General features: G+C 42.5%; 1 protein-coding gene, 1 non-coding gene and 3 pseudogenes across 6 annotated transcripts; 4 read left to right on the top strand and 1 right to left on the bottom strand.

The window, feature by feature from the left end:
- The first annotated feature begins 52,412 nt into the window (after nucleotides 1-52,412).
- Nucleotides 52,413-108,267, top strand: LOC123457541 (RING finger protein 141-like). 5 transcript variants are annotated; one of them, XM_045141422.1, is made up of 4 exons: nucleotides 52,413-52,513; nucleotides 101,366-101,470; nucleotides 102,328-102,433; nucleotides 106,727-108,267. In XM_045141422.1, the coding sequence occupies exon 4, from the start codon at nucleotides 107,155-107,157 to the stop codon at nucleotides 107,845-107,847; it is 693 nt and encodes a 230-aa protein (XP_044997357.1). In that variant the 5' UTR covers nucleotides 52,413-52,513; nucleotides 101,366-101,470; nucleotides 102,328-102,433; nucleotides 106,727-107,154; the 3' UTR covers nucleotides 107,848-108,267. The 5 variants fall into 5 exon arrangements, with proteins under 5 accessions (XP_044997357.1, XP_044997359.1, XP_044997361.1 ...); XM_045141424.1 differs by having other exon boundaries at nucleotides 101,366-101,554; XM_045141425.1 differs by lacking the exons at nucleotides 52,413-52,513; nucleotides 101,366-101,470 and adding an exon at nucleotides 101,727-102,050.
- LOC123453231 lies at nucleotides 52,419-134,272 on the top strand (annotated as a pseudogene).
- LOC123457496 lies at nucleotides 95,663-96,092 on the bottom strand (annotated as a pseudogene).
- Nucleotides 101,050-101,154, top strand: LOC123457570. Its single transcript, XR_006635054.1, has one exon. It is a non-coding gene; the product is annotated as a small nucleolar RNA U13 (small nucleolar RNA).
- A 210-nt stretch (nucleotides 134,273-134,482) lies between the features above and the next one.
- Nucleotides 134,483-139,009, top strand: LOC123457539 (annotated as a pseudogene).
- The last annotated feature ends 5,170 nt before the right edge of the window (nucleotides 139,010-144,179 follow it).

Below are 144,179 nucleotides of genomic sequence, written 5' to 3'. Positions count from 1 at the left end.
GGGGTTTGTAGGGATGTGGTTTGATTGTTTACAGTGAAGGCTGCCACTCCATTAGAGGAGCCATTAGTGAAAACTAGGGGGACATGGGGAAGGGGTTGGGGAGAGGTCAATGTAGGAAAAACAAATAGTTGAGTTCTCAGAAAGTGGACGAGCTTGTTATCAGGGTAATGGTTATCAAGGGATCCCTGAAAAGTGGTGGAAGATATTTCCCAGTCGTCATCATTCTGTATTAACCACTGTATTTGGGTAGTGGAATAGGGTAGAATGATTTTATCAGGGTCCTTATCAAGTATTTTTCTGCTTTGGTCGCATCCAATTTTTATTAGTTCTGCCACCCACAAGGTATAAGGGGTATGGAATTTGGGTGGTGAGGTGGGTAAATGGACCCAGAAGAGGGGCCCTTCCTGCCAGAACACCCTGGTGGGTGTAAAGTCAGTGGCACAAATGACCAAGAGAAGAGGCCTCTTATAAGAGATAAAAGTGACCCTTTGGCTCAGAATTGCAGCCTCCACTAACTTTAGGGCCTCTATGGTGGGGGCAGTTAATGAGAGGCCTGACACAAGGTCTGGGTCTCCTTTGAGGATGTCAAACAAGGGCTTAAACTCTCTAGTAGTTAGCTTAAGATAAAGTCTGAGCCAATTGATATCTCCTATGCATTTTTGAAAATCATTTAAAGTTTTTAGATGATCAGTTCTAAGTTAAATTTTTTGTGAAATAATTTTGTTATGAAAAAGTTTAAAGCCTAAGAATAAGTAAGGGGGTTTTAATTGAATTTTATCAGGAGCTATCTGAAGACCAGCTCTGGTAAGGCCCTAGAAAGCTTTTGAGAGCAAGTAAGGAGTTCAGTGGGATCAGGTCAGGCTAAGAAAATGTCATCTATATAATGAATTAAATACAAGGAAGGCCATCTATGTCTAAATGGATCTATAACCTGGGCCATAAATTTTTGACACAGCGTAGGGCTATTGACCATCACTTGGGGCAAGACTTTTCATTAGAATCTTGGCATAGGGTCTCTAAAATTTACCACAGGTAAACTAAATGCAAAATGCTGACAATCCTCAGGGTGCAAGGGAATTGTAAAAAATCAGTCCATCAGGTCAATAATGATTTTACAATATCCTGCAGGAATTGCCACTGGAGTGGGGAAGCCTGGTTGTAGGGCTCCAATAGGTACCATGGCCTTATTAACTTCTCTAAGGTCCTGGAGAAATCTACATTTTCCAGACTTTTTCTTTATAGAAAAGATAGGAGTATTCCAAGGAGAGGTGGTAGGTTCAATATGGCCTGCAGCAAGTTGTTCCTGCACTAACATCATGGCTGCAGCTAATTTTTCAGAAATTAAGGGCCATTGATCAACCCACACAGGTTCTGTTGTTTTCCAAGATATTTTATCTGCATGGGGTACAGGCATGTCAACAGCCATTAGGATAAATTTTCATAGCCTATTCCAGCACGATCTGTCTTCATAGTAACTGGGATTGGCTCCTTTGTTCCCTGAGAATGTTTGCCTAAACCTTGTCCTGGTCAGAAGCCTTGATTACGCATTTGGTGAGCTACCAACTCATTAGGGCTGCACATAATTAGTTTCACTTGAGAGAGGATGTCTCGGCCCCAGAGCTTAATGGGAAGGCTTGTGACCACATAAGGTTGAATGGTGCCTTGATTGCTCTCTTCATCCTCCTATTGAATAACTTCAGAAATTTGTAAGGGTTTAGAGGCCTGTCCAATTCCTTTGAGATGGATCATGGAAGTAGTGAGAAGTCAAGATGCAGGCCAGTCTTTACTGGAAATAATTGTGGCATCTGCACCAGTGTCTATAAGTCCTTCAAAGGTTTTTCCTTTTAACTTTAATTTAAGAAGGGGTCTTGCTTGAGTGACCTCTTGTGCCCAGTAAACGTCTGATGAACAAACCCATTGGGGCCTTTCTTTTGGTTCTGGTAAGGTGCCTTATTATTGAGGGGCAATAGTATTAACTGAGCAATCCGTTGGCCAGGAAGAATGGTAATAGGCCCCTGAAGGGCAGTAGCCATTAATTTAATTTCCCGAGTATAGTCAATGTCAATGACTCCTGGAGCAATGGTGAGGCCCTGAATGGTTGAACTGGCACATCCCAAGATAAGACCAAAAGTGTGCTGAGGTAGGGGGCCAAAGACTCCTGTAGAGAGAATTTGAGTTCCAAACTCTGCGGCTAATATTGATTGGGAGGCAGAACAGAGGTCCAGTCCTGTACTACCAGTGGTTGCGTGGGAGAGGACAGTGATGTCACATTTTGGGCTGATTGAGGGATGAACCTGACAACCCTAGGGTTCCATCTGGTATGGGCCTTGGGACCCTGGGGTGGGCCCCATAAGAAGTTTCCCTACCTTTGGGGTACAGGTTTACCCTGTGTATCTGTTTTGGAGTGGCATGCAGAGGCCCCATTCTTGCCTTGCTTGCATCGCAGGCACAGAGTGGATGGGAGCGGCCACTCAGCCTTAGGGGCGGTGCATTCTCTGGAAAAATGACCTGGTTGTTTGCAATTAAAACAAGTTTTGAGCTTGTCCCCCTGGGTAAAATCTTTAAGTGCCGCTCCTATGGCTAATCCAATGCTGCAGGACGTAGGGTCTACATCAGCACAGAGTTTCATAAAGTCAGAAATATTTTTGCCACAGCGATGGGGGCCTATAGCTGCTTGGCAGGAGGAGTTAGCATTCTCAAAGTCAAGATGTCTGACAAATTCATTGTCTGTTTCCTCCTTTCCCATAAGGCATTCAGCGGCCTCTGTAAGACGGCCAATAAAGTCACTATAAAACTCTTGTGGACCCTGTCTGAATTTAGCAAGAGAATTGACAGCTGACCCTCTAGAAGGAAAGTTCTTCCAGGCTTTGAGAGCCACATGTTGAATTTGTGTAAGTAATCCTGGAGGAAATTTGGTTTGTTTTTCATTCATATCATAGGGATGGTTGCCCAAAAGTTTATCTAGCGTCCAGGATTTGGAAGAACCACCAGCGGCCAAATTACGGTGGGCAGCATTCTGGCACCTCTCAGTGTAATCAGCTTTCCATAGAAGAAAATTGCCCCTAGTTAAAGTAGCTCAAGCTAACATAACCCAATCATTAACAGTAAGTATGTCTTCACTTAGAGATTCTAACAGCGAGACAGTGAAAGGAGCAATAGGACCATACGAAGATACTGCATTTTTTAACTTTTTTATATGTTTAAACTTAAGACGGTGATATCGCTGGGTTTTAGTAGGTAAAGTTTCATCCCTTCCTCATTCTCAGAGATTTCAGACCCAGCGGGTTCCCTTGTTTCATATTCTCCCTCCTCCTCTTCTGGGCGTTGTGGATCCTGCGGCTCAGCCTCATTAGATCTTACTTCGGTAGGTTTAACTTGGGAGCGAGTTACAGGAAAGGCGTGAAGAGTTTTACTTTTGGTTTTACTTTTCTGAACAGGGTGAGTGGAGGGGGAGCGTATTTCTAAATCAAGATCGCATAATTGCTTGAGCAGTTGAGATTTCTCCTTTTTTGGCTTGAAGGAGCATCTTAAGAGACTGCGCCTCCAGAGAAAGTTTTGTAATGGCTTTTCTAGTTATTTCTTCTAGATCAGAAGGAGCATTAAGTGCCAGGGCACAAGAAGGGTGTGGTATGTTATAGCGTGGTGGCCGTATACCCAAAATTTTCTGGGAGGCTAATCAGGGTTATGATATTTGGCAGCCTCGTCCTCTAATTCAGCCTCTCCCTCAGCTTCATTTGCCTCTTTCTCAGGGGAAAGGGAATCATCATCAGGATTGGTGGTTTTTAAGTCAAAACTGGATAGATAGAACATGGGAGAGGTGGGGGTGGATTATTAGGTGGCGGATCATCAGCATTTTCTGGCATAGGAATGATAATAGAGGGACAATTAGAACTTGAGGAGGAGGGGCGGGTTGGTGGCCTGCACCACCTTGCAAAGTGAGAGCCCGGCCCGGAATTCTCTAGGGGATTCTCTGGGACTTCATTCTTATGGAGGGAGGTCTGACTGCCAGATAATTTATTTTTAAGGAATTTTTCACTATCTGTAACTACTTTTGAAACATCAGGGTGATAGTGGCAGACCTGCAATACATCATTTGTGAGATTCCAATAAGAAAATGCCTGCACTGGAACCTTTTCAGTACCAAAAGAGCTGTAGTAATTGTTTAGGCAGTCACAACATGGTGCCACTGCTTCTTATCTATAGTTTCTTCCTGGGGGAAACAGGGACAGACATCTTCTAAAAGGACAAAGAATTTCACTAAATCTTTTTTCTTAACCCGTATTCCTCATGTCTTGAGAGAAGTTTTAAGCCCCACAATAAACAATTCATGCTTATTTGATGCTTTTCCCATAATTGCGTTGCTTTTCTTCCCTCTCCAGATCTGTATCACAGGTGAGCACTCCTGCGGTGATCTGCATGTGGATCTTCACTCATCGATGAGGTGGTGATCCAATGGGGGGAATGGCCATCCACTCGAGCGACGTCAAGGTCACACTTCATACCTCGAGCCCCACGTTTGGTTGCCACTTGCCCTGGCCAGCGGGGAGTCAAACAAGGACCCGAGGGGAAATTAACATGGACGAGAGACAAGAGACACAAGGAAGGAGACCAAGTTTATGTTCTGATCAAGGTCTTCAGATTTTTATTTTTTACACAATGGTTATATAGGGGAAGAAAGTGGGGAGTTAAGCTGGCTGATGTGACTTAGGGCCAAGGGATTGTAAGGGAACCTAGAGGAGATTTAACCGGGTGTTTATCTAATCTTAGGGAGCCTAGAGGAGATGTAACTGAGTGTTTGTCTAACTTTGCCTCAATGGCTTAACAGCCTGACCCCATCAGGCTTGACAGCCTGACCGTAAACTGGCCTTTTGCAAAAGATAAGATTCTGCAAACAATGTGCTGACCAGCAATTGCAAGCTGGATGGACCAGCTTTCTAATAAATGAGTCACCATAAGAACAGGCCCTTGCAAAATGGAGAGGCTTTTGCTCTGTGGCTCCCAACAATGGAGACTCCTGAAAAAGCTGATTTTAGAGATATTAACAGACCCAGTTATTTCCTTACTGGACATCTACCCTAAAACCTTCAAACCACAGGCCAGAGAGATTTTCTCAAACATGTTTGTAGCAGCTCAATTCATATTAGGTAAGAGCTGGAATCAATCCAGATGCCCGTCACTAGAAGAATGTATAAGTAAGATGTGGTATATCTACACAATGGAATTCTAAACATTGGTAAGAAAAAATGACACAATGAAATTTTGGGAAATATGTTTGAACCTGGAACAGATCATTCTCAGTGAACTTACCCAATCATAGGAAAAAAAAAAAAAAAAAAAACAATTTCCACATAGTCTCACTCATCTACAGCAACTAACCTGAATCTACCCAAGATGCCTGACATACCTAGCAAGTATCTTCTGGACTAGACAATAGGATGGGTGGGGAGGGAAACGGAGGGGTGGGAAACACAAATGTAGACCCAAACGGCAATGGTACCATAAAATTCTACATCCTAAAAGGCAGACCAAATGGCTGATCCTTCACCAGGCCCTTAGAAGGAACACCTGAGCCACAAGACACTGGAGAGGGTATGATGAAGACTGACCTTAATCTTCTACAGCTTCTTACTCTCTCTATCTCTCCCTCTCTCTCTCTCTTCTCTCTAAATATTTTATATAAGTTATCTTTTTCTTCCTTTTCTTAGTGGGCACTAACTTGTAACTCCCAGTTCGAACAGGTGGCTATCATCCACAATGAGCTTTTGATCAGAGAGACCTACAAGGTTTCCTAAAAGAAAGACAGATTTCTGTCAGAGTACTTGATGACCCACCAAAGGTTAGTGATTAGACCCTACTGCTGAAGACACCTTATGTGGTTGACATATAAAATGGAATGTCATGGCTGGAAGGTAGAAGAGAGTCAGTTGCCAGATGGTCAGCACGTCTAGTGCCAGAAGGTGCTACAGGGTCAACTAGGGGAAAATGCCCAATATCTGTCCAAGCAACTAATGCTCTAACCTACTTAGCAGCAAATAACCTGTTGTGATGCCCAGACAAGTGCAATAATGGCACACAGCCATGTTGGGGAACCAACTGCTCTTGATTTGGCTAACTGATCCCCTCAGTGGTATGGGACACATTGGTGGAGCTGGGAAACCAGTCAGAACCATATCCAAACATAAGCTCGCTCTACATTAGCAAACTAACATCCATTGTGGGCTACACGAGGGCCTAACCTATTAAATTCTCTATTAAAAAAAATAAAGGTTATCTCATTTTTCCTGTTGCTAACTTACTCTCCATTGGATAATCTCCTTCCCTTTTTCAGATACATGGAGATCCTAAGGAGAGAGCCACCCTGTCATACCTCAAAAGGATCCTGGCTGAAACTATGAAAAATTGGTGAAACAAGCAAGGGTGCTGTTTTCTTGGTGAACCAGGTATCAGCAAAAGGGGGAAGGAGATCAACACAGAGAAAAATCAACTCCTACCAAATCAGAGATCCAGAGACCCAGAGGCCCCCAACACCTCAACATGGAAGCAGACCAAAAATTAACCCAACATGGCTCAAGGAAATTTTGTGGAAGTGGGTGTGGAAAGAATGTCAGAGCCACAGATTGGGTCATGATATGCAGAGACATTTCTCTTACCCATAACTGTGGGCTAGGTCCACAATGCATAACCCATATACCTCAACAAGAAGGGGCCAGGAGGAGGGGGTAGGTCATGGATGAGCCTAATAATTGTACCAAAGTGACTGTATTTTCTGGGTACAAAACCAATTTATAAAAAAAATAAAAACAAGTCAGGCGTGGTGGTGCACGCCTTTAATCCCAGCACTTGGGAGGCAGAGGTAGAAGGATTGCCATGAGTTCAAGGACACCCTGAGATGACAGAGTTAATTCCAGGTCAGCCTGGACCAGAGTGAGACCCTACCTTGAATAACCAAAAAAAAAAAAAAAAAGGTAAATAAAAAATAAAAACAATTAAAAAAATGTAAATACTTTAAAAATTTTTAAATAATAATAGAGAATCGCAACAACTCCATTTATGGTAAGAAATATTACCAATTGTATGTAAATTATTTCAATAAAATTAGATTTTTTTCCTCTTAAAAAAACAAAGAAATACTACTCCTTAAGCAATACCCAAAGAAAATGGGGACTTGTGAGATAGCAATCCTTTAGAAGGCTCTCTACTCCCAAGCAAGACAATCTTAACAAATTTTAGTGTTATCTTGTTTGGAAATTATTTTCAGACTACAGAGAAATAAGTCTGTTGGAAGGATTGCTCACTGTACACATATAATTAGTGTTAGAATCAGAGATGCTACAACCCTATAGCTGATCATAGAAGAGTACATATTAGAGGTTTATATGAGTGGCTATAAGGCCATTTGCAAAATCTCACATGTTCACACCAATCACAAAATAGAAGGGATGTTTCCAGAAGGAAGACATTCATCTGCAAAAAGATTAATCTGTCTCAGCAACAGTGACACATCCCAACAAGTGTCTCTAGAGATAAATAGTATCCATGAGCTACATGGCTTCCTAGCAAGATATTTCAATTGAAGCTGGTCAGGCAGGGTATGTGGGGGCTATCACCCAAACTTTAGCTGGGTTAAGCAATCTTGGAGATTATCCTTTATTTTAGAATGAGAATGAGAATTTGGTGTGTGTTGATGTAGAAGCATTGGGGAAGTTGGACTCTCATACATCTCTGAGATCATTCCTACCACTTCCTGGAGGACATGCTTGGGGAAGTGAGCAAGGAGAAAACCCTGCTAGAAGTCAGACCTGGCCTTTCTGTTTTACAGAGCTCAGTGTCCCTACAAAGGGTTAGTCTTGTGGTCAAGCTTATATAAGCATGTTTTCTGCACCCTTTATAGACCAGGATTCCCCAGGGCTTATGCAACATGTCTGTGTTATCAACTAACTCTAAACTAATAACCAAGGAAAATCTGGGTTTCCTGAAACCAACTGGAGAAGAACAGGGTGGCTTCTGCTTTTGCTGACTAGGCTTTCTACAGAAACAAGACTAGTAATGCTTTGGGTTGACAAGAATGCTCTGTCAAGGTGTGGGGAAGAAGTCTGAAATAGAACACAGGCTACTGTGTTGGTGGTCTTATCTTTTGCAGCTCAAGGCACTTTTATTTTTCATTAAAGAACATGCAAGTTGATCCTATGCCACAGTAAAGGTAGTTTTAACTCCAAGCCTTGGGATCAGGCAAGACAAGTGTATCCTGCTCTTTCTAAGAACTGATATAGAGCACACAGGCAGGTGCGTAGCCCCTTGACTTGACCTACAATGTCAAGGAGAAGTGCCAGAAGAACCGCAAGCTTGCCAGCTGGTGGAACCTGATGTGGTCCTGAGGTGCAATGTGTGGCATAATTATAAGAAGCACTAGAACAATGTGGCATACTTGAAATTGGGGTTCATTCACATGCCATTTTCCCTCTTCCCAGGGTTCTGAAATTCCTTCATCATCAGCTGCTCACAGTGATCCTACTATCTCAGCCAACCCACAACAAAAGTTTACAAAAACCGGTGTCATGGGCCCCCATATACATCAGCCTGGTTTGAGACTTGCATGGTGAATGACCTTGGAGGACTTAGTCTTCTCATCACATCTTAGATCCTTCATCACTGTAAAGCAGTGATCACATGTGGAGCAGATTAAGATGAGAAAGAAATAGAAATAGAAGTAGCTCAGTGTGAACCTCTAGACTATCATCCCATGATACCCAGCTTAGCTGACTTCAAAGACAGAAGCTGTGGCTGCAGTGACCATAGCAGTGGCCAAAGACAATATGGCCTCAGCTATGTCAGAACTGTAACCCGAATATGGGTCATGATCACCCAAAGTACACTTGTAATGACAGTGAGGACAAAACCAATAGCCAGGAGGCCAAGGAGAAAATATGTTGGATATCGTCTCTGTTCAGTACTAAGCTAAGCATACAAGGATTCTAAGGCAATGCAAAAACACCAGGGGCCACTATAGATATCAAGTCAGTACTTTAGGGTCAATTTCTTGGTCAAATGCACTAGGCTGGACAACAGAACGATGGACATCTAGAAAGGGACAGACTTGGTGTGTATCCATTTCCTCAAGATAGCTTTTGGGTACAATTAGATTTCATAAAACCCCCATTGGACACATGGCCAATGCATGATCCAGACAGAATCCTAGAAGGGAAAGACTACCCAAAGTAGAAGACACGAAAAGAAGCCAAACTCCATCACCACAGTCCTGGTTTTCTTTAATGGGATCTAAATAAGGTGGTAAGCTACCAGATCTTTTCCCAGAGACATCTGGATTTCTAACAGATAACACCATCTGCTCAAGACTTAGAAATGGCCTTCGTGTGGCTTATCAGGCAGTCTTTGTGGCATGATTAATCAGCATTATTAGCTTTCCAGAGTGTGGGGAATACGGACGTACCACTTCAATGAACAGAACTCAATGAACTCTGTTCTCATGACCACCACTTGTAGTCTCAGCACTTCAGGTCCCTTAGCCCCTTCATGCATAATAGTTTTTGGCATAACTTACTCTGCTGAAGCACAACCACAGCCATGCCTTATAAAGTACAGATGAACTGTGGAGTTGTCTCCATTCCTAGGGCTACCTACTCTCCTCATCCTATCCTACTGGACACATGGAACTATTTGCCGGAGATGGCAAGCATGCCATTTCAGGATCACGAGGAATCAAGCACTGAAGAGCTGCTTGACACAGTTCCAGCCCAGCTGTCTCTTCCTTGAAGTCCAATGTGGCCCCTCTATAGAAAAATCTTTGGCTCTCTACACTACAGAAATATGTGGTTTTCTGTATAATGTTTGTCTTTCTCTGTCTTTCACTTGGTGACCCAATCTCTAAGTTTACTTTTCCAATAAAAATTGGTGTTGGTGAAGTGTTGGTCAATGTATCTGAAAGAGGATTTAGTATAGAATTGGAAAAACAAGAAAATTGGTCAGAGATAATTTTTTTTCCTTAAAGGCCTTAAAGAAAGTCAGACATGGAGTACAGTATACTTAAGAGGAAACAATGAACCTCCTGGAACAATGTAAAAATTGTCATATGACTAATTTTTCTAAATGGTGGCAATTGCAATTGACTCTTTACCAAGAATCCTTACAGAAAAACAACTGAAGTCAGAAATAGTTCAATCAGGGGGCCCAAAGTCTAAGTATTGGAGGGACATGAAAAGGAAAATTCAAAATAAATAATTAAAGGATAAATGGATCTGCTGGATCAGCGATTAATGATGGGAAGCCCCATTTGTGGTTTTTTGTTTTTGTTTTTGTTTTTACCTCTCACTTTTAATAGAGTAATTGAAAGTAGAAGTTCAGGAAATCACAAGTGCTTGACTTCACATACATGGGGAAAGTGTGAAAACAGTTAGTCATTATATGGGCCTGGCGACTTTACTTGAGATGAATAATTATGGGATTGTTTGATGATAAGGAATAACAAAAAGTTTCTATGAGTTCTGTGAAATTGTACCTTTCCTGAAGTTTGTTCTTGCATGATGTGATCAGAAAATAAAAGACTGAGGCTAAGAGCTGTGGCAAGAAAGAAAGAAAGACAAAAAAAAAGAAAGACAAAAAAACTCAGCTGTCTTCAGCATTAGCTTGCACCAGAACTTGACTTTGAGTCATTATTTCGCCACTCCCTTTCACACCTCTCTTCAGGGACCCTCCTTCAAGCCAGGGCTGGACCCCTGCAACTATTTGAGTGTGAGACTGTACAAAGTCAAGAGCAAGATTGACTAGGGGCTATGGGCTGGGGTTAGGATGTGGGGGAAAGTTGGCCATAATCTTCCATTATTAGAGCTTCAAACCATGAAATGGCTCAAAAAGGCAACTTGTATCACTTAACTGGAAATGCACTTTGACCACCATTAGAAGCAGAGAGCTGTGACCTGTCCGATAATGAAAAAGGTAGCTTGCTATTCATACTCTGGCTCCTGGAAGCCTCCATGCTTCTTCCCCAGGAAGCCTTATGAATTTAGAGCTTAGGGTGGGACAAAACTTTGGGTTTAGGTCCAGGACCCTATCAAGTTCAAGGATATGGCAATGGATACTACACATGCTTTCTCAATTTAGCCTTGACCTAATCATCTCCATCTTGGTACATAGCCTCAATTTTGCTTTAGCAAAAGACCCAAACAAAGCTACTGATCCTGTGTGATTTTGGGTCACTATTGGAAATAATGTGTTTGAGTCACTAAACCTAGGAACCCCAGGTTGGATCTCTTTACTCCCCTGGTTCTGGAAATATAGTTGTTCACAATATTTGACATCATGAGTAGTAACAATCATTTTTCTGTATCTACATAGACATGGAGTGAGAGTTTCTGAATAGTAAACCAAACCAGATGAAAGAAAATACCTCCTCAGAAACAAAGTATCTGCTTATGTTTTATGGATGCTATCTTAAGGTGTTATATCTTACACAGACATCTTATGATTCAGTATAAAATCTTCTGTCTCCCATCAGGGGCTACAATGTTCTCCAGTGGTTGCACAAGTTTTCCCTGCTAAAGGAGGTGACAGGAAGAAGCCACTGAAGATTTGAGCTAAAGTAAACTGGAGGAGCAGAGCACAACCCTAGAGACACTATCATATCATAACACTTATCACTGGTGCCAATCCTTTCCTGGTGACTTCAATTTCTGATAGACATTGCTCAGTGACCAACCCCTGGAAAATCTTTAGTATGCATCTCCTAGGCCATGTCCACTTCCTGACAGGGCCCTGGAGAACAACTAGTCAACACAGAACATTGAAGCCTAATGCTCTTTCTTTCTATTGTCTGAGAACGACTGTGGTGGTGGACACAGCTAATGTCAAGTGCAGAACACTTGAACAAATCCTATGGTTGGCAAAGGAGAGTGTCTACATCAGCCCACAGGAAATAATCAACCATGCTTGAGTCATAGTCAATGCAAGGGACTAGGAAGACAAGCATTACAAAATCACAAGCATGTCGGAAACATATACCTTTCAGTAGTAACTGTGAATATTATTGGTCTCAGTGCCCAATTCAAAAGAAACTAGCAGAAAGGATTAGAAAGCAGTATTCCTTCTGTTTTGTTGCTGACAAGCACTCCTTTGTAAGACAAACCTGATTTTAGTGTGAAATGATGGGAACTAGGTTACAAGCAGGTGTTGCTGTTCTAATATCTGACAAGATAGAATACAAACTAGGATTAGTCAGAAGAGAAGAGCACTATGCTGATTAAGGGAACAATCAGACAAGAAGCCATCACAATTCTGAACATGTACACCAAACATGGGTGCACCCAATTTCATTAAACACAACTTACATGTAAAGTCAGATTAACCCAAGCACAATAGTAGAAGACTTCAATACCCACCTTTCAGCAACTGACAGGTCATCCTAGCAAAAACCAGAGGCATCTGGATTGAATTACATCATAGAACAAATGCATCTAACACATGTATAGAACAGTCCATTCTAATGCTACATAATACTTATCTTTCAATAGTATGTGGAACTTTTTCTAAAACTAGATCATAATTTTAAGATTTTTCTTACTGTCCTGCTATATTTTTATTGAAGTTTTATTTGCAGTAGGAGAGAGAGGGGGTATATGTGGGCCAGATTTCTTACCACTGCAAACAAACTCCAGATGCATGTTCCACATTGTGCATCAGGCTTTACATGGGTACTGTGGGAGCATACAGGACCATCAGGCTTTGCAAGCAAGTGCCTAGCTTTTCAATCAAGAGCCTTAACCACTGAGCTATATCTTCAGTAACAGTAAGCAAAACTTTAAAGGAAACTTGAAAATAATTCATTGTATTCTACCTGAAAAAGATGGGATAAAATTACAAAACATCAAGAATAACTGTATAACATACATGGACTCATGGAAATTATTCAAACTATTACATGATGAATTGGTCATTGAAGAAAATGAAGATTTCTAGACTAAAATGATAATGAAAGCACAACAGATCCAATTCTACATGACAATTAAGGCAGTCCTAAGAGGGGCATTTGTATGTTGAAATGCCTATATTAAGAAACTAGAGAGGTCACAAATACTTTAATGATACCCATCAATGCCTTGGGGAAAAAATCACTGAACGATTAGGAAGTACTCCACCCCAAGTTACTTATGTATTTCTGTTTTAGTTACCTTTGAATTGCTGGCACAGAAAACCTGACCAAAAGCAGCAGACGAGAGAAGAATTTTGACTTGTAGTCAAAATTATAGGGAAATGTCATGAGCCAGGGAAAGATGGCAGAGCAGAGGCTGGATATCATATCTTACCACGGTAGTTGATGGACAGCAATAAGCGAGTGATCTGATCTCTGGGAAAGAGGAAGCTGGAGATGTACAACCCCCATGAAACACATCTTCTCCAGCAAAGTTCCACCCTTCCCCCAAAAACTTGCTACCTGCTTGAAATTAACCATTAAGATGAGTTTATGGGAAACATATTCAAACCACCAAAACTTCTGTTCTTTCCTTAGGCATTTCATTTCCTATTTTATAGTCTCCCAGGTTCCCAGCTCATGTAACAAAGTGCCAAGAATCATCTCTCCAGACACAAGTGGCTGGATACTAAATTCTGTGACAGTGATTGAGACACCAGAAAACAATCTCCAAACTGTCTAAGAGCTTCCTATAACACAATTTCCTTCTCACGTCCAGTATTTCTCCTTCTCTGGTCAATGTGGATTTACACAGTCCTTTTTCATTTCGGTGCACAGCCAACCTTCTAATAAAATCTCAAGCCATTTCCACATGGGGAAAGTAAAGCCTGAAGGTCACAAGTGTTAGCTCTCTCATTGACTGGGCAGAGCAGCAAGGGCGAGGACAGAGCCCAGCCAGCTGTCCAGAGATGCTCAGGCTTACTGTGAACACCAAGAGCTGAAGACCATTCTGGAGGTTGCAGCACTGTAGCCTTGTCTTCTAGATGTGCCGGAAGTTTTAGGAATTAGGAGTGTGGTGGTAGATTTGGAGGTTTCAACTGCATTTTTTGGAAGCACGTGGACCAACTACAATCTTAATGTTGGTCTCCTGAGAGTTATACTCAAAATACCATTATTTGTGTCCTTTCTGTGGTTCTAGCTGATGCTGATGGCCCACAGGTTGATCCAGAGAGGATTTGTCCACCTATACTGGCCTGCAGTCTTTGCAGTGCCTTCATTATAGCTTGCAAACCTGTTTATCCAGATGTTCTCATGGCTGCTGTGTCATGTTCCTTCAACCCTCAGCCCAAGTGACTTCTTGTGTCCACAGAAGCTGGGAGCAAAGGCTAATGGCAGAGGTTGTTTCCATCACTGAGGAACACTGGGGCTGACAGAGACTACAGGAGAGATATTTTCATCTCTGAGGAGCATTGAGACTGAGGGAGTGAGCAGGCCCCACCTTCTGGAGGATGTATAGGGAGTGTTCCCAGTGGAAGACCACCACTTGCAGATGCCATAGTCACCAGTCACTACATATTAGAAGGTGGGTTGGGCCAGGCAGGCTGAGGGAGAAGAATTGGCAGTTGTTCTCTTCTCACTTAACTATCTTCTAGAGGTAGTGAATCTATAGGGACTAATATAGCCATCTTATACTGATAAAAACTTCTCTAGCACAATCTAGCCAGAAGTACCAGGTGGCCACATCTTTACATAATAAACTTGGGTTGCTGAAGCCATTCACCTGTTCACTAGAATTATTTATAGCACATAAACACAGTAGCAACAGCCTTGTTCTGTGCCCTCAAGGAGGTACTGTTAAAAACCTCAGGAATGCATTATTCAATCCCTACTTAACCATGAGAGAATCACAACTCGGATTCAGTCACTGTTTAACCAGACTACTAACAGAGGACTGAAAATTTTAGATGCATGCTTTCTTTATATTTTAGTTCACTTCAACCTCCCACACCATGTCTTCTATATTCCTGCCTAAAGTATAGAACCATTTGTAAGCCTATTTACCACCAAGATGCCCTTCAGTATACACCCACATGAGGTTTCATTCCGGCTAAGTCAATGTCACCTATGAACATAATGCCAGACTCAACTTAGGACACATGGACAGGATTTTGTCAGGTCAGTCCTTCCAGTATAAGTTGTCAAAGAATTCACTGAGAAATCATCAATAGTGCTACAATACAGTGAAAGATGATTGTTCCTTAACTAAGAATCCATCAGATTCAAGTTGATACTTCTGATTGTCTATCAAAGCAATGTTGGAAAAACCATGCCTTCCCTGACCATTACATTAAGACTCAAAGTGGCTGTAAAGCTGAATTGAGTCTTGGGTTAGGGAAACAGCTGCCATACAAACCCTGGCTACAAAAGGACATCTGACAGGAAGCAGGAGCCCCCTAGGCAAGGAGCTGCTCATCACCACTTGCACTGGACAGGTGAATAGTAGGGGCAAATAAAGTCCATGTGCTTAAGCAGCTGAGAGTTGGCTGATCAACCAGGGTCCCCAAAGCCACTACTGTAACTCAGTGCAGAACAGGAAAAAAATGTCTAATGGGAAGTACCAGGAAGTAATGGAGAACGTTTGCTCCTTCCTAGTGGTGTGCAACAATAGCTTCTTTGATTGACCAGAAGGAGTCCTCAAGACCCAGCTATAGAGGGAGGAGAGGGGCTACACAGTGCCATACACAACATCCACTTAAAATAGGATACAAAAAAAAACCCACCTTGAGCTTATCTTCTAAACAGGAGTCAATATCTTGCTCAGATCTTGGAGCATTCACATCAGTAAGATGTCTCACTGCCCAACAGGAGCTCAGGGAGCAGGATGAGAAGAGCAGAATGCAGTTTCACCTTCTCCTATCCAGCTAAGGAAAACAGAGACCCCTGCCTTAGAGTCCAAGCAGTGAGTTTCCCACTATGGAGGAGTGCGACCCTGAACACAGAGGCCGAAACACATTCTCTTGCCATTATACACCTGCTAACTATTGAAGGACAAGAGACAGACTTCCATGGTGCTCAGGAAGACACAAATACTGCTTCCTGACGTCTGTGTACATGCCTGGGGAAAGACTTCTTTACAGGGAGTGAGGTCAGACATCAGAAGGAGCTACAATTTGAAGGGGCAAGGAGCCAGGTGGGAAGTGGTGTGGAAATAGGTATAATAGGCAGAAGTAACTGTATGCTATGCGTTTGGAGAGATGAAACTCAAGTAGAAGACACAGTGCTCAGAGGCAGTCAAGTCTTGTAACAGCTCTGGGTATCCAGGCTAGGAAAGGATGGACACAGGAAGGGACTGGGAGGGACTTTCAATTCTCCCACAGGAAGCAGATATGGAGTCAGATTTGTCTTCTCAGACCATCCTCAGAGTCATGCTTTCAGATCTCTGGACCTCCTGCATCTTGTTGCTTTGACATTTAACTTTAATTCTTCATTTCTCCGTGGATGCAAAACTAATACCCTGCTCCCTTGCTTCTTCAGGACAGGGATTCCCTCATGTCTCCCTAGCATCAGGGAAACAGACTTCTGTCCTCTTGTGTCAGGGGGTAGACACTCTGGGAAATTTCTGGCTCCCAGCACTGCCTACCCCCCTGTCCTGAAAGTCAGAGGCTGGAACCACTGCAAGTCTCATTAGAGGATTTGAGTGGCTTTGCTTCCATCCATGAGGTGGCAGCCATGGGATAATCGTTGGAGTGAAGGGAGGGTGCCCTGGATGGAGTAATCAGGTTCATTAAAGCAAATGCAGGGGACCTCACTTGGTTTCTACATTGATCAGTCACCACTAACTTTGTTCTGATGACTCAATGTGGCCTAGAAACTAGTTGGTCCTGGGTGCAGTGACTCCATCTTGGAGATACAAAGCCACTGGAGGGAGATCATGGCATGGAAACCTTGAAGGGCGTCCCCTCCAAGTAGCCACCCCTAAAACTCATTGTTTAGAGGGTAGACTCTGGGATTGGTCTGGTTAAACTAATCACAGTAGGCTTAAAGGTCTATAGTTTTGCCATCCTCTTAAAAATAGCCCATTCTATGTCAGAAACCTTATGTAAGTAAGGTCAGTAGCAGGAGCTGGAATCTGACAGACATCAAGCCATGCACATTGGAAGAGATAGAGTAGGATGATCCCAGCATTTGAAACCCAGTGTTGTGTCAAGGTCAGTAAGTCTACCCAAAGGTAGACTCAAACCAATATACCCAATCTCCAAGAAAAGATTTCATAATTAGGCACAGTGAGAACTCCCAGTTAAGGTGGAGGAACATGAGACTTTTCAAAGAAATGGGGGGGGGGGGTAAAGAGGAAAGAAGCTGACACAAGATATGTTCCTTTTCATTTTTTTTTTCCTGCAAAAGTCAAAATCCAAAAGGAGTTTGATAAGCCAAGTTAGACTCATGTGGAGAAGCAATCTGCTTGGATTAGGCTCCAACCTTTGGCCATGCTGGGAGATGCTTCTTACTCTACACTGCCTGAGCCTAGAGCCTTGGAGTTGGCTAGGAAGGTGATCTTCCCACCCATTACCCCACGGAAGAGCACAAGGGGACAAGTGCTACAGCATGCCTCCAAGCAGCATTCCAGGGCCTCCCTTCTCTCTCTTACTTGGGAATTTAGACCAGCTGATTAATATGACATATGAGCATATCAGCAGCTGAGACAAGATGAAGAGGAAACCAACTTCACAGCTGATAGAACAGAAAATCCAAGTAGTGAAGTACCTCAATATGTGAAAAACCCATCCAAGTAATACATAATCTGGCTCAGTGTACCAAAAGCAACTGCCAGGCCAACTATGATCAAATGAACAGAGGAAAAACCAAAGATTGTCTAACACCTAGAAGAAAGCAACTGCACTGCTTGTTGTACTTTCAATCTGTTCTAGAGTTTGGGTTTGGTAGGGGTCCAAAGAGAGCTTTTAGTTCTATGAAGCATCCTGATATGGTGATACAGGGCCTCGTATACAGAGGCTATCTGTACCTCCAAATAGGCATTTCCTGTTTGTGGTGGTTTGAATAGAATAGATGGCCCCCAATACATTTAGTTCTTTATTGTTTGTAGTTTGCATCTGTAGCACCTGGCTGGAGGCAGTATCACTGGGTGGATCTTAAGGTGTGGTGGCTGGGCATCAATCTAAAGATATGCAAAGTGTGCCCAGCAGGAGTTCCTGAAGTGTGCTGTGACTTTTGGCTTTTTGGCATGTGCTTGGTCCTGTGAAGGCAGACCAGCTTGTTCTTCCATTCATGGAACTTTCCCTGGATCTGTAGGCTTCAATAAATATCCCTTCCTCCCTAACTGTGTCTGGAAGTTCATCTCAGCAAACCTGAATCTGTCTGCTACACTGTTGGTAAAGGTTAGATGCAGGGGCTAGGCCTAGGAGAGGCATACCCTATTGGTCTAGGAGGCAAGGGATCTTTTGGAAACCAGAGGGCAAGCAACATGGTCACTGACTTAGGAGGCCAGCATAATTCAACCTTAACCCGAGATTGGTCTGACCTCAGGGCTACACAGCATGGGCCTCCTTGTGCAAGCAGTGGGGACTTGCTTGGGAAAAGCTTGCCAATCTGACAACAGATGGTCATTGGTCCTCTGCACAGGCAACTTCCATCAACATGCTGGGAGGAAGGAAAGCTGTAGTTTGGGAAAGCTCAAGGGAGATGCCAGACTCACAGAGACAGAAAAATAGCTTATCTGCTGGATGTGCCCATAGCATCTTTAACTTACATAAGCATCAGTTATCTAGCTCATAGTTTGGTGCAAGCAAATTGCTCACAAAGTGTTTAAACATGCCTTGTGTTGTGGTTACAGGCAGACCTATGAAAAGAGGTTTTGGAATGTGCAAAAGAAAAGTCATTACAAATAGGCCAAATGCTTGGGGGGGGGTCAATGTACCTGCAGGTAATTCACACCTTGTGCCATACTTTTGGGCACCATGAAGGCCATTTTTCAGCACAGCAGACCAATAGCAGTCAAGATTGGGTTTATTGCATGCCCCATACACTCCTGGGCATCTGTTGTGAAAGGGCTCTGCTGTTCCTTTTAGCTTGAGGTGCCAAGTATTAGAGGACTGGTTGTGAGTTTTGTTTATTAAATTTAATTTTTTAGTTTCTTTTCAGCAAATACAGGCAGTTTGGTGCCATTGTTTAGGCTCATCCATGACCTACCCCCTCCCATTGAACCCTCCTTGTTGATGTAAATGGGTCGTGCATTGTGGAGTTAGCCCACAGTTATTGGTACGATAAATGTCTCTGCATATCATGACCCAACATGTGACTCTGACATTCTTTGCACCCCTCTTCCACAAAATTTCCCTGAGCCATGTTGGGTTCATTTTTTGTCTGCTTCAGTGCTGAGGTGTTGGGGGCCTCTGAGGCTCTGGCTCTCTGATTTGGTAGGAGTTGATTTTTCTCTGTGTTGGTCTCCTTCCCCTTTGTGCTGGTATCCGGTTCATCAGGAAAACAGCACCTTTGCTTGTTTTGCCAATTGTCCTTAGTTTCAGATGGCGCCCTTTTGAGGTATGATGGGGCAGTTCTCTCCTTAGGATCTGCATCTACCTGAAAAAGAGAAGCAGATTCTCCAATGGAAAGTAAGTTAGCACCCATAAAATTGAGATAACACTTACTTTTTTGATAGAGAGTTTAATAGGTGTAGGTCCTCTTGTACCCCATGATTGATGGTAGCTTGATATTGGAGAGTGGGCTTATGTTTGGATATGATTCTAACTTGTTTCCCAGCTCCAGCTATGGGTCCCGTACTGAGGGAATCAGTTAGCAAATCAAGAGCAGTTGGTTCCCCATCATGGTTGTGTGCCACTAATGCACTTGTGTGGGCATCACACCAGGTTAGTTGTTGCTAAGTAGGTTAGATCATGAGTTGCTTGGACAGATATTGGTCATTTCCCCCAGTCGCCCATGTAGCACCTTCTAGCACTAGACACACTGACTGTCTGGGGACTGACTCTCTCCTGGCTTCCAGCCATGTCATTCCATTTTACGTGTCAGCTGTGTATGGAGTCTTCAGCAATAGGGTCTTACCACTGACCTTTTGTGGGTCATCAAGTACTCTAACAGAAGTCTGTCATTCTTTTAGGAAACATTGTAGGTTTCTCTAATCAAAAGCTCATTGTGGATGATAGCTCCATGCTGGTAGTGGGGGTTACAGGTCAGTGCCCACTAAGAAAATGAGGAAAAAAAATAACTAATATACAAGAGTTACAAGAGAGGGAGGGGAGAGGGAGAGAGGGAAGATGTAGAAGATTTAGGTTAGACTTGATCCTACCCTCAAGTGGTGATGCACCAAAACCGCCTGTGTTCAAGCTAGGAGGGACCCAGAAGCAGTCTGCATTCCCCCGCCACAGGGTAATGGTGGATAGCTGGTGTGGCAGGCAGGTAGGAGATGGCACCTGAGTGGGCACAAGCGACAGACACAGTTTGAGCTTTCATGGCAGTTGCTGTGGGCCTGGACTAGCTGAATGTGCAGTGGCACTAGCAGGAAGTGACTGAGTGGGCAGAGCTGTCTAAGCTTCCACATGCAGGTTATCAATTGATGTGCAGCAGCACTGTGGATATGGTGGCTGCTTGGGGGGAAGTGTGGGCTACCCACCCATGAGGGGATCCGCTATTCCCTGTTTCTGCCCCCTCTGTGCCCTCCCACTGGCAATCTTTTGGAGAATGTTCTCCACTAAAAGACCTAGTGAACCCTTAATGTCTTGCCTTACTTTCCCCATGATTTGCAGTGCAACTAGGCAGTCACCATCTTGGCCAGGAGACAAATAATATATATTTCTTGAAAGATATAGAGAGAAAGTGAGGAAGAGAGAGAATGTGTTTCCTGGGCTTCCCTTCACTGCAAATGAACTACATATGAATGTACTACTTTGCTTATCTGGCTTTAAGTGGATACTGTGTGGGGAATCAAACCAAGGCTATAAGGCTTTTCAAGTGAGTGCCTTAACTGCTAAGTCATCACTCCAGCTCAGTAAATTCCAATTTTTTAAAAAAAAATTTATTTGTTTATTAGGTAGAAAGAGAGAGAGGGAGAGAGAGGGAGAAAATGGGCACACCAGAACCTCCAGCCACTACAAACGAACTCCAGATGCATGTGCCCCCTTGTGCATCTGGTTTGTGTGGGTCCTAGAGAGTTGAACAAGGATCCTTTGGCTTTTCAGTCAAGTGCCTTAACCACTAAGCCATCTCTCAAGCCCAGAACATTCATTTTAAGTATGAGATAATGTTTAGACATTTGCTCCAATGTATGTAATTGTTCAAATAAATGTCAATCCCAGGACTAGAATACAGCCTGCAGCTTTGGCATGGGACTCTAAGCCCTAGTCATCACTTCAGTATGGAGAGCTAGCCCTGTTTATCCTGGTTCCCGCTACAGTTTTACCATCCAGTCAACTAATCTTACCTCTAGTGGGATCCCCTTTATAGTGCCCAGCTTCCCCAAACTTTCGAGATTCCTGCTTCCTCCATAAGACTTGCATTACGTAAAGAGTTGGTCACATCCTTGTACTTCAGAAGTCCTCCTCTTGGGTGGTCTAGGCAAGCTTCCCAGTAGAAGGAGGAAGAGGAGAAGCAGGCCACGCTGAGTAGCCTGGCAGTAGGGGGTGTTGTGCTTGAACTCCAGTGTGCCTCTCACAGGCTCATGGTTTGAACCAATTTGTCACCAGCTGGTGGTACTATTGCAGGAGGCTATGTGGTCTTTAAGAGGTGGCACTCAGTGGCAAATGTGTGTCATTATAAATGGGTGTTTTGAGTTTCTACAGCCACTGGTTCTGGTCTAGCTTTCTTTTTAAAAAAATATATTTTATTTATTGATTTGATACAGAGAAAGAGAGAGGGGGGAGGGAGAGAGAGAGAGAGAATAGGCATGCCAGGGCATCCAGCCACTGAAGACACTTCAAACAAACTCCTGACACCTCTGCCTGCTTGTGCATTTGGCTTAAATGGTTCCTGTTTGCAGACTATCTCCTTAACTGCTAATCCATCTCCCCAGTCCCTGGTCTAGCTTCCTACTTCAAGACCTACCATGAGGGAGGAGGCTCTGACACATGTTCCCAGCCATGATCTGAGCTGCTACACCATGCCTTCCCCACCTTGATAGAATCTGAACTTGGAGCCAAAATATATCCTTCCTCCTTAAAGTTGCTTCTATCAGGTACTGTGTTGACAGTGGCATGATAATAACTAATACAGGGCTGGAGAGATGGATTAGCAGTTCAGGCACATGCCTCTGAAGCCTATGGACCCAGATTGGATTCTCCAGGTCCCATGTAAGCCACATGCACTTGGAGGCACATGCATCTTGAGTTCATTTCCAGTGGCTAGAGGGCCTGGTGTGCCAATTCTCACTCTTTCTCTCTCTCTCCCCCTCTCTTCCTCCCTCAGGCTCTAATAAATAAATAATAATGATGAAATAAAAAAGAATAACCAATACAGGGGCCATTAGAAGAAAGATGCTAGGTAGAAGTTATGGTCTTCATATATCATAAATGAGGGAGGACAGTCTCACTGATTCTTATCTCAGCCACACTGTCAAGACCCTCCTGCCCCTTTCTCTCTCTTTCTCTCTCTAAAACAGGGACAATAGTGATACCTGCACCCATATAGAAAATAGTGGATATGGCAGAACATGCCTTTTATCCCAGCACTAAAGAGACAAAGGTAGGAGGATTTCTGTGAATTCAAGGCCAGCCTGAAAACACAGTGAATTCCAGGTCAGCCTGGGCTAGATTGAGACCCAAACTCGAAAACCCTACAAACCAAGAGAGAGAGAGAGAGAGAGAGAGAGAGAGAGAGAGATTGCCTGGTGGTCAAGGCTTTCACCTGTTAAGCCTAAGGACCCAGATTCAATTTCCCAGTACCCATGTGAGACCCATGCTGCACAAGGTGGTGCATCCATGTGGAGTTTGTTTGCAGTAGCTGGAGACCCTTGAATACCCATTATCTCTCTCTCTCTCTCATAATAAAAATAAATAAAGTAAAAAGAAAATGATGATAAAATCCATACAGACATCAGTGGAGTGGCTACACACCTCCACGGGCTCAAGAAACACCTCCACTCACCTAGACGTGAACCAGACATTGTCTCAGGAATACCAGTAGACTCTGTGAGGCAGAAAATGGCTGTGTGTTGGACACTGTGAAATAGTAGCTTCAGAAGGGGTCAAGTAGTGCCAGACTACAGAAAGCCAAGGAGCAGCCATTTGCAGAGATCCCTGTGTGCCAGGCCCACCCAGACACTTACACAGCTGCAGGTGCTTGGGCCTCCATCCAAGGGGTCTAGTTGCTGATCATGCTGGGAGACTGGAATGTAGGGGTTCAACATGTGCCATCATGACTCAGACATGTGGGCCAGTCTTCACATCCACTGTGCACAACACATGCTACCCTAACACATGTGCATTTGCCAGGAAAAGAAGTGGGAACACTGAAGGGTGTCAGCAGGGGTGTTTCAAAGGTTTAATAAAATGCCCACCATTGTCACCACACCTGGCCTATCACTGCAAGCCACTTCCCCACCTGTGAAGAGGTGCTGTTGAAACCTCACTCACGAAGTGTGCCGGGCTGCTCCCTGGCAGGAAGGTAATGCTGAGGAGGGACAAGGCCCGCTGGTTCCTCCCAAGGGGTTGAGGAAGAAGGGCTGAATGTCAGACGACTCAGAACCTCTCCTAGTCACTGGAGAAAAACCACACTGCATCAGGAGTCTTGTCAAAGCAGGAACTTGCTTTATTTTTACAAGCAGTTGCCTATATAATGTTGAGAATGAAGGTGGGGATTTTAGGATGGGGGGAGAGGTAAGAGCTAATAGTAAACCGCAACCTTTGAGATGATTGGTCCCAAGTGCACACACAGGAATTCCAACTCCCATGCAGAAGTAGCAAGCCAGAAACCATTAGGCGTAGCTGGCCTGAGGCAGATCATCAAACTTTAGCTAGGCTCAGGAAGTTCCACTAGGCCGCATGCCCAGGCCTCTCAAGGCCCAACATCTCCCCCCAATTTTTTTTTTTTTCCGTAAGAGCATTAGTCACCATGGCCACTGTATTATGTTGTCCCCCTCTGGGGATCTTACCCATCACTGGGTACCAGGTGTTTATCTCGCTGAGAACCCACTCCATGGCTTGTCTTAGGTTGTCTCAGTCAGTCTGAGATCTTACCTGTCATTGGTCACATGGAGGGCAGAGGAGGTGGAAGTGGGTCATCTGAGGAACTTAATTCCTGAGTTGCCAGCCAGTGGCAATGTATCTCAACCTCATGGAGTTTTATTGCCTCTAGCCACTGGAGAATGAATTGTGTAATTTTGTTAATTACACAAGGCCCAACAGTGAGGATAAGGAGGAGGGGAAGGAGGGGCCTAAGTAGAGGGAGGAGGTAGGGTAAGAAGCCATGTAAGCCCGTCCACAGTGGGCTGTCCTGGAGATCCCACTGTCTCTTCTCCAGGTCCTCTTGAAGGTTTTTTTGAAGTTGTCCTGAACAATTCCCGATCTACTGGCATAGAAACAGCATTTTTCCTGTAAAAACAAGCACATGCCTCCCTTTTCGGCCGTTAGTAGGTCCAGTCCTCTCCTGTTTTGTAGGACTACCTCAGCCAGGGAATCTAGCTCCCAGGAATGATATCTACATCTGGGATTAAGGTGGCTTGAGCACAAAGGCCTGTCCAATTGGTGGGCAGAAAGTCATAAGCCTCCCATGAGGAATCAATTGCTCTTGATTTGGCTAACTGATCCACTCAGTGGTACTAGACCCTTAGCTGGAGCTGGGAAACAAGTCAGAACCATACCCAAACACAAGCCCACTCTACAATATCAAGCTACCATCAATCACGGGGTATAAGAGGGCCTACACCTATCAAACTGTCTATCAAAAAAGTAAGTGTTATCTCAATTTTCTGGGTGCTAACTCACTCTCCGTTGGAGAATCTGCTTCTCTTTTCCAGATAGATGCAGATCCTAAGAAGAGAGCTGCCCCAACATACCTCAGAAGGGGCCCAACCGAAACTAAGGACAACTGGCGAAATAAGCAAGGGTGATGTTTTCCTGTGAACTGGATACCAGCACAAAGGGGAAGGAGATCAATTCAGAGAAAAATCAACTCCTACCAAATCAGAGAGCCAGAGCCTCAGAGGCCCCCAACACCTCAGCACTGAAGCAGACCAAAAATGAACCCAACATGGCTCAGGGAAATCTTGCGAGTCATAAGCCATCCCGCCTCCACAAACATAAACCATTCCAGAAGGCGGGCAGCATTGAGCACTGGGCTCAGTTGTGTTAAAAGTACAGAAGAAAGGATGAATGTATCCCACATCTATACTGGAATTATTACGGGAAGGAAGGGCCCAAATGCAAGTTCCAGAGGAAACATTGGGAAAAGCTGGATGGGTATGAGGAAGGTGGTGAGCAATTTTTTAAGGTCATATGGATAGCTGTACTGCAAGTAGTCAGGGAGGCCCAGATCAGAGGCAAAGCTAGCTCCATGCCACAGTCAATGGGTCCCTCCATCTTACCCAAATAGAACTGTATGTAACGGATGAGGACCAATTTTTTGAAAAGGTGATAATTGTTTTCTTTAGAAAAATTTAAAATATTTGGGGTAAATAATGCCTTTTTTAGTTGGTTTTGTGGGGGTAAGGATACCCCTTTTGTTTTTGTAATTGAGACTTGAGAGTCTGAATATCCTATCTTTAAAATTTTAGTTGTACTATGGTAGTAAAAGCCTTATATATGAGGTACAGAAAGTAGACATATCTCATATTTTAAATATCTAATACTTACAAACATCTCACGTTTTAAATATTTAACATTTATAAACAGGCAGAACCTGTCACCAGTCTTGAAAACAGTACCAATTGATTTATAGGTTAACTCATTTAACCTAGAAATTTTTAGCACCTGTGTTTGAAAACATCTCTGACTAGTTTAGATACCTGTGTTGGTACAAATTACCCAGAGAACGTTGGAAACAGAGCTATAGAGTTCAATATTTTTTTTTAAACCAAAACAGCTAACTACATTTTAACATAACCCTTGATAAATCTTTTTGAAAGAAAAATCATTATTTGACAACCCCTGATTTTCACTTAAGCTTCATAGTTATTGATTTTATGTACCACAGACACTTTTATTAACATAAAACAATTTTATACTTTACAATGTTTATGTTTATGACTTAAATTTGATAAAGCTTAAGCAAGCTATCCTAACGTATCCCAGGAAGAGGAAAGTTATCATTACTGAAATTAAATCACTTAAACCTAAGTGATTAAACCTAGTTATGACCGTTCAATAGAATTAGCATAAATAAAACAGAATCTATTTTTAAAGTTATAATGTTTTTAGGTATGAGTACTTCACCTTTGGAAAATAACTACTTCTATGTGAGCATTTATCTTAAGAATAGTTAAAACCTTGATGAAAAGAGGAACCTAATTTACTTTACTGAGAGAGTCTTAAAACCAGTTTTATAACCCTTAAATCATAACAAATTAGCATCAGTGACCTGTTAATGAGTGAGGTCTTATCATAAGACTCAGTTTCTCCATTTATTAAAACCTTGGTGTCAGGTAAACATTAGATTTAATCCAATTAAATGTTTTAATGAAGGGGCCCTTTCCCTGATAAACACATTAGGTAAAACTGATGCTTATCTTATGTAAGGAGTTTGTAACCTAGTCAAATACCTTGACTCCATTGACCTGTTTAACATTTTGTCTAGTGAGAAATTTTATCTCACAGATGTGACTTTAGGTATTTAAAAGTGAAGAACTAAAGCAAACCACAGATATATGCTGTACTCCTTTTTCTTTATTAGAGACAATTGGCCATTTTGTCTCTAGTCAGAGTCTGGGGGACACATGGATTAAACTTATATGGGGTCTGAGATAAAGGGGGTTTTATCCATTTTTTTAAGAGTACACCTTTCCATAAATTTAAGTAGCATATGTAGAAAGCAAGAGCAAAATGAAATTACAGAGCAGAGAGATAAGCATCTTGACATTTTTTTATCCTATTCTGAAGTTGTTTGTTTTTACATAGCAAATTTACCCATTTGTAAAACACAAGGTGATGGGCTCTTGTTTATGTTTAACCTGGTTAAACCTCCAATTACATTTGTACTTATGAGTTTGTGACCCATCTAGCATAGGCATCACCTGTGTCTAATGTAAGATGAATTTAGATTAAGACTATGTCCCTATATAAAACTTTTAGAGTATCCTTAAGTCTGTAAACAGTTGAAAAATCTCTAACTTTAGGCATAGCATTTAGGTTTAGCTTGAAAATTCTTTCCTACATATGCACATCAGTCCATTCCAAATTTAACCTTGATCAAACTCTCTGGGTCTGGGCAGCAGGACACAGCCAGCCCTTATGCCAGTAGCCCAATTCCAACAAAGTCCTCTGCAGTCTTTCCTTTCCCTTAGAAAGCTCATAAACCAAGCCTCGAAGTTCAATGCTGTTTTCACTTAGCATTTTTAGCTTCTCATTAGAATAGTCCATAAAATTTGGCTTACCACTCCAGAAGACACCTTCAGTTGCAAGCAACAAGTCCATGCGTATTCCTTCAAAACAAAGGTTCCAAAAGATCAACATCCATATGGTCAGGTTCATCTCATCCCACTTCTCTGTACCAAGTTCTATATCAGATAGCTTCAGGTTCACTGAGATAAACTTCCAGACCAGGTACAGATATGGAGGAAGTGGTATTTATTGAAGCCTACAGATCCAGGGGAAGTTCCATAATGGCAGAAAAAGCTGGCCTGCCTTCACAGGCCCAAGGAGAGAGAGAGAGAGAGAGAGAGAGAGAGAGAGAGAGAGAGAGAGAGAGAGAGAGAGAGATGCACAAGCCTAAAGGTCAAAATCCACACAGTGTGTCCACTAGGGACATATGACCCATTTAGAAATTCAAAAGCCACAGATGCTGCTTGCTGGGACCTGTTTAGAAATTTAAAAGCCACAGATATAGTTTTCCAGTGAACCAAAAGTGAAAGGAAAGAGAAAGAGAATGAAGAAACATTGACAAGCAAGTACAGGTTATAGAAGCAAAGTTTAGCGCATTAAATATAAAGACTGCCTCATAACTTATGAGAGTATGCTCACCTGTACATGTACACTGATTGACCTCCTCAACGAGAATGCCTCTCACAGGGCACTAGTTGGCTGGGTTCCTGGAGCCCCACATTAGGCGCCAGATGCTGGGATCCTCCCCAGTGGGTAGGTAGTACTGAGGAGGGGCCAGGCCCACTGGTGCCTCCCAAGGGGTTGAGAAAGAAGGGATGAACATCAGACAACTCAGAACCTCTTCTAGTCACTGAAGAAAAACCACACTGAGTCGGGAGTCTTGTCAAAGCAGGAACTCTCTTTATTGCTACAAGCAGTTGCCTATATAATGTTGAGAATGAAGGTGGGGATTTTAGGACAGGGGGAGAGGTAAGGCCCAATAGTAAACCGCGACCTTTGAGATGATTGGTCCCAAGTGCACATGCAGGAATTACAACTTCTATGCAGAAGTAGCAAGCCAGAAGCCATTAGGCGTAGATGACCTGAGGCAGATCACCAAACTTCAGCCCGGCTCAGGAAGTTCCACTAGGCCTCACATCTGGGCCTCTCAAGGCCCAACAGAAGTTGAAGCTGAGACTTTAGTAGGTCTTGCCAGAGATGACAGTTCACTCATTGTAGGAAAGAAGAGGTGGATGTAACACAGGGGTATTGGGGCTGGCATGATGATTCAGTGGGCTATGTGCTTGCTGTACAAGCATAAGGACCTGAGTTTGAAGCCTCAGTACCTACATAAATGCTGGGTGCAGTAGTGTGTTGCTGTAAGCTCAGCACTGGGGAGATGGACACAGCAGAATTCCTGAGGCTTGCTACCTTGCTAGTCTAGCCAAATCAGGGACCTCCATGTTCAGTGAGAGCCCACATGTCAACTTATAATGTGGAGAGCCTGCTGGCTGCTACTTGGGAACCTGGGTTTCACACTGAGAAGAAAGAGAGAATTTGTGGAAGGCATAATGGCAGCTGATTCAAGTCTAAATTTTCCTTTACTTGTTTTGTTTTGTTTTGTTTTGTGAGGTACGGTCTCACTCCGGTTCAGGCTGAGCTGGAACTCACTATGTAGTCTCAGGGTGGCCTCAAACTCATGATGATCCTCCTACTTCTGCCTCCCCATTGCTGGGATTAAAGGCATGCACTACTATGCCCTGCTCAATTTTCTCATCAATAGCAGGCAAGGGTTCTGAGATTTCACAAAGGGCCAATCAAGATTTTCATTCATGTCATCAAATGTGAGATAACATGAGGGACATGAGTGTGGGTGGTCTATGAAGACTCTCTGCAATCTTCCCAGCCTTTCCCTAAGCTTCATTATCTCCACATATAAAGGCAGGTTTTTCCCACATTTGGGTGTGTGTAGACACATCTGTATGCATGTGGGCACATGTGTGTGTAGGTGCACATGCAAGTACATGTGTGTGGAAGCCAGAGATTGATGTCAAGGATCTTTCTCAGTCACTCTCCACCTCATTCTTTGAGACAGGGTCTCTTGCTAAACCTTGGAGCTCACTGAACAGTGCTAGATGTGGTGGTGCACACCTTTAATCCCAGCACTTGGGAGGCAGAACTAGGAGGATTGCTGTGAGTTTGAGGCCAGTCTGAGACTACATAGCGAATTCTAGGTCAGCCTAGGCTATATGGAGTGAGACTCTACTAGAAAAATAATGGTGCCAGGAAGATGCCACCCTCCACTATGAGGTCATTCATGTATTTCTCACACTGCAGGAACAGAACTGTAACTGTCACCCTCTGTTGGGGCTCTGCTTCCTCATGTCTTAAGCAAAGTCAGTAACCTCTTTGCAGTCAGCTGTGGCCTTGGTAAAGCTTTCCCCCTCCCTTGGTAATAGGCATTGAACCTACCTGCAGTCCATGATTTCAGACCTTTGAGGCTCCAGGCAAAAAGAAAGGCATTCCCAGTTCTGACCTATTATTTCTGAGACTTCCCAGCAAGATGCCACCTTTCCTAAGGGGAACCTTCTCTCTGGGTTGGAAACCTGTGAGAACTATGCTTCTCTTGAGTGCCAGGAATCATATCACCATTTTCATTGTACTTTCCTTGTGTGGTACAGGAAAGATGCTCAGTGGCCTCCAAGGGTCTAACCTCATTCCTGCCCTTCTCCACTTCCTGTTTGTCATTCACCCCTTCCCTCACTATAGCCTTATACCATATCACTGTGTCACACAAGGTACCCTAGAATCCATAGGCTTATACCACTCATACCCCTCCTGGCCATGTGGAAGTACTCATAAAAATTTCTAATGTGAAGATGCTTGGATCTATAAATTGTGCCATCAGAGAATTATCCCATGGGTTCTACTTCCATACACCTGAAGCCACATTTGGCCAGAGAAATAATCCAAATGTCCACCACAGAATGATGGACAAACCCATAAATCAAATACTCTGTCACTATGCGAATATCTAGACTGTTCTTTCTGTACTGACATGGAAAGATGTCCAGGATAACTTCAGTGGAAAGGGCAGCATGCAGGAGAATGCACAGAATGTACTGCTTGTGGGCTGGCTGGAGATATGGCTCAGCTGTTAGGGTACTTGCCTGCAAAACCTAATGACATAAGTTCTATTCACCAGTTCTCATGTAAAGTCAAATGCACAAAGGGGGTGTATGCATCTGGAGGTTGTTTGCAGTGGCTAATGGCCCTTGTGTGCCCATTCTCCCTCCTTCCCTCCCTCCCTCTCTCTCCCTCCCCCCCTCTCTGTATGTGTCTGTTTGCAAATTAATTAATTAATTAAAAACCTATTACCTGTGTGTGAAAGGGCATGAGAATATCAGTTTATTTATATGCACATATATAAAGAAAGCTTAGATGGACATGTAAAAAGACTAAGAAGTAGGCGATGTGTGGATGTGGGAACTTAGCAGGTGGAGGACAGGAAAGGAGGGAAAGTTTTCCTTTCCCTCTTAGAGAAATGAGCAATGCAATTGCAGTATGGTGTGATTCCCCTGCACTGAAAGCAGTAAACAACTATGGAAGCTTTATCAAAGGCAGCTGGGAGATGCACTTGAGAAGGATGTGGGGAGAGTCATCAGGCACCCACTTGAGATCTCAGGTGGACCCCTATGTCAGCTGCATGGAATGATGCACAAAGTCTCCTCAGGGGAGGTGGAGTATATAGAGAGAAAAGATCCGGGACAATGAGCCCCAGTGAAGTGCTTCTTCCTATGCCCAGGCTCTAAGCAAGCCCTCACCCCAAGGCTGAGGAAAGAGCATCCTTGGGGATGATCCTGACATAGAGAGCTCGACCTCGTAACTGTAGAGAGGCTGTCATCAGGGCTGGGGACAGACTTCTCAGGTCTGTGTCTGCATTGGGAGCTTCACTTTCCTGTAAGTAACCCCTCACCAATACCACTCTGGTTTTGGTGTAATCATACTTTGGTCTGCCATCCAAGCTTTACCTGATGGAGACAGGGTGCTCCTCCAGGCTTCCAGGCTGACTAATCCAGCTGGATCAGTGAGTTCCTGGGACAGTGAGACTCTGTCTCAAGAAATGAGAGGGAAGAGCTACATAGCACCTAATGACCTCTGGCCTCTTCATATATGCATACATGTGCATGTGCACTCACAGCATGTAAGCCCCACACATATGAACATGCACATACGCACACTCCTCACATACAAACTGTAAAAAACAATTTTTAAAACTTGTTTTCTTGGCTGGAGAGATGGCTCATCAGATAAAAGAGATTTCTTTTATTTGGAAGTAGAGAGAGCGACAGAGGGAATAAACACCAAGATAGAAAGAGAGAGAATAAGAGTGAGGTAGAGTGAATGGGTATGCCATGGCCTGTTGCTACTGCTTATGAACTCCACATGCATGCCTCACTTTGTACAACTGGCTTTATGTGGATAATGGGAAATTGAACCAGGGTCCCGAGGCTTCTCAGGAAAGCACCTTATCCTCTGAACCAACTCCCCAGCTTTCTTGAAAATTCTGACTGTCCAGGTCCAATTCTCCAGTGCCTGCATAGAGCCAGATGCTGTATGCCTTTAGAGCTTGATGGCAGTGGAAGGAGGCCCTGGCACACCAATTCTCTCTCTCTCTCCCCTCTCAAATTAATACATATTTTTTTGTTTAAAACAATTTCTTTGTTTTCAAACTCTAGATAAAGGACATGGTGATAAATTTAATCATCTACACCATAACATTGGAATTATATGATTTAATACACAGTAGATTTGCTTGCAGTACAGAAAAGTTTAAAGGCATAAAAAAATTTTCCAATATAATCAACTTTTCCATGCAAACAAATTTGCATACTGTGGTGTTGACTTCTATTCTCTTCCTATGATCCCTTCAACTGTAAATTTTGGCCTTGTAATCTAATGATTAGTATGTGTCATTCATTAATTATATATCAATGGCTAATTTTCATCTTATGACACTTCTGTGATTTCTCAACCAATCACTTGCATGAGACATTATCTATTCTCACTTTCCCCTAATACATAATGCTGTCACAGAATCCTTCACATAGGAACTGAGTAAATTTCTTGATCAAGTGCATGACAATTTTACAGTGCTGGCTGGAGCTGGGTGGGTCACAGCCTCTAAAATGGTAGAACAATTTAATTCCTTCATTGTGGCCCTTTCAAGGGTCTCGTTAGCCACCTTCCTTCTGTCTGGATCACCCCATAAAATTGACATCATTTTCTCTAGTTGGAACTGGTTTTGCCAGGAGCAGACCTTGTTGGTCATCATTAATCACCCCTTTGATCGATCCCGGGAAATGTCAAGACAACTCTACCCTCTTCCTCGTAACTTGCAATTCAGTTGTTAAGCCACTACTGACCTCAGGGACATTATAGGTTGCCCTGGGATAACTTGGAGTTAGTGAACCCACAAATCCTCAGTCTTGGGGACAGTATGGGAGCTACAGGAAATCACTGGTGCTGTGATCTAAAGCACCTGCGATGTGAATGTGCTAACATCTCACTCTATGGCAGGTGCTTATAGACAGATGTCCCTCCGGCCCTCATCGCCTCGTGATGCTGGGGCCACCTCGCTTTGTGTAAGCATGCACTGTGATGTTTGCTTGCTGTCCAAGTGCCAACACATTTTCTAGAATGCACCTTTGTTGTCTAGTACCACATGAATGTTTATTCCAATGTAGGCTCATTTTATTTATTTCTTTACTTACGTACTTACGTACTCATTTGGGAATCGAATATGGGTCCTTCAGTTTCACAGGCAAATGCCTTAACCAGTAAGTCATTTCTCTATACACCAATGTAGCCTTCTTTCTTTCTTCTTCCTTCCTTCCTCCCTCCCTCCATCTCTCCCTTCGTCCCTTCTTTCTTTCTTTCCTGGAGAGAGAGAAAAAGAGGTGAAGAGGAAAAGAGAATATGCATGCAAGGGCCTCTAACCAGTGCAAACAAACTACAGATGCATGTGCCATTTTGTGCATCTAGCTTACATGGGTACTGGGAAATCAAATCTGGGTCCTTAGATTTCACAGGCAAGTGCCTCAACCAGTAAGCCATCTCACCAACCCCCAATGTAGCCTTATTAATAAGGAATGCTAGATCCATGTCAGCATTTTTTAAAAAATATATTAATTTGAGAGACAGGAAGAGAAAAAGAGAGAGAGAGAAAGAGAGGGAGGATGGGCATGCCAGGGCCTCCAACCACTGCACATGAACTCCAGACTCATGTGCCCCTTTAAGCATCTGGCTTATGTGGGTCCTGAGGAACCAAACAGGAGACTTGGCTTTGCAGGCAAATGCCTTAACTGGTAAGTCATCTCTCCAGTCCCATGTCAACAATTTTTAAAATTGCACATGTGCCAGGGTCCAGCCCTGGCTTTAAGGAGGGTCCCCGAAGAGAGGTGTGAAAGGGAGTGGCGAAATAACGACTCGAAGTCAAGTTCTGGTGCAAGCTGACAGGCTGATGCTGAAGACAGCTGAGTTTTTCTATCTTTTTCTCTTTGCCTCCTTTTCTGTTTCTATTTTTTTTATTTTTCTCTTTCTATTTTTCTATTTTTTTCTTTTTCTATTTTTTTGGTCTTTTTTCCTGTTTTCTGTTTTTCCCTGTTTCTATGCTTCCATGTTTCTATATTTCTCTGCTTCTCTGCTGCCACAGCTTTTAGTCTCAGTCTTTTATTTTCTGATCATGTCATGCAAGAACAAACTTCAAGAAAGGTACAATTTCACAGAATTCATAGAAACTTTTTGTTATTTCTTATCATCAAACAATCCCATAATTATTTACCTCAAGTAAAGTTGTCAGGCCCCTGTAATGATTAACTGTTTTCACATTTTTCCCATGTATGTTCAGTCAAGCACTTGTGATTTCCTTGACTTCTACTTTCAATTACTCTATTAAAGGTGAGAGGCAAAACAACCACAAATGGGGCTTCCCATCATTAATCACTGATCCAGCAGATCCAGTTATCCTTTAATTATTTATTTTGAAGTTTCCTTTTCACGTCCCTCCAATACTTAGACTTTGGTCCCCCCAGTTGAACTATTTCTGACTTCGGTTGTTTTTCTGTAAGGATTCCTGGTAAAGAGTCAATTGCAATTGCCACCATTTAGAAAAATTAGTCATAGAACAATGTTTACGTTGTTCCAGGAGGTTCATTGTTTCCTCCTAAGTTTACTGTACTCCATGCCTGACTTTCTTTAAGGCCTTTAAGGAAAACAATTATCTTTGACCCATTTTCTTGTTTTTCCAATTCTATGCCACAGCCTCTTTCAGATACATTGACCAACACTTTACTGACACCAATTTTTACTTGAAAAGTAAACTTAGAGATTGGGACACCAAGTGAAAGACAGAGAAAGACGAACATTATACAGAAAACCACATATTTCTGTAGCATAGACAGCCAAAGATTTTTCTATAGAGGGGCCACATTGGACTTCAAGGAAAAGACAGCTGGGCTGGAACTGTGTCAAGCAGCTCTTCAGTGCTCGATTCCTCGTGATCCTGAAATGGCATGCTTGCCGTCTCCGGCACACATGTAACATGACTTGGTTTGGGTTCCCTAGAAATTCAGCTGGGATGTTTATTCAAGGGAGAACTTGAGGAAACCTGTTGCAGGTAAAGAGGTTAATCCCAAGGGGAAGTTCATCCCAAATGAAGTCAAGGAATGTGGATGATGTCACAGTGCAAGCCCATGACAGAGACATTGGCCTTTTATACCAAATATCACTCAGGCATCTCAAGCTGTAGCACCTGGGGTAGGGGTGCAGTTGTGAGGGAACAATTCTCTACTGAAGGGAACAGTTATGAGCTGTTAGCAGCCAATACTCCCAGCAACTGTGAGCTGGTGTGGCAGCAGGTGCCCTGAGTACTTAGTACACCATAGGAGAGTGAGCTGTGCTGGTGGCACATATCAGTGTGTCAGGGAACCTTAGAGCCCTATTGTCCATGTCCTCACCAGGCCTCAAACCCCACACAGCAGTGCCCCCATACTAGTCTAGGAGAGGGTCCCGGACCCTATTTATTGTCTACTCAAGAATTTTTAAATTATTTTATTTATTCACCAAGAAAAAGATGGTGAGAGAGAGAGTGGGGGGGGGGGAGAATAGGGACACCAGGGCCTCCAGCCATTGCAAATGAACTCCAGATACATGCATCACCTTGTGCATCTATCTGGCTTACATGGGTGTACTAGGGAACTGAACCTGGGTTCCATCACTCTGGACTTCTACCAAAACACACCACTCTAGCCCTTTACCCCTCTGTTGGAGACAGAGTCTCCCTAGGTTGCCCAGGATTAACTTGAGGTCGCTAAGAAGCCCAGGCTCACGTTAAACTTATCATCTTCACACCTCACTCTCTATAGTAGCTGGGAATATGGGTCTGGACCCACAGATTCCAGACAGAAATTGTGGTGGAGACTGGCTGGGTATAACTCTGGCATTTGTATTTCCAACTAACAGGATTCAGGATATATTTTTTTTTCTTTTTGGTCTCTCCATGTAGGGTCTCACTCTAGCTCTGGAATTCACTCTGTAGCCTCTGGGTGGCATCCAACCCACTGCCATCCTCCTACCTCTGTCTCCTGAGTTCTGGGATAAAATGTGTGTGCCACCATGCCTGGCTCAGGAAAATTTTATTAATCAGAGCTCAGAAATTGTAGTTTTGAGTCTGGGTGCTTCCCAGATTGGAGCCCCTAAATCAGATACCACTTAAGATTTACACAGAACAACCTGTCTTTGACATCCCCCCACCACCAGTTCTCTGAAGCAATCTGGCAGCCTCTCACTCTCTATCTTCAGAGTTCATAATGTTGGCCTAAGTGGTCCAGGGAAATTATGGTTGTCCTGCCCCATCTGATGCTCCTTTTTTTTTTTTTTTTTTTTTTTTTTTTTTTAGGTAGGGTTTCACTCCAGCCCAGCCTATCCTGGAATTCACTATATAGTCTCAGAGTGGCCTCAAACTCACGGTGATTCTCCTACATCTGCCTTCTGAGTGCTGGGATTAAAGGTGTGTGCCATCATACCCAGCTTTCTTTTCACTTTTAAAACCAGGAGGAATTTGGAGAAAATATGATCTATCTGTTTGAGTCTCATTTACACTTAAATCATGAAAGTGCCCTCATGGGTTTTAAGAGCTATGTGTTGTACAAAACACCTTGCAAGGACCTTTAAAATAAGGTTTAAAAGTCTCTATTTACTTCCAGTTAGATTTGGGTCTGGGTAAGTTAATTTGAACCATATGAATGTAGAAAGCTGCCATATACCCCCACCATAAAGCTGAAGGGACCTGACTCTCCTCTGCTCTCACCCAAAGCACCAAAGCATTGCATGTGTCAGGAGTTTGTTTGCAATGGCAGGAGCCCTTGGTGCACCCATGCTCACTCACTCTCTGCCTCTTTCTCTCTGTCAAATAAATCAATAAATATTTAACAAAACATGCTAGTACTGGGTATGAGTACACGATCCTGGAATCTGCACACTTAGGAGACAGAGACAGGAATATCATGGATTCAAAACCAAGACCCTGCCCCAAAACCATTGTACATATTGTTATCATGATGATTAGTGAATCCATCCCAAATGCCCAGTGGGGTTGCTGTGCAATGAGGACTTCCTAAGTTGGATAATGCAAATCCTGCAGACCCTTTCTGCCACCAATCCTACAATGCCATAAGCATTCCGCTTTGCACAAGAAGCACATACTCCTCTTCCTTCTGGACCTCCTTCTCTCTGTCCTTCAGTAGTGAGGATGTGCATACTGAATGAAGTTTAGACATTCATAGCTGAGATCCATCAGACCATAAACACTCTAAAATTAGAAGTGAAGTTTTATATGTAAGAGTGTTTTCCCCAGAGAATGGGGTTTGTAGCTTTTGTTTTCAGATTCTAAAAGAAACAGGTAAAGTAGTAAAAATCTTTTCTACACACCTCTCTCTTTCTCTCTGCCTTTTTTCTCTCTATGTCTATCTGTCTTTGTCTCTCTTTGCTTCTGTGTATCACTTTCTCTGTCTCTCTTTGTCCCTGCTGCTCTCTGTATCTATCTCTCTCTGTCTCTATCTCTTTCTTAATCTCTGCCTCTATCTCTTTTTGTCTCTGTCTCTTTCTGTTTCTATTTTGCTATGTCTGTCTGTCTCTCTCTCTTTCTCTCTCTCTCTCTCTCGATTGTCTTCACCAGGTATGACATGGAGAAAGGAACACAGGTCTTGGGGACAGTGCTGTCTTTCTGGATGTGATGAAATGTGCTCTGATGCCCCTGGGCCACAGCATGCTTAGCCACATGCCGGGGCAGCATCGTCCCCATCAATGCCTGTGCTGTCACAGTGGACTTGGGCAAGGGCAGGGTCCTCTCTGGGGAGGGAACCTCACATGTGGGATGTCAAGGCTACAAAGGATTTTGGAACTCATTAATCTTCATTCATCAGCATGGAGTTAGGGAAACTGAGGCCTGTGTGTGCAGCGGACATACTAACTACTTGGCAGGGCTGCCCCATCTGCCCGAACTCCAGCTCTGAGAACGTGCATCACCTCCCTTTTGAAGTCTGTCCCACCCCCTTTGTATCAGTTATGATTCCATAACTCAACAAAGAGGACAACTCTGTGTCATCCTTGTTCCCAGTTGGAAGCAGGAGATTTTAGTGTCACAAGCTGCTTTTAACATCGCCCTTCCAAACTCCAAAGCCCCCGAAGCTTCTTCTCCTGTGTTGCCCTGTGGACAGTCAGTGGGAATGATCTGCCAGCACTTAGAAAGAAGACAAAGAAGATATTGCTACCCAAGAATCTGAGGCCCCTGGAATCTTAACAAGCATGCTGTTTCTTATCATCTTCAAAAAGCCTTTATTAAGTCTCACCAGGTTCATGTGGCCAATCAGGAACGTTATAGCTCAATCAGTTTGTCAGCAACCACGTACGATGATCCTACTGTGCAAGGCTGCAATGAGGGGGGGGGTATGAGGGCTCAGGAGTGACCCCCACCTGTCAGCACAGCAAGGGTCTGTCCGCCCCGTCAGGTTAGAGCAGTGGTGACATCAGTGGTAGAAGAGGACGGAAGGCGACAGAGGCTCTACGTGTTGCAGTTCAACTCCCAACTCCACTGACACCTGGTGACCTCAGCTCTCCGCTGCTGTTGTGGCTTTCTTTGGGTCTCTGAGAGATGTGCTCTCGGGGCCCAGTAAGAATAGTGGCCGTGAGAACAGCAGCTCTTGGCTGTGTGCTGGGGGCTCTGCTCAGCACTTCTCTCTTCACTCACTCTCACTGGGAGAAAAAGGAACATGTGGGCATCCTGGCTTCACATCCACAATCTTCCTTGCTGTGTGGCTCTGGTAGCATTATCTCTTCTTCAGTCCTGTCATATAAAAATATTTTTAATACGGTATTTTGTTGTTGTTGTTGTTGTTTTGGTTTTGTTTTTCGAGGTAGGGTCTCACTCTAGTCCAGGCTGACCTGGAATTCATTACGGAGTCTCAGGGTGGCCTCAAACTAATAGAAATCCTCCTACCTCTGCCTCCTGAGTGCTGGGATTAAAGGCGTACACCACCACATCCGGCTCTGTATTTATTTTTTAAGATATTTTTATTTATTTGCTTATTTGAGAGAGAGAAAGAGGGAGGGAGGGAGGGAGAGAGAGAAAGAGAGAGAGAGAGAGAGAGAGAGAGAGAGAGATAGATAGATAGATAGATAGATAGATAGATAGATAGATAGATAATGGGCATGCTAGGGCCTCTAGCCATTGCAAATGCACTCCAGACACATGTGGCCCCTTGTGCATCTGGGTTACATGGGTCCTGAAGAATTGAACCAGTGTCTTTGGATCTATTCTGAGCCAAAAGTTATTTCAGGGCTGGAGAGATGGCTTAGTGGTTAAGGCATTTGCCTTCAAAGCCAAAGGATCTTGGTTTGATTCCCTAGGACCCATGCAAGCCAGATGAACAAGGTGGCATGTGCATCTAGAGTACCTTTGCAGTGGCTGGAGGCCCTGATGTGCCCATTTTCTCCCTCTCTTTATCTCTCCCTCTTTCTCTGTCAAATAAATAAAAATAAATTTAAAAAGTATTTTTAAGGGAACTAAATAAGCATGAATTAACTCTTCAATATAAGCTACAAAATAATAGGTAGTTGTGTATTATAGTGACGCCAGAAAGAAACACTACCATATGAGGTTCTTTACTTCTAGAATATTCACTTATTTTCAAGTGTTTGTGACAGACAAAACTCTCTTCCTGGATAAAGCTGCTATGAAAAGCCTCCATTTGGAAAGAAAGATTTTTTTCCCTAATTAGGAAATCTAAGTACTTTGACCCATTTTATTTGTTGCAGAAGTGGGAATAAACAGTTTTAAGTATGTCCAATACTCAAAAAGTGCAAATGCTGCATTGCATATAATGAGTCATAGGCAGATTGTGTATTGGCTTTAAGGCTTATTACAAAATTAGCAGAGAGATCCAATTTGGAAGGGTTCGGAAATGGCCTTTGTCTAGATGCCTTGTGTTTTAGGTCAATAATGAAATTCTACCTAGGATGAAAATGGATCAAGACTACTTAATTGTACCTACACTAGCCAGTAAGCCACAGAATAAGAGACTGCATATCACATATGTGCAAACTTGCTTTTGCATAGGACAAGGGTGGGGAGGTGGAAGTGGGTTGTGAAATGGGAGATCTCGATAGAAAAGTTTATGAGCCTGTTTCTCCTCAGTGAAGACTTACTTTGCATCTTGCTGTCACTAAAGGCAGTTCATGAAATTTCGGTCACTTAAGTACACTCACTAAACAACGTGCATCCTTTGATATCTCTTGGTTTGCATTTTCCCAGTTATCCTTCGATATCACAGCAGCCCCATGGTTCCTGACAGTGCCTTGATCACATCATACTTTGTCCCACCTGCAGAAGACCTGAGAATGCTTCTCTCAGTGCATTTGAATCATCGTCTCAATGTAGTCTTTTCTATTGTGTCCTTATTCCTAATGTCAGCATGTGCAGGGCTTCTTGACTGGGGTAGGAAGCATGGGGATATGGATTTCACTGGTTATTCCTGGAATTCTTTTTATAATAAATCAATGTTTATAATCTTCCAATCCATCTACTTTTTACATGTGTGCTTTTCTCCAGTTAGGATTTCTCAGACCTACTGAGGATTGGGGGAGGAAAAACATGATTGGTATTGTAGATCACCCAAAGCACTAGGTATTGTCATTACCATTTTCTAAATACAGTAACTATTTTTAAAAACAATAGAAAAATGAAAGAATGTGAGGAAGTGATTAGGATGCAAATGCAGTTGCTATATTTTAAGTGTTTATATAAAACATATGTGTTCTAGAAAGAACCTGGCAAAGAATGTAAAATAAAAGTCATTCATTACAGGGGCTGGAGAGATGGCTTAGCGGTTAAGCGCTTGCCTGTGAAGCCTAAGGGTTTGAGGCTCGGTTCCCCAGGTCCCACGTTAGCCAGATGCACAAGGGGGCGCACGCGTCTGGAGTTCGTTTGCAGAGGCTAGAAGCCCTGGTGCACCCATTCTCTCTCTCTCCCTCTATCTGTCTTTCTCTCTGTGTCTGTCGCTCTTAAATAAATAAATAAATAAATAAATAAATAAATAAATAAATAAAAATTAAAAAAAATTTTGAAAAAAAAGTCATTCATTACATAATTGAGAATTCATAGCAATGTTAAAATTCAAATCAGAGCTAGGTGTGGTGGTGCTCCCCTTTAATCCAAGCAACTGGAAGGTAGAGATAAGAAGATAGTTATGAGGTTGAGGCTAGCCTGGGACTACTGAATAATTTCCAGGTCAACCAGTTTAAAATGAGACCCTACCTCAGGAGAAAAAAAAATCTCAAAATATACCAGCATGGAGGCAATACCCAGAAATTATGTTTCTTAAGTTCTCAGTTGAATTTTATCAAGAACAATGTTGCCTCCAAAATATAGGCTATTGCCAAGGCCCTTGGTTTCCTATGAGAAAAATATGGTAAGACCCTATTGCTGAAGACTTCACATGCCTGAGCAGCAAAGTCATTGAGAAATCAAGCTGGTACTAAGCAGAAAACCTTCTCCCTGTAGCCCAGTCAACTGAAATCTGGAAAAAGCTGCACTGTATGCAGCCTTATGGGAGACAGAAGTCACCAGCAGTGAAAACAATGGACATTGGAAGCCTCAAGTTTGGCCAGACAGGCAAAATGATTTAATGAGTGAAGTATGAAATCAAAACCTGAATAAAAAGTATCAGAGGTGCCTGGCATATGGTGCACCCCTTTAATCCCAGGACTAAAAAGGCTAAGATAGGAGGATCTTTGTGAGTTCAAGGCCACCTTGAGACTACATAGTGAATTCCAGGTCAGACTGAGCTAAAACAAGACTCTTACCTCACCCCCCCCCCAAAAAAAACAAAACCTTAGCAGAATCTATGGGGTCAATTACAGAACTCCAAAGTGAAAATCTTGTCATCACATGTCCTGGTGCTATTCCTTTCCACCCACCTTCCTCAGAGTTATACTTCTGCTTTCGTTTTTTTTTTTTTTTTTTTAGCTTATACACATCTAATATTAAAATATGACAGTAAATATGTATTTTCCTGAATCAGGATTTATTTTGCTTAACAAAGTACAGTATACATATAATTTTTATGATATTTTTTCATAAGAAATCTTTAAAGTGTAACATAATATATCAAACCCAATCTAATTTGAGAATCAATAAACACTCTTAACTTCATTTTAGCACCAAATTTTACTGTAGTTAATATTCATCTGATTTTATAGCACTATATTTTCTCCATAAATATATTTAATTTCCATTGTCCTCCGGATAACTAAAACACCTGAAAGCATTCAAATGAATGATTTTGTGAGCTGAGAATGAGAATTAATTCCATTTTCTCTGCATGGGAGTATTGTATGGTGTGCCCAGGTGTGTCTCTGGGTTCATATATGTGAAGACATGCACATGGATCATAGAGTTCAATGTTGAATAGTTTCCCCATTCACTTGGCATGCTGTGTTTTGAGACAGGTATCTGAATGTTCCTGTTGCTCAGTGATTTGGCTAGATGAGCTAGCCACAAGGCTGCTTGGATTATCTACTGCTAGCACCCCAAAGCCACGGTTAAAGGCCTGTGCCATTCTACCTGGCTTTTGTGTGAGTGCTGGGAATCTGAACTCATGCTCTTATGTTTGCGAGGTCAGGCCTTTACCAGCCAATCCGTCTGTCTCACTGGCCCCTATCGTGATTCTTTACAAGGAAGTATACGCTTAGTGTTTTATTTAGAAGGAAATTATGATGTTTTCTTTAGCTTTCTGGAACAAGTACAGAAAGGTCCCAGTGCAAAGGTAATGTTTATCCTGAATTATTATGTGTGCATTGTGTGACATGCAGCAATTAAGTGTCCTGCTTTAGAACCCATCCAGGCTGCCATTGAGGAGAAAGTACCAGTTTCAAGTGATGCACATGAAATGACTGAGGCACAAGGACTGATCACTGTCAGAGTTTGCCTTGTAAATCACTTTGAATATAAGTACAGTAAAGTTTAAAATGATAGCTGTCATCTGATGCCTAATGTGATTACCTCCACCCAAACATTATGGTCAAGGGTTGTATACAAAGCAAATCCCACAGTTGGCATCTATCATAGAAAATGCTATTATCCATTTCACAATAATGTTTTACATCATGAAATGTTCAAGCGAGGCATTTCTAATTTAATTTTTCTGTACCCAAACTGAACATTGTGGGACGTCATTACTTGAGGATTTATGGAGTTTAACTGTGGAACTTTTATCACCTTTCATAAGATTAAAAAGTGTTTCTGGAAAGTCTGAATCTAAGCTGCACACCTGTAATTCTCCACATATTGAAACAGGCTACAGATTTATTTCTAACTCTTTTGTTGTTGTTGTTGCTTATTTAAGGTAAGGTCTCTTGCCAGTGCTGATCTGGGACTCACTCTGTAGACTCCAGATGTCCTCATTCAAACTCACACCAATTCTCCTATCTCAGTCTCCCAAATGCTTGTGACTAAAGTGTGCACCACCTTGCCTTGCTGTTTTTGGTTTTATTGTTTAGGGGGAGTGGAAGGGAGGTTGAGGTAGGATTTCACTGTAGGCCAGGATGACCTGTAACTTATTCTGTAGTTCCAGACTAGTTTCTAACTCACAGCTTTCCTTCTACCTCAGCCTCCTGAGTGATGAGGCTAAAGGCATGTACAATCATGCCAGACCTCATTTAGAACCCTTGAAACAGTTATTTGACCTTATCTTTGCTCCTGGGCAACATTATTCATCATCCTCCATAGTACTTCTTCTACTTTCTTAGACTTTATACATATGTAAGTCTAGAATCCACACATGAGGAAAACAAATGCTTTTTTTTTCCAAGCTGACTTATTTTGCTTAGAATGCTGCATCAGACTGGTTGCAGGTAACTAATATTTGCTTAAGTTATTTGCTTTATAAAATTCTTCAAATTAAATAAATTACGTGGGGTGGAAAGATTGCTTAGCAGTTAAAGAACTTGCCTGCAAAGCCTAACGTCCCATGATTGATTCCCCAGTACCCACATAAGCCAGATGCACAGTACTGCACATGCATCTGGAGTTTGTTTATAGAGGGTGGAGACCTCTCTCTCTCTCTCTTAAATAAATAAAATAAAATATTTTTTAAAAATGAAATAATGTATCAACCTAGTCTAAAATGAGAAATAACAACATATCATCCTTTATTTTATTGGTGCCAATATTCTTACTTTTAGTAATATTCCCATGATTTAAAAAAAATATTTCAGTTTATTTCTTAAGTTCAGAAAGAGAGAGAGAGAGGCAGGTAGAGTGAGAGAAATTGGGCATGCCAGCACCTTCAGCCACTGCAAACTAAGTCCAGACACATCTTGAATTATCTTGTGAAGCTGGGTTACACAGGTCATGGGAAGTTGAACTTGGTCCTTTTGCTTTGAAGTCAAGTGCCTTAAATACTAAGCCAGATCTCCAGCCCTACATTGATTTTTTTAAAATGCTTCATTATATTTTATTTTACTTATTTGAGAGAGAGAGACAGACAGACAGAGAGAATGGGCATGCAAGGGCCTCCAACCACTGCAAACAAACTCCAGATATATGTGCCACTTTGTGCAACTGGATTACATGGGCCCTTAGGTAAATCAAACATGGATCCTTGGGCTTTGAAGACAAGTACCTTAAACATTAAGCAATTTCTCTAGCTCTCCCCTCAATTTTTATCAGTATAATTTCATGAGTTTATTTCATCATGTTGCTATCCAGACCCACAAAGCCTGCAAGCATCTTAAATTCAAAATAATACTGTTATAAGCTAACAAAAAGAATTCCATCTTAACTTATTTTGTGTTTGCCTGTGTGTGGATGGTGTGACTGTGTTCACATTCCAATGATTGGGAATCATGGATATGAAGATGCATCTGCATGTCAACATGAACAGCTTCTTCAACTGCTTCCAAATTTACATTTAAGAAATATTTATGTCTATGCTCATGGGCAGAGGTAGCAGGGTGATCACCCCTGTGCAGTGAGGCAAGTGGAACTATGCTGGCCTGGGACCCTTTTCCTACAGTAAGCGTGGGAGTTTCCTGTACCTGGGACTGTGGGCACTGCAGCTGCTTTTGGGAGGGGTGGGCTACCCACACACGGGGGAATCAGCAATTCCCTGTTTTTTCCTTCTGTGTTTGTGAGAGAGTGAAAAAAAAGAGGACTTCAAAAATCAGCCGGCAATGCTAAATGAAGACATAAGAAATGCAAGGATGAATTCCAAGAAGCATTAAAAAAATCAGAAAATGATGTGAAAAGGGAGTTTGACAGAGGGATGGAAATTATACATAGAAAAGTAGTAGAAAATGCAAACCTAATTGAACAAGTCCAAAACACTCTAGAACCTCTCAAGAATAGAGTCAGCCAAGTGGAGGATGGAAACGCTGATCTGGAAGACAAGATGGAAGAAACAGTTCATGAGTACAAAAATTTCAGTAAGTGCAAAAGTTTCTGTGAACAGAACATGAGGGAATTGTGGGATACACTTAAACATCCTAATATCAGGATCATTGGAATATGAGAAGGAGAAGAAATTCAAATGAAAGATATGGAGAACTTATTTAACAAAATAATTGAAGAAAACTTCCCTAGTCTCTTAAAAGAAAGGCCCATCAAGATACAAGAAGCCAACAGAACTCCAATCAGACTGGACCAAAGGACAAACTCTCCAAGACATATTCTCATTAAGACTCTACACATTGACACCAAAGAGAAAATCCTAAAAGCAGCTAGGGAAAAACAGCACATCACTTTTAAAGGTAACCCCATCAGAATTACTCCAGACTTCTCAATGGAAACTCTGAAAGCTAGAAGGGCCTGGAATGAAACACAGCAAAGTCTAACAACCTATGGCTTCCAACACAAACTACTCTACCCTGCAAAAGTATGCCTCATAAAAGATGGTGAAAGAAAAACTTTCCATGACAAAACTCAGGTTTACAATTACATTAACACAAAACCAAACCTACAGAGAGTATTTCAGAAAATTTTCCACATAAACTAAACAAATAATCAACCTCAAATGCCTACAAAAACCAGATCACAACAACCAAACTCAGAGTAGACACAAAAAATTTCAAAGTCCAAGAAAACACCAAACTACATATACCATTACAATATGGCAGGGATCAAAACAAATCTCACAGTCATTATCCTAAATATTAGTGGTCTTAATTCACCCATCAAGAGACACAAGCTAACAGGATGGATCAAAAAATTAGACCCCTCAATCTATTGTCTTCAAGAAACCCACATCATGACTAAACAGAGACACCTCTTCAGGGTGAAAGGGTGGAAAACAATATGCCAAGGAAATGGGTATATGAAACAAGCATGCATAGCTATACTAATATCTGATAAAATCGACTTCAAACCAAAAGTAATCAAAAAAGACAAAAAAGGCCACTTCCTACTTATAAGGGAATGATCCATCAACGGGATATTACAATCAGAAATCTGTATGCACCAAACACAGGGGCACCATAGTTCATAAACCAATACCTACTTGACAATAAAACAGAAATAAGCACCAACATCATCATAGTTGGGGACTTCAATACACCATTATCAGTAATAGACAGATCATCCAAACAGAAACTAAACAGGGAAGTAAGAGGTCTCAACAAAATCATAGATCACTTAGACGTAATGGACATCTACAGAACTTTCTATCCCAAGTCCTTCTTCTGAGCTGCCCATGAAACATTCTCTAAAATAGACCATATACTGGGTCACAAAGACTGCCTCCACATATTAATGAAGATTGACATAATTCCCTGCATGATATCAGATCACAATGCTATATTGCTAGAAATCAACAACAGTAGACCCATCAAGAATCCCAACATCACCTATAAACTGCACAGCACACTTTTAAGCAATAAATGAATACTTGATGAAATAAAAAATGAAATTGCAAAATTTCCTGAAATGAATGACAATGAGAATACATCATACCAAAACTTATGGGACACAATGTAGGCAGTCCTCAGGGGAAAATTCATAGCACTCAATACCTTCATAAAAAAGACAGAGAGAGGGCTGGAGAGATGGCTTAGCGGTTAAGCGCTTGCCTGTGAAGCCTAAGGACCCCGGTTCGAGGCTCAGTTCCCCAGGTCCCACGTTAGCCAGATGCATAAGGGGGCACACACATCTGGAGTTCGTTTGCAGAGGCTGGAAGCCCTGGAGCGCCCATTCTCTCTCTCTCCCTCTATCTGTTTTTCTGTGTCTGTCGCTCTCAAATAAAAAAAAAATTTTTAAAAAAGGGCAGAGAGATCTCAAATCTATAACCTAACCATCCACCTAAAGGCACTGTAAAACCAAGAAAAATCCAACCCAAAGAGCTCCAGAAGGAAAGAAATAATTAAAATCAGAGCAAAAAGTAATGAATTGGAAACTAAGAACAATTAAGACAATTGAAAGAACAGGGACCTGGCTCTTTGAAAAAATAAACAAGATTGACAAACCCCGGCCAATTTAATCAAGCAAAAAAAAAAAAAAAAGTGAGAAGCTTCAAATTAATAAAATTCAAAAAGAAAAAGGAGAGATCACAACAGATATAAGTGAAATTGGGAGAATCATCAGGACTTATTTCAAAAAACTCTACAACCCCAAAACTAGATAATTTAGAGGAGATGGGTGAATTCCTGGATGCATACCATCTATCAAAGCTAAACTCAGATAAGATTAAGGTCCAAAAGGAACATATCACGCTCATTGAGATTGAAAAAGTAATAAAAATCCTCCGCAAAAAGATGAGTAAAGGACCAGATGGCTTCTCAGCTGAATTTTATCAAACCTTCACGGAAGAACTCAAACCACTTTTCCTCAAAGTGTGCCACATATGGGCTGGAGAGATGGCTTAGTGGTTAAGCGCTTGTCTGTGAAGCCTAAGGACCCCGGTTCAAGGCTCGGTTCCCCAGGTCCCACATTAGCCAGATGCACATGGGGGCGCACACATCTGGAGTTTGTTTGCAGAGGCTGGAAGCCCTGGCGCGCCCATTCTATCTCTCCCTCTATCTGTCTTTCTCTCTGTGTCTGCCGCTCTCAAATAAATAAATAAATAAATAAAGTGTGCCACATAATTGGAGAAGAGGGAAAGCTAGTCCACAAGATGTTTGCTGGATCTGGAAGGCATCTTGGGTAGATTCAGGCTAGATGCTGTAGATGAGTGAGACTATGGGGCGATTTTTTTCTGTGATTGGGTAAGTTCACTGAGAATGATCTGTTCCAGGTTCAACCACTTTTCCTCAAATTTCATTGTGTCATTTTATTTTATTTTATTTTTATTTTTTTACTGCTGTATAGAATTCCATTGTGTAGATATACCACATACTATTTATCCATTTTTCTAGTGATGGACATCTGGGTTGATTCCAGCTTTTAGCTACAAACATGGTTGAGCAAATCTCTCTGGCCTGTGGTTTGAAGGTTTTAGGGTAGATGCCCAGTAAGGAAATAACTGGGTCTGTTGGTATCTCTATGTCAGCTTTTTCAGGAGTCTTCATATTGCTTTCCTAGGTGGTTGCACCATCTTACATTCCCACCAACAGTGGATTAGTGTTCCTACTTCTCCACATCCTCTCCAGCATTTATTTTTATTTGAATTTTTAATGTTTGAAATCTTTATTGGGTTGAAGTGGAATTTCATAGTTGTTTAAATTTACACTGTCCTGATGATTAGGGATGATGAACATTTTCTTAACTGTGTGTTTGCCATTTGTATTTCTTCCTCTGTGAATTGCCTGTTCAGCTCTTTGCCCCATTTTGTGAGTGGGGTGTTTGACTTTTTATTGTTTAGATTTTTGAGTTCTTTGTAGATTCTAGAGATTAGGCATCTGTCAGTTGGATAACTAACAAATATTTTCTCCCATTCTGTGAGTAATCTGTCAGCTTTGCTTATTGAATGCTTGTCTGTAAAGAAACTCTTCAGCTTCATGTGATCCCATTGGCTGAGTGACTGTTTAAGATTGTGAGCTACTGGGGTTTTGTTCAGGAAGTTTTTTTCCATTCCTATATCATGGAAAGACCTTCTTAAATTTTTTTCCAGGAGTCATCGAGTTTCTGGTCTTATATTGAGATCTTTGATCCATTTGGACTTCTGTGTAGTGCATGGTGAAATGTGTGGATCAAGTTTCAGTTTCCTGCATATGGTTATCCAGTTCATCCAGCACCATTTGTTGAAGATGCTGTCTTTTTTCCAGCCTATATTGTTAGGGCATTTGTCAAATATCAAGTAGCTATAGCTGCTTGACCCAAAGTCCTGGTCCTCAAGTCTATTCCATTGGTCAATACTCCTGTTTTTATGTCAGTACCATGCTGTTTTTATTATTATGGCTTTGAAATATAGCTTTAGATCAGGTATGGTGATTCCTCCAGAGGTATTTCTTTGCTGAGCATATGTTTGGCTATGCAGGGACTTCTGCCTTTCCATATGAAATTTGAGATCATTTTTTCTATCTCTGTGAATAACACTAAGGATTTTAATTGGAATTGCATTAAATCTGTATATTGCCTTTGGTAGGACTGCCATCTTCACAATGTTAATTGTGCCTATCCAGGAGCATGGGTGGTCTTTCCATTTTCTCAAGTCCTCAATTTCCTTTTTGAGTGTTTTTATGTTTTCATTGTATAGATCTTTTACTTCCTTGGTTAAAGTTATTCCAAGGTATTTAATTTATTTTGTTGTTGCTATTTAAAATGGGACCATATCCCTTATTTCTTTCTCTGTATGTTTGTCATTTGCATATAGAAAGGGTCTTGATTTTTGTGCATTGATTTTATACACTGCTATAGGAGTTAATCACCTTCAGGGGTTTTGGGATGGAGTCTTTCGGTCTTTTACATATACAATCATGTCATCAGCAAATAGAGCTAACTTATCTTCTTCTTTTCCAAATTGTATCCCCTTTATTTCCTTCTCTTGTTTTATTGCTTGAGTTAGGACTTCCAGTACTATATTGAAGGGCAGAGGTGAGAGTGGACAACCCTGTCTTGTTCCTGATGTTAATGTGAATTCCTCCAGTCTCTCTCAATTAAGTTTTATTTGGGCCAAAGGAGCTTTGTTTATTGACTTTATTATGTTAAGGTATGAACCAACCATGCCAATTCTCCCCAATGTTTTGATCATTAAGTGATGATGTATCTTGTCAAAGGCCTTTTCTTCATCTATCGAAATGATCATGTGGTTTTTGTGTTTAAGCTTGTTTATGTGGTGTATTAATTACATTGACAGATTTCTGTATGTTGAACTACCCCTGTGTTCCTGGGAAGAATTCTACTTGGTCAAATTGGATAATGCTTTTGATGTGTTGTTGGATTTGGTTTGTGAGGATTTTGTTCAGGATCTTTGCATCTAAGTTCATCAGGGAAATAGGCTGGTAGTTTTCTTTTCTTGTGACATCACTGCCTGGTTTTGGAAGTAGGGTGATACTAGCTTCATAAAAGGAGTTAGGTACCATAAAATTCTACATCCTAAAAGGCAGATCAAATGGCTAAACCTTCACCAGGCCCTTAGAAGGAACTCCTGAGCCACAAGTCACTGGAGAGGGTATGATGAAGACTGACCTTAATATTCTACAGCTTCCCTGTCTTTCTTTCTCCCTCTCTCCCTCCCCCCTTCTCTCTAACTCTTTTATATTAGTTATCTTTTTCTTCCTTTTCTTACTGGGCACTGACCTGTGACTCCCAGAACCAGCATGTGGCTATCATCCACAATGAGCTTTTGATCATAGAGACCTTCAATGTTTCCTAAAAGAAAGATTTATGTCAGAGTACTTGATGACCCACCAAAGATTAGTGGTAAGACCCTACTGCTGAAGACCCCTTAGGCGTTTGACACATAAAGTGGAATGGCATGGCTGGAAATTGGAAGAGAGTCAGTCCCCAAACAGTCAGCGCGTCTAGTGCCAGAAGGTGCTTTATGGGCGACTGGGGGAAAATGACCAATATCTGTCCAAGCAACTCATGGTCTCACGTACTTGGCAGCAAATAACCTGTCATGATGCTCACACAAGTGCAATAGTGGCACACAGCCATGGTGGGAAACCAACTGCTCTTGATTAGGCTAACTGATCCCTCAGTGTTATGGGACCCACAGCTAGAGCTGGGGAACAAGTCAGAATCATATTCAAAAGCATAAGCCCACTCTTCATTATCAAGCTACTACCAATCATGGGCTACAAGGGGGCCTACACCTATTAAACTCTCTATAAAAAAAGTAAGGGTTATCTCATTTGTCTCATGCTAACTTACTCTCTGTTGGAGAATTGGTTTCTGTTTTTCAGATAGATGTAGATCCTAAGGAGAAAGCTACTCCATCATACATACCTCAGAAGGGCCCAGCTGACAGTAAGAACAATTGGTGAAACAACAAAGGTGCTGTTTTCTTGGTGAACCGGTAGGAGCACAAGGGTGAAGGAGATCAACACAGAGAAAAATCAACTCCTACCAAATCGGAGAGCCAGAGACCCCGAGGCACCCAACATCTCATTACTGAAGCAGACCAAAAATGAACCCAACATGGCTCAGGGAAATTTTGCAGAAGAGGGGGGCGGAAAGAATGTCAGAGCCTCATGTTGGGTCATGATATGCAGACATTTATCCTACCCATAACTGTGGGCTAACTCCAGAATTCATGACCCATTTACCTCAAAACAGAGGGGCCAAGGGGAAGGGGTAGGTAATGGATGAGCCTAGTAATGGTAACAAATTGACTGTATTTGCTGAGCACAAACTAATTAATTAAAAAAAAAAACACCACCACCACCACAACAAAAAAAAAATGTAACAGTGATACTGACTTTACAGTTGAGTAATATGTGTTTGATAAATACTTTTCTTTCAGTAAATTTCAGTCGTCCTCAGAAGTATAGATTTACATTTTGAATGCTACTATTTTGTTTTCAAGTAATCATTACACAATCACATTCAATTGTGCTATGAAAATTTCCTGTATTGTTTCTGAGTTAAATGATAACAGACTATCTCATCATTATGCATATTTGGCCATTTCTGTTTATATTTTTAGGCTTTTGTGTTGGACATCAAAAACTCGAGGTAATATTTCTTACTCAATTTTGAGTCACTACGTATTGCAACCATACCTGTGTAGATGAGCTTTGCTGACAAGTGTCTTAACCGCTGAGTCATCACTCCAGCCCCAACATTCTCAGCAGAAAAAGTTGAAGAAGAAAAGCGCACCGCGCATGCTCGGAGCAGGGCGGGTGTTGGCTGGGGGCGGGGCATAGGCGGCCGCACATGCGCACAGCGCCCTGCGTGCACTATGACGTCAGCCCGGGCGGCGCGGCGGCTCCGCGTCTGTCGTCGCCGTGGAGACGGAGGCTCCGCCCCGGGGGACCGGCGCCCGCGGACCGGATCTGAGCCCGCGGCAGCGCCCGAGGCCGAGGGAGGCGGAGCCGTGGACCGCGCGGAGTCGGCGGCCTCAGCCCTCAGGCGACGGCGGACGGACGCGTGGACCGACCTGGACCGCGGAGCTTCAGCTCCTCACAGGTGCGCGCGGCGCCCAGGGCTGGACGGCTCGGCCCCGCGTCCCGTCCGCGGGCGTCCCGACCTCCTGGGCTGACGGTGGACGAAGACCCCGGTTCTCTGCAGACCGGAGCGGGCCGGGGCGGGGGGAGGCTGAGGGCGGAGAGCGAGCACAGGTCTGCGTTCTTCTGCGTCCAGTCGGTGCCCTGGGAGTGAGGGCCAGGCCGAGGCTTCTAGAAGCAGAGGCTCAGGTAGAGGGGTGGATGTCAGTACAATGGGGACAGTATTGGAGCTGGTGGTTGGGCGGTGCCCTAAGGAGCTTAATGGTCCCAAATTGTAACTGTGCAATAATTAGGGCTGTGAGACTTCCTGATGAATATGCACTCAGGGACTTGAAGAAGTCGGAATGCTACAGATACAAAGATAACTGATAACTTAAGATTAGTTAATAGTATTATTATGAGACTTTTCTGTTACCCTGTCAATGGTTGTAATCTACCTACTGATAAAATTAATGAAGAAATTATTATAATTCCTGATTTATTGCATATGTGGGATGGAGACACAATAGTAGAGGTGAAATTAATGTTAAGTATAAATATTACTGGCATTAATATGAATAAGTCAAGAAGTATAATTGATATATTATAAATTGAAGGCTATTACTTTTTGCATGTGATCTTTAGATGCATAAACTAGGATTTTTCATGATTGTGTTTCATTTAGTCCTCCTCAGCCACCAAAAAGTTTAGATAAATGGTAGGGCTTAGAGGGTAGCAGTTTCAGTGGCTCTGGTAATAGTTCTACAGATGTTAATGATACCTCTTGTGTGCTTCTTATTTTCAGACGTGGAATGGGGACAAGCCTAGTTTCATTACTAGTGATAATGTTATGAGCAAGGGTGTAATTTCATTGTCTGATTTATGTAAAAGTCCCTGGCCTTGAATATATAAAGTTGATTCAAATTGCTGGTAAGAGGATTGAGGCAGTTGCTTGTGTCAGAAAATATTTCGCTGCTACTTATTTGGAGTGGGAATCTGATGTTTTAATTAGGATTGGATAATTACTAACTTGTGCATTTTAAGGCCTGCTCCTATAACTAAAGCATGAGGCCTAAAGGTGGTGATTATGGACACTGCGATTACTGTTACTATAACAGACATCGCTCAAAACTGTTTTTCATTGTTTGTACAGGAAGGGTATAAATCAGATAGGGCATGGCTATTTTCTGTTAATGACATTATAGCTAAGGGTCTGGTGGGTAAAATCAGTCATATTTATTCTTGGGTGTGAGTTAGTGAGGACAGAGTAAATGACCATTAAACAGAAGAACTGGGAGTATGTGATCGCTAGTGACACTCACGTGAGATTGGCAGGGCTACAGCTGAAGTGCTCCAGTGAGTGCACATGTAGAGTTTGATACCGATAGAATGGAATATAGTGATAGACTTCACGTAGTCAAGATCTATATGATTCCTTGACTTATGTCTGAAAGTGGCTGGGGCATGGGTAGTGGGATCCATAAATTAAGTCTAGAATTAATGCTAGGGTTGTGGCTACTATAAATAATGGACTAAATAGGGAGTTTTGGTGGAAATAATTTATATCATCAGAATATGGTTGGAGAAGCCCATATGGACTGACAATATTTGACCTTTTTTATAGTGGTATTATTTCAGTACTTTATGTTGGTGATTGAGATAGAGATAAATAATGCGATGGTATTAATTAGATGTATTTATGTTAATGAGAAAAAATGAACTTCTGAAAATTAAGCTTTAAATATTATGCAATTACTGCTTCTACCACCTTAACACGTCATGTTCTTGAACAGGTTTCTTGCCGTTGTTACTTTCTTCTTGCTGGGACACAACACCTGACCACAAGCAGCTGATGGGAGGAAATTGTTTTGTTTGGCTTACAGCCTGAGTCTTGAAAGGGCTAGGAAGCTTAATCATGGCAGGAAGAATTGCTAGTAGATAGAAAACAACCTGGATTACTCCAGTGTGAACTCAGATCAACTAGGACTTTAATCATTGAAAAATATGCCCTAAGAATTTTTGTTCTTCAGGATGCTCTAATCCAACATTGAGGCCATTAAACCCTATTTCTGCACTCTAGAATGGGCTAGTGCTATTATCCATAGGGTTACGTGACTAGTAGGTCAATTTTATTGGGTCAATTTTCCATATTAATAAATTTGTTAAATTCATTCAGAGCAGTTTTTGTTATCCAAAAGTCACTTCAACCAAAATTACTAATTATGATTTTTATTGATTAGTCCATGAAGTTAAAGTTTTGGTAGTGAGCTGGGCATGGTGGCACATGCCTTTAATCACAGCACTAGGGACACAGAGGTAGGAGGATCGTTATGAATTCAAAGTCACCCTGAGACTACATAGTGAATTCCAGGTCAGCCTGAGCTAGCCTACTTAAAAAATAAATAAATAAATAAATAAATAAATAAAGTTTTGGTAATTAATTAAAACGTTTTAGCTCCAGAAGGCTAAATTATTAGGTTATAAGTTTACATGGGCTGCTGAAAAGAACATGTATTCAAGGGCTGGAACAATGGCTTAGTGGTTAAGGCATTGCCTGCAAAGCCAGAGGACCCAGGTTCAAATCCCCAGGACCCATGTTAGTCAGATGCACAAGCGAGCATACATGTCTGAAGTTTGTTTGCAGTGGCTGTAGGACCTGGTGAGCCAATTCTCATTCTCTTTCTCTGTTAAATTAATTAATTAATTAATTAATTAATCAAAAGAATGTATTTGGTAGAATTGGAGTGGAAAGTTCTGTAGATTGGGTAGATTTGATCTATGGTGGTTTTGAGCTCTATTATTTCTGTTTTGATTTTCTGCTTGGATGACATGTCTGTTGATAAGAGTGAAGTATCAAAGTATTCTACTATGATGGTGTTGGTGTTTATTTCTGTTTTGTTGTTAAGTATGTCTTGATTTATAAACTGTGATGTATCTGTGTTTGGCACATATATATTTATGGTTGTGATATCCTCATTTTGGATAATTTCCTTGATGAGTAAGAAGTGGTTTTATTTGTCCTTTTAAATTACTTTTGGTTTGAAGTCTATTTTGTCATATATTAATATCACAACAGCTGTTTGTTTCTTATTTCAGTTTGCTTTGGATACAATTGTCCAGCCTTTCACCCTGAGGAGGTTTCTGTCTTTAGTGATGCACCAGTGGTACATCCCACCTGGCAAGTAAATTTTATAGCATGCAGGGTCCACAGCTGAGTAAATCTATTGATGACTTCCCCCCCCCCCCCCAGCATCCTATGTATTACCTTTGAGCAAAGCGAAAGCTAGCCAGCAGGAAAGAAGCTTCCATATCACTTCCGACTTGATTTCTCTGTCCTACAACCAATGTATGTATTCAGCAATAGGGATACGTGCCATATAGTTCTTGTGGGAAACCAAGAAAAATGTCAGTAGTCTGTATTGGGGAGGGGCTTTGTTGCTCCAATAGCCAACATCTCATCTAGAAATATCCTACTTCTGGGCTTGAGACATGGCTTAGCAGTACCATACTTGACTGCAAAGCCAAAGGACCCAGTTTTGATTCCATGGGACCCAGGTAGGCCAGATGCACAAAGTGGTACATATATCTGGAGTTCATTTTCAGTGTTTGATTGCCCTAGCATGCCTATTGTCTCTCTCTCTCTCATAAACAAACAAACAAACAAACAAACTACTTCTGGCACTGTAACTTTAATAAACTCTGCTTTCTGGGTCAGCTCTATCCACCCCTTCAGGGCACCTCCATTCAAACCGTCTTTTTCCTAGTTGTTCCAGTAGACTTATGGGGCTGTTGATCCTCTGTTGTCTTCCCCACAAAAAGAATTGAATTTACAGGCATGTGTGGACATGCTGGGGTTTTACATGAGCTCTAGAGATTAAATTCATTCATTCTCTAGCCCTTGTGCTTGCATGATGTGGTGGTTTGAACATAAATATTCCTCTAATTTCAAATGCTTGTGATTAAGCATACTAGTTAGTCCTCAGCTGCTGGAGCATTTGAAAAATGGAGCTTTGGTACAAGGTCATGTTTCTGGAGTCAGACAATGGAGTTGAGCAGTCTAGCCCTATTTTGTGCTCAGTTAGTTCATGCTTGCCCTCTCTCTCTTCTAATGTGTGATGACATGAGCTGGCTTCCTCCTCCATGATGAAGTTTCCCCTGGAAATTGTACAACTGAAATAAACTCTTTCCTTCAATAAGCTGCTTCCCCAAGAACAAGAGGGTAACTGCCACACATGGCAAGCACTCTTACACACTGAGCTCTTTCCCCAGCCCCTCAAACTATATATAATGACTTTCTAAGGTAGGATCTCTCTCTAGATAGACTAGGCTGACCTGGATTTCACTATATAGTCTTATGATGGCCTCAAACTCGTGGTAATTCTCCTATGTCTGCCTCCCAAGCACGGGAATTAAAGGTGTGCACTACTGTGTCTGGAAAATTATATTTTAATTAGCTTACAAAGCAGTAGGTTTATGGTTTGTTATGAAACTGTAATTTTGGTTAACTTTTCCCCATTCCCTCTTCCAGTTAAATCATTTTCATTGAGTAGATACACTGTAATTTTTCCCCTGCATCACTATTGGTGGACATATGGATTAGTATTGATTCTTTGTTCTTTTTTATCATGCAGTTTATAACACAGTCGATGCATTATTTTATAGCTCTACAATCCTTTTGAAAATTCCTTGTAGAAAACTCAGGGGTTCATGTATGCATGGTAGTTTGAATGGAAGTCACAAAACACACTCACTTTGCTGAAATTCATAAATTAGATCTACAGCCACCTGTTTTGTGTTAGTTCCATGGTATCTTTGTACTATGGTCTGTAAATAATATAACATGAAATCAAAAATAAAGATTCCTATAACAAAATTATTTTTGCTCACTATGAATTTTAGTTACTTGAGGTTTTCTTTTTTGTATCTTCCTGTGATTTCTAGAATTTGTTCTCTATTTCTATAAACAATAGCATTGGAATTTTGATTTGAATTGGAATGAATATGTAATTTGCTTTTGGCAGACTTTATTTTTACAATAGTCATTCTAATCCATATGCATGGGAGATCTTTCCATATTGTGTTTTCAATTTCGTACCTCAGTATTTTAAAGTTATCATTGTAGAAATCTGCCTTCATTGGTTAAGATTAGTCAAAAGAGTTTTCTTTGTATCTATCTATAATCTATCATCTATATATGTACCTATCTCTAATCATTTTTTGAAGAAAATTGTGAATATGATTATTTAACTAATTCCTTTTTAAATATTTTATTTATTTACTTGCAAGGAGAGAGAGATAGAACGGGCACACTTGGGCCTCTCACCACTATACAAGTACTGTAGATGCATGCTCCACTTTGTGCATCTGGCTTTATGTGGGTAGTAGGCATTGAACCCAGATTTTTAGGCTTTGCAGGCAAGTGTGTTAACTGCTGAGCCATCACTCCAGCCCACTGATTTTGCTATCACCTTATTTGTTGTGGGAATATAGGCACTTTTTGTTTTATAATGTTTTCTTTTGTGACAGTGTCTCATTGTAGTCCAGGCTGTTGAAGAAGTCACTCTGTAGCCTGGAAGACTTCTAACTCTAAGCAGTCTTCCTACCTTAGCCTCTAGAGTGCTGTGATTAAACACCACCCTTCGGCAGAATGCCAAAGCAGCCTGAGCTCCTGCATGGCAGAGGCACCAAAGTTGCCTGAGCTCTCACGAGGTGATGCGCCAAAGCTGCCTGAACTCGCATTCAGAGGGTTGCAGAAGCACTAAGCACTGAAGCAGCCTAAACTCGCATGGCGGGACACTGGGACACAGAAGTCTGAGCTCACGCACAACAGGACACTGGTGGGTGGCCGCCATGGCAGACAGGCAGGGGATTGTGCCTGAGGTGGCACAGGCGGACAGGGAGAGTGAGCCAGAGCTCACATGGCAAGTGGAATGGGCCTGAGCTTGCATGTGGACGGGTGATGGCCGGAGCAGTAAGTGGGTAAATGGGCAGAGCAGGCTAAGCTTGCACAAGTGGGGATCGGTGGCGAGCATGTAGTGGACAAATGGACTGATGGAGCCTTAGCTCCAGCAGCCAGTGTGCGGAGCCTGCCAAAGGTCACAGTGGGCGGGGTTAGCAGGGCGATGGCCCCTGTGCAGTGAGGCAAGTGGAACTATGTTGGCCTGGGTCCTCTTTCCTACAGTAAGTGCAGGGGTATCCTGAAGCTGGGACTGTGGGTACAGTGGCTGCTTGTGGGGCTTGGGGGACTGGTGGGCTACCCGTGAGTGAGGGAATAAGTGATTCCCTTTTATTTCCCCTCTGTGCCCTCCCACTGGTGATCTGTTAGAGATTGCTCTCCCCTAAATGACCCAGTGAACCCTTAATGCCTTGGGTTTCTTTCCCAGGGATGTGCAGCACAGTTAGACAGAACCCTCCTTACGCATGCAGGATTCGTAGCTCTCCCTCTGGAACCCGGTACCACCCTGCCTGTACGTTTCAGAAAATGTGACACCTGAAAATATCAAGTGAGCAGGCTCAGAGAACAGTCCAAACACCAGGCCACATATAATTGCCAGGTATGGCCTTGTAAACCTAGAACTGAGGGGAGCATTGGCAGGAGGATCACTGAGCCTTGCTTGTCAGCCCTAGCCAGAACCCAGCAAGCTCCCCATTTAGTGAGACACCTTGCCTCAAGGAACAAACATAAAGTGATGTATTTATTTTAAAGTTTCTCAATAAGTATTTGTATTATTTAAAACCATAGAATCTCAAGAAAGGATGGTTATAGGTAAATTAGGGATGAGACTAACCTTACTTTTTCCTTTTTATCTTTTTATTATTATGAGGTTTAAAGAACAAATTATCAGGCAACAAGAGAAGCAACATCTTTGTATGACATGCTTGCCCCTGTGTGTGCTTCTCTATCCTCAGAATATTTGTAGTATGCTTTCCCATGATGTAAACAAAGACTTTTAACTTAGTATTACAAGGTGAAATTATGTATCACTGGTTTAAACTTTTGATTCTTTTCAAAATTTTTAGCAATAAAGTTGTTATTTTAATGGAATCAGGGAATTACAGCCTGGTGTGCTAGTGCATACCTTTAATCCAAGTACTTTGGTCAGAGATAGGAGAATCCCAGAATCCGAGGCCCCCAGAATTCCAGGCCAGCCTGGGCTACAGCAAGACTCTACATCTGTGCATGACATCATAATGGTTTTAGTCAGAGCCCAGGTCATGTCCCCTCACAGTGAATGGCATCACAGTGTTTCTAGTGAGAGAGCAGTCCATGTCTTCTCACAGTGGATGGCATCACAGTGTTTCTAGTGATAGGCCAGGCCCTGTCTCCTCACAGTTCATCGCATCACTGGTTCTAGTGAGAGACCAAGATGTATGTCCTCACACTAGATTACATCACAGTGATACTATGAGGACCCAGGCTGTGTCTCCTCACACTGGATAATTTCACAGTGGTTCTTCAGAGGACCCAGGCTGTGTCTCCTCATAGTGGATGTCATCAGAGTGGTTCTAGTGAGAGCCTCCTCACAGTGGAGAGCATTACAGCTGTACTAGTGGGGACTCACTCTGGTCTTCTCACAGTGGGTAGTCTCACAGTGCTTCTTGGGAGGACCCAGGCTGTGTGTCCACACAGTGGATGGCATCAAAGCCATACTAGAGAGAGGCCAGGCCATGTCTCCTCACAGTGGATGATATCACAGTGTTTCTATTCAGAGGCCAGGTACTGTCCCCTCACAATGTATTGCTTCACATTGTTATTAGTGTATCACAGTGGTTCCATTGAGAAGCCAGGCCGTGTCTCCTCACAGTGGATGGCATCACAGTGGTTCTAGTTGGAGCCCAGGCCCTGTCTCCTCATAGCAGTTGATGCATTGATTATTATGAGAGCCCTGGCCCTGTCTCCTCAGCGTGCATGGCATCACACAGGTTCAAGTTAATGCCCAGGCCATGTCTCCTCACAAAAGAGGGCCTCACAGTGGTTCTAGTGAAAGCCTAAGATGTGTCTCTTCATAATAGATCACTTCACACTTGTTCTAAGGAGGACCCAGACTGTGTCTCCTAATAGTGGGTTGCATCACAGTGGCTCTAGTGAGAACATGGGCCATATCTCCTCACAGTGGATGACATCACAGTTTCTACTGAGAGGTCACGTGCTGTCCCCTCACAGTGCATTGCTATGGTATTAGTGAGAATCCAGTCAGTGTCTCCTCACAGTGATGTCATGATAGTGGATCTAGTAAGGATCAAGGCGATGTCTCCACAGAGTACATGACATCGCAGTTGCTCTTTTGAGAGCTCTGGCCATCTCTACTCACAGTGGATGGCATCACAGTGGTTCTATTGAGAGCCCTCCCTCCCTCCCTCCCCATCCCCCCCCCCTCTCTCTTTCTCTTTCTCTCTCTCCTCTCTATCTCTTGTATACTAGTCTTTTTTCCCCTCATTTTCTTAGTGGACACTGACATGTAACTCCTAGTACCAGCATGGGGCTATCATCCACAGTGAGCTTTTGATCAGAAAAACCTATGAGGTTTCCTAAAAGAATGACAGATTTCTGTCAGAGTACTTAATGGCCCACCAAATGTTAGTGGTAAGACCCTATTGCTGAGGACTCCATATGCAGCTGACACATAAAATGGAATGGCGTGGCTGGAAGCCAGGAGAGAGTCAGTCCCCAGACAGTCGGCGTGTCTAGTGCCAGAAGGTGCTACATGGGCGACTGGGGGAAAATGACCAATATCTGTCCAAGCAACTCATGGTCTAACCTACTTAGCAACAAATAACCTGTAGTGATGCCCACACAGGTGCAATAGTGGAACTCAGCCATTGTGGGGAACCAACTGCTCTTGATTTGGCTAACTGATACCCTCAGTGGTACGGGACCCATAGCTGGAGCTGGGAAACAAGTCAGAACCATATCCAAACATAAGCCCGCTCTCCAATATCAAGCTACCATCGATCATTGGCTACAAGACGGCCTACAACTATTATACTCTCTATAAATAAAGTAAGGGTTATCTCATTTGTCCTGGTGCTAACTTACTCTCCATTGGAGAATCTGTTCCTCTTTTGGAGATAGATACAGATCCTAAGGAGAGAGCCACCCCATCATACCTCAAAAGGGCCCCAGCTGCAACTAAGGAAAATTGGTGAAACAAGCAAAGGTGCTGTTTTCTTAATGAACCAGATACCAGCACAAGTGGGAAGGAGGCCAACACAGAGAAAAATCAACTCCTACCAAGTCAGAGAGCCAGAACATCAGAGGCCCCTAACACCTCATCACTGAAACAAACAAAAATGAACCCAACTTGGCTCAGGGAAATTTTGGGGAGGGGGGGGGAAATTATGTCAGAGCCACATATTGGGTCATGATATGCGTAGACATTTATCGTACCAATAACTGTGGGCTAACTCCACAATGCACTACCCATATACATCAACAAAGAGAGGACATTGGGGCGTGTGTAGGTCATGGATGAGCCTAATAATGGTACCAATCTGCCTGTATTTGCTGAATAGAAAACTAATAAAATAAATAAATAAATAAAAACGTAAAACACACACACACATACACACAAGAATTATAGTAATCACTTCATTCATTTATAAGTGAATAAATTTTAAACATTGACAGGATGACAGAAAAGTGTCATAATAATACTATTAACTAATCTTATGTTATCAATTATCCTTGTGTCTGTAGCATTCCGACTTCTTCAAGTCCCTGAGTGCACATTCATCAGGAAGTCGCACAGCCCTAATTATTGCACAGTTACAGAGTAGGCACCATTAAGCTCCTTAGGACACAGCCCCAAACCTGCTCTATATTGCCCCAACTAGATTGGCATCCACGGCTCTACCGGAGCCTCAGCTTTTAGAAGCCTCAGCCTGGCCCTCACTTCCCAGGCACCGACTGGACAGAGAAGGACACAGAACTGTGCTCAGCCCCCTGCAAGCAAATTCCAGATGCATGTGTCATTTTGTGAATCTGACTGTATGTGGGTACTGGGAAATTGAACTCAAGTCATTAGGGTTATCAGGCAAGTGCCTTAATTGCGGCACCATCTCTCCAGACCATAAATGTTTGTTTGTTTATTTATTTATTTATGAAGTAGATAGGTATATTGAGAGAGACTGGGCATTCCAGGGCTTGTAGTAGATGTAAACGAACTCCATACACATACTGCATCATGTGTGTCTGGCTTATGTGGGGTCTGGTGAATTGAACCTTGGTCCTTAGGCTTCACAAACACCTTAAGTGCTAAGCCATCTTTCCAGCCTCCCTAAATATTTTTATGTGTAATTGACAGTTTTGAAGTCATTAAATCTGGATTGTTGAGACTGTGAAATGTAGAGAATAAAAATGTTTACAATTTGTTGTTGGGAATTTCAAATGATTGCTAAAAATCAAAAAAAAATTGATCAAATATGCATAATGATGACATAGTTAGTCTGTTGCCATTTTACTTGGAAATTGTACAGAAAATCATGATCATAGCTCAATTTGACAGGTAGAAAAAGCAAGGTGGTTTTAGGATATTGTATGCAATAGTGTAATGTCTGCTTTAAAAAAATATAACCATACATGTCAAAACTCAAATTTATACTTTAAAGTATACTTGAAATATTTTGAAAATACTACCAAAATGTAAAATTTATATTACTTTCTGAACTACTGGAGCAACATTATCCCTAATAAAGAATGAACTCAGGACTCAGTGTTCACCAAATAGTCACAGCAAAACTCCACAAATTAAGCATTGCATAGCTAAAAAGACATACCTGAATAAGAGATATAAGAATAGTGTGTGTGTGTGTGTGTGTGTGTGTGTGTGTGAGAGAGAGAGAGAGAGAGAGAGAGAGAGAGAGAGAGTGTGAGGGGGGGGGAATGTTTTTAATTTTTTTTTCAAGGTAGGGTCTCACTCTAGCTCAGGATGACCTGCATTTCACTATGTAGTCTCACGGTTGACTTAAACTCACCACAATCCTCCTACCTCTGCCTCCCAGTGCTGCGATTAAAGGCATGTGCCACCTTGCACAGCAAGAGGAGTTTTGATGCATTTTAATTATATAATGTTTTAGCTTAAAATTTAGAAAACATGAATTTTACATTGCACAAAAGGGTCAAACATTCACTATATAGTATTATTTTGATGTATTCATTTTTTAATTGCCAGTATGAATTTATTTTTTGATTAATTTTTTATGTCTGGAGATTGACTCTCTTCCAGCCATGCCATTCCATTACACATGTTGACCACATAAGGTGCCTTCAGCAGTAGAGTCTTAACACTAACCTTTGGTGGGTCATCAAGTACTCAAACACAAATCTGTCTTTCTTTTAGCAAACCTTATAGGTCTCTCTGATAAAAAGCTCATTGTGGATGATAGCCACATGCTGGTCCTGGGAGTTACAGGTCAGTGCCCACTAAGAAAAGGAAGAAAAAGATAACTAATATACAAGAGAGAAGAGAAAGAGAGAGGAAGATAGAGAGGCAGAGGGAGAGGGAAGGAGGAAAGCTGTAGATTAAGGTGAGTCTTCATCACACCCTCTCCAGTGTCTTGTGGTTCAGGTGTTCCCTCTAAGGGCCTGGTGAATGTTAAGCCATTTGGTCTGCCTTTTAGGAAGTAGAATTTTATGGTACCATTGCCACTTGTGTCTAGATTTGTGTTTCTCACCCCTCCATTGCCTTCCCCTCCCTCCCCCTCCATCCTAGTGTCTAGTGCATGAAATGCTTGCTGGGTATGTAAGGTATCTTAGGTTGATTAAGGTTAGGTGCTGTAGATGAGTGAGACTGTGGCAATTTTTTTTTTTTTTCTGTTATTGGGTAAGTTCACTGAGAATGATCTGTTCCAGGTTCAACCAATTTTCCTCAAATTTCATTGTGTCATTTTTTTCTTACTGCCATATAGAATTCCATTGTGTAGATATACCACATCTTAGTTATCCATTCTTCTAGTGATGGACATTTGGGTTGATTCCAGCTCTTAGCTATTACGAATTGAACTGCTATAAACACGGTTCAGCAAATCTCGCTGGCCTGTGGTTTGAAGGTTTTAGGATAGATGCCCAGTAAGGGAATAACTGGGTCTGTTGGTATCTCTATAGTAAGCTTTTTCAGGAGTCTCCATATTGCTTTCCACAGTGGTTGTCCCATGTTACATTCCCACCAACAGTGGATGAGTGTTCCTAGTTCTCAACATCCTGGCCAGCATTTATTTTCATTTGATTTTTTGATGTTTGTTCGCCTTATTGGGTTAAGGTGGAATCTCATTCTTGTTTAACTTTGCATTGTCCTGATGATTAGGGATAATGGACATTTTCTTAACTATGTGTTTGCCATTTGTAATTCTTCCTCTGTGAACTGCCTGTGGAGCTCTTTGCCTCATTTTGTGAGTGGGGTGTTTGAGTCTTTACTGTTTAGATTTTTGAGTTCTTTGTAGATTCTAGAGATTAGGCCTCTGTCAGTTGAATAACCCACAAATATTTTCTCTCATTCTATGGGTAATCTATTGGCTTTGCTTATTATATGCTTGTCTGTAAAGAAACTCTTCAGCTTCATGTGATTCCATTGGTTGAGTGACTGTTTAAGATTGTGAGCTACTGGGGTTTTGTTCAGGAAGCCTTTTCCATTCCTATATTATGGAAAGTACTTCCTAAATATTCTTCTAGTAGTAGTCAAGTTTCTCGTTTTATGTTGAGGTCTTTATCCATTTGGACTTGAGTGTAGTGCATAGTGAAATGTGTGGATCAAGTTTCAGTTTCCTGCATATGGTTATCCAGTTTGCCCAGCACCATTTGTTGAAGATGCTGTCTTTTTGCCAGCCTATATTGTTAGGGCCTTTATCGAATATCAAGTAGCTATAGTTGCTTGACTCAAAGTTCAGGGTCTCAAGTCTATTCCTTTGGAAAATACTCCTGTTTTTAAGCCAGTACCATGCTGTTTTTATTACTTTGTAATATAGCTTTAGATCAGGTATGGTGATGCCTCCAGAGGTATTTCTTTTGGTGAGGATATGTTTGGATATGCGAGGCCTTCTGCTTTTCCATATGAAACTTGAGATCATTTTTTTTTTAATCTCTGTGAAGAACACTGTAGGGCTTTTAACTGGAATGGCATTAAATCTGTATATTGCCATTGGTAGGATTGTCATCTTCACAATGTTAATTCTGCCTATCCAAGAGCATGGAAGGTCTTTCCATTTTCTCAAGTCCTCCTCAATTTCTTTTTTGAGTGTTTTTATGTTTTCGTTATATAGGTCTTTCACTTCCTTGGTTAACATTATTCCAAAGTATTTTAATTTTTTGTGTTGCTGTTGAAAATGGGACCATGTACCTTATTTCTTTCTCTGTATCTTTGTCATTTGCATATAGAAACGCAACTGATTTCGTGCATTGATTTTGTATCCTGCTACTTTGCTATAGGAGTTAATCACCTTCAGGAGTTTTGGGATGGATTTTCTCAGGTCTCTTACATGTCATCAGTGAATAGAGCTGACTTAACTTCTTCCTTTCCAAAATGTAGCCTTTTTATTTTCTTCTCCTCTCATTTCTTGAGCTAGGACTTCCAGTACTATATTGAAGAGCAGAGGTGACAGTGGACAACCCTGTCTTCTTCCTGATCTTAATGGGATTTTCTCCAGTGTCTCTCTATTAAGTATTATTTGGGCCTTAGGTGCTTTCTATATTGCCCTTATTATGTTAGATATGAACCAACCATGCCAATTCTCTCCAATGTTTTGATCATGAAGTGATGTTGTATCTTGTCAAAGGCCTTTTCTGCATCTATGAAAATGATCATGTGGTTTTTATGCTTAACCTTGTTTCTGGGGTGTATTACATTGACTGATTTCCGTATGTTGAACCACTCCTGCATTCGTGGGATGAATCCCACTTGGTCAAGGTGCATAATGCTTTTATGAGTTGTTGATTTGGACTTGTAAGGATTTTGTTCAGGATCTTTGCATCTAAGTTCATCAGGAAAATAGGCCGATAGTTTTCTTTTCTTGTGGCATCTCTGCCTGGTTTTGGAATTAGAGTGATGCTAGCTTCATGAAAGGAGCTGGGTTGCTTTCCCTGTTCTCCAATTGTGTGGCACAGTTTGAGGAAGATTGGTTTGAGTTCTTCCATGAAGGTTTGATAGAATTCAGCTGAGAAGCCATCTGGTCCTGGACTCTTCTTTTTGGGAAGGTTCTTTATTACTTATTTTTGAGTGTGATGGGTTCATTGAGGTGATTAATCTGCTCTGAGTTTACCTTTGATACATGGTATGTGTCCAGAAATTTATCCATCTCCTCCACATTATCCAGTTTTGTGGAGTAGAGGTTTTTGAAGTAAGTCCTGATGATTCTCCCAATTTCACTTATGTCTGTTGTGATCTCTCCTTTTTCATTTTGAATTTTGTTAATTGAAGCTTCTCTTTTCTTTTTGCTTGATCAAATTGGCCAGGGGTTTGTCAATCTTGTTTATTTTTTTCAGAGAACCAGCTCTGTTTTGCCAATTGTCTTACTTGTTTGCTTGGTTTCCAATTCATTAATTTCTGCTCTGATTTTAATTATTTCTTTCCTTCTGGAGCTCTTTGGGTTGAATTTTTCTTGCTTTGCAGTGTTTCATTCCAGGCCCTTTTAGCTTTCAGGGTTTCCACTGAGAAGTCTGGAGTAATTCTGATGGGGTTACCTTTAAAAGTGGTGTGCTGTTTTTCTCTAGCTGCTTTTAATATTTCCTCTTTGGTGTAAATGTTTAGAGTCTTAATGACCATATGTCTTGGAGAGTTTCTCCTTTGGTCAACTCTGTTTGGTATTCTGTTGGCTTCTTGTAGATTGATGGGCCTTTCTTTTAAGAGACTGGGGAAGTTTTCTTCAATTATTTTGTTAAATAATTTCTCCATGCCTTTGGTCTGAATTTCTTCTCCTTCTGGTATTCCAATGATCCTGATATTAGGATATGTAAGTGTATCCCACAATTCCCTCATGCTCTGTTCACAGAAACTTTTGAACTTACTGAAATTTTCGAACTCTTGAACTTTTTCTTCCATCTTGTCTTCCAAATCAGAGTTTCTATCCTCCACATGGCTGACTCTATTCTTGAGAGCTTCTAGAGAGTTTTGGACTTGTTCAATTAGGTTTGCATTTTCTACTACTTTTCTATGTATACTTTCCATCCTTCTGTCAAGCTCCCTTTTCACATCATTTTCTGATTTTTTTGATGCTTCTTGGAATTCATCCTTGCATTTCTTTAGGTCTTCATTTAGCATCACCAGCTGATTTTTGAGGTCCACGTTTTTTTCAGTCTCTTCCATATCTCTCAACTGTCTTTGAACTCCTTCCATTTTTTTATCTATTAGATCTAGTCTAGATGATTATCGGTCCTTTGTTGCTTTTCTGCAAACTATACCTGTAGCTTGGTCAGGGTTGCATTGGTTATAGCCCATTTTTGTGTTCTGATCCTAATGACTCTTCTATGTTTTGATTAGAGATGTTCATTGTAGGACTGGGGGATCTAACTGGATTTTCTTGCATTTGATTTTTCATGTTATTTCTTTTGCGCTGCAGTCTCTCCATCGCAGTGTATGGGCACGTAGGTGGGTGGATCAGCCTGGGTTCAAGCACAATGGGAATCTGAAGCAGCCTGAGGCAGTTCCCAAACAGCCTGGGCTTTGGCTCTCACTTGACAGAGCCGTCTGATCTACTGCCTGGCTGGGGCGCCAAAGTTGCCTGAGCTGTCAAGCAGAAATGTGCCAAAGCTGCCTGTGCTCGCGCTAGGAGGGACACTGAGGCACAAAGCACTAAAGCAGCCCAAACTCTGGCAGAGGAACATTGGAACCTGGAAGCAGTCTGTGCTCCCCCGCAACAGGACAGTGGCGGATGGCCTGTGCAGCAGACATGTAGGGGATGACACCTGAGCTGGCGCAAGCAACAGACACAGTCTGAGCTTATATGGCAGTTGCTGTGGGCCTGGGCTTGCTGAACGTGCGGTGGCCAGAGCAGTGAGTGAGTGAGTGGGAAGATCAATCCAAGCTTCCAGACGCAGGGATTGATCAGCATGGCGCCAGGGATACAGCGGCTAGTTGAGGGGGGGTGGGCTACCCGTCTGCGAGGGAATCAGCGATTCCCTGTTTTCCCCTCTGTGCCCTCCCACTGGCAGTCTATTGGAGATTGCTCTCCCCTAAAAGACACAGTGAACCTTAATGTCTTGCCTTTCTTTCCCTGGGATCTGCAGTGCAGCTAGGTGGTCACATCTTGGGCGAAAGTCCCGAGGTATTCATTTTGTCACACATTGTTCACACACACAGATAGAAAAATGAAAATTAAGAAATCACTGAATTGGGCTGGAGAGATGGCTTAGCGGTTAAGCGCTTGCCTGTGAAGCCTAAGGACCCCGGTTCAAGGTTTGGTTCCCCAGGACCCACGTTAGCCAGCTGCACAAGGGGGCGCATGCATCTGTAGTTGGTTTGCAGTGGCTGGAAGCCCTGGCATGCCCATTCTCTCTCTCTCTCTCTACCTGCCTCTTTCTCTCTGTGTCTGTTGCTCTCAAATAAATAAAAATGAACACAATTTTTTTAAAAAGAAAAGAAATCACTGAATAATTACCATATGTATTCTTAAGGGTGCATTTGAAACTGTTGTGGCTACTGTACCTGTCTAGAGTTGTCTTGCTTTTCACATTGATGTTGTGTCCCTCACAAGAGTATGCTATCTTTCTGGGGTAGCCTACATGATTTTGAGAAGAAAATTAATAATTCTTGTAATTTTATGACCTTTTCTGCTCAATGAATCAAAGGTGAGTGGAAATTATTACCTTGTATTGTTGATATTCATCACTTTTCTCTTAAAATAGAGATAAAAATATGTATAAATATGCATAATGATGAAATCATCTCAAGCCATCTCACTCAGAAATGGTATATGCAGTCATGGTCATGGTCCTACCTCATTTTGCTAATGGAAAATTTCAGTGCTGCTATTTAATCTAATTCATGCGATTGTATTGTCTGCTTTAAGAAAATTCATAGTAAACTGCTCCTGAAATACATAAATCTACAGTTTCAAGTACTCCAGAAATTCAAAGTAATAGCAACTGTCTCACAGTTATTTCTAAGTTTTAGATTCATACATAACACTGTCCTATTCTTAATTTTTTTTATAACATCTGATTCCTAGTTAAAAAAAAAAATGAAGTAGTGAAATTGAGCACACAGCCAAAGCAAGGTATAATATAAATTCTACATTACTACATAAAACTATTCTGGGAGAGCTTTTTTTTTTTTTTTTTTTTTTTTTGGTATTTTGTAATCATTGTCAAAATGAGCTATGAACATGATTTCATGTAAGAATCCTGAATGAAATGGAAGCAGACTATTTCATCGTTATACATATTTAATGATTTCCACTTTTATTTTTGGACTCTAGTGATGAATATCAAAACCATGAGATAATAATTTATACTCGACTTGGAATCAAGATTTCGGATTTACTTGATTGTGTAATGTATGCAATGGAGATACCACTGTGATATTCTTAATCACTGGGAAAAAATAATCTGTAATATATAAGAATATAACAACATGTTATTTCAAGATTTAACGTGGAGATTATCATATTATATAGACATACTTGAATAATAGATCTCTTTATGAAAAAAATTGCTTTTAAAATGGAAAATGTACATATGGTTTTAATAACATTGAGGTACATTATATACCTGTATTTTATATAAAATTTTGTAGGTGAACTCTGAATGCTTCCTCCAAGGATACAGTAACTTATGTAGGGCTGCAAATGAAGCAGATAAAAATGAAGTAAAAGCAGTAGAAGGTAAAATTATGATTTACATATGTCTTTTTTTATTTTTTGTTTATTTATTTGAAAGCAACAGACAGAGAGAGAGAGAGAGAGAGGGAGGGAGAGAGAGAGAGGGAGAGAGTGAGAATGGGCGCGCCAGGGCTTCCAGCCGCTGCAAACGAACTCCAGACACATGTGCCCCTGTGTGCATCTGGTTAACATGGGTCCTGGGAAATCGAGCCTCGAACAAGGGTCCTTAGGCTTCACAGGCAAGCACTTAACCGCTAAGCCAACTCTCCATCCCTACATGTCTTTTATAGAAGACTTGTTTAAGGGCCAGAGAGATGACTTAGCAGTCAAGGAACCTGACTGCAAAGCCAAATGACCGAAGTTTGATTCTTCAGGACACACATAAGCCAGATGCACAAGGTGGTTCATGCATCTGTAGTTGGTTTGCAGCAGCTGGAGACCATGGCACACCCAGTGTCTCTCTATCAGCCCTTTTCTCTCCTTCAAATACATAAAATAAAATAAATTTTAAAAGCAATTGTACATAAGGTAAAGGAGAATATTGAAAATTCAGACTAGTTCATAACCACTCTATATAGTCTCCAGTTCAAGCCAATATTTTCCCCTTGTCTGTCTACTTACCCCATAAACTAAGCACATAAACCTAGAGCATACACATTCTCAGGCAAGATACTTACTTACTCATATGCATATCCCATAAGAGGACATAACACCTGTATTCCATGCCAAATAGAGAAGATGACTTTTTACTAGTAAAAATAAACAAATTCTCATAATGATACTAAAACCTGGCAGATACTTACAATACTTCTGATGGGTGCCATAGTTTTAATGTTTAAATAGGATACATGGCTTGGAAATAAATTTCCTGGGTGTAATTTACTGAATGTAAACAAAACATTTTTAAAAAAACATTAGAAAATCAAATAATTGATAGGACATGTACCATACTTGATGAAGTTATATGTGAAATGCGATGTAAAATTCTATAGTGTTGAAGTTCTTAAAATTCCTGAGCTGAATTTGTATTACTATGATAGAAGGACTACTTGGCACATTTGTCAAACTGGGTTCAATCTTCAAAATTGACAAATAAAGTCCTGAGATTAAAAATACCTCAAACACTGCCCATTATATTATAGTGCCCATTTTGCTTAGTTCATGCCTGACACAGTAGACTATGTATAGCTAACCCTAAAGTACCTACTTGCTGTACACATTAAATGTAATTATTTGAAACTACAGTTTAATGTTTACTAGCACATTAACATAGACAGTTCCACATTACATTGGCCGTTAACAGCATAATAAATTACAGCACATCCAAATCATCTTTATTCTGAATGCCAATACCGTTTTTATTAAGCAAGCCTAACTGACTGGCATTGTGTGTGTGTGTGTGTGTGTGTGTGTGTGTGTGTGTGTGTGTGAGAGAGAGAGAGAGAGAGAGAGAGAGAGAGAGAGAGAGAGAGAGAGAGAGAGAGGGGAAGAGAATTGGTACACCAGGGCTTCCATGCACTGCAACAGAACTCCAGATGTTTGTGCCCCCTTGTGCACATGTGTGTCCTTGTATGCTTACCTCACTTTGCATCTGGCTTATGTGGGGCCTTGAGAGTCAAACATGAGTCTTAGGCTTCATAGGCAAGCACCTTCATTGCTAAACCATCTCACCAGCTCATTAACATCTTTTTGTAGAAGGAGTTTCATTATGTCTGCTGAGTCAGACATTACCACTTATGTTAACCTGTTTCTGAAGTGGCAGATAGATAGCTTCACTATTAGGCACTTGAATAAATGAAGGTAACTACTACTTGGATGTATTACATTAATTTAATATCATGTCTGTTTGAAAAATTGCAGCATGGGCACATACACTAGACACTACATATATACCACACAATACTGCATATACATACATTCAAACAAGGATGGCAAACAGACTATGATGTTCAATTTTTATTTGTACTTTTTTAATGTATGTACTTGTCACAGTGTATGTATGTGGATATTTGTGTTTGGTTGTCTATTACTGCCAGAGCACTACCTCAGGTATTTTCCTTAGAAATACAATGGACCTCTTAGAGGCAGGGACAGTTGTTAGCCTGGAATTCAACAATTAGGTGAGACTTGGAGCAACCCCAGGTATCCTCCTGTTTCTTTCTTCCCAACACTGGGATTCTAGGACTGCGTTGAGATGCTAGCCACTTTATGTGGGCCTGGGATCAAACTGAGGTCCTCACACGTGTGAGAGCAGCACTATGGCCACTGAGTGATCTCAGTTATGTGTACATAACATAGCACTTCAAAAGGAAGAGTATATAAGAAAGAGATGGGAATGCCAAAAAATGATTCAATATTTAATTAGGAATAAAACTTCAGCTAAGAGTGGATATTCTCAGAGCAGATGAAACAAAAATGAAACCCATTTATCAAGTATGAGATCATATGAGCAGCAAAGTCCCCTCACAGAAGTGAGCAGCAGTCAGGGTACACGAGGATGGTGTGTACTGTTCTTCACGTTACTCACGTCATGTCATACTTTTCTTTCCTGCCTGACAAGCCTGATGGCTTACCCTGTTATTTGTCACTGTATCCTTATAAGTTAATCCTCTTATTCATGACAATTCAATCATTCTGACTTGAGTACTATTACCACTCCAAAATAAAATTGTTTTAAAAATTAAATGATTAAACCTTCTCAAATTGTCAACAGAATATGTTTGCTCCCTTATTTTTTTAAATATATTTTTAATTTTTTTGTTTATTTTATTTATTTGAGAGCAACAGACAGAGGGGAAGAGAGAGAGAGAATGGGCACACCAGGGCCTCCAGCCACTGCAAAGGAACTCCAGATGTGTGCACCTCCTTATGCATCTGGCTAACGTGGGTCCTGGGGAATCAAGCCTCAAACTGGGGTCCTTAGGCTTCACAGGCAAGCGCTTAACCACTAAGCCATCTCTCCAGCCCTGTTTGCTCCCTTATTAATTTATAAGTGTGACATATCTGCTCTTCTCTTTTTTAGAAGAAGCAAAATGGATCTTAACCCATGCTGTAAGCAAAAGAATATTTATAATTCAAAAAATTATCTATTCCTCAACTGAACTATATGTACTATAAAACATGTTATGAATAAAAACAGGATAAAATGGAGAGTACAAAACAGTTTCTTCTTGTTCACCATTCCATTTTTTTCATGAGTGATGTTCCTTCCAATTGAAATGTCCCTTTTCTGCCTAGAGTTGCCATACAAATATCAGTCCCCTCCCCAGACTCATTTCAAATTCATGTTGCTTCCAACACAACAATTATTATGTGGAGTCCCATGACTGCTCTTATCTACAAAGAAGGTTCTTGACGCCATGGGTGTTATCTTTGCTTCCACAGCTCCAACCCTTTCATACCAGTAACCATAAGTTTCAGGATGTTATGAATGAATTAGACATATGTTAATATCTATACCAAGAAGTTAAACTGAAACACACTGGTCCTTGGAAAGCATACAAACCCTTTGCACAGGCAAGATACACTAAAATGGGCTCAAGGAGATAGAAGGAAGGCAGTCCTTAGGTGAAATTCATAGCACTAAATGCCTTCATAACAAAAACAGAGAGATCCCAAATAAATAACTTAACCATCTATCTAAAGGCATTGGAAAGACAAGAATCCAATCCCAAATGCTTCAAATGGAAAGAAATAATCAAGATCAGAGCAGAAATTAATTGGAAACATATAAAATTGATGAAACAAAAGGCTGGTTCTTTGAGAAAATAAACTAGATTGATAAACCCCAGGCCAATTTGATCAAGCAATAGGAAAAAAAAAAAAGATGCTTCAAATTAACAAAATTAGAAATGGAAAAGGGGAGGTCACAACAGACATAAGTGAAATTGGAAGAATCATCAGGACTTATTTCTAAAACCTCTAATCCACAAAGATGGATAATCTGTAAGAAGTGGATGAATTCCTAGACAAATACCACCTACCAAATCTAAGCTCAGGGAGATTAGCTTCCTAAACCAACAAATCACTCCCATCTTAATTGGAAAGGTAATCAAAAATCATCCCAAAAAGAAGAGTCCAGGGTAAAATCTTCATGGAAGAACTGAAAACAATTTTCTTCAAACTTTTCCACATAATTGGAGAACAGGGAAAGCTCCCCAAACTCCTTTTATGATTCTAGCCTCACCCTATTGCCAAAGCAGACAGAGGTGCAAGAAAGGAAAACTACAAGCCTATATGAACTTAGACACAAAGATCCTGAACAAAATCCTTGCAAACTGAATTCAACAACATATCAAAAGCATAATCCACATTGATAAATTAGGGTTTATTCCAGAAATACAAGGATATTTCATTTGGAAATATGTCAACATAATACATCACATAAATAAGCCTAACCACAAAAAGTCCATCATCATTTCAATAGATTTAGAAAAGGCCTTCAACAAAATATAACATCACTTCATGATCAAAACATTGAAGACAATATGTATGGACGGTTTATATCTCAACATAATAAAGACAATATATAAAGTACCTAAAGCCCAAATAATACTTAATGGGGAAAGACTCAAGGAGTTCCCACTGATATTGGGAACAAGACAGGGTGCCCAGTCTCACAACTGCTTTTCAACATAGTACTAGAAGTCCTAGCTCAAGCTATAAGACAGGAGAAAGAAATAAAAGACATTCAAAATAGAAAGGAAGAACTAATTAGTCCTATTTGCAAATGACATGATCCTATACATAAGTGACTTGAAAGACTCCATCTAAAACACCTAAAGGTGATTAATTTCTTCAGCAAATAGCAGGATACAAAATCAGCACACACAAAAAATCAGTCACCTTTCTATATGCAAAGGACAAAGATACAGAAAAATTTAGCTACACTGTCTCATTTTCAATAACAACAAAAATAAAATAATGGAATAACACTAATCAAAGATGTGAAAGACATATAATGAATACAAACAAAGAAAAAAAAGCACTCAAGAAAGAACTTGAGGATGACTAGAAAAGATGGAAAGACCGTCTATGCTCCTGGATAGGCAGAAATAAAATTGTGAAAATGGCAATCCTACCAAAACCTATATACAAATTTAATGTAATAACAACAAAAATCACAGTATAATTCTTCACAGAGATAGAAAAATGATCTCAAAATTAATATGGAATTGCAGCAGACCTCAGAAATGTAAGCATACCCCCAGCAAAAGAAAGACCTCTGGAGGCATCATCGTACACGATCTATAACCATAGTAACAAAAACAGCATGGTACTAGCATAAAAACAGGAATATTGACCAATGAAACTGAGTTGAAGACACAGTCAAGTAACTACAGCTACTTGATCTTCAATAAAGGCCCTATTAACATATACTAGAGAAAAGACAGCATCCTACACAAATGGTGTTGAACAAAGTGAATAACAATCTGCAGAGAAATGAAACTAGACCCACATATCTCTCTATGCATATAAATCAAGTCCAAATTTAGTAAAAACCTCAATATAAGACTTGAACCTCTTCTGCTACTAGAAGAAAAAATACAAGGAACTCTCCATGATATAGGAGTGGGGAAAGACTTCCTGAACAAAATCCCAGTAGCTCAGGAACTTAACCAATAGGATTTCATTAAGCTGAAAAGTTTTTGTACCGACAAGCAAAGCCAATAGATTACCCAGAATGGGAGAAATTTTTTGTCAGCTATACAACTGACAGAGACCGAATATCTAGAATGAACAGAGAACTCAAAAACCTAAACAATTAAAAAACAGAATTAAACAACCCACTCACAAAAGGGGGCAGGGAACTGAACAGGGAGTTCTCAGATGAAGAAATACAAATGGCAAACACACACTTAAGAAAATGTTCATCATCCCTATTTGTAAGGTAAATCCAAATTAAAACAAATATGAGATTCCACCTTACCTCAGTAAGGATAGCAAACATTAAAAAATCAAATGAAGCCAGGCGTGATGGCGCATGCCTTTAATCCCAGCACTCGGGAGACAGAGGTAGGAGGATCACCGTGAGTTCAAGGCCACCCTGAGACTACAGAGTTAATTCCAGGTCAGCCTGGACCAGAGTGGGACCCTACCTTGACAACCCCCCCCAAAAAAAAAACAAAATCAAATGAAAAAAATATATTTGCAAGAAAGAGGAGAAGCAGAAACACTCATTCACTGTTTGTGGGAATGTAAGCTGGTATAACCACTGTGGAAAGCAATATGGAGACTCCTGAAAAGGATCAATATAGAATTACCAACAGACCCTGTTATTCCTTTACTAGGCATTTGCCCTAAAAGCTCTGCATCTCAGTTCAGAGAGATTGCTCAACCATGTTTATAGCTGCTCAATTCATAATAGTGAAGAATTAAATCAACCCAGGTGTACATGATTGCACAAGTGGATAACCAATATTTACATGATGTAATTCTACTTAGAAAAAAAATGACCCAACATGTGTTGTTTACATAGTAAGTATATCCAAAACTAACAAAAGTAATTTTTTTTAAAAGTCATTATCTCCTAGGAAACCATTCTTTTGCTTTGAGAGGAATCTATGCAAATTATTTAAGACAGCTGTGTCCCATTACAGCTCAACACTGATTACACGGTCTACTGATATTACAAATACTAGCTATACAAACTAAGTTTTCTTTTAATTTTTTTTGTTTTTATTTATTTATTTGAGAATGGCAGACACAGAGAAAGAGGCAAATAGAGAGAAGAGAAAGAATTGGCGCTCCAGGACCTCCAGCAAATGAAAACGAACTCCAGATGCATGCATTCCCTTGTGCCTCTGGCTAACGTGGGTCCTGGGGAATCAAGCCTTGAACTGGAGTCCTTAGGCTTCACAGGCAAACAGTTAACCACTAAGCCATCTCTCTAGCCCACAAACCTTTTTGTGATTCCAAATGAATTTTTGGATTGTTTTTTCTCTTTCCATGAAGAATGCTTTTGGAATTTTGATAGGGATTGCATTAAATGTGTAGATTACTTTTGGTAAGATTGCCATTTTCAAAATATTGATTCTTCCAATCCAGGAACAAGGGATGTTTCTCCACTTTCTAGTGTCTTCTGCAATTTCTTGCTTAAGTGTTTTGAAGTTCTCATTGTAGAAATTGTTTACTTCCTTCGTTAGGTTTATTCCAAGGTACTTTTTTTTTTTTTGATGCAATTGTGAATGGGAGTGATTCTTTGATATCATCCTCTGTGTGTTTGTTGTTAGCATATATAAAGGCTACTGATTTCTGTGTATTTATTTTGTATCCTGCTACATGGCTGTAGGTTTTGATCAGCTCTAAGTTTGCTAGTAGAGTTTGTGGGGTCCTTTATGTATAGAATCATGTCATCTGCAAGTAATGATAACTTGATCTCTTCCTTTCCAACTTGTATCCCTTTTATTTGTGTCTCTTGCCTTATTGCTATGGCTAAGACTTACAGAACTATATTAAATAAAAGTGGAGACAATGGACACCCTTGTCTTGTTCCTGATTTTACTGGAAAAGCTTCTAGTTTTTCCCCATTTAGTAATATGATGGCTGTAGGCTTGTCATAAATAGCTCTTATTATATTGAGATATGTTTCTTCTATTCCAAGTCTCGGTAGGACTTTTATCATGAAAGGATGTTAGATTTTTTTCAAATACTTTCTCTGCATCCAAAGAAATGACCATGTGATTTTGGTCCTTCAACCTGTTTATATAATGTATTACATTTATAGATTTGCATATATTGAACCATCCCTGCATCTCTGGGATAAAGCCTACTTGGTAAGGGTGAATGATCTTTTTGATATACTCTTATATCTGTTTGCCAATATTTTGTTGAGAATTTTTGCATCTATGTTCATGAGGGAGATTGGTCTGTAATTTTCTTTTTTTGTTCTATCTTTGCCTGGTTTTGGTATCAAGGTGATGCTGGCCTCATAGAAGGAGTTTGGTAGAATTCCTTCTTTTTCTATTTCCTAGAAAAGCTTAGGAAGAAATGGTGTTAGCTCTTCCTTAAAGGTCTGGTAAAGTGCAGCAGTGAATCCATCTGGGCCTGGGCTTTGTTTAGTTGGGAGATTATTAATAACTGTTCAGATCTCCATGTTTACTATAGGTCTATTTAAGTGATTAATCTCATTTTGATTTAATTTAGGTAGGTCAAATAAATCAAGGAAATCATCCATTTCTTTCAGATTTTCATACTTTGTGAAGTACATGCTTTTATAGTATGCCCCTATGATTTTTTGAATTTCTATGGAATCTGTTGTCTGATCTTATTAATTTGTGTCTCTTCTCTCCTTCTTTTGGTCAGATTTGCTAAGGGTTTATCAATCTTATTTATCCTTTCAAAGAACCAACTCTTTGTTTCATTAATTCTTTGGATTTTTTTGTTTGTTTCTATTTCATTAATTTCTGCCCTAATCTTTATTATTTCTTCCCACCTATTGATTTTTGGTTTTCCTTGTTCTTCTTTTTCCAAGGCTTTAAGGTGAAGCATTAGGTCGTTTACTTGTGACCTTACTAATTTCTTAATATAGGCACTTAAGGCTATAAATTTACCTCTTAGAACTGCCTTCATTGTGTCCCAGAGATTTTGATATTTTGTGTTCTCATTATCGTTTGACACTATAAATGTTTTGATTTCCTTCTTGATTTCGTCATTGACCCATTCATTATTTAGTAGTGTATTGTTTAGTTTCCATGATTTTGTGTATGCTCTGTGGCCTTTCTTGCTATTGATTTGTAGTTTAATTCCATTGTGGTCAGATAGAATGCAAGGAATTATTTCAATTTTCCTGAATTTGTTAAGATTTGCTTTGTGCCCTAATATATGGTCTATTTTAGAGAATGTTCTATGTGCTGCTGAAAAGAATGTATATTCAGCAGCCTTTGGATGAAATGTCCTGTATATATCTGTTAGGTCCATTCCTTCTATCACCTCATTTAGTCCAGATGCCTCTCTGTTTATTTTGTCCCAGGATGACCTGTCAATTGATGAGAGTGGGGTGTTAAAGTCACCTACCACCACTGTGTTTGCTGTTATCTGTGACCTTAGTTCTAATAGTGTGTGGTGAATTTGGGAGCCTCTATATTAGGTGCATATATGTTTAGGATTGTAATGTCCTCCTGTTGGAGTGTGCCCTTAATCAATATAAAGTGACCTTCCTTATCTCTCTTGACTAATGTTGGACTAAAATCTACCTTGTCCGATATTAGGATAGCAACCCCTGCTTGTTTTCTAGGCACATTTGCTTGAAACACTGCCTTCCAACCTTTCATCCTAAGATAATGTCTTCCTTTGTAGAAAGGTGAGTTTCTTGGAGACAACAAATTGTAGGATCCTGCTTTTTAACCCAGTCTGCAAATCTATGTCTTTTCGTTGGGGCATTGAGGCCGTTGATATTAAGAGATATTATTGAAAGGTGTGTATTTATTTTTGCCTTTTTTTTTGTGTGTGTGTGTGTGGTTCTGGTTCTACCTGTGCTCTCTTGTGTTAACTAGTATTTGAGTATTGCTTGTTTTTTCTAGGTTCCTTATATGTGTGTTTTTCCTTTTGTTCAGCATGGAGGATTCTATCAAGTATTTTCTGTAGAGCTGGTTTTGTCTTCAAATACTCCTTTAACCTGCTTTTGTCATGGAATGTCCTTATTTCTCTGTCTATTTGAATGGATAGCTTTGCGGGATAAAGTAACCTTGGTTGACAGTTGTTATCTTTCAGAACTTGGAATATATCACTCCAAGCCCTCTGGCTTTTAAAGTTTGTGTTGAATAATCTGCTGTAATCCTGATGGGCTTACTTTTGTAGGTAACTTGATTTTTCTCTCTAACTGCTTTCAATATTTTTTCTTTGGTGTGTGTGTTTGGAAGTTTGATTATAATATGGTGATGAGAGGTTCTTTCCAGGTTTTGTCTGGCTGGGGTTCTAAAGGCTTCCTGTATCTGTATTGGCACCTCTTTCCCAATTTGGGGGAAATTTTCTTCTATGATTTTGTTGAAGACACCTACTATGCCTTTGGAGTGGAATTCTCCTTCTACTATGCTCTGAATTCTAATATTTGATCTTTTCATAGTGTCCCGAATATCTTGAAATTCCCACTCATACTTTTCTATAAGTTTGTCTTCCTCTTTGTTGGCCTGTATTAGATCTGCCACCTGGTCTTCTAGCTTAGATATTCTGTCCTCTCCTTCATCCATTCTACTAGTGAGATTTTCTACAGAGTTTTTTATTTCATTAACTGTGTTCTTCATTGCTAATAATTCTGACTGGTTTTTCTTTATTATTTCTATTTCCTTATTTATGTCTTGTATTGCCTTCTTTATTTCATGAAATTGGTGCCCTGCATCTTCTTTGATTCCTTTGATTTCCTCTTTAAGTTCCTCTTTGACTCCTTTGATTTGTTCTCTGACTTCTTTGAACATATTTGCAATCATTCTTTTGAAATCTTTTCAGGCATTTCCTCTAACTCGTTCTCACTGGAGGTCATTTCTGATGCATTAATACTTTTAGGTGGATTTATATCGTCTTGCTTTTAATGTTTCTTGTTTTATACTGTATATATATTTGCATCTTGAATTAAGTTAATGCTTGTATTTTCTAGCTAGCTGGGTATTCTTAGCTGTATCAATTGATTTGATGTTATATATTTTCAGGGTAGGAGCTTAAGCTGTTAGATGTGGCTCTTAAGACTCTGAGAGTATCTACAAAGGTGCTCCTAGGGATTGAGTTTCTCGGCTATGGGGGTATTCTAATAGGCTGAGTGGAACAAAATACAGGTAGATTCTAAAAGTTAACTAAACACTGTACACATTCAATCAAAAACAGCCCAAAGTATGTATGCCAGAATAGTTATTATAACAACCAGATCCTCTATCAACATAGAGGTTAAGATTTCTGGTCTGTTGAGGGATCCAAGTCAGCTTGTGACCAAGTGAGACCCTTCCCTGGTGCAATCCCAGTTACCTTGGATGATTTTGGTCTTAGTCAAGTTGCTGCCTGGGTCGTCGGGCTGCTGTTGTGATTTCTGGAGCTGGGCACTGGCTTTTCCTGTGGGGCAAACTGAGCCTGGCAACTGTGGCCCTGCACATCAGCACCTCCACTGCTGGAACTGCTGCTGCTAAAGCTGCCTCTGCTGGGTCTGTCAGCAGCTCAAGCTGCTGCTGCTGGGCCCACCACTGCTGCTGCCTCTGCTGCTGCTGCTGCTGCTGTAGCTGCCACTTTTGGAGCCAATGCTGTTGCTGAAGCTGCTGCTGAGTCTGCTGTTGTTGCCGCTCCTGGGTCTGCTGCTGCTGGGGCCGCTGTTACCAGTGCCAGAGCCGCTGATATTGCTCCCAGACTGTTCCTGCTTGTGTCCCGCTGTCGGCTCAAGTTGGCGTGGCCGGGTCCCGAGATGCTGCTGTGTTCACTGGAGCTGGGCTCAGGCAGTGGGGGAGGGGAGGGAGCCACAGCTGCTCTGGTTCTCTCGCTGCTCCACATGTTCTACCTCACAATCTGCTTCTCCGTTGCTCACTGCCGCTCTCCCTTCACGTTTCCTGAGTTGTGGAGAGCACTGTTGTGAGGGGAAAATCCCACACCTGGCTTTTCCTGCAGCTGGAGCCGAGCCTGGTGGCTTTCTGGTGCACCCCCACCGCTGCAGAGGTTGGCGCATCTGCCGGGGCCGCTTTTGCCGGCCTGTGCGGGCTCTGGATGCTCTGGATCTCTCCTGTTTCTCTGCTGCTGCTTCAATTTCCTATGCACCTCACTTTTTAGTAAAAGTGTGTATTTTTCTGAGTTTCTTTGGTCTTTTTTCCTCCCAGGCTGCTTTGGCGTGGTACCTACGCCGCCATCTTAACTGGAACCCCCTTTCTAATTTTTTAATACAGGCACTTAAAGTTTAAATTTCCCTTTTAGAACTGCCTTCATTGTGTCCCAAAGGTTTTGGTATGCTGTGTTCTCATTATCATTTGTCTCTGAAGTTTTTGATTTCCTTCTTGATTTCTTCATTGACGCACTCATCATTTATTAGTGCATTGCTTAGTTTCCATGGTTTTGTGTATGCTCTATGGCCCTTCTTGCTATTGATTTGTAGTTTGATCTCATTGTGATCAGATAGAGTGTAAGGAATTATTTCAATTTCCTTGTATTTGTTAAGATTTGTTTTGTGTACTAATATATGGTCTTATTTTAGAGAATATTGCATGTGCTGCTGAAAAGAATGTGTATTCTTCAGCATTTGGATGAAATGTCCTGAACATATCTGTTAGGTCCATTTGTTCTATGATCTCATTTAATCCATGTGCATCTCTTTTTATTTGTTGCCAGGATGACCTGTCAGTTGCTGAGACTACGGTGTTGAAGTCACCCACTACAACTGTGTTTGGTGTTATTGGCAACCTTAGTTCTAACAGCGTTTGTTTGTTGTAGTTGGGAGCCCCCATGTTTGATGCATATATGGTTAGGATTGTAATGTCCTCCTATTGGAGTGTGCCTTTAATCAATATAAAGTGACCTTACTTATCTTTTCTAACTAATTTGGACTGAAGTCTACCTTGTCAGATATTAGGATAGCAACCGCTGCTTGCTTTCTAGGCCCATTTGCTTAAAACACCATTTTCCACCCTTTCACCCTAAGATAGTGTCCATCCTTTGTAGAAAGGTGATAACCCAATCTGCAAACCTATGTCTTTTGGTTGGGGCATTGAGGCCATTGATATTAAGAGTTAGTGAAAGCTGTGTATTTATTTTTGCCATTTTTCTAGTTTTGTAGTTCTTCCGGTTTAACCTTTGCATTTTTGTATTAACTAGTATTTGAGTATGGTTTGTTTGTTTTTTTCCACATTCCTTATATGTGTATTTTTCTTTCTATTTCAGCATGGAGGATCCTTTCAAGTATTTTCTATAGAGCTGGTTTAGGTTTCAAATATTCCTTTAGCCTGCTTTTTTTGTGGAATATTCTTATTTGCCCATCTATTTGAATGGATAGCTTTGCAGGATAAAGTAACCTTGGTTGACAGTTGTTATCTTTCAGAACTTGGAATACATCATTCCAAGCCCTTCTGGCTTTGAAAGTTTGTGTTGAGTAATCTGCTGTGATCCTGATAGGTTTACCTTTGTATATAACTTGATTTTTCTCTCTAAATGCTTTCAATATTTTTTCTTTGGTTTGTATGTTTGGTACGTTAAATATGGCAAGTAGAGGTTCTTTCCAGGTTTTGTCTTTTTGGTGTCCTAAAGGCTTCCTATGTCTTCTTTGGCATCTATTTCCCAATTTGGGGGAAGTTTTATGCTATGATTTTGTTGAAAACACCTACTATGCCTTTGGAGTGAAGTTTTTCTCCTTCTACTATACCCTGAATTCTTATGTTTGATCTTTTCATAGTGCCCTGAATATCTTTTTTTTGTTTGTTTGTTTTTGTTTTTCGAGGTAGGGTCTCACTCTGGCTCAGGCTGACCTGGAATTCACTATGTAGTCTCAGGGTGGCCTCGAACTCTCGGCTATCCTCCTACCTCTGCCTCCCGAGTGCTGGGATTAAACCATGCCCGGCTCGAATATCTTGAAATTGCCTTTCATACTTTCCTGTTAGTTTGCCTTTCTCTTTGTTGGACTGTATCCGATCTGCCACCTGGTCTTCTAGTTTAGATATTCTGTCCTCTCCTTCATCCATTCTACTGGTGAGATTTTCTACAGTTTTTTTTTTTTTTTTTCATTGACTGTGATCTTTGATGCTAGTAATTCTGACTGGTTTTTCTTTATTATTTCCATTTCCTTATTTATGTCTTGCATTGACCTTCTCATTTCACTAAATTGGTTTCCTGTGTTCTTTGATTCCTTTGATTTCCTCTTTCATTCATTTGATTTCCTCCCTGATTTGTTTGAACATATTTATAATCATTCTTTTTTTTAAATTTTTTAATATTTATTAACATTTTCCATGATTATAAAAAAAAAAAAAAATCCCATGTGTGTTGCCTCACACCCTTAATCCTATCAACTAGGAGGCTTAAGATTTCATATTTTCTGAGGGTTCCAAGTCAGCTTTTGACCATGTGAGAACCTTTACTGATGTAATCCCAGTTACCTCTTGGGATGAGTTTGGTCTCAATTACGCTGTGCTCCTGCTTGGGTCCCTCTGTGTTGTGCTGTGGGTTCAGGTAGGCTGGGTGGGTTGCTGGATCACTGCTCTGCTCGCCTGCCGGGTGCTGCGTAGGCGGTCTCCCTTCCGCAGGTCTCTGCTGCTTGCTGGGGCTTACACTGGCGGGGGCGAGGGGAGGCTGTGGATGGTGGCTGCTGTTTTCCCGTTTTCACATTCATCCTCCTCACGAGCTGCTCCTCCCTGCTTCCCTGCTGTCCTCCCTTCACATTTCCTGAGTTTTAAGGAGCTCTGGTGTGAGTGGAGAGTCTCCTCACCTGGCTTTTCCTGCGGCTCAGGCCGAACCTTGTGGCTGGAGCCATGCGGACCTGGTGCTGCCGCTGCTGGAGCCACTTCTGCCTGCCTATGTGGGCTCTAGATGCTCTGGATCTCTCCTCCTTCTCTGCTGCAGTTGGTAATTTCTTATTCACCACACGTTTTAGTAGAAGACTGTATTTTGCTATGGTTTTTTCTTTTCTTTTCTTTTTTTTTCCAGGTAAGGTCTCACTTTAGTTCAAGCTGACCTGGAATTCACTATGTAGTCTCAGGGTGGCCTCAAACTCACAGCAATCCTACCTCTGCTTCCGAGTTCTGGGATTAAAAGCGTGCACCACCATGCCTGGCAAGACATAACTTGGTTGAACTCACATCTGTACACATGAGACGTGAGATGGAACCCCTGTTGTTGTGACCTTAAAAAGTATGCCCACGTCCCTAAGCCTTAGCTTTTTTGTCTACAAAGCACCAGAAAACCCTAGCTGCTAGCATGGAATCAATGAGGTATAATGAGTGCTCCAGAATGGCACTTTAGAGTGTCCCCTGTGGTGCCTGATCCCCAGTCCATCAATGGTCCTTCGACAGAAATGGATAGTGATGCTGTGCCTTGCTCAGGACTGGGTGATGAGGGTTTGTGAAGGAGCAATGGGGTGAGTAAACACTAGCAAGTGGAACGTACATTTGGTTATTCAGAACTTGTGAGTGCTAAGCTGGATGTGGCCATGCCCATCTGTAACCTCAGTCCTGTGTGTGGTGGGGGCCTTTGAATCGCTGGGATTCCCTGCCTGGAAAAACCATGGCAAAGGGACAGCACTGGTTGAATGGGTCACTTCTTCACAATGAAACAAGCAGATGAGCAAAAACAGGAGGACAACCAATGGTCCCCTCTGGCCTCCGCAAGTGTGCACACAGTGCACATGCATCTGCACGAGCATGTGTCTACACCACACACACACATCACATCAGAGAGAATGAATACGAAACCCTTTGATGGGCTGGTTCCACAGCTAGTTGAGGAGGTGATAATGACTAGAATCCGGGTAAGGCAGAAGCTATCATTGAGAGAGCTGGTGTCCGAGTTCTTCCTGAAGGTTAGCAATACAATTGAAGAGACAGATACAAAGCCCATGCTGTATTGCTGACTTCTTCTGGCCTCAGATGCAAGGCACAGCTTAGGGGGAGGATTGAAAACTTGCTAGTAGGACTTTTGGCAGCATGATTCCTTCTTGAGAGTGAGCTATATGATAAGTATCTGAGGTATCATTTGAGGCCATAGGATGAGGATTGGGTGACATTGATAAATCAAATGACTCCTGCTGATTTAGGGCCTAGTTAGGTATGGGGGCTCCAGGACATCCATTCTTCGAATCTGCTTTTCCTTTGCCTGTCTGGATGATTTACCATTAGCCAGAGAGCCATAGAAATATCTGGGCATGGTGGCACATACCTCTAATCCCAGCACTTGGGAGGCAGAAGTAGGAGGATTGCTCTGAGTTCAAGGCCACCGTGTGACTACATAGTAAATTCCAGGTCAGCCTGGGCTATAGTGAAGCCTCGTACCTCCTCTCTCTCTCTCTCTCTCTCTCTCTCTCTCTCTCTCTCTCTCTCTCTGTCTCTCCATATATATATACATACATACACACACATACATATATATACATATAAAAATATGTATTTATATATGTATATATGGAACACCATTTGGTCCAGCTACCTGTGTCTAAGAATAGGACTGAGTTAAGCCAACTTTAGACCCATTGGTAACAGATTTGGAGACAACCAAAGACTTGGACTGCCTTCAAGTTCATTTATCATGAGAATCACAGTCTTTTAGTATTTTCAGATATCCAATAATATAAGAAAACTGTTGGAGACTAGAGTATCTGTCAACATTTGAGATATATTTCCTTCCTGGGTGTGAAGAAAACAGAATAAACATTTATCAAACTTCTCCCTGGAAGTGTGATTATCAGTTAAATATATTCAGAAATGCTTGGGGAACGGGTAGCCTGGGTCTGGTGAGTGTAAGGCTGATGGGTAGCTCCAGTGAAAGGCAATTAAAAACAAGAAAAATTGATTGATTTGTACAGTATTATGCAAAGTTCCAAGTGCTAACCCCTTGAAGTGATAAAATACTGTTTTGGGGTAGTGCACTAAGCTCCCTTGTCAATTAATTGGCAGTCACATACATAAAAGGCATGATGCATGTGGCACTGTTTTTAGTGTGTTCCTTTGACATGTACAAAGTGGTCATATGGAAAACAAAAAACATAATAATTCTGTCAATTACATCATTATATGTACACTAGAGTGGTCCAGGATTTGGAAAAGCTTCGGATATGTAAGCCAGATGGACTGTGCTTGTTGCTCACTTAAACTAACTATCTTTAGAGATGTTAAGTCAGTGTTGGAAGCATTTTCATTTTACATCACCGTACTGTGCCTTCGAATGATGACCCCATAATGTGGTATATGTAGACCTCTGAGCTCTGTGTTCAAGTACAGTCAGTTGTCTTTTGTTACCTGAAGGTGACTGGTTTTAACACCTCTCAAGGATACTCAAATCCATGGTCATGCAAATCTCTTACATGAAAGGGTATTTGCACTTAACCAGTATACTTTACCTCACCTAGATATCACGTACAGGGTTTAGTGTAGTGATTTGAATAGGAGTTAAGCTGTAACATTATGGAATAATAAGAAAAGGTATGCGCCTATTGAATACCATTGCACTTTGAAGAGTGGGTGATTCACTGGGTTTTGCAGTTTAGTCCAGGCTGGCCCAGGACACACTGTGCACCAGTCATCCTGCCTCGGCCTCTCACGAGCTTGAACTGCAGGGTGAGCCACTGTTTCCAGCTCAGGTGCATTATTTTAAAATATTTATTTATTTATTATGAAATGGAGAGAGAATGGGCATGTCAGGGCCTCCTGTCACTGCATATGAACTCCAGATGCATGCACATACTTGTGCATCTAGCTTTACCTTGGTACATTACCTCATACATTGCACATAATCACCTTTACTCTCTAAGCCATCTCTCAAGCTCTTCAATTATTGTTTTTAACACAAATTATTCACCAAGTGTTAGTTGACTTCTCAGAGCTGGTAGAAACAGTGGGCTAACTATGTTGGAGGCTAGGCACTGCCACCTTGGTGAGATACTTTGACTGTCTCTGATCTCTTTCTACTGAAAGTAATGCAACAGGTCATGGGTCTCACACTCAGATCATGGTTAGCAAGCAAGTTGTCTAGAGGACACCTCTGGGCAGTTAGCAGGTGTTTGAGGTTCATAGAGAAGCCAAGTCTACACCTCCTGACTTCACAGCATAGCCCAGTTCCTTTCCTGTTGTTCCAGAGCAAACTCAAGCGTGCACTACAGACTGGCACTTGTAGAATGTGACCCAGGGGTGGCAAACAGGTAAAAGGCATGGAGGAAAGGCAATGGTTGTAACTCTTGTTTATTTTGCATGAGAATATTGAAAACGATCTACAGTTAGGAGGCTCCCTTCTCCTCTGTGCCCCAGTATTTCATGAAACCTGAACAATGTCCATTTGTTCCAGATAGGACCAAACCAGTCTAGAACTTATTTGCAAACTGCCCATAAGTCTAGAGGTAGGACAGGAAGTTGATTATCTATAAACATACTAAATATGCAGGACTCTGCTGACTGTGATCAAGTACAAATTTTTAAATGTTGACTTTTTAAAATTTAATTTTGTTATTTGTTTGTTCTGTTTTTCTGAGACAGGGTCTCACTCTAGCCCAGTCAGGCCTCGAACTCGGTGATCCTCCTACCTCTGCCTCCCAAGTTCTGGGACATGTGCCCCCACATCCCACTATTTTATCTTATTTTTTTGAGGTACGGTCTCACTCTAGCCAACGATGACCTGGAATTCACTATGTAGGCTCAGAGTGGCCTCGAACTCATGGCAATCCTCCTCCTTCTGCCTCTCGAGTGCTGAGATTAAAGGGGTGTGTCGCCATACCCAACTCCCAAACATTGACTTTTGAAAGGAAAGCCCCCAAGAGCTGTTCACACACTGTGCCTGCAGACTGATCCCATATTTCAGCTAATCTTGGAAATACAGGAAGTAGATTTAAATCTTCACACATGAGGGCTGGAGAGATGGTCTAGTGGTTAAGGCACTTGCCAGCAAAGCCTAAAGACCCAACGTTCAATTCCCCAGAACCCACATAAGCCAGATGTACAAGGGATGCATGTGTCTGCAGTTTGTTTGCAGTGGCTAGAGGCCTTGCCGTGCCCATTCTCCCTCTCTCTCTTTCTCTCTCTCTCTCCCTCCCTCCCTCTCAAATAAATTACTAATTTTTTTAAATCCTCATGCATGAAACCATCAGAATTCTAGAAATTTTTCTTGCAATTTATGCTTGCAGAGCAACGGGGTGTTTTAGCATTCCATTCATCTTCCACGGGAGAAGAGTTCTTGTGAGGGAGGCCAGGGTGGGGGGGTTTTGAAGATGTCAGGTGGGAAAGCAGCCCTAGACTAAAGAGAACGGGATTTATTTCTGCTCCCAGGTGGTGAACTGGGGCAGTGGTTTCAGACCACTGAGCTACAGGGTATCTAACTCCACCATTCCCAGGAAGCTGGAGATGAGCCCCAGTCCTTCTCAGCTTCCCTCTTACCTGTGCTAGACAGTATAGCAGTAACTTACCTAGGATGAGGCATAACTGTGGAGTTAGCTGGATCTGAGTGAGAATGCTGGCTTATCTCCTATTGTGTTGTGATCTGGAGCATGTTCTTTAACGTCTCTGAATTTCTGCTGCAAAATACTATCATGTATAAGTTTCTTGCGTGAATTAAAGACAAGCACATGTATGCCCAGGGACCCATGAGCTCCTTAACACTTTGAAAGTAGCCGGCCTCATCATAAGGTAGGTTCAGGTCCTTGGGAATGTCACTTGTCCTGAGCATGCACAAGCTGCAAAGGGGAGGGGATGTGTGAGCCCAGGGAGACTGGCGGCATTGGAGGAAGATGAGACTCTCTAGAATTTCAATTTGTGAGAACTTTAACCAGATGTCATCCTGCCCATTGTAAGCAGTCATTTTGGAAAGTTTGGTAGAAGGAGGGGAAAGGGTGAGGCATTCTTCAGACTCTAGGCCCAGGTGTGGCGGGATTAGAAATGCTCAGGGCTCCATCTTGCTGCCCAAAGGCATATCTTGGGAGCTCTGTCCTGACAATCTGCTCAGGGTCAGATGGTGTCCTGCCTGGTTTTGCAAATAGGACAGTCTGCCAGGGGCCTCACTGCAACTCTAACCAATCAGAGACAGCGTGATTGTAAAGGACACAAATTAGGACTAGCCAAATGAAGATATCCCTAGGGCAGTGTGGGAGGGTGAATTCTGTAGGTCTCCTTTCCTCATCTCATGAAAGTTTAACACTTCTGTCACCTGGAGGTGTTAACCAGTCAGGAAGCTCCAGGAATCTCAATGGCTTTTTTTTTTTTTTAGTCAGTTTTGCTTTGTTTTGTTTTTCAAGTAGTCTCATTCTAGCCCAGGCTGACCTGGAATTAACTATTATCAAGCTGGCCTCAAACTCACATCAATCCTCCTACCTCTGCCTCCTGAGTGCTGGCATTAAAGGTGTGCACCACCATGCCAGGCACTTGTATTTTATTTATTTATTTACTTTTTTGCTTTTTCAAGGTAAGGTCTTGCTCTAGCCTAGACTGACCTGGAATTTACTATGTAGTCTCAGGTTGGCTCTGAACTCAACAGCAATTCCCTTACCTCTGCCTTTCTAGTGCTGGGATTAAAGGTGTGTGCCACCACCATGCCCAGCCTTGGTTTTTATTTTATTTATTTATTTGACAGAGAGAGAGAAAGAGAGAATGGGCATGCTAGGGCCTTCAGCTACTGCAAACAAACTCCACATGCATGCACCACCTTGTGCATCTGGCTTTGTGGATCCTGAGGAATCAAACCTGGGTCCTTTGGCTTTGTAGGCAAGCGCCTTAACCACTAAGCAATCCTCCAGCCCTGTTTTTTGTTTTTTTAATTGCAGTTATATTACACAGGTAAGGTAACTGAGTCACTGACTACCATGTGACTGAACACAATCTTCAGCCCTCTCTTCCATTCCCTGAAGGTCAGGTCAGTCTGACCTACCCTGGATTAAACCCCAACTTTGACCCAGACTTGCTTTCTCTGGTGACCAGTCCCTATCCTGAGGCATCATCACCACACACCTAGATATGATCCAGAGGACCACGAAGTGACAAAAACACTGTCACTTATGAAACTCTGAGGACCTAATGGTCATCTCTCAGAGACAGAGAAGAAAGCCAGGCAAATTCTCTCTTATTGCAACACCACCATATTCAACTTGATTTAAAATGAGTTTTAAGTTCTAGAGAGAAACACCATGAAACTTCTCGTAAGGAAACTGGAGTTGAAATATGGACCTGGACTTACATCTGAAATTTCTAGTCATGAAACTTTTGGCCAATTACCCTGTCTGCATCAGTTTCCTCATTCACGAGATGAGGGTGCGATTAGGGAAGGACGAGTTGTGTTCTTGCCCAGATGGCGTCCTCCGAGCTGTGCTCACCTCAGAGTTTGACCTGTGCAAGAATTTACTGTTATAAACGGTTTGGAGGATTCTTTCCTCCTCCATCACACCTTCAGTTAAGAGAAGTACTCCCAGAGGCAGGCAGAGTTACACGTTGCTTTGAGTCTTGTTTCCAAAAGGGTTTCTGGTCCAGAGGCCAGCAGAATTTTGCATGTGAAGACTAGGCTTACAGCAGATAGGGAAAGCGAAGACGCTGTCACAGTGGTGGTTTGGAAATTCAGCTTCAACTCAGATGCTTCTCCAAGGGAAAGTATTGATCCCATGATGTTCTTTGCTGGAGGCGAGCTGCACACCCCTTTGCCTGCTTTGACAATTTTTTAAAAGAATTTTTTTATTTATTTGCAAGCAGAAAGATAGACAGAATGCACATGTCAGGGCCTTCAGAAGCTGCAAACAAGCTCCAGACACATGCTGTGCATCTGGCTTGATGTGGGTACTGGAGAGTCAAACCCAGGTCCTTAGGCTTTCCAGGCAACCACCTTAACCACTGAGCCATCTCTCTAATCCAGCCTTGACAATTTTAACCCTTATTAAAATTTGTTTAGTCACCTCATGACTATGAATTGGGCAGTTCTCCTGGGTCAGACTTACTCATTGCTGGCACTATTGCCATTCGGTTTGGATGTTTGGCTGTTATGGGGTGGGGTGCATGTCTTGGCATAGTAAGATATTTGATAGCATTCTCAGCCTCTTAACTGCTAGACACTTGAAGTACCTTCCCCCATTATGACAACTAAAACTGTGCCCAGGCATTGCTAAATGTCCTTTGGAGGGAAAAAAAAAAATACCCTGGTTGGGAATTAAAGTCCTCTTTATTTTTCTCAGCTTTCCCCCCATGTGGGAAGGTGCCCAGGGAGATGCCAGAGTGAATTAGACCATACTTTTACTGGTGGTGCAAGCAAAAATCATGCCAGTGGTTGTGGTCCCAGGTCATGTGGGGTGCCAGAACAAAATTAGATAAGGAATGGGACTTTAGCAACAAAAATTTATTTCTCACAGTTCTAGAGATTGGGAAGTCTCAGGGTGGCCTTGAACTCACAGCGATCCTCCTACCTCTGCTTCCCAAGTGCTGGGATTAAAGGCCTATGCCACCATGCCTGGGCCTTTTCTTCCTTTGTATGTGCAGAAAATAATTTGGCCAGATGTGTATGAGGTATATAGTAGATTGTTATGTATCAAGTACTAACCATAGAAGTGAATAATCAGGTGATCTGTTTATTCAAATGCAGTATGCAAAATGCAGCCTCTGAAGCAAGTACTGTGCTTGGTTATCCTTCATACTTCATGATTAGATACACACCCTTCTTTCCATGTTCTGTCTTACAAGACAAGCAGATATGCACACTTAAATTGAGAAATGGCTTCACATTCCAAACTACTTTACAAAGAGCTGATGCAATGGTTTTCCCTGGAAAAAGTCCAGTACATGCTGCAGAAGTGGTCCATACGCTAATAAGCAGGAATGGACAAGTGTGAGAGGTGCAGTAAGGTACTTAGAGAAAAGCTGACTGCATTTTACAGTCTATGTGTTTCTCTGCTTATTGCTTGCATTCTGTCACTAAACAAATGCCTGATATGGTCAATTTTTAATCATTAAAACAAGAGAAAAGGCCCAGAGTTATTAAGATTGGCTGCAGCTGGGCAAATCTGTTGCAATTGGGAAGCTTCCTCTGGTTTTATTTCCTGGAAATAGAGTACAGAATCAATAGGTTTTCTCCTGTGTCGGGAGCCATAGAGCAAAAGCCTCTCCACTTTGCCTGGGCCTGCTCATAAACTGACTCATTACTCAGAAAGCTGGTCCATCCAGCTTTCTGTTAGGTACTTCTGGAACCGGTCAGTTGGCTGCTTCCAGAATCCTTTCTTTTGCAAAAGGCCAGTTTATGGTCAGGATGTGAAACCTGGTGCAGTCAGCATGTTAAGCCAGTTAGGCAAGATTAGGCGAACACCTAACTACATCACCTCTAGGTTTCCTGACAACTCCTTGCCCAGACCATGTCTCCTTCCCCCTACAACCCTATATAAACCTACATGTAAGAATAAACTCTCGATGCCGTGACAAACATCTAGCATGGTCTCCTTGTGTCTGTTTGCCTACTTTCATTCAGGTTGATTTTCACCTCGCTTCTTTGTTCGATTCCCCACTGGCCGGGGCACTCCTGCGTGGAAAAGAGCAGAGAAATGTTTCCATGCCCCACTGGCTGACAGTGAACTAAAACCCCAAGATTAAAAACTGGTTTCTCACCAGGCATGGTGGTACATGCCTTTAATCTCAGCATTTGGGTGGCAGAGGTAGGAAGATGTCCATGAGTTCAAGGCCACCCTGAGAGTACATGGTGAATTGCAGATCAGCCTGAGCTAGAGAGACCCTACCTCGAAAAGAAAAAAAAAAAAAAAAACTGGTTTCTCTACAGAAATGGAGTCCTGTGAAGCAGAGGCTAGGCTTTGTATGAACAGAGTAAGCATGCTGCTGACAACGCTGACCTATCCACAAGTCCTACAGAGCCTACTGAGGGCAAAACTAGGTGCAACCCCATTGAACGCTGTAAATCATGCGTCCGCTCGCATGTTCTGCAAAAGAACACTGTGGCACAAGACTAGCTTTCCAAATGCTAATGGTGGGGGTAGAAGGCAGAGGCACCTCTGTGAAGACCAGCTGCGTTCCTCAGCCACTGCAAGGGCAATGGATAATGCTTTGTCTTAGGTTAACATTTACAGGTCATGTGTAGATCCACTGGCCTGAACCTCACTAAGTAAAGGATTTAAAACCATCTCCCTCCCATCTGTGTGTGATCCTTTGATTCCAGTACTCATGTATCGCCTGTCATTCCAGTAGCCCTTCACTTTCTAGTTAGCAGCACATCTTTTATAGTCGTGGCCCATGCTAGGCTTGGGTGGACCCTGCAGGACTGCACCTCTTCTCAGTGTAGGACCTGAGCTGGCAGCTTAGATCTGGACACAGTGACCTGCCGGGAGGTTTAGAAACACTTCACATGAGGCGTTCTGTGAGGAGGGATAGAGATCTACGCGTGCATGTGATAGCACCTACACAGAAGGAGGCCCTTCCTGGTCAGCTGCTGGAAGTACGCCCTGTTGTCAGTCATTTCATCCTGGGAACATTCTCCTCGTGCTGGTTCAGGTCCTTGGCGTGATAAGAGAGCAGCTAAGATTCACAGTTGTGCATCTTTTCTTCCCCAGAACACAACGAATGGCCTTTATTTTGGTATCATCCACATTTCGGCATCTAGTGGTCACACAATGATGTGGCAGGAGGCCAGGCACACCACTGACCCCAAGCTCCTTCGTGTCCCCGCAGAGGTCTGAGCAGCAGCAGCAGCACCCACACTAGAATCCTCCGGTCAAGGTCCTCTTGTTCCAGCTGTCAGGTTCCACACTAGACCCGTCAGATGGTCAGGGTGTCCTCCGAGCCCTGCGCAAAACCTTCTTCAACAATGTTTAAAACAAATCAGCTACAGGCCAGGGGAAGGGCTCCGTGGAGCCATGTACCTGCAGTGTCCTCGTGGGCCCTTCTCCAGGTGTGACCACGAGCTCTCCCTGTGCTGGCAGGTCTGCGTCACCTCATCAAACCTGAGCTGATGGCGCATCATCTGATGGTGACTGCAGCCTGGTGGCGAGTAACGAACAGTTCCAGAACTAAGCGAGGGAGGCCCGACTCTTCCAACCTTATCTGATGGCGTCTGGCCACAGCAAGGAAGAGTCGTGAAGTGTGGGCTGGTGACAGGCAGCAGGGAGTGGAGGAGAGAGAAAGCAGCACCCCTCGGTAAAGGGGGGGAGGAGACGGGAGACCCTGAACTCCTCACCCAAGGCCCATTTCAGAGAACAGTGGGTTGCAGTCGATGTGTTGGCCAAGAGTGAGAGTGGACGAGGGTGGGGACAGGATAGTGGCTTGGAAGAGGGTGTCAGTTCTTACTTAAGAAAGCAGGGGTACAGGTAAGCACCCCCCAAACCCACCAGTAGGCTGCTACCTGAAGCCTTCCCACATCCTCTAAGGAGCAGCCCAGCAGGGGGCAGTGGCGGGAGGCCAGGGGAGAAGCAGACCCAGGCCCATAGCCAGCAGCAAGGTGACTGCGTGACGAGTCTATCACAGTTGTGTGAGATGTGCCCCACTGCTCCTGATGGGAACCGACTCAAATATACCTTCTCGATCCCAGAAGTGCAACTACGCGGACGGAGGTTACACTTGACAGGATGGTCTGTTACATAGCATAGCTTAGAGCTCTAAATGGACAAAACAAATGAGTATCACATACAGCATCTTAAGATCAACTGCCTTTGAGTGGCAGCTCCCTTTCCAGTACTTTGAGGTCTGGAAAATGCACTACTGTGGAAAACGCAGGCTGCTTAGATTGGATGGGGCGGGACCTGGGGCTCTGAGAGATTAGCTGCTGTGACACGTCCTTCCAGCAGCTGAGGGAGTTTCATGTTCTCTCCAGATGTCAAGAGGCGCGGCAGCTCCAGCAGGATGACCGATGCTGTAGGAGTTCTGCCACTTGGCCAGCGTGGACATGGCTCTTGGGCCCAACACTCCATTTGAACTGTTAACTCCATTCATACTAATTTTTGTTGCAAGTCTTACAAAGGGGGTGCTTCTGGGTATTTAGGTCGACATTTTATTTTAAGGCTGGGTATTCGGTTTTCATAAATTGTCCTTTGAGGCCCAATTATCATACCTGTCCATCTGGTAAAAGCCATCTCCCAGTCCTTTCTGGCCTTCTTCCAGCAATCAGAAATTGCGAGGGACTTTTACTCCCGAGCCCCTGGTGGCTGCCATCTTGCATTGCTGTCGCTCGAAGACCGGCCCCTTCACTACCCTGTGGTTCCCTGGGCTCAGGTGCGCAGGATCACATGCAGACGCAGTCACCAGCTGTGCATCTTTGAGCCAAACACTGCAGATACTAATCCCACAAAAGATATGGGGAGACACTAATCTCTTAGATTTTTGTGGTCCACCGAGGCACAAGAACAACTTTAGATATCGCTGTATTGCAGTCTAGAGATCATGCTACCGTCTGGACAGTTTTGAGAATCCTCAGCAGAGGTTTTATTGCTTTATACATTATAGCCCAGAAAAGGCAGAATAGAATGTGTAATGGGGCATCTGGGCACAATTTCAAACTTGAATAGAAATAAGCCATGTCAAGTTGTATATACTGTTCTTTGAAGGTAACAATGCAGTGAATCAGATTTGCTATTGTAGATTGTAAGTAGGCTTTTGAAGTCAGGCACAGTGGTGTATGCCTTTAACCCTAGCACTTAGCAGGCAGAGGTAAGAAGACTGCTTTGAGTTTGAGACCAGTCTGGGACTACAGGATGAGCTCCAGGTTAGTCTGGACTAGAGTGAGACCCCACCTCAAAGAAAATAAAAACAAACAAAAGGCTGAATGCCTCTTTTTCTTTGGGGCTGGAGAGATTGCTCAGTGGTTAAGGTGCTTGCCTGCAAAGCCTAAGGACCCAGGTTTGATTCTCCAGTACCAATGTAGAGCCACTTGCAACAGCTGGAGGCCAGGCATACCCATTTTCTCTGTCTCTTTCTCTCATCTCTCTCTGCTGGCAAATCAATAAATGAATAAATACTCTTTAAAAGCAGATTTGTTGAGTGAAGCTCAGTTCTCCTTCAAATTTCCCCTTGATCTTCTTTTTTTTAAAAAAATATTTATTTATTTATTTATTTGAGAGTGACAGACACAGAGAGAAAGACAGATAGAGGGAGAGAGAGAGAATGGGCGCGGCAGGGCTTCCAGCCTCTGCAAACGAACTCCAGACGTATGCGCCCCCTTGTGCATCTGGCTAACGTGGGACCTGGGGAACCGAGCCTCGAACCGGGGTCCTTAGGCTTCACAGGCGAGCGCTTAAATGCTAAGCCATCTCTCCAGCCCCCCCTTGATCTTCTTATTAATAATTTTGTGACCTGTGAAGAGCCTAGGAATGCTTCCTAGTGTTTTATTATTAAAGCCTTGTGGTGATTTGATTCAGGTTTCCCCCATAAACTTAGGTGATCCGAATGCTAGGTTCCCAGTCGATGGAGATTTGGGAATTAATCTCTTCTGGAGGCAGTGTATTGTTGGGGGCGGACTTATGGGTGTTATTGCCAGTTTCTCCTTGCCAGTGTTTGGCACACTCTCTTGTTGCTATTGTCTACCTTGTGTTGCCCAGGGGATGGTGTCATGCCATCATTTTCCCCTGCCATTGTAGAGCGTCTCCTTGAGCCCGTTAGCCAAAATAAACCTCTTTTTCCCACAAGCTACTCTTAGTTGGGTGATTTCTACCAGCAATGTGAACCTGACAGCAACAGTAAAATGGTACCGAGGAGTGGGATTGCTGCTAGACACCTGTGTGGCTTTGGCCTTTTGGAGCTGCTTTTTATGAGAAATGTGGAAGGATTTGAAACCTTGGCCTAAGAGATGGCTTTCAATGCTGTAAGTACAGTTTGATAACTGTTGTCATCGTTGACGGTGCTGAATGCAGTAAGAACTATGGGCTGTGGCTTATGAGGGTGAGAAAGAGCTTTGCTTGGACTGGGCTATCAGTTTGTGTGAGAAGCTTGCTGTTAAGCCCATGTCCTGAGAAGTTGCGCAGGGTTGCTTTGCATAGAAATGAACTGGTATGAGCAGAGGGGTATGGCACAGGAAAAAAGTCTTTGGTGAATTTCTACCCATTCAACCACAATTGAGAGATTGCAACCATTGAGACTGGCCAGCTGACCTGCACTGGGAAACCAAGAATGAAGACTCTTTTGAAGGGGCCTGAGTGATCAAGGAGTGTCCTATTCTTCAAAGTCTGTATTATTCCCCCCTGGAGTATGAGAAATGCAGGAAAGACAGGGTCATTGGTCGTTGGGTTTTCAACATGGTCTTGTATTTTGAAAATGGCCATGGGCAGGGTGAAGCAGGTTTGATGGATGCTTGCATGGAGACCCCATGGAGTCATGAGGATGAACCGTGGGTTGCACTGGAGACCCAGTGGAGGTAGCAGGACCATGAAATGGCTGCTAAGGAAAGCTGCCGGCCCCCTGATGTAGTTTTCCAGGACTGTGAATAGCCTAGCTGGAGGAGTGGAAGTGGAACTCCAGAGACTTGTTGCTGGTTAGAATTATTGGACTTGGAGGTTTGTCACTGGCTACAGTTGTTGGACTTGAAGCTACAGAGTTTGATGTTTGCCCTGGTTGTTTTAAATTTTTTATTGGCTGAATATTTATTTTCTATAGCCAATGTCATCTTTTGCAGTGTGTGTTTATTCTGTCTCATTATGGGCTTTGGTGGGATTTTTTGGTATTATGGCTCAGTTAAAAGACCTTAGACTATGGGGATGTATGAACATCATTGGGATTGTTAAGAACTATGGGGACTTTAAAGTTAGATTAATATACTGCATTTTACATCATGTATGATTATCAGTTCATGGGGGCCAGGGGCAGAATGTGGTGGTTTGATTCAGGTGTCCCCATAAACTTAGGTGTTCTGAATGCTATGTTCCCAGCTGATGGCACTTGGAAATTGAAGCCTCCTGGAGGTGGGGTATTGTTGGGGTGGGCTTATAGGTGTTACAGCTAGTTTCCCCATGCCAGTGTTTGCCACACTGCCCTGTTGGCTCTTCTCCACCTTATGTTGGCCAGTGGGTGATGTCCACCCTCTGCTCATATCATCATTTTCCCTGCCATCATGGAGCTTCCCCTTTCAGCCTGTAAGCCAAAATAAACCTCTTTTCTCCCACAAGATGTTCTCGGTTGGGTGATTTCTACCAGCAATGCGAGCCTGACTGCAACAAGCCTGCTTAAAGGTTTCTAGTTCATATTCATTCATGACATGCACATTGTTGTGTAGCCTAAACAAGTAGTTTCACTACTCTGGGGGTTACATTGTTTTAATTTATAGGCAACAGTTCTGTACTGGGTGGATAGTTGTCACAGTGTGTCCACTGGAGTTGTTTGAATGCTATGACCTGACCTTCCGCTGGCTTCTGAGAGTTGTTGCACTTAGGGGAATCAGGTGGCAGTGAGCCTTCACAGTTCAGACCTCGAGCAGCTCCCCTGGAAGCAGTTTTTGAATTGCTTGGTTGAGGTTGGTAATGCTGCATGGTTTTTTGAGGGTACCCACCTGAGAATCTCTGCTCTTGGCTGTAGCCCCAGCACTGGAAAACAGTTGGTTCTCTGTAGTATTCATTGACCAGAGCAGTGAAAACAACAGATGAGTGATCAGGTTAGTCTAGGATATTCCGTGTTAGCAATACATGGAGATTTTTACTGCAGCATGTTAAAGTAGAAAGCACATGCCTCAAACTAACAGCTAGAGAGATACGTGTGTAGTAATGCAAAGCTCTTTCTTGAAGTGGTCCAGTTCTAGCTGTGTTGTCCCTACAGTGGCCACTGGTGACCGGCAGCTGCTGAACCTTGAAACAGGGCAGGGCTGAACAGAAACTTGAAATATCAAATGCACCAGACTTTGAAGAACTAGCTTGAAAAAAGTATGAAGCTTAACCTCATCGTTTTTATATGGATTACATGTTGAAAGCTAATGGGTTAAATGTATAATGAAAATTATCTCCACCTGCCATCTCTTTCTAAGGTGGTTACCTGAGTTGTGTAGCTGTGGATAGAGCTCATAGTCACGTTCCTTTATTTGTCAGCTGGCCCTGCCCTAGACATCAGAAACGACTCGTCTCTATTACGTTTAAGTTTTTACCACGTACATCACTGCAGGAAAAGAAACTGAAATCCATGTGTTGGGGCAGCACACACCTCCGTCTTTCTGATGTAAGGGGCATTTCCTTTTGGAGCTCTCTGCCTCTATAGAGACATAGCCTTTGAGTCCTGAGTTGATAGATGATGGATGGATGGATGGATAGATGATTGATAGATAGATAGATAGATAGATAGATAGATAGATAGATAGATAGATGGATGGATGGGGACTAAAAGCCTGATAAGGTTTCAGTCTGAAAAGTCTCACCACCCTCTATATTTACCTGCCTGAGGAGCAAGGTGCAGAGCATTCAGGGTCAGTTTACACAGTCATAACTAAATATGAACTGAGGCTCTTTATTATAATGCTGGCCTCAGCACTGAGCTGGTTTTCTCATGCCTGCAGACTCTGGTTAGGCCCATGAGATCATCCATCTCAGAGAAGAGGCACAGCAATGCTCACTGCTGTCTGCATGGCTCCTACCGCTGCTGTGACCTCATAGAAGCCCACAGGGAACTAGGTCTGGTCCTCAGCTCTTCCCAGTCAGGTGATGAGATGGCTGTTGTGTTGGAAGGTGATTCTCTATTGTGTGAGGACTGGCGTGGGAATGAACATGTGTAGATTTACTGTGGGGATGGACACCCATGCTGACCAGGGGACCCACACCCTGAGTTCTGGCTTGGGACCTCCCACTGAGGAACTAGAGTAACTTCATGCACCCCAGGACTTCTCATCTATGAAATCTCATGTCAAACTATCCAGAGATTGAAGGAAAGGCTCTGTTCATATGTGCATAAATCACACATCCTGAGATAGTTCAGTTCTGTCCTCTTTGACTGGTGGAGAGTGACAGCAAATAGCCCTCCTTGGTGAATGCTACCCTACAGGAGAATGGTTTCATGCTGCAGAGCTACTGGCTGACCCATGGCAAGGGGAGAGGGGCAGGGACACCCAGTCTTAACTACTTCCCACCAAACATGGATTTTAACAAGCCTTTGTGATAGCTTGAGCAGTAAACACTGACTAGCCATTGATAAAAGAAAAGTTCAGATCCTTTTACTGGTTCATATGCGTGATGATTGGGTGTTCACGCTCTTGCGTGACGTGTGCCTCCCACTAAACCTTGTTACGCTCTGGCACATAACCCATCTGACGTAAAAAAAAAAAAAAAAAAGAAAGAAAGAAAAGTTCAAGTTTCCGTCTCATAAAACTGCAAGTGACCAAGTTGAAGTCTCAGGGGTAAAATGTTGGGCTAGTTTTGGCAAAGGAGTCTGCCATTTGGGAGTAGGGACTGGGAGAGGGGGAAGTATGTCATAACGGAGGAGATATGTGCAGTAGGTAATAATGAAAACATTCTTTCTTACAGGAGAAGTACGGAAAGGATGGCTTTGCTGGTGCTTGCAGCCACATGACAGCAAAGTCAATGGCTGCCCCTCCCAGATGCAGACTGAGGTCACTTCTGGTTCTGGTGGTAACTGCTCTGTCCACCCTTGTGTCTTCATCGTTGGTGGAAACATTATAACTGCATTCAGGAAAAAAACAATAATATTGACACGTAAAGAAATTTTTAAGAAAACAAGAATTTGTTTCCTGTCCTCTTGTATATCTGAAAGTCCAGTTTTAGCAGCACAGTTGAGAAACAGTTTTATCCAACTGAAGCTTGGTTTGTTTGTTTGCTTGTTTGTTTGTTTGTTTGTTTGTTTGTTTGTTTGTTTGTTTGTTTAAAGAAAACTTTTTTGTGAGCCTTAGGGAATTCTCTGGAAAATGTACTCGAAGGTTACATTCCCAACTCAGAAGACTTTGGGGCATGCTGTATTTTAAGAGGACAATTTGTAAGTTCGACTATAAAGGAAGCTGAGGCCATGTTTTGATGATTATGGTTATTTTTCCGCTCTAATTCTAATGTGCTATAAGCAGTTATGTGTCCCACTGCAAAATAAAAAGCAGCTAGCACATGCAAATGTAGTATCTGTCTTTCAGTGCAATGTGAGGGAAAGTGGGCCTCACAGGACCCCGGATAACTGATGGACACTCTCGCAGGCCATGACTGGGTGAGAAGCCCTTAGACGAACCTGAGTTGAAGTGAGCTGAAGCATCACTGTGGCACTCCACAGTTAGTTGGTTATAGGTAGAAAACAATTTTACTACCTAATGATGTCAACTATCAGGTGTACATATTTGAAATTAATCATGTTGTCTTTATCTTTTACTGAGGCCTTAAAGCAAGATATATATGGCTTGTTTTCCCTAAGTAGTGTTAGCTCTATTATTAACATCATAGACCTAGATCTTCAAAATCAGATCCTAAGAAGCCTCATGTGCCGACAGAAAGCGCTGCACCACATTGCTGTGGGCAGGCAGGAGGAAGAGTGTCCAACCAATATCATGTCCTGAAAAGCAAGCGTGCATACCTGTGAGGAATAGATGACTGCCTGTAAGTATTCTGCAGTCTGATGGCACTTTGGGCAGTTGGCACACCCAGTACCTTTCTTTCACGTTACCTGACAGAGGTAGCTCTGATTGGGGAAGGGGAGAGAGATGTGTTGCCCTCTCTTTCAAAACTGATTCCTGCCAGGCTGCTGTCATTTTCCTGACTGGTGTCTACTCCTGGTTATAGTGTCTCAGCCAATGTTTAGAGAAGTTGGTATGAAGTTGGTATGAATGCCATCAGTGATAGAACGTGACAGTGCGAAAGGGAAAGATGGTCTGTGGAGTTAGAATGTTGACGTGGGGTTTGGGCGGGGAGTTGGCTAGCGTAGACACTCAGGATGGGACGGGACTCAGCATAATGCATGTGGCTTCTCAGAGGTGCATCTACTACTCTCTTGAGCAGATGCTAAAGTGCATATTTGAAGCCTGGTTTCACATGTCAGGGTCAGGAGCTGCAACGATTGCTTATTGGAAGCTGTGCTGCACCTGAACTGAATAGAGAAGAGTCTCCTCCGTGCACAGGGACTGGGAGCATGAGCTTGCTTTCTACCTGCAGAAGGCTAGAGGAGAAAGACTAGCCCACAGTTCATGCTAAGATTACCCTTTGCCCACTTAGGTTTGCTTTGGGAAATTAATGGGCTCGGTAAAGAAGGGGAAGAAATCTAGGAAAGCTAAGAGACCAGCAAAGCCGGGACCACCAGTCTGAGGAAAAACAGGGCTTTGGGAGGTGGGCAAGGAGTTGGCAAAGTGACAAGTAGACACACACACAAGGTTAATGTATCTGAGTGTATTTTACTGAAGTAGAGCATCCGGTTATACACAATTCTGGCTGCATAAGCTTAGCCTTTGTTTATTTATGTGGTACAATTTCTATGAACAGCCTGTTTGAGGAATCGAGGCACAAATACATTGAGTAAAGATTACAATCACATATTTAATAGTTAATATCTCACCAAAATTAGTGTTAGATAGTCAATGGTTACAAATGACTTTTGGTTTTTAGCCTGCTTCAAGCATTAGTTTTAACAATAGTTCTAACAGGGCGACTTATTTTCTTCCTTGAACCATGCCATAAAAATGTAAGCAAGCACCAAGGTGGCTTCAACTTATCAAGTCTGACCACAAAAGTTAAAGATTACCAACAAACTTGCTTTCCACCATTATTTATTAGTGTATCCCAGTTCCCACACACTCCTGTATAAGGTAAGATAACGAATGGTTCATCAATTGGTTCTGGTTCTCGGAATTCTGACTATGGCTTGAAACAACAGTGGGGTCTTCAGAGGAAGTGTCACACCATCAGGTGACTCAGTTTTTGGAAACTGTTCCATATCTAATTTCCTTCCGTGTGTGTCTACTAAATTGTGAAAGAACATCATGCTGCTGCCATGTGTCAGGAACAGAACAGTAGTGATGAAGAAAACAGCTATTAGAGAGCAGCAAAAGGCACTACAAGCCTGGAGAATGCACGTCCTTCCAGGAGGCTTTCTTCCTTGAAGCTTTCACCTCAGCCTGGTGAACAAGTCACGCAGACTCCACTGGAGTTGGCGTGGCAACAGACCTATCCATTTTGCTCACTTAGTGTTGGAAGTACATTCATACTCACATACTAAGCTCCTCAGCACCAACATGTTTCAACTTCAGGATTTTTTAAGGCAAATGCTTGCATATCCAACTGTATTTATCAGTGAAAAGTCCCATTATGACTCTTACTTTAAACATATATTCAATGAGTCCAAAACACTTGGAATGCCAGTCATTGTGAATGTTTCTTACAGAGCATATTTTGTTTTTAATTGAGGTATCTTTATACCTCTACACTGAACTAATTACATATGGGTTGTATTGGAGTGATCCACTGTAGACAGCTATTGATAGCCACTGCAGCATACAGCAGCTCTATGGCCACAGAAGAAACTGGAACCCTTGATGTTAAAAGAGCAGACTTAGGGGTGGAGAGATGGCTTGGCGGTTAAGCGCTTGCCTGTGAAGCCTAAGGACCCCGGTTCGAGGCTCGGTTCCCCAGGTCCCACGTTAGCCAGATGCACAAGGGGGCGCACGCGTCTGAAGTTCGTTTGCAGGGGCTGGAAGCCCTGGCGCACCCATTCTCTCTCTCTTCCTCTATCTGTCTTTCTCTCTCTGTCTCTCGGTCTCAAATACATAAATAAAAAAATTAAAAAAAAAGAGCAGACTTTAGCAATGGATTCATGGATTCAACATACAAATAAACTTTGAATGTTGGAAAGTTTGGAAATCTTGAGTTACCAAACCCTCAATTTGTGGACAAGTTACTGCTTAAAGAAACAGTGGAAGGCTAGAGAGATGGCTTAGCAGTTAAGTCACTTGTTTGAAAAGCCTAAGGACACAGGTTCAATTCCCTAGTACCCACATGAGCCAGATGCAAAAGGTGGAACATGCATCTGGAGTTTTTCTCTATCTGCTTCTCTCATTAAGTAATGTAAAATATATTTTATTTATTTTTTAAAAATATTTTATTTATTTATTTCAGAGAGAGAGAGATACAGAAATAGGCAGGTAGACAGAGAGAATGGGCGTGCCAGGGCTTCCAGCCACTGCAAACGAACTCCAGATGCATGCGCCCCCTTGTGCATCTGGCTAACGTGGGTCCTGGGGAATTGAGCCTCAAACTGGGCTCCTTAGGCTTCACAGGCAATCGCTTAGCCACTAAGCCATCTCTCCAGCCCATATTTTATTTGTAAATAAAAAGAAACAGTGGAAAGAATCTTAAATGGGGACAATAAATTACAGGGCTTATTAAAAAAAAAAGAGCCCACTCAGTACATTATCATTCAACATTCTAGCAACTAAATCACACCCCTAGGACTGGACAAAATGGGTTGTTCTATGTTAAAACTCCATCTTACAAATTTGTTATTCATCAAATTCCCATAGGCTGTTTATCTCCTGTGCATTATGAGGTACAGTCCACATAGTATATTAATTTTACATAAGGAATTTTTTTTTTTTTTTTTTTTTGGATTTGCGAGGTAGGATCTCACTCTGGCTCAGGCTGACCTGGAATTCACTATGTAGTCTCAGGGTGGCCTCGAACTCTCAGAGATCCTCCTACCTCTGCCTCCCGAGTGCTGGGATTAAAGGCGTGCACCATCACGCCCGGCTCCATAAGGAATTTTTATTAAGAAAATGTGATTTTTGTGTAGTGGGGTAGTGTGTGTCCGAGCACTTGTGTGCATACAGATTCTAGTAATTTACTTGAAACCAAGTTCCAGTGCTGCAATGGTGTGCAAACCATAAGCAGTTTCTGAAGCAGGAACCACAAACCAGAGCCAAAGACTTGCTCAAAGGCCCCAAAGCATCCAGTGCAGAGCCACGTTGATGGCAGAGGCCCAGTGCTCTGCCTGCACAAACCCCAATACTGAGAACTCAACTCTCCCCATCATGGCTGCCAGTGGATTTGTCTTCAGCACTTTGGGGACAAAATCCAGTCAGCTTTTTTTTAAAGAAGCCCACTCAGTACATTATCATTCAGTGTGTGTCGGCTTGACATGCTGAGCTTAGAACACTCACTTGTTCCCGGGACTGGGAAATGATGGCAGTGTCTTACTCATCTGACTTCCTGTTGGAAAGCTTATAAGCAAAATTTGTTCACCATTTTTTCTCCTTCAGTCCCTATATTTTCATATCACAGATATAGGAGCTGCTGGGTGAGCTTGAGTTTCGAGAAGCATCTCATTATAGTTAACCTTCTGCTTCAAAAAGCACAAGTTTAAGTTCACTTAGGACTGTCAAAGCAAGTCTAACCTTGCCCTACTTACTGCAGAGAGATGCTGCCACATTTATGACAAGCACATCCATTGATCTAGAATATCTTTGACCAGAATATCTTTGATAGAGCATAGCGAATTTTAATAGTTTAGGAAGGATGAGATACACAGCACAGAGAGGTAATAAATAATTTGCCAACTAAATATTTTTCATATTTCATTTTTCAAACTTCTACTAGACATAAAAAATTATATTGGTTATTTGTCACTAAGCATAGCAAACTATATCCACACTGCCCTATTTGAGGGCCACAGCACTGAATTTAGGAGACTAATTCCTAGAATTTTCTTACACAGAAGTGGGCAAACTTCCCAAAGAAGAGCCTGAAAAATAGACTAACCTTAGAGTTTTCCTACCCAACGATCAGTAAACAGCTTTGGGAAGTAGCCCAAGGAAAAAAAGAAGCTACAGAGTTTACTTTAAGCCATTGTTAACTTGCTGCATCTGCTGTCCCCACTGCTATGATCTTAATGTTTTTTTCTGCATGCAGGTACTCACCAAATTTTTATTGACTGGCTGAAACCCCTTAATACGAACACAAGTAGTACTTTTATGAGCAAAGGGAAAAGGACTTTCAACTTTGGATAATCCTTGCTGAACCATGCTGATACCTAACAATCGTATACTGTGATCACAAAAGCCGTCACAGTAAGCCCACCTCTTCTGTTGGTCCATAGTTAATGATTTTGTTGTCTTCAATGCTATGATCAGTACTTAACACGTGTGTATGCTTGCTGCAAGTCCAGAATCCAAACATCACTGGAAATTTGGCAAAGAACATAGCTTAAGATAAGTCATAGCAGCTTGCGGGGTTAAACCGCAGGCTGAGGCGGTGCCACTGGCGTCTGGAGTGCGATGCCTTGAGCCTAGGAAACTATGTGAAAGCAACACCCTGAACTCTAAGAGACATCATTCACCATGGGACAGCAACTTTCAGATCAGACACAATTGGTTATTAGCAAGTTACCAGAAAAAGTAGCAAAACACATCACATTGGTTGGAGAAAGTGGCTCCCTAACTTACGAAGAATGTCTTGGAAGAGTAGCTGAACTTAACGATGTAACTGCTAAGGTGGCTGCTGGCCAGGAAAAACATCTTCTCTTTGAGATACAACCTGGGTCGGATTCCTCTGCCTTTTGGAAAGTGGTTGTACGGGTGGTCTGTACCAAGATTAACAAAAGCACTGGCATTGTGGAAGCATCACGGATCATGAGCTTAAATCAGTTTATTCAGCTATATAAAGACACCACAAGTCAAGTGTCAGGAGTGTTGGCTCAGAGTGCCACCTCTGAGGAACCTGATGACGCCTCATCCTCTGTCACACCTTGTCAGGCTGGTCTGTGGATGGGCAGGGTGAAGCAGCCGACCGATGAGGAGGAGTGCTGTATCTGCGTGGACGGGCGCGCTGACCTCATCCTGCCTTGTGCTCACAACTTTTGTCAGAAGTGCGTTCATAAGTGGAGTGATGGACACGGGAATTGCCCCATTTGTCGCCTACAGATGACTGGAGCAAATGAGTCGTGGGTGGTGTCAGATGCACCCAGGGAAGTGGACATGGCGAACTATATTTTGAACATGGCTGATGAGGCAGGCCAGCCCCACAGGCCGTGACTTGGTGGGAAGACTTCCATTTGATACTGTGGGCTATGGTCACTGTAGTCATACTGAAGGAATGGAGGGAAGTTATGGCACACACAGGAAAAAACACTTTTTCCAACCCTCTTATTTTTGCTACTCTGCAATATGTACCATTTTAAAATAAATTTCCCATGTCTTCCATTTATGGTAAACTAAAATTTGCTGTTTTAGGCCATATAGTCCTATGTATCTGTTCTAATGTGTCTTAGAACTAATTGCTCTTGAATTCTTTGCTAGCAGATAATAGCAATATTTCCAGAAACTTGACAGGGCAGGAGGAATATTTGGACATCTTTTTGGTTAGGTTTAAAATAAGTTGTGAATGTTAAAATGCTGTAGCCATCTACAAAAAAAAAAAAGAGAGAGAGAGAGAGATTTAAATGGCAAAAACTGTAGACTACATAACATCTAAGTACGCGTTACTACTGCAGCTCTTTCTGCTGGAGCCTCGGGGTGCGTGTTCTGCCCCTGGTGGTTAATCATGCTCAACAGTGTGTACTTGGCATGATGCATGCGCTTCCTAACTATGAAACTTCAGCAGTGTTTGGAACTATATATTTTTTACTAAAAAGTATGTTTTCTCCATGCTGTGTAACTTGGGTAAGGACTTTAGAATTGCTACTTTTTCTTGCTAATGGACTTCTGCTAGAAGAGTCTTCTTGGCTCTTCTAGAAAGATTTCCAAAGCTGGATAACTTAATTGGATTTTACTGCTGCTTAAACAGCTTGGATTTCCAGAAGGAAAATCGTCATCACAGGCTGCATTCTGTATTTCTGGGTCCCAGTGGGTCGTTCAGTATTGGTTCAGAGTGCTGGCATTTTAAGGTAATGGCATCTCTCTGAGGCTTCAAATTCCTCAATTTTTTTTTTAGTTTAAGAGAGAAAATCAGGTAAAGTTTTTGCACCATATATATGCAAAGTACCCCTGAAAACTAGAAGGTCTTTGGCTGGCTTACCGTTTCACTAGACTTCCCTCACAAGTCCCTGAGAAGGGATTGTAACCTTCAGTAGCACTTCGGCTATTTTTAACATTGCAGCCTCTAATAAAACCAGGGAATGAGGTCTCCTTTAAAGGCATTTTAGCATTCCATGTAAATTTTCTGACCTATGACGGGTAAGTTGTAGATGTTAATATTTTCCTAGCTAACAGGTATATTTCCTAAGTGTAAAGGTACACAGTTTAGGTTGCCGCTTATTGATGGCAGAAATTTGTGACTATTAAAATTTTCATAAGCACACAGATGAAATCCATTTCAAGTAAAAACATCTGACTGGATTTTGTCCCCAAAGTGCTGAAGACAAATCCACTGGCAGCCATGATGGGGAGAGTTGAGTTCTCAGTATTGGGGTTTGTGCAGGCAGAGCACTGGGCCTCTGCCATCAACGTGGCTCTGCACTGGATGCTTTGGGGCCTTTGAGCAAGTCTTTGGCTCTGGTTTGTGGTTCCTGCTTCAGAAACTGCTTATGGTTTGCACACCATTGCAGCACTGGAACTTGGTTTCAAGTAAATTACTAGAATCTGTATGCACACAAGTGCTCGGACACACACTACCCCACTACACAAAAATCACATTTTCTTAATAAAAATTCCTTTTGTAAAGTTAATATACTATGTGGACTGGACCTGATAATGCACAGGAGATAAACAGCCTATGGGAATTTGATGAATAAGAAATTTGTAAGATGGAGTTATAACATAGAACAACCCATTTTGTCCAGCCCTAGGAGTGTGACTTAGTTGCTAGACTGTTGCCTAGCATGCATGGGACTCTGGGTCTGACCCCAGTGCCACATGAACCAGGCACGCTGACATGTACCTGCTACACCAGCGGTTAGAAGGCAGAGACCAGACAAGAAGTTCAAGGTCATCCTCAACTACGTAGTGAGTCTGAGGCCAGCCTGGGCTTCATACAACCCTGTCCGAAAAATTTAATTCAAGTCACATTTGCAGATTACTGGATCTCCCCCATTGATTCTTGGCATTTCATGGCACATTATGAAATCCTTGGGATAAGTGAGCCTCCAGGGTGTTTTTCAGGTCTCAAATTTTAAATTGTCTTTTTGGATTAGACTTTCTGAGTTTAATTTAGATTGCCTAATTCTAAAATGTTTTTTTTTTTTTAATGAACAATGTAGTTTTATAGGTTTGGGGATCTTTCCAGGTACAGCCAAGGTTGTTTTACTGCCCAGAATCCTTCAAAGACCTGTAAAGGAACTGGTAAACAATGAGCCCGGTGACGATGTTAGCCACACCCTTTTTCTTACAATATGAGCTCCAACATACTAACTGATGTACTGTGAAATGTTTTCATTAGCCTTATCAAGTATATGAGCAGAGTTCTTTGATCATTCTATTATACTGGTTAAGATTCTTTAGGTGGGAATGTTAGGTATGTAGGTCCTACTGTCGTATCTGATCATAAAAGTTGTAAATTTTAAACAAATGTACATTTTCTGTTCTGTACAGCTTTATCCTTTTAAATTTGAAGTCCTTAAGTGTTCTTACTATGATAGAATATGTGTGCCTTCTAGAATTGTGAAACATTCTCATGTGCTCTAGGAATTGGTTTTAGAAGCTAAATGTTCTCCCTGTGCTAACTCAGTAATGAAGGGTGGGTTCATGATGCTATGGAACTGTAGTTTCAGAAAGGGAGCTGGCTGAATATAGTGTCCATTTTACTCTTAGGGAAACTTATCCAAAGCCGGCGTGATGGCACATGCCTTTAATCCTGGAGGCAGAGGTAGGAGGATCCCCATGAATTTGAGGCCACTCTGAAACTACATAGTGAATTCTAGGTCAGTCTAGGCTACAGTGAGACCTTACCTTGAAAAACAAAAACAAAAACTGATCAATTGTGCAATAAGTAAACTTCAACTAATTGAAATGTTTTCTTATGTGATTTCACAGTCTTCTATACTAAATATTTATATTCATTAGAGGATTTTTATATTGTGCTCTTCAGGGTTGTGGTATTGGTGTGCTGTGTTTTGAAATTCATTTCAAAGTGTACTTAGTTTCCTTACATCTAAGATGTATCTGTGTAATAAGGCTGCTTGGAATTCTCTTTTGGTTCAGTGATGTTTGACATGGAGAAGTTGGGTTTATTAAGAGAAAGTCTGAAGGGAAAAAAAAAAAAGATGAGTCATAGCACCTTTAAACATTGCTTGTCAATATTAGTCATTGTGCTGTTCAGACCAAAGCTACAACAAGGCAGAAGAAACCAAGTCACAGTGCTTTAAGCTGGTAGATTACGCAGTTATAAGATTAACAGAGCAATATGCAAGTAAGGAATTTAGAATCTCCCAGCAATAAACTCAGGAAAATTTTAGGGTTCATAAATATTTTCACAGTTCTTTCAAACCATATTTCATTCTTAACAGTTCATTCCCATGGTGTGTTCTTATAGTTCATTCTCACAGCTTATCCCTACATCAGAGCATAATTGGAATGTGTTTACATTTGCTTTTAAGGCAATACTTGTAGTAGACATGTCTTAGAATTTATGACTTCAGGTTCAACTGATACAGGACCAAAGATCTTCTAGAGCTAATGTGACTTTGATTTTGGTCTGTGCTGCATCTGTCCCTATCTCATTCACTCGGGGTGGGTCATTCTCAGATGCATTCTGTTTTCAGTGTGTCTCCACATCTGTAAATCAGACATTCCTAAACACTCAGGCTGCTGAATTAGGAAAGTGAAAGAGTAGTAGCATTTTTGAGTGAGTGTAAAGTACTTGAGAAAAGAGATACAAGAGGGGGAGTTTATATAATTAGCAAATTCTTCTCTTAGCACCAAATAAGTGTACTTCAGTTATTGTTTACAAAATAGTAGCCTCAGAGAAGCTGTCTTTGTAAGATAAGTTTTCATTCACATAGTTAGACATGCATGGTTTATTTGAGTCAATACAGTGTAAAACTAAGGGCTGCTTAAGTAATGCTGTATTTTCTCTTTCTTTTTAAATGCCTTTGTCATCTCTTGGATTCATACCCCTGCAATCTCTGCTGTTCTCACATGCTTTTTGCTCAGCAAATGAGGCCATGACAGATCCATCTTTGCTAGAAAGACTACCCGGACCAGCACTAGATGGGGTGGGTTGACAAGGGCCTGGGCAGCAGAAGGCTCATCAGAACTGAGCAGGAAGAGTTTGGGGCAGTGAAGCAAATCAAGGTCAGTAAGATGCCGTGAGCCGGTGAGTCGTGCATTGTGCCCATGTCTCTTGCTGATAGAAGATGCAGAGTTCCTTTGAGTAGAGTTAGTTCTTTTGTAGAAAGGATGCTAGAGCTAATATCTGGATGCCTGAAGAAGGAACTTGTGTCTAGAAATTCAAACAGAAAAGCTAGTGACGTGCTGCATAACCATAGGGCTTGCACTTTCTCCCTTAGCTCTTAGGAATCTCATGTCCACCTCTGACACCACTGAACTTTGACACAGCTTTCTTCTTGAGGACTTGAACTCTGCATGGCAACGGAAAAGCATATCTGAATAGTGTTCTCCCTGCAGAGGCCTTAGCTCCGTGGGATTTTCCATCCCACCTGGCTCATGCCTGTAAGATGTTTTCATCTTGTCAAGACAACTGTCTTAAGATGTGGATGGTGCAGTTCTGTTTCTTACTGTCTATGCCTTCACTTCCTCCTTTTTTTTTCTCATTACCTGAGCATGTCACAAGGTCACTTCCCATGTATTCTTCACCCCAGTCACTCTATATTTACTGATACCCCAATTCTTTCGCAGGAGCCAATCTAAAGAGGGGATTAAGCCTTAAACTAGAAATAAATCTTCCTACTCCTCCCTCCCACCCCACCAAAATGCTCTTCACTTTGGGTTGTCCTGATGGCTGGATCCTCACTGGAAATCCTTCTGTTGCTTCCAGGGTTCTCTGATACCCTCAACACCCATGCAGAGGCAGCTCAGAGTGGCTGTTCATTAGGACATACCGCCTGTATGGTTCTTATGGTTCAGAGCCCAGCCTGGAGGGTTTGGGGGAGGTGTGCAAACCCTATTCCAATAAACCTGTAGAGCATCACTACCTGTTGATACTCATCAAAACCTCAGCCCCTGATGTCTGTCTCCAAGTTCATTTGATCAGGTCAGCCCTGACATTGGTTGTCTACCTCTGGCAGGTGCCAATATCAGCATTCTATCCCACTACCATGGAGAGTTTATTTTTCCTCAAATGCAACTGTTAGGCCCAACACCAGAATCAACAGGTTTTCAGCTCTTCATTGCAGGCTGGTTTTTCTTGCCAGCCCGCTCTTACATTTGGTAGAGAGTGCCAGAAGTACTGGCCAGAGACAGACAGCCTCAGTCCTAACATTCTCCCTGCTCATCCCCTTCCCTAGTAGAAAGTAGAAACTTAAAAATGCCAGTTGTCTGAAACATTCTGGATCACTGAAGGAGTTCACTGTATCCTACAGTGGCAATAACCAGTTACTTACATTGTTATACCTACCTTGAGCTATATTGACAATTTGTTCTCTTGAGACACTGAGATTAGACCTACAAGAAAAAGTCTAGGAATAGTACTCAGGTCATAACTTAATCTGCCCACTGTATGAAGGGAGCTAGATGCTAGGCATAAGAAAACTGACTACTGGGCTGGAGAGATGGCTTAGCGGTTAAGCGCTTGCCTGTGAAGCCTAAGGACCCCGGTTCGAGGCTCGGTTCCCCAGGTCCCACGTTAGCCAGATGCACAAGGGGGCGCATGCGTCTGGAGTTCATTTGCAGAGGCTGGAAGCCCTGGCGCGCCCATGCTCTCTCTCTCCCTGTATCTGTCTTTCTCTCTGTGTCTGTCGCTCTCAAATTAAAAAAAAAAAAAAAGAAGAAGAAAGAAATGGTGTGACTGAAGTCAGAAGGCCCCTTTAAAGAAAAAAAGAAAAGAAAAGAAAACTGACTCCATTCTAAATCTTTATCTTTTATAAAAAGGACTATTTGGTTTTTTTAGTTTTTTGAGGTAGGGTCTCAGTCTAGCTCAGGCTGACCTGAAATTCACTACAAAGTCTCAGAGTAGCCTCGAACTCACAGCGATCATCCTACCTGTGCCTCCTGCGTGCTGGGATTAAAGGCGTGCGCCACCACGCCTGGCTAAAAAGACTATTAGTAACTGCATACAAGTCATTCAATACAGGTATGATGGTTAGCTACAGAACTTACAAACCCAATTATAACCCAATTATAAAGTTTCACTTAATGAGCAGAAAAAAAAATGTTAAATGTGGCCCCTACACTAAAACTGATTCCTCCTAGAGCTCACAAGTGAGAGATTAAATTGGGTCTGAAAAAGTGTTGTGCCATTATGAGTGACTGTGCCCCACACAGAGGACACTTAGCAATGTCTAGAAATTTTATATACATACATATTATATATATATATATGTGTGTGTGTGTATGTATATGTGTGTGTATATATATATATATATCTATATATATATATACACACACACACACACACACATACATACTTACATATGTACATACATATATATATACATGTAGTTTTTTGAAGTAGGGTCTCACTCTAGCCCACATACATACATACATATGTACATATATATATATAATTTTTTGAAGTAGGTTCTCAGTCTAGTCCAGGCTTGACCTAGAATTCACTATATAGTCTCAGGATGGCCTGGAACTCATGATGATGCTCGTACCTCTGCCTTCCAAGTGCTGGGGTTATAGTTATGTGCCATCTTGCCTAGCTTCTAGAGATATTTTAAGACAGGAACTACATAGCAAACACTGACAATGTCCAGGGCCTGGCCACCCTTCCATGACAAATAAGTAAATGGTTCCAAATGCTAATAGCAGTAAAGTTGGAAAACCATGATCAAAGTCTTTACGTTGACTTTTCTGGGTTCTTTTTGATTTGCTGTGCAAAATCCCAGTATCCTGTCACTAAGAGTCTCTGTAGCCTTACAAATGTGAAGTTGATTTTTCATTTTTTTTCCAGGTGTGGTGCATACCTTTAACCCCAGCACTTGGGAGGCATAGTTAGGAGGATCACAGAGCAAAACCCTACCTCAAAAAAATAAAAACAAAAAAAAAAAAGGGAAAGATCTTGTTTCCAGTAAATTATGATAAAAGCAAAAGATACAATGTCCATGTTATGGTTTAATGTTAAGTGTCTGCTACAAGCTTGTGTGTTTGTTTCAAAATTAGGTTCATAGCTGGTATTGGTGTTGTAGGAGGTGGTAGCATGCTTAGGAAGTAGGGCCTCACTGGAGAAAACGGGTCACTGGAGCCGGGCGTGGCGGCGCACGCCTTTAATCCCAGCACTTGGGAAGCAGAGGTAGGAGGATCACCATGAGATCAAGGCCACCCGGTGACTACAGGAGGTCAGTCCGAGCCAGAGTGAGACCCTACCTCAGAAAGCCAAGAGGAAAAATAATGGGTCAGTGGAGAGTGGGCTTGTGGTTTACAGCCCTGCTATTTCTGGTCTGAGATCTCTGCTTCCTGGTCCATAGAGATGTGGGGAGTCCCAAGCATACACTCTGCTTACCATGAATGTTCCTTTCCTTATCATGATGAAATATACCTTGTCACACTCTGAGCCAAAAGAAATAGGTCTTCTCTCACTTCTGTCAGTTTATTTTTTTCAGAGTTGGGAAAAGCCATTTTCTAATGTTACTGACAACTTCCATGCATACTGATAACAAACCATTATCAACCCATTTTTTATAAAAGGCAACATTTGTTAGTATATTCTGCAGTGGAGGAAGCCAAAAGGAATGCATACGTTCAGTAGTGTTTGCACAAGAGGCTAACATAACATTCAAACATCACAAAGCCACCTCCTAAGTCCAAGCAGCCAAACATGTACTTTCACGTGTAGTAGCTACTCTGTGGGTGTTAGCATGGTCCTAATATCAGTGAGAGGGAAACATGTGGGTTAATCCATTGTCAATACAATTGTCCTGAAGGATCAGAACACGTGTGAGAGAAATGCATCTGCTACATGTGAAAAAGTTCTGAAAACATGGAGGCCAGAGAAATGTTGCCTCTCCTAGCTGGGACTTCTCAACCAACACACTTTCCCCTCACCTTGGCTCTGAGTAGGCTGGTGTTTGGACATCTTGCTTATGACAGAAGTCCAAAAATATTCCCCAAATGAGGAGCCTTCTTGTACTATACTTCTATTGCTAACTTGCATGAAGCAGAATGAATTGCAGCTGAGGCAAACCCGTTGGTTAGATGTAAAAACGCATGAAGTAACAGAAAAATCTCATGTATTAAATCTCACACAGCTTCTCAGCAAGACTTGAATTAAACTAAGAAAATAATTCAATATCAAGGAGCAATGCCCACAAGACAGGGAAATTCTTTGAAACAAACTGTAATGAGCAGTGTTTCCTTGGTCCCCTGGATGAGGAAAAGGAAAAAAAGGCACATAATTAAAATAACTATAAGGCAATGGAGTTCAGATTGCTGAAGTCATTTCCTTAACCCTGTGAGGACCGTCAGCTATTTCTGAATTGAGAAAAGTACAAAAGAAGTGCTTCATTACAGTGAGAACAGAATCAAAGATGGTGGGATGATTTGTGGTTTGGTTCAACAATTCCCATTTTTATTTTCCTTCTTTCCTTTCTTCCGTCCTCCTTGCAGAAATGGCTTCAGCCAAAAGCTGAGTAATAACAACCAAAATTCCAGATTTAGCAAATACAGATAGATGATGGATACAAAGAAATATAGATGATAGATAGATAGATAGATAGATAGATAGATAGATAGATAGATAGATAAAGTGCTGTTGTCTTACATCATGCTAAAACGGCCACAGAATCTTCACATGTCTACAAACACTCACTTGGCTCAGTCTAATAACCACCAATCTTGTTTTATATTTTGTTTGAAGTGGGGTCTCATTCTAGCCTAGGCTGACATGGAATTCATTATATAGTTTCAGGCTGGCCTCAAACTCATAGCAATCCTCCTAACTCTGTCTCCCATGTGCTGGGATTGAAGAAATGTGTGACCATGCCTGGTTCCACCAAGTTTAACTTCTAAAGTCCATGGGTTCAAATTTCCAAGCATCCACTGGATTTTACACATATTTATCCAACTCTACTTGAGCTCTGGCATCTGTTATATCTGGTGGACATCAGGTGTCCTTTTACCTTGCTTCTGAAATGAGCCCTGATGGCAACCAATGGGATAAAGAATGACCAAGGAGGAAAATGTTAAGGGTAAATATGAGCAAAGTATGATGACATATGTATGAAAATATCATGAAATGAAACTCATGTTTGTACATTACCTTTAAAAATAAATGTAAAGGGCTGGAGATATAGCTTAGTGGTAAAGTGCTTCCCTGTGAAGCCTAAGGACCTGGTTCGAGGCTTGATTCCCCAGGACCCACGTTAGCCATATGCACAAGGGGGCACACACATCTGGAGTTTGTTTGCTGTGGCTAGAGGCCCTGGTGCACCTATTCTCTCTCTCTCTCTCTCTATCGGCCTCTTTATGTGTCACTCTCAAATAAATGAATAAAATAAACAAAAAGTAAAAACAATAACTTTAAAGGACTTGAGAGATGCCTTAGCAGTTAAGGTGCTTGCCTAAGGACCCATGTTTGACTCTCCAACTCCCACGTAAGCCAGATGCACAAAGTGATGCAAGCATGCAAGGTGGCACATGCGCACAAGGTGGCACTAATGTCTGGAGTGCAGTTGCAGTTGTTGGAGGTCTTGGCATGCCAATTCTCCCTCCCTCTCTCTCTCTCTCTCTCTCCAATATACTGGGCTTGCCTCAAAAAAAATTTTTTTTAATTAAAAATTAGTCCTGCTGTTAGCTGCAGAGTTGACAAAGCAACTTTGGTGTCCCTTATTTCCACCTGCCCTGTGACTGGTGTTGACTGCTGTAACAGCCACACTGGTGCACAGATTTGGTCAAGCATGGCAATCTGAGGCCTGGAAGCAAGGCCTGGGCTCTCTGTGGTGACATTTCTGGCTCTGGCCAAGGGTGGTAAATTTTCTTTCTCTCTCATATGGAAGGTGGCTTTGCTGATGTACCCCTAGAGACTAGGATACTTCTCTTTGGATATCATCAAAAAAGAGCTTTATGATCTAGTGACAACATCAAAACGCAGGACTGTATCAATCAGGAAATAAAAAAGGTGTGCCTTTCTTTGAAGCTCTCTCAAGGAGCCCAAATATTCTTAAGTTCCTTGTGGGGAAGTTGTAGTTCCAAAATGGCCCAGCCAACTAGAGTACCCCAGCCAGCAGGGAGTTGAACAAGGACCCGAGGGGAAATTAACCTGGATGAGAGACAAGACAGACACAAAGAAGGAGACCAAGTCTGGAGTCTGATCAAGGTCTCAAATTTATTCAGGCAAGCACAAGCTTATATACAGAAAACAAAACTTTCTCGACAATGCCTACGTGCCTAATGTCTGCTCCACCAAGGCCGCCAATGCCTCTGTGTCTGAGTATGTTCACCAAGGCCGTACAATAAGGCCTCTGTGCCCGGAGATCCAAGACCAGCTGCAGTTCCCATGGTCAAAGAGAAGCTACAGCTCCCAACACTAGAGAGCCTGTTTTACAGATGTGCAGATTAACAGGAATTGGACCTGTTTCTCAGGACACCAATGCGGGTCTGTCATACCCAGGACTGCAAGTGTTCTGGCTGTGGCCAGCACCAGGTGCTTGAGGCAGATTAAAATCTCTGTAGACTCCCTAGTCTTGAAAAGGCAGAACTGATGGGGACAACTGTTTGTGCCCTAACTCAATACAGGTGGCTGTGGAGCCATTGGAGGCATGCGCCCTCCAGGTAGGCCCTCTCCACAGGAGCGCAGGTCCTCATTCCGGGAGATGTAATCACGGCCGTCATAGGCAAGTGGGGTCAGGAGGGTCTTAGCAACACAAGTTTTCCTCCTTTTCCAAAATAGCCTTGTAGGAATTGTGTCTGTGCAGATGGCTCAGAGGTTAGAGGCACTTGCTTGCAAAAAGCCTTGCTTAGTTTTCTAGAACATTCAAAACAGGGTAATTTCAAAATAGCCTGTCCACTAAGTTTGTTATAATATTCAATTAAGTACTCATATATTATTCTCTATTATTCAATTTGAAATACAGCCTGTATTTCAAATTGCCTGAATTTGACATTGTCTTGGCCTTTTCCCCAGAGTCCGGAGACTCTGATGGAAGCTCTCTTTTGTGCAGGTAAACATGGGTCTGAAGGTGAAACTCCAGCTCTGCTGTGCTCGGGTCCATGACCATCCACCAACACTGAGACACTGGATATCCATCTGGACAAAGGACCAACCCATGAAGAACAGGAGAGGACAGAGGGACCTCAGAGAAGGTGAGTGCCAGTCCTCATCCAAGCTGGCTGGTCTGAAGTTACTTTCGCTTCTGGTTGCATATTGTTTCTGCGTTTTTATTTTCTACAAGATTGTATTTAGTTACAAACAAAGAGAAAGACAAACACACACACACACACACACACACAGAGAGAGAGAGAGAGAGAGAGACAGAGAGAGAGACAGACAGAGAGAGAGAGAGAGAGAGAGAGAGACAGAGAGAGAGAGAGAGAGAGAGAGAGAGGGAAAGCGAGCCTGAGTGAGGATGGGCATTTCAGGGCCCCTTGCAGCTCAAATGATCTCCAGACACATGTGCTCCGTTTCCTTAGTTTTTGCAGGCAGGCTCTGTAACCGCTGATCAGTGTGTCCAGTCCTGTTTTCAGTCTTGATCTGCAAGAGGAGAATACAAACATGAGAAGGCATCAGAGAGGAGAGAGAGGAGGTGAGGAGGGAGGAGGGGAGATGAGGGTCTCAGGAAGCAGGAAGGACACCAGGAGGAGAGTCATTGGAAGGCTCCGTGGTCATCTGCAGACTGTGCAGGACACCCTCTGTATGTCACCTGTCTGTTCTGGTGAGGTGACTGCAGGGAGCTCTACTTCTTCAGAGAAGCTCCTGTCACAGCTGCCGCTGGGTGGCACTGGTCACCTGTGTCACTCCTGTGAGATCCCAGCTCCATGGAGACCTCCTGTGGTGAAGAGGACAGTGAGCTGCTCTGCCTGTGGGAGGCATTTTCATGGTAGCCCTTCCTCTCTTTTAGAAAATTGCTCCAGATCAATCTTTTCATTCCGGCATGGTGGGGGTAGGGGGGTGAGGAGGAATTACAGACGCTCAGGAGACTCAAGACCTCTACAAATCTGGCAGTACTGAAATTTTGAATGTCATAGTACCTCCTCCCTAAAGTTACATAAAGGTCCACAATGCTGGGGAGACTCAGCAAGCATCTGAGCTGCCTCCCAGTCCTGCAGTGAGCCCCAGAGATCCCATTTCTCTGAATCCATGATTCAGCTGTGTGTTCTGTGCTCCTGCGACTGACCCCTCCTCACCCCCATGCGGGATGTGTGGGTACAGGGAGGGATTTCCTAAAGATCCAGGAGATGCCAGATCTGTGCCTCCCAACTTTCAGGTCCTTTACCAATTTAGAAAAGAATTGTAAAAGAAACTCTGATAAGAATAAATTATGAATTATGGGGTTTATTTGAGGGAGAAATAAAGTGCAGAGGAAGGCTAGCTAAAAGACTCAAGAGAGAAAAAAATTCTTGTCCAGTTTGACTAGGGATAATTGTCGGGCACTGCCAGGCACTAGACACCCACTGGCTGGAGCCTTCAGGAGAGGGGCCTGAGCTTCCGGGCACAGCTAAGGACCCCTGGGCTACAGGAGGCCACCCCCCTCCAAGCCCAGCACACCTGAACTTAGGTTCACCCCATAGCCCTGTGACCTTCGGCCAGTTACCTAGGAAACTCCTTGTCAGCCTTCACACAGCCCATCCCCTGAGACCCTGCATAACCTGACCTCCTCACCCCCGCCATTACCTATGTGCTAGAATGAATGTCCCCATATGGTAATTAAGCCTCATTAATGAACTTGGGATGTCCAATCCCTTTGGGGTCCCTTTCCCCCACCCTCAGATGCTTATAAACCCATATTCACTGACAGTCAACTGAGAGAGCTGTGCAACTTTCTCCCTGGAGTGTTCTCTCATCACAGGCTCACCCACCCCCGGTTGCCTGGATGTCTTGGGGGATGGGGGAACCACGGTCAGCACCCATAGCAAGAATCTGGAACCCACAGATGGTGCCTGAACAGGGACTTTATGAGATGGACAGGGTGGGTGATTGCCCTCCCAAAGGGACTGGGTGACATCGGCCCATGCAGCCTTGCCTCCATGTTTTTGAGGGCTGGCAGGTTTCTCTTTCTGCTCCTTTATTTTCGGTTTGGGCCATAGTGTGTGTCCAGACGTGATGAACTGGCAACTGATGTCTCTTGGCCGAGGTCACTCTTCCATATTGACTGAAGGCCAGCCATCCTCTGCCTGAACCCCAACAGCCCGTTTGGTGTTGGCAGAAACCCTCTATTTCTCTACGACAGGAAAAAAGAAAAAGAAAAAAAGAGTGGTAACACACGTCGACCTCTTAAAAGCCTGTAGGGAGGTCTCTAGTCTCTTACACTTGTGGACAGGCTCAGGCCCGGATCTTTGGGGGATCCTCGTGTGCTAATCAGCCCTCGGGAACGTTGCCCTCTGGTCTTGGCATTTCTAATCTTTCTCTGTCATGGGTAACATGGCCTCCCACCAAAAGAAATCTCCGATACATGGAATAAGAGTTCTTCTGAAAGTTAAGGGAATTAAGCTCTCCCAGAGGGAGGCCAGCTCCTTTTGGGAAGAGGTCCTCTATGTTGTCCCCTGGGTTTCTGGGCATCCACATGGCCCAGACATGTGGACACACATAGCTTATCTGGCTAGGAAATGAAAAGTTCAGGAAGCACATTTCCCCTCACTCCATTTAAGCAGCAAAACTACACAAGCCAGCTTTGCAAGTGATCCAAAGTGACTCAGTCAGAGTTAGGCAGCAGACAGACAATGGTGCCTCTGCCCGTGCAGGAGCCATGTCTCTGCCTCCTCTCCCATTGGCCCCCAAGCAGGCCCCCTTCTTTATGGGCCTCCTTCTTCAGCAGCCTCCCTGTGGTCCAGGATGCCCCCTCTTTTCCTAATGGTCCCAGGGACAGCCCCCCTATTTTTCCCTTCAGGTAGCCAGAGTCTTGGACTCTTGACCTCTACGTGTACTGGACTGGACCCCGGGTGAGTGTCGGGAGTAGGGCAGGGCTGACCTAAGGTGTATGCAAGCCCCACCCAGCCGCCACAGGGCACCAAAAGAAGAAAAAGGTTACGTTCAACTATAGCCTATAAAGAACTGAAGTTTTACAGAAAAAATGTCATAATTTGTTACATGATATCATAAATATAATTACTGAATTTATGTTCTAGGTCAACTTCAACTTATATAGAGGATTACCAAAAACAACAGAATTCTCTCTAAAGTGGTAATTTATAATTCGTTAGGTATTAAAAAAAAAAAAAGCTTGTAATATCCTGTTACTTAAAAGGAGGAGGCAACTGACCTGACTTCTAGTCCAGCCTTCCTCAAGATAGCAACAAAACTTGCCTTAGTTACTCCTAATAAAATCATTGCCAAGTGTCTTATTGGTATTAATGACAAAACTGTCTTTAGACTACTCACTTGTTAGTAATACGATTAATCAATTTGGTGTAGTTTTCATAATAGCCTTATGAGAAAAATGCTTAATAATGGGGTGCGATGAGAGAAGCAGATATATAGAGAGAATAGATATGCCAGGGTTACTGCAAAGGAACTCCAGACACATGTGCCACCGTGTGCATTTTATATGGGTTCTGCGGAATTGAATCTGGGTTCTTTGGCTTTGCAGGTAAGTGCCTTAATCACTAAGCCATCCTTCCAGCCAGAATCACTTCCTTTTAAAAACTTCCTTTTACCTATTATTTACAAGCAGAGGGAGAGACAGAAAGAAATGGGTGTGCCAGGTTCTCTAGCTACTGCAAACTAACTAGACACAGTACCACCTTGTGCATCTGGCTTTGCATGGATACTGGGGAGTCAAACTCGGGACACTTGTTTTTGCCTTAACTGCTGAGCCATCTCCAGTTCCTCAGTTCTTTTGAAAAATATTTTTATTTATTCATTTCCAAGCAGAGAGAGAGGAAGAATGGGTGCACTAGGACCTCTGTCCGCTGCATATGAACTCCAGATACATGAGCCATTTGTGCCTCTGTGGGTACTGGGGACTCAGACTCAGGTCGTTAGGGTTTTCAGACAAGCACCTGAACCACTGAGCCATGATTCCAGGCCCAAATCACTTCATTCTCCAGGGAAGAAATCTCCAGGGAAGAAGCCTATGGTGACGACACACACAAATCACACACACACACAGGAGGTAAAACAGGAGAGCCCAGGCCCACAGATTCAGGAGAAGCACACACACGTGGGAAGCAAACCCTGAGAGCTGAAGCCTGTCACCTTCACATAGGGGGTCAGAAATGCTGAGACTTCTAATGAGGACTCAGAGCTTCAGGAGAGATCATACAGGAGGCAAAGCCAGACATCACCCAAAACCAGACAGGAAGGCGCCTGGACAAGAAGGAATTTCCAAACGAGGACGAGGAGATTCCAGGCAGGAGGAGAGGATGGGGAAGAGAGTCACACACACCTGCCAGGCCAGGTATGCGCGCCCCACATCCAGTTAGGATGAGCCTGGTCCTCAGACTCAGGCCTGATTAGTTGTTGGACTTAAGGCTGTGGGGCCAGGTGTGCTGGAGAGCTGGGTCCTGTCAGTCACTCCTGTGTGGGGCGGGGCCTGGGTCCTGTCAGTCACTCCTGTGTGGGGCGGGGCCAGGGTCCTGTCAATCACTCCAGTGTGGGGCGGGGCCTGGGTCCTGTCAGTCACTCCTGTGTGGGGCGGGGCCTGGGTCCTGTCAATCACTCCAGTGTGGGGCGGGGCCTGGGTCCTGTCATTCACTCCTGTGTGGGGCGGGGCCTGGGTCCTGTCAGTCACTCTTCTGTGGGGCGGGGTCTGGGTCCTGTCAGTCACTCCTGTGTGGGGCGGGGTCTGGGTCCTGTCAGTCACTCCTGTGTGGGGCGGGGTCTGGGTCCTGTCAGTCACTACTGTGTGGGGCGGGGCCTGGGTCCTGTCAGTCACTCCTGTGCGGGGCGGGGTCTGGGTCCTGTCAGTCACTCCTGTGCAGGGAGGGGATCTGGGTCCTGTCAGTCACTTTTGTGAGTGACAGGGTCTGTCACCTATCTATCACTCCTGTGGAGGGCGGGGTCTGGATCCTGTCAGTCACTCCTGTGCAAGGTGGGACCTGGGCCTGTCACTCACTACTGTGAATCCACATTAGCCAGATGTACAACGGGGCGCACACATCTGGAGTTGGTTTGCAGTGACTGCAGGCCCTAGCGTGCCCATTCTCTCACTCTCGCTCTCTGCTCTTTCTCTCTCTGTCTGTCTGTCCCTCTCAAATAAATAAATAAAAATAAACAGTTTTATAAAAAGAATTATGAGTTTGGGTTAGGAAAAGGGTTAGGGTTATTAGGAATAGGAGTTAGTTAGTATTAGGGAAAGGTTACGGTTAGAGTTAGGCATAGGGTTGGGTTTTGGTTAGGATAAGACTTGTGATTAAGGTTAGGGTTAGGATTGTAAGTGTTAAGATTGCAATTGTTAAATTTAGGGTTGGTATTAAGATTGTTAAGGTTATGCTTAGAGATAGGGTTGTTAGATTTAGGGTTCTCCTTAGGCTTAAGGCTTTTTTGCTTAGGCTTAGGGTTCAGGTTAGCATTTTAGAGTTGTGGCTATAGTTAGGGTTACCATTAGAGTTAAGGTTAGAGTTTGGTTTCAGTTAGGGTAAAGGTAATGATATGACTGTGGGAGACAGGCATTAATTGAAAGAATATGGTCAATGTAACATCACAGTGAGAGTGAATCTCTGTACATAACCCGTCACATTGAAGTGATTCTTAAAATTAACTCCAAGGAACATGTCAGCAGTAGACATCTTGTAATCACTTAAGGGGTGTGCAGAGAAGTGGGGAGTGAAGGGGGTCACCACTGGCAGATACTGTGCAAGCTGCTTTCCTGAGGGTCTTGGATGGATGACAGAGTTTTGCTAGGGCTGTCTCTCCACCAGCCCTTCTACAGAAACTTCCTGGAATCCCACAGGAGAGTCCTGCTCATGCTCAGGCCACAACACCAGCAATAAATGTGATTTCAGGGCTGGAGAGATGGCTTAGCAATTAGAGCATTTGCCTGCAAAGCCAGAGGCCCTGAGTTCAATTCCCCAGGACCAACGTAAGCCAGATGTACAAGGTGGCACATGCATGTGGAGTTCGTTTGCAGTGGCTGGAGGCTCTGAAGCACCTATTCTCTTTCTCTGTCTGGTCTGTCTGTCTCTCTCTCATAAATAAAAAATAAATATTTTTAATAAAAAGAAATATGTTTTCATAATTAAACACCTACCATCAAATTTCATCAACATAACCAGGATATTTCACTGTGAATCTGAAAGCAAACCACAGGTCACACTCAGTGGCATAATGCTTCAATTCAGAGTCACTGGACAATGAAAGTGATGCCAGCACCTCATAGTCATGGCAACCCTGCAGGTGGCATTCATAAACCCTCAAAGGTGATCTTGTCGGTGATGCTGGAGGTGATGGCCATGGTGTGCCAGTCTCCTAAGAGCCAGAAAAGAAAGATCCCATTGGAAAATAATCTTTCTGTGTGTGCAACATGAGGTCTCACTCTAGCCTGTAGGTCAGGCTGACCTGGAATTTCTGCCTCCGAAATGCTGGGATAAAAGGTGTGTGCCATCAAGCCCAGCTGAAAATATATATTTTTTTGAGGTAGGGTTTTGCTATATCCCAGGCTGACCTGGAATTCACTATGTAGTCTTGGGATGGTCTCACTTTTTTTTAATGAGAGAAAGAGAGAGAGAATTGGTGCACTGGGGCCTCCAGGCACAGCAGTGTAACTCCAGATGTGTGCACCTCTTTGTGTGTATGTACAACCTTCCACTTGTGTCACCTTCTGTGGCTGTCTTACATGACACCTGGAGAGTCGAACATGGGTCCTTAGAGTTCACAGGCCTTAACTGCTAAGCCGTGTCAGCCCGAGACTTCTCAACTTCTTTTAAAATAGTTTTTCAATTTTATTTATTTATTTGAGAGACAGAGAGGGAGGGAGAGAGAGAAAGAGGCAGAGAGAGAATGGATGCATTAGGGCCTCCAGCAGCTGCAATTGAACTCTGGACACATGTGCCACCTGGCTTACATGGGCCTTGGGGAGTTGAGCCTGGGCCCTTTGGCTTTGCAGGCAAGTGCCTTAACCACTAAGCCATCTCTTCTTCAGCGTTAGACTTCTCAATGTTTAGTGGAAGCAACCATGATTAGGAATTGAATTAACATGCACATTTAGATTGAGTAGTCCTAGTTTGATCTTGGATTGTGAAATATGTATCATTCCTACTGCAAAAGCACTGAGGAACTATCTCTGAATGTACAAGAAACAAAACAGCAAAGGAAGAATTCACAGGCAATTTTAAAACTTTTTTAAAAATTATTTTTATTTATATATTTTTAAGCATTTTTATTTTTATTTATTTGAGACAGCAAGAGAGAGAGAGAGAGAGAGAATGGGTGAGCCACAGCCTCTAGCCACTGCAAACAAACTCCAGAAGCATGCTCCACCATGTGTATCTGGCTTACATGGGTTCCGTGGAATTGAACCAGGGTCCTTAGGATTTGCAAGCAAGTGCTTAAGTGCTAAATCATTTCACCAGCCCCTATTTTATTTATTTATGAGACAGGGATAGAGAATTGGAGCACCAGGGTCTCTAGCCACTGCAATCATGTGCATAAGCATCACCAGTGCATCTGATTTACATGGGTTCTGGGGAGTCGAACTGGGGTCCTTAGGCTTTGCAGTCAGGCACCTTAAACATTAAGCCATCTCTCCAGCCATGGGATACCTTTTCTAAACATTTCTGGGAACAGACTACTATGCCTGAACTTCCAGAGGTTTTCCACAGACTTCCTTCACCTTGAGTCCTTATGCTGTGCTCCCCTGAATATCCGTGTCTTCTCCAGAATATGAAGCAACTCTCCGCCACTCAGGACTAGGCCTTTTCCAGGGCGGTTCGTCTTTCATGTTGCCTCACCTCACTGGCACCACCCTGTAATGAGGTGGTTCCAGCCTGGCTGAGGGAAGTGAAAGCAGAGCTTTACTCCCAGCAGCCCTCTGGGCCTCCTAACTTTTTTTTTTTTTTTTTTTTTTTTTTTGACGAACATGTTTTTATTGAACAGTTTTATTCTGTCTTAGAATAAAAACCTTGCTTTAATTTTGTAAGGTGCACTTCAGTTAGGCCATGCTGCCAGTAATTATTGGGACAAGTGCCCTCGTCAGTGGCCCCCGAGGGCTGGGAAAACGCGTGAGCTCACGCTGTCGGAGCATGGAGAAGTGTGGGCCTCCTAACTTTGAAGCCATCTGCCCCCACCTCATAGCCTTCAGTGTCTGGAACCTCGTTTTATGAATTAAATATGAAAATCAGGTCAGTCAGCCACTCCTCTCCGCTGCATTCGTAAGAACTGGGACAAATTAGAGCCTCAGACTCTTAAGAAGAAAGACCTCTCAGATGGTAAAATTGGTCAGTGGTAAAGAAGTTTGGTTGCAAGTCCTCTAAGCCCAGGTTCAATCCCCCAATACCCAAAGTGGCTCATGAACCTGGAGTTCGGTGGCCATGCAAGAGGTCCTGCTGTGCCCATGCTCTCTCTTTCTCTCTCAAGTAAATAAATGAAAAATTATGTTTATTATTATTAAAAACATATTTCTATAAAATATATTTTAGCTTGGGGGGTGGGGGAGGGTGGAGGCCTCACAAAACTGAACCCAAATTGAACCTGTACAATAGAATCCTATACACTGGAAGATAGACTAAAAGGGTGAGCCTTCAATAGGACCTTAGGGGGAGCACCTGGATAGAAGGGCCCTGGAGAGGGTGAGATGAAGCCTGATCTTAAATTTCTCCTCTTTCTCTTTTTTTCCTCTTTCTTTTTCCTTGGCACTGACCTGTAACTTGCAGTACCAAGATGTGGTTAACACTCACAATGAGCTGTGGATGAGAGAGACATACAAGTTCTCCCAAAACAAAACAGGCTTCTGTCAGAGCACTCAAACAGAGGTTAATGGTAAGACCCTACTGCTGGAGACACCATACATTGTTGGCAAGGAACATAGATCTGGCTGGGATCTGGAACAGAGCCAGTCCCAAGATGGTTAGCCCATCTGGTGCCAGAGGGTGCTACATGAGCTACTAGGGGAAAGTGGCCAACATCTGACCAATCAACTCGAGGTCTAAGCTACTCAGAAGCAAACAACCTGACATGATGATCACAAGTGCAATAGTGGCACACAGCCATGGTGGGTAACCAACTGCTCTTGGATTGACTAACAGATCCACTCAGTGGAAAAGAACCCACATCTGGAACTGGGAAACAATCCAGAATCATATCCACAGAATGACTTTGCTTTTTGATATCAAGCTCTCAGTAATCTTGGGCTATAAGAGGAACTACTCCCTTTAATTTAACTCTAAAATTAATAATGTTGACCTCATTTAACCTGTGCTGACTTCACTCTCCATTAGAGAATCTGCTTGTCTATTTCAAATGGAATCTAAACTAAGTGTTGTGGCATATGCCCTTAATCCAAGCACTTGGGAAGCAGAGGTAAGAGGATCACAATGTGTGTGAGACCACCCAGAGACTACACAGTGAATTCCAGATGAGCCTGGCCTAGAGCAAGATCCTACCTTGAAAACCAAACAAAATAAAACAAAAATAAAAAGAGAAAGCTAAGATCAATCCTATCCAATGAGGTCCAGGTAGCAGCTCTCCCTTGGTAACAAAATGCCCTGGTGCTTCCCTCCAGAAGCTACAGGATGTGTACACCAACAGCATTGTTTGAATAAACATGAAATGAATGCATAATCTTCAAGAAGCACCACCCAAGGTGCATACTCTTCCATGTCCTCCCTTTTAGCCTGTGCAGAGGTAAACCTTTTGTCAATTAGCTTGCTCTCCATAACAGCAGACCATGAGTAACACATTACATGCAAGCAGGGATTTCAGTGGATGACATCCTCCTAAAGGACACACTCTCAACCCAGTGGTCCCCCAGATTTGCTTAGAAAACTGGAAATTATAGTGGCCTGGCCAGGCAAGACATTGGAAGATGTAGTCTAAGCAGTTGCTAAGACCTGTTATAATGGGGACCAGGAGGATCAGAGGAGCCCAGATGAACCAGGGGGACTTCTGTCTGCTGTAAGCCAGGATGAGAGCTTGTTTCTCTTGTAGAAAGGAAGGACATTTTAGAAGCAGATGTCCTCAGAGAAAGAGTCTACTCTAGGACACTGCCCTATATGAGGAGGGGATCACTGGAGGAGTTGGTGTCCCTGGACTCTGGGCCTGCATGTCAGCTCCTCCTGAAGATCAGTTATGTCTCTGGGCCTCTCCTCCAAGCTCTCTTATACCAGCCCATCTGGGGAGCCCTGGGCAATATTGCCCACAGGAGAGCAACAAATATGTCTCCTAATTGCCAGGAGAGCAATTTTAGGCTTCCCTTTTCTCACCTAGGCTCTGATCTAATTATATAAGACCATCTTCCCAGGAAATGTCAGACCATCCCCCAGAGCATGACTTTACCCAACCTCAAGCCTGTTCAGGGAGAAACCTTCACTTCAGGTATTCCTGTCTTACATCCAGAGATCTCCCTTCAAATGCAAAGAAAGCAAATCCACCCATTCCTTTGCACTGGTGGAAAAGAGACAGGGGGATCAAAGATCCCCTTCCCAAGAACAAAATTACCCAAAAACCCCTCCCACCCTCCTGGCCAGCACCAGTATCTCCTCATGCTTGAGGCCAGGAAAGGGGTCATAGGAATTTTTTTAAGCCTATTGATGAAATTCTCTGCCCCCTAGGACGCTCCATCTTTGGCACCACCAAGGTACTGACAAGTGATTATTCCAAAATCTTAGTTGAGATTCAGAGGTTCAGGGTTGTGTGGCCAAAGACAGTACAAGATCTTTGATTAATGAAGTAGTATTTACTTTAACCAGGTAGTCCCAGGTCCATATACTCTTATAATTCAGATTCCCTCCCCCACAACTCATTGTTCTGTGCAGGGCCTCACAATCACCAAGAAGACCTTGTCGGGGTACCACTGCAGCATCATGAGCCCTGGGAAGCAATGCATTAGCATTTGATTTGGCCAGTAAGCTGGATAAAAGAGAAGATGAGATAGCAGTGCTGGCTTCCTGCCTCCTACACCTTTCAGACACAAAGGGAAACAAGCAATGAATTACACTGGTGTTGAAGAGTCCTTCAAGGGATCCAAAGTTTGGCCTGGGTTCAATTCTCCAGAACCCAAGTAAGCCAGTTCTAAAAGTAGCGCATGGGCCAGGCCTGGTGGCACATGATTTAATCCCATCATTTGGGAGGCAAAAGCAGGAGGATTACTGTGAGTTCAAGGCCACTCTAAGGCTACATAGTGAATTCCAGGTCACCCTGGGCTAGAGTGAAATCCTACCTCAAAAAGCAGAACAAGCCAGCAATAACAACAAAAAAGGTGCATGCCTCTAGTTTGTTTACAGTGGCAAAAGAGATCCTGAAATATAGATATATCTATGTACTTTTGTAAAGTAAAAAATATTTTGAAATAAGAGAGAATAAATTTAAATAAATAAATAGGAAAAAATCTGGGCTGGGTACATGTCTTACCAGTTAAGGCACTTGACTGTGAATCCTAAGGATCCAGGTTAGACAACCCAGGACCCACTTAAGCCAGATGCACATGTGGCTGGAGTTAAGTTCAGTAGCTGGTGGCCCTGGTATGCCCATTTTTCTCTCTCTGTCTAATAAATAAATAAATTTTTAAGTTATACATTATATGTTATAGTGTGTTTATTATTATTCTATAATTTATATTTATTATATATAATAATAATATATTATTGCTATATTATATTTACACATATAAAATAAGTGTTTTTAATATTAATACTCAACACAAACTTTAAAAGCCAGAAGGGCTTGGAGTGATGTATTCCAAGTTCTGAAAGATAACAACTGTCAGCCAAGGTTACATTATCCTGAAAAACTATCCATTCAAATAGACAGAGAAATAAGGACATTCCACAACAAGAGCAAGCTAAAGGAATATTTGAGGACAAAACCAGCTCTACCTACAAAACCAGAAAGTACTTGAAAGAATCCTCCATTCTGAAGAGAAAGAAAAGCACACATATAAGGAAACTGGAAAAACAAACCATACTCAAATACTAGTTAACACAAAAGAGCAAAGGTAAAAACTGGAAGAACTAAAAAACAATAATACCAAAAATAAATACATGCCAATAATATCTCTTAATATCAACAGCTTCAATGGCCCAGCCAAAGGACATAGGTTTGTAGACTGGGTTAAAAAGCAGAATCCTTCAACTTCTTACCTCCAATAAACTCACCTTTCTACAAGGATGGACACTATCTTAGGGTGAAAGGTTGGAAAACAGTTTTTCAAGCAAATGGGCCTCTAGGAACAAGCAGAGGTTAGTGCTATCCTAATATCCTACAAGGTAGACTGCAGTCCAGCACTAGTTAGGAAAGATAAGGAAGGTCACTTTATATTGATTAAAGGCACACTCCAACAGGAGAACATTACAGTCCTAAACATACATGCACCTAACATGGGGGCTCCCAATTTCATCAAACAAACACTATTAGAACTAAGGTCACAGATAACACCAAACACAGTGGTAGTGGGTGACTTCAACACCCCACTCTCATCAATTGACAGGTCATTACCGCAAAAAATAAACAGAGGCATCTGCATTAAATGAGGTCATAGAAGGAATGGAGCTAACAGATGTATACAGGACATTACATCCAAATGATGCCGAATATACATTCTTTTCAGCAGCAAATGGAACATTCTCTAAAATAGACCATATATTAGGACACAAAGCAAATCTTAACAAATACAGGAAAATTGAAATAATTCCTTGCATCTGACCACAATGGAATCAACCTACAAACCAATAGCAAGAAAAGCTATAGCACAAACACAAAATCATGGAAACTAAACAATACACTACTAAATGATGACTAGGTCAATGAAAAAATCCAGAAGGAAATCAAAAAATTCATAGAGTCAAATGATAGTGAGAACACAGCATACCAAAACTTTTGGGACACAATGAAGGCAGTCCTAGGGGAGCAATTTAGAGCTTTAAGTGCCTACATTAAGAAATTAGAAGGGTGAACCGGGCATGGGCTGGGGGAGGGTAGTGTAGCCCCGCTGGGCTCCAAGTCACCGCTGCAGGAGGAGGGAGCGGGCGGCCTGGGTCTGCGTGTGGAGCAGCGGGGCGGACGCCTGGGGGCCATGAGCAGGGGCGCCCCTTACAACCCGCACGATCAACCTCCGCTCAAAGGCGGAGATCTGCTGTGAGGGCATCCTCTACACCATGGACACCGAGAACTCCACCGTGGCCCTCACCAAAGCTCCATCCTTCCGTACAGAAGACAGACCAACAGATCGTCCCACACCACCTCAAGATGAAGTTTTGGAATGCATTATATTCCGAGGAAGTGATATTAAAGACCGCACTGTTTGTGAGCCACCAAAACCACAGTGTTCTTTGCCTCAGGACCCAGCTATGGCTCAGACTTCACCAGGTTCATGCTCATCTTCACGCCGGTCAGTGAGTTCCTATGGACCTTTCGGCAGGATGCCAACGTGCAGTCAGTTCAGTCCAAGTATGTCGGTTGGGCAGCAGTTTGGCGCTGTTGGTGTTGCTGGAAGCTCCCTGACGTCCTTTGGAACAGAAACATCGAACAGCAGTGCCCTGTCCCAAAGTAGTGCAGTTGGTTCTGCCTTTACACAGGATACCAGCTCTATAAAAACAGTTATCTCAGGATCGATCAAGCCTCAGTTAGACCCTTTGAGAAAAAGTCCAACCATGGAGCAAGCAGTGCAGACCACCTCCTCCCACTTACCTGCTCCAGCACCAGGCCTTTGCATCTACCAGCCAGAAAGCAATAAGAGAACCAAGAGCACTGGCGAGCTGAAGTACAGTCTCAAGGCCAGAAAACATGAATGATCATCTCAGAAATGATCGCAAGAGACAAATAGTTCCAGGTGCTCCTTCACCCCAAGGAGAGGGCGCGGGGGACATCGAGGAGGCAGGGGAAGATTTGGTATTCGCCAGACGGTCCAATGAAATTTGAGAAAGACTTCGATTTGAAAGTGCAAATGCACAATTTAACAAGGAGAAGATTGACAGAGAATTTCATAATAAACTTAAATTAAAAGAAGATAAACTTGCCAAACAAGAGAAACCTGTAAATGGTGAAGGTAAAGGAGACTCAGGAGTGGATACCCAAAACAGTGAAGGGAATGCTGATGACGAAGATCCGCTTGGACCTAATTGCTATTATGACAAGACTAAATCCCATTCTGATAATATTTCTTGTGATGATAACACAGAAAGGAGGCCAATCTGGGCTGAAGAAAGGAGGTTAAACGCTGAAACGTTTGGAATCCCACTTCGTCCAAACCGTGGTCGTGGCGGGTACAGACGCAGAGGAGGTCTTGGGCTCCGTGGTGGCAGAGGGCGTGGTGGTGGCCGAGGAGGGACCTTCACTGCCCCTTGAGGATTTCATGGTGACTTCTGAGGAGGCCATGGGGGCAGGGAGTTTGCAGATTTTGAATATAGGAAAGACAACAAATTTGCTGCATCGTCTACAAACAAGGCTTTGAAAAAGAGGTGGAGTTCTAGCTCTTTCTGGTCCTGGAAATTGATTTCAGTCTCTGTGAAGAATGAAGAAGTGACTTTGCTCTATACTAGTCACCAGCACAGGGTTTTGTCTCTTTGTTTTCTGCTGAATTTCAAAGATATAATGCAGTTACTTTTTGGGAGGGGAAGGGGGTCTCATCCTTCAACAAACGAGCAGTGACCATATTTGCAATAGCAAAAGGTTAAGTAATTTCTTGTGTATAGTTACACTTGAGCTGTACTTCAGTAGGACTTCGAAGGATTTTTTCATCACTAAATTGTACTTGGCAATTACTGCAGTTGCCTGCAGATCGGGCCGTAATACTGTGTGAGTCACAGAAGGTTATGTGTGTATGTGTGTGTGTCTGTATCTTTCTCTTTCTACTTGCAAATTCTATAATGTGAGGTAGCTGATTTTGTCAATTAATTAGGGTGCTGGATGGTAGAGAATTTTGTCAGTCAACTATGTACACACAGGTAAATACTGTTTCTTAGGCAATGGTAACTTTTTATATAGTTGTAAAATTCCATTATATTCCATTGCCAAAGAAACATTAAGAACTTTGTATAGCTGTATAAAAAGCAAGTAAATTTTTAAAGAATAAACATTTTAAAGTCAGAAAAAAAGAGAAATTAGAAATGTCTCAAGTAAACGATGCTTCACCTTAAAGCCTTGGAAAAAGAAGAACAAGACACTGGAGAGGGTATGATGAAGACTGACCTTAATCCTCTACAGCTTCCAACCCCCCCCCATCTAACTATTTTATATTAATTATCTTTTACTTAGTGGGCACTGACCTGTAACCCCCAGTACCAGCATGTGGCTATCATCCACAATGAGCTTTTGATCAGAGAGACCTGAATGTGAAACCTGTCTCCATCAGAAAATCAGATCTTGGACACCTTTGTCACACCATGTAATGTATTACATCAGAACATATAGAAAGATCAGATACTCAACCAGATTCTAGAGAAGAATGCATAGAACTCCAGGAGTATGCACCACTTGATGCATCGGCTGTCCTGGGTACTGAGGAATCAACCCAGACTGCCAGACATTACATTCACAGAGTTGTCTGCTGGTTCTCAGCTTGAAGAAGATTCTCCAGTCCTTATTGATCCTTTGCCTTGGCATTACCATTTTTTTGAAGCAAAGTTAACCTAGTTTGAAGTTTCTTACTGGCCATCTTAAAAAACTTGTTTTTTAATCTATAAAATAGTCAAGAGATATAGATCTACAAGGTCCAAGTCATTCCAGCAGTCATTTCGTGGTAGGGACTCACAGGTCATGGGCATGACCTGTCTGCGGCAGGAATAGGCCTTCTTGCTGCTGCTGCTACCCAGTCTTTAAGTATGGCAGCATCTCTTGGAAGGATGAACCAGGGTATGCATGCCTTGCTGGTTTAATGTATCTTGGAATGAGTTCTTCATTGAATCACCAAGAAGCTCATAGACCACTGTCTTCTGCTAGTACTTCTTACCATAACTTGCAGTCTATATTTAACATTGCATATACAGGCCCACTCCCTTTGTCTTCTCAACACCAGGGAGATTCAGACCAAGCCACTTTGGCCAGCTTTGTCTAGAGATTTAGATGAACTGAGTTGTTATCCAGAGGATAAGATTACTCCTGAGAATTTGCCCCAAATCCTTTTACAGCTAAAAAGGAGGAGAACTGAAGAAGGCCCTGCACTGAGTTATGGTAGAGATGGCAGATGTGCTACATGGGAGCCACCATAAAGAGTATAACTAGGGATGATTGGGAAGAAAAAAAAAAGGCACTTTAGAAGAGATAGATTTGATGATTGTGGTCCTAGTCTCAATCCAGTGCTTGATTATGACCATGGAAGTCATTCTCAAGTATCTGGTTATTATGACAGAATGGATTATGAAGATGACAGACTAAGAGATGGAGAAAGGTATAGGGATGATTCCTTTTTGGTGAGACTTCGCAAGACTATCATAAATTTGACAGTGAGTAAGAGAGAATGGGACATTGTCCTGGCCCCTTACAAGAGAGATCTCTCTTTGAGAAAAAGAGGGGTGCTCCTCCAAGTAGCAATATTGAAGACTTCTGTGGACTCTTACTGAAGGGTTATCCCCATCTGTGCTACAAATGTGATATGCCAGTTCATTCTAATAAGGAGTGGAGCCAACATATCAATGGAGCAAGTTACAGCTGTCAATGCCAGCTTCTTGAAATCTACCCAGAGTGGAATCCTGACCAGGATACAGGACATACAATGGGTGATCCATTCATGTTGCAGCAGTCTACAAATCCAGCACCAGTAATTATGGGACCGCCACCTCCCTCATTTCATCTTGGAGGTCCAGGAGTTGCACCAAGAGGAAATCTAGGTGCTGGAAATGGAAAACTGCAAGGACCAAGGCACATGCAGAAAGGCAGAGTGGAAACTAGCAGAGTTGTTCACATCATGGATTTTCAGCAAGGAAAAAACTTGAGATACCAACTTCTACAGTTAGTAGAACCATTTCGAGTTATTTCAAGCCATCCAATTCTAAATATAATAAATGAGGCATTTATTGAAATGACAACCACAGAAGATGCCCAGTCTGCAGTGGAGTATTATACAACCACACCAGCATTAGTACTTGGCAAGCCAGTGAGGATGCATTTGTCTCCGAAGTACAAAAGAATAAAGAAACCTGAAGGAAAGCCTGATCAGATGTTTGATCAGGAGCAAGAGCTTGGACATGTGATACATCTCAGCAATTTACCCCATTCTGCCTATTCTGACAGTGCTGTCCTCAAACTTGCTGAGCCTTATGGGAAAATAAAGAATTATATATTGATGAGGATGAAAAGTCAGGCCTTTATGGAGATGGAGACCAGAGAAGATGCAATGGCCATGGTTGACCATTCTCTGAAGAAAGCACTTTGGTTCCAGGGGAGATGTGTTAAGGTTGATTTGTCTGAGAAATACAAAAGAACTGGTACTAAGGATTCCCAACAGAGGCACTGACTTGCTGAAGAAAGATAAATCCCATAAAAGAGCTTACTCTCCAGATAGCAAAGAATCTCCAAGTGACAAGAAATCTAAAACTGATGGATCTCAGAAGACTGAAAGTACCACTGAAGGAAAAGAACAAGAAGAAAAGTCAGGTGAAGATGGTGAGAAAGATGCAAAGGATGACCAGACAGAACAAGAACCCAATATGCTTCTTGAGTCTGAAGACGAGCTGCTTGTTGAGGAAGAGGAAGCAGCAGCTCTGCTAGAAAGTGGCAGTTCAGTGGAAGATGAGACTGACCTTGCTAATTTGGGCGATGTGGCTTCTTATGGGAAGTAAGAGCCTTCAGATAAAGCTGGGAAAAGAGAGTCCAGTGCTTCAGCAGCAGCCAAGAAAAAACTTAAGAAGGTGGACAAGATGGAGGAATTTGATCAAGACAATGATGCAGCGTTGAAAAATGGAAATAAGGAATGAGGAAAATGCAGAAACAGGTGCTGAATCTGCTGAGAATGCTGATGATCTGAACAAAGATGCAAGTGAAAATGCAGATGGCAAAAGTGATGACAAGGAGTCCTATACAATCCCAGATGACTATAGAATTGGACCATATCAGCCCAATGCTCCTGTTGGTATAGACTATGTGATACCTAAAACAGGGTTTTACTGTAAACTGTGTTCACTGTTTTATACAAATGAAGAAGTTGCAAAGAATACTCATTGCAGCATCCTTCCTCATTATCAGAAATTTCTGAATAAATTGGAAGAAGAATGCAGGCAGAAGAAGGAAACTTAAGATGTCAAGAAGCTTATTTCAAAAACACAATGGTTCTTTGTTCTTAATGTTAACTTTTTTAAAATACAGTACTGATAGAAGAAAACTATTGTACTCTTTTGTTTTAGTGGAAAAATAATAGATGTCTCCTGTTCATGTGTTAAATGCTATAGCAAAAAAATGCAAATGATTAAATTAATGAAGAGGAGTTTTCCTTTCATCAGAATAACAGACAGAACTACTTTTTAGAGACTGTAATCTGTGGAAAACAACTTGCACCACTAAGAGACAGATAATAGAACCATTCAGAAAAATGAAATTTAGTAGTTTGATGCTTCAAAGAGATGGAAACCTTGATTCTACTCAATAAAGGACAAAACCAGTTGTATTTCTATTACTTTCATCTGAAACATTCCACATTTTAAACTGAGCCTTGCAGACTTTTCATTTGGAGTTTGAAGATGTTTTGGTTGCATTTCATTTTTAGAGAACTTCATGTGAAATTAGCAATTTAAATGCAGGTGCAGTTTTCTTTTACGTCATGCTGTTGTTTAGGTAATAAGAAATATTAAGTAATAGGCTTTAGATTTTGTAATTTTTTTCCTGAGTTCCTGCTGGGTTTCGTATTCTAGTAGTCAAATGTATTTCAGTGAAGGATAAAAATGTTCCCATTCTCTTTGTCCAGTATTAATTTTTTGAGAACTTATTGCTTGTCACCTGAATCCTATCACTGTCATACATCTGTGGTATAAGCAACATGTGAATTTTGAAGTGTGTAGACATACCTCTCATTTTCAAGATGTAATTTTACATTTCTGCATTATTGTAAACATTTGGCCATAATTCTACAAGCATACTTCTAATTCATATATCTGCACATGTGACCTCTGTGAACAGAAACGTGCATGTATAATCTGTGTTTACTTGTAACTTTCTGGTTATATACTGCTTGTATCTGTGGATTCAAGTTACAGAAGTGAGTATCAATAGAAAAAAAAAATCTAAACACACACACACACACAAAGACACCAGAGAGAGACTCTTGAACCTGGCTGGAAGGGACCCTATACTGTGATCCTGACCACTCCAACTGCAGTCAAAGAGGATGAGTTCCTACCTGGATACACCACTCTCACGTGAAGCCTATCGACCCACAGGTAAACTACCCAGACAACTGCATCCTTGAAGCAAATCCTGGACTGTGGCATGCTGTTGCACATCCACGAAACCCCCTCAAACTAAAGATTCGTAAGCTAGAAACTAAGGCTTTATGATGGCTAGTTCTTTTCATGTAATGATAATCTATTGTTGCTTAATAACCTCTATTGTTGCAAAACCACATCAACCCTATAATCTTACATGGATGCTCACTAATATGGACACATTTAGCACCTCCTTGAACCTGGTTTCACAATTTGATATTTGTTTTATGTCACCTAATAAGAGACTCCTGGGATTATGCATACATAGATAATGATGGGAAATTCAGTACCTCCCCAGCCTAACTCACCTGATACCATAACTAATATGAAAAGACAGGTTTTCTAAGTATGCCCCAGTCACAATTGAAACCCTGCCCCAGCCAGCAGGGACTTAATCAAGGACCTGAGGGGAAATTAACCTGGATGGGAGACAAGAGACACAAAGAAGGAGACCAAGTCTATATTCTGATCAAGGTCTGAGATTTATTTAGGCAAGCACAAGCTTATATACAGAAAATAAAACTTTCTAGACAGTGCCTACATGCCTAAATTCTGCTCCACAAATGCCTGTGTGTCTGAAGACTGTTTGCCAAGGCCATATGATAAGGACTCTGTGCCCGGAGATCCAAAAACAGCTTCAGTTCTCATGGTCAAAGAGCGGCTACAGCTCCCAACATCTCCTCCCTTCTTTTATACAAAAGAAGGGGAGACCCACTATTCAGTGGTGGGCTTTAACCACCTGGGGGAGTATTGCCCTGATACCTTCTGTGGGCTGTCATTTTTTCATCCCACAGTCTTGGCCCTTGGTACCTTTTGGGGAGGGGAGGTAGGGCCTATATGATCATAATAAGTGTGGCACCAACCTCCATGCAAGTCAGGTTTTTCTCTCAGAGAATACAGAAGCGGTCAGAAAGGGACCTTCCCCTGCAATGCTTTGCCCCGCACCCAGGTTGGTACCCATATCGTACTCACTTTATTGTGAGCTGATATGCATAGGTCTAAATCCTATGCAGCTCCTAAAGGCGGGGAGTCAAGGACGTATTCTATAGTCCATAGTTTGTACCTCTGCATGAACATTCACAATAGACTTCATTATACACTTGAAGAAAATAGACAATAGGCATAAGAGAAGCAGAAGGCAAACTCCTACAACTGCAAAGCGGCCTATCCAGGAACTTGAAGAGTCTCAACCAGGCAACACAGACTTAATTGCAGCAAGACTTAATGGCATCAAAATCAAGATGACTGTTCTGTATAGCTAAAATTTCTCCAAGACTTTGAAAGATTAACAGGAATCATAACAAATACAGATTGCTTGACAATCATTACAGTTCCAGAATCATGAGAAATACAACTGGACAGTCTACAATTATCACAGGTAACATTAAACATTTCCTCAGATCCATGATACCAAGTAATATTTATATTCCCTAACATCAGGGCATAAGGTGGTGTAACACAGGCCATAACAGTTCCCTTTGGAAAGCTATTTGAATCATTGCTGTCAGATGTAACCTTGATACCTCCCATAGCAGCAGCAATTTTCCACACATAAGTTTGCTGATGTCCACTGTCTGACCACCACAATCCTGAGGACAGTCCAGTGGCCCAATCATTAACCCATTCAGTTTTACTCTCTATAGAGCCTGCTGATCCTGACAAGTCCTTAACATATCTAGTAGATATGTTTTTGGAAACATTATACCTGATAAATTTTTTCCCTACACATTTGCTCCAATGTATAGATTTATTGAACCTTCACAAGGAATAAAGTCCTCTGGTGAACTATCTCCTGTAACATGATCTCCATAGGGAAGCCAAAGAGAAATTCTGCTTGTTTGAGCCTGCTTTATCTTCTTCGTACCTTGTACATGCTCTTGTACATGCTTTACAGTAATGTTTCTTTCCTTTATTTCAAAACATCCCACTATGCTAGTCTTAGAAAAGCATAGTGGAATACCTAGACCATGCCCTGAATATGAACTCATAATTATTTGATGTAATTCTATATTTTTACTAGATGGCATACTTAGCAATCAAGTGTTATTGATTGGAACTATGATTTCTTTTTTCTCCCAAGTCACCGGATGTAATATAGGAGGGTCAGGAACATAGGTCCTGTAAAGTTCACTGTAAGCAAGATGTAGATGACACCATATTATCAGGATCAGCAGTGTCCTCTTGTTTGATCTCATGGCCTGCATGCCGCACCAAACGTTCTGGCAACCATCTGGCTCTATTTTCTTTCTGTGAAAAAATACTAACAGATCCTCGTCCCCATATTAATACGGGATAGGATCCACCCCATTTGTTAGTCAATGGATCTTTTCACATTACTTTAGCACAATTTGTCTTGGTTTGTGCATGCCTAAAATGGTCAGCAACAGAAGACCCTTTTGCATCCAAAAGTAAAAAATTTAAAATAAACGAAGTATAATTTAACCATCTTGTTACTGATCTCTGTATAATTTTCCCTTTTTTTTTTTTTTTTTTTTTTTTGGTTTTTCAAGGTAGGGTCTCACTCTGGTCCAGGCTGACCTGGAATTAACTATGTAGTCTCAGGGGGGCCTCAAACTCTCGGCAATCCTCCTACCTCTGCCTCCCAAGTGCAGGGATTAAAGGCGTGGGCCACTTCACCCGGCCCTTTTTTGTTTTTTGTAACCAGATTTCTGTCTTTTTCTTTCCAGCTAATAAAATATCATCCATATAGTAAATAATATATAATTGAGGAAATTTGCTTCTCTAAGAAGCTAAAGCTTTAGCTACAAATTTCTGACATAAAGTTGGACTATTAGCCATACCCTGAGGGAGAACTTTCCAGGCACAGAGAAGATGGGAGTGGCCGCTCAGCATTAAGGGCCGTGCGTTCTCTGGAAAAATGACCTGCTTGTTTGCAATTAAAACAAGTTTTGAGCTTGTCCCCCTGGGTAAAATCTTTAAGGGCCATTCCTATGGATAGTCCAATGCTGTGGGACGTAGGGTCCACATCAGCTCAGAGTTTGATAAAGTCAGAAATATTTTTGACATGGCGATGGGGGTGTATAGCCGCTTGGCAGGCTGAGTTAGCATTCTCAAAGGCAAGATGTCTAACAAATTCATTATCTGTTTCCTCCTTTCCCACGAGGTGTTCAGCAGCCTCTGAAAGGTGGACGATAAGGTCACCATAAGGCTCTTGTGGACCCTGTCTGAGTTTTGCAAGAGAGGTGACAGCTGACCCTTTAGAGGGAAGGCTCTTCCAGGCTTTGACAGCTGCATGTTGAATTTGTGTAAGTAATCCGGGAGGAAATTTGGTTTGTTTTTCATTTGTTTCGTAGGGACAGTTGCCCAGAAGTTTATCTAGCGTCCAGGAATTGGAGGAACCACCAGCGGCCAAATTACGGTGGGCAGCATCCTGGAACCTCTCAGTGTAATCAGCTTTCCATAGAACACAGTCACCCCTAGTTAAAGTAGCTTTAGTTAACATAACCCAGTCATTAACAGCAAGTAAGTCTTCACTTAGAGATTCTAACAGTCAGATAGTGAAAGGAGCAACAGGACCGTACGAAGTAACTGCATTTCTTAACTCGTTTATATGTTTCAACTTAAGACGGTGATATTGCTGGGCTTTAATGAGTAAAGTTTTATCCCCTTTCTCATTCTTAGTGCTTTCTGACCCAGCAGGTTTCTTTGTTTCAGAATCTCCTCCCCCTCTTCTTGGCTATCTGGATCCTGCGGCTCAGCCCCATTAGCTTTTCCTTCAATAGGTTTATTCAATAGGGAGCAAGTTACAGGAAAGGCATGGAGAGTTTTACTTTTGGTTTTAGTTTTCTGAACAGGGCAAGTGGAGGGGGAGCGTATTTCTAAATCAAGGTCGCGTAATTGCTTGAGCACTTGTGACTTTTCCTTTTTGGCTTGGAGGAGCATCTTAAGAGATTGTGCCTCCCGGGAAAGTTTAGTAATGGCTTGTCTAGTTATTTCTTCTAGATCAGAGGGAGTGTCAAGCGCCGGGGCAGAAGAAGGGGGTGCTATGTTCCTGTCCATCAGAGGACTCTGGAGAACCACATACACAGGTGAGGCTGTGAGGTGGCATCACACTGTTGGGAGGTTGGCTTGGACCCACAACCTGGCTTCTTCACATCTGGGATCTGTGGCAGAAGCCAGGGGCTGCTAAGCCTGCATCAGCCCGGGTCCTGAGATCACCTGGAACATAGTGCACTGCTTGTGCAGCCACCATGGTCTCCTGGGCTGTGGAGCTGGGCCTGCATCCTGTCAGTCAGCTGTGTGGGGAAGGGCTGAGAGCCTGTCAGTCAGCTCTGAGGGTGTGGCCTAGGTCCTGTCAATCAGCTCTGAGGGTGGGGCTAGGTTCCTGTCAGTCAGCTGTGTGGGGTGGGACTGAGATTCTGTCAGTGACATCTGATGGGTGGGCCGAGATCCTGTCAATCAGCTCTGTGGGGCGGGTTGAGATCCAGCTCCCTGCTCAGGGTCCGAGTCACTCCTTGGGAAGATCTGATGTTCAGTCACTCAGCTCATCCGTGGAGTGTCCTGTGACCTGTCGAGAGGTATTCTGTGGGTGGTGCATTGGCACCCTGAGCGCAGTCAATCAGGGACTCTGGGCAGGGTGTCAACACTTCTGATTGCTGCCCATCAGTACTTGGTGGGCAGGGTGTCTGGACCCAGAGTGTTGTCAATCTGGCACATGGTGGGCGAGCTGCTGGCACTCCTGAGTGCTGTCAATCAGGTACTCGATGGGAGGGGCATCAGCATCATGAGTGCTGTCAGTCAGGGACACAGTGGAAAGGGAGTAAGCGTCCTGCTGCAGTCATTCAATTCAAAGGGGGCAGGGTGACAGCAACCTGAGTGCCGTCAATCATGTGGACAGGGTCTTGGCACCCTGAGTGCTGTCAACCTGGTACCTCGTGGGCAGGACATCTGCATCTTCAGTGCTGTCAATCAGGTTACTAGGTGGGTGGGGCATTGACAGTTCTAAATCAGGTACTTGGTGGATAGAGCATCAACAGGCTAAACCTTTCAATCAGGTACTCAGGTACCCAGTGGGCAGGACATCTCGAAACTGAATGCTGTCTACTTGGTACTTGGTGGGTGGGGTGCTGGCACCCCTGAGCACAATCAGTACTCGGTGGGAGGGGCGTCATCACCCTGAGTGCTGTCAGTCAGCTGGATCTGTCAATCATGTGAGGGGCTGGGTGGATGGAGAGCAGCATCCTGTGAGGTCCTGGTCACAGGATCCTATGGCGTCTTCTTCCACTGGAGAACTCGTCAGCACGGTGCTGGAACGTGCTGTGGTCGTAGTCATGCTGGGAAAGCCCCTTGGAGTCCACACGACCTAGCACAGTCCTTAGGGTTCCTGAGTTGCAGCTGGGAAGGCCCTTGGAGTACAGCTGGGGGTGCAAGGAGCCTGGCTGAGGGGGCAAGGGGTGGGAGGAGATGGTGGAGGCCAAGCACAGAGAGCCCTCAGGGGGAGGAGAAACTTGAGATGGTGGAGAGACCTCAGGTGGAGGAGAGACCTCAGGGGATGAGACACCTCAGGCAGCAGGTGTCAGGCCGTAGGGGTTAAAATAGGGACCTCAAGGGCCCACAGCAGCTGCAGCAGTGCTGCCAAGGTCCCTCCGCCTAGCGCCTGTGGCCACGCCTGTGAGTCCAGCATCCGCCACCTCCAG

The sequence above is a fragment of the Jaculus jaculus genome, unplaced genomic scaffold, assembly GCF_020740685.1.
Source record: "Jaculus jaculus isolate mJacJac1 unplaced genomic scaffold, mJacJac1.mat.Y.cur u25, whole genome shotgun sequence".
Taxonomy (NCBI): domain Eukaryota; kingdom Metazoa; phylum Chordata; class Mammalia; order Rodentia; family Dipodidae; genus Jaculus; species Jaculus jaculus.
The sequence above is the reverse complement of the archived record's forward strand: the minus strand, read 5'-3'. Positions and strand labels throughout refer to the sequence as shown.

Bases quoted from the DNA above. Each gene is read 5' to 3' on its own strand.
- LOC123457541 (XM_045141422.1), top strand. From the start codon at position 107,155: ATGGGACAGCAACTTTCAGATCAGACACAATTGGTTATTAGCAAGTTA.